The sequence below is a fragment of the Chanodichthys erythropterus genome, chromosome 18 (assembly GCF_024489055.1).
Source record: "Chanodichthys erythropterus isolate Z2021 chromosome 18, ASM2448905v1, whole genome shotgun sequence".
Taxonomy (NCBI): Eukaryota; Metazoa; Chordata; class Actinopteri; order Cypriniformes; family Xenocyprididae; genus Chanodichthys; species Chanodichthys erythropterus.
The window spans coordinates 18,317,642-18,438,818 of record NC_090238.1 but is presented as its reverse complement, the minus strand read 5'-3'; the positions used below and the strand labels follow the sequence as shown (position 1 = coordinate 18,438,818).

The 121,177-nt window shown below is 35.9% G+C and overlaps 4 protein-coding genes across 9 annotated transcripts; 2 read left to right on the top strand and 2 right to left on the bottom strand.

The window, feature by feature from the left end:
* Positions 1-498: 498 nt before the first annotated feature.
* On the bottom strand, positions 499-61,748 carry ctbp2a (C-terminal binding protein 2a). 4 transcript variants are annotated; one of them, XM_067366990.1, is made up of 11 exons: positions 61,569-61,748; positions 45,102-45,254; positions 13,749-13,903; positions 11,531-11,675; positions 10,802-11,008; positions 10,016-10,230; positions 9,773-9,903; positions 8,742-8,869; positions 8,276-8,390; positions 4,773-4,846; positions 2,436-2,561 (listed from the first exon to the last, which is right to left on the bottom strand). In XM_067366990.1, exons 2-10 carry the CDS (start codon positions 45,157-45,159, stop codon positions 4,783-4,785), a joined length of 1,218 nt encoding a protein of 405 aa, XP_067223091.1. In that variant the 5' UTR covers positions 45,160-45,254; positions 61,569-61,748; the 3' UTR covers positions 2,436-2,561; positions 4,773-4,782. The 4 variants fall into 4 exon arrangements, with proteins under 4 accessions (XP_067223089.1, XP_067223090.1, XP_067223091.1 ...); XM_067366991.1 differs by having other exon boundaries at positions 4,773-4,843; positions 61,569-61,747; XM_067366988.1 differs by lacking the exons at positions 4,773-4,846; positions 45,102-45,254; positions 61,569-61,748 and adding an exon at positions 32,035-34,318 and having other exon boundaries at positions 499-2,561.
* A 6,825-nt stretch (positions 61,749-68,573) lies between these two features.
* Positions 68,574-71,418, bottom strand: tex36 (testis expressed 36). Its single transcript, XM_067368267.1, has 4 exons — positions 71,261-71,418; positions 70,936-71,076; positions 69,378-69,458; positions 68,574-69,287 (listed from the first exon to the last, which is right to left on the bottom strand). The coding sequence occupies exons 1-4, from the start codon at positions 71,309-71,311 to the stop codon at positions 68,964-68,966; spliced, it is 597 nt and encodes a 198-aa protein (XP_067224368.1). The 5' UTR covers positions 71,312-71,418; the 3' UTR covers positions 68,574-68,963.
* A 532-nt stretch (positions 71,419-71,950) lies between these two features.
* Positions 71,951-86,627, top strand: edrf1 (erythroid differentiation regulatory factor 1). 3 transcript variants are annotated; one of them, XM_067366967.1, is made up of 26 exons: positions 71,951-72,010; positions 72,274-72,383; positions 72,647-72,855; positions 73,192-73,258; positions 73,944-74,069; positions 74,287-74,411; positions 74,492-74,642; positions 74,728-74,820; positions 75,134-75,255; positions 75,708-75,819; positions 75,918-76,065; positions 76,145-76,256; positions 76,356-76,470; positions 76,550-76,813; positions 77,788-77,859; positions 77,957-78,104; positions 78,189-78,380; positions 78,707-78,907; positions 79,123-79,344; positions 79,472-79,698; positions 81,477-81,635; positions 81,719-81,868; positions 81,954-82,107; positions 82,207-82,322; positions 85,127-85,299; positions 85,684-86,627. In XM_067366967.1, the coding sequence occupies exons 2-26, from the start codon at positions 72,285-72,287 to the stop codon at positions 85,844-85,846; spliced, it is 3,720 nt and encodes a 1,239-aa protein (XP_067223068.1). In that variant the 5' UTR covers positions 71,951-72,010; positions 72,274-72,284; the 3' UTR covers positions 85,847-86,627. The 3 variants fall into 3 exon arrangements, with proteins under 3 accessions (XP_067223068.1, XP_067223067.1, XP_067223069.1); XM_067366966.1 differs by having other exon boundaries at positions 71,956-72,383; XM_067366968.1 differs by lacking the exons at positions 71,951-72,010; positions 72,274-72,383; positions 73,192-73,258 and having other exon boundaries at positions 72,734-72,855; positions 85,684-86,625.
* Positions 86,628-88,245: 1,618 nt separating this feature from the next.
* LOC137006929 (tonsoku-like protein) lies at positions 88,246-113,567 on the top strand. Its single transcript, XM_067368088.1, has 28 exons — positions 88,246-88,470; positions 88,945-89,040; positions 89,211-89,353; positions 89,431-89,614; positions 89,791-89,920; positions 91,164-91,335; positions 92,003-92,117; positions 92,325-92,470; positions 93,957-94,109; positions 94,472-94,597; positions 94,943-95,138; positions 95,893-95,948; positions 96,038-96,127; positions 96,277-96,349; positions 96,431-96,594; positions 97,016-97,139; positions 98,729-98,958; positions 100,135-100,600; positions 101,824-102,011; positions 102,450-102,550; positions 102,643-102,799; positions 103,878-103,956; positions 104,067-104,374; positions 108,583-108,754; positions 108,864-109,039; positions 110,312-110,385; positions 110,538-110,671; positions 113,118-113,567. Exons 1-28 carry the CDS (start codon positions 88,437-88,439, stop codon positions 113,318-113,320), a joined length of 4,290 nt encoding a protein of 1,429 aa, XP_067224189.1. The 5' UTR covers positions 88,246-88,436; the 3' UTR covers positions 113,321-113,567.
* Positions 113,568-121,177: the final 7,610 nt, after the last annotated feature.

Here is a 121,177-nt window from a genome sequence, read left to right as displayed (position 1 = left end):
ATAATATAAAAACGCATGCCTTTTTAGCATTGCATTGCTTTGAACTGAACACTGCTATTTGGGAATATTCTAGCTTTTCCCTTATGTTCACATGTACGGATTCTACGGTGCACCTCCTATGACTGTATTACCACTTAATCCAAGAATATACAGTATTTAGTTTCATGAGGTTAACTGTAGCACTAAAACACTGTCTGGCATCTGTCTGTCCATGCCAACAATTCAAACAATGACAGCGCTAATCTACTGAGATGCATAAAACAATGCCAGTGTCCAAAGTCCTGTCATATTTGAATGACACACCCACAGTATCAACACTAGGCAAATAATAGAGTAAAAACAAGTGAAAGCAAAGCAACGGCATATCAGCAAAACAAGATAGAGATTAATGATAACAGAATATTGCAAAATGATGAGTCGTAATTTACAGAAAACATACAAAACATGCCCATTTTATTGTCAGATGATATCAGAACGTCACATTTTCATGGTCTTGCATCAAAGTGTTGCTTCAATAAAAAATTATTTGCAATACATATTAACTGATTTATATAGTTTATATTTTCATGAAACCACTGGCTTTGATATTTTGCGTTTTAATGCAATGATATTTTATTTATTTGGGGGGGGATCTCATTTTTTGGTAAAGAAATAATGACAGGGAAACTTTATTTTTAACAAATAAACTATTATATTATATTATAGCTATTATAAGACCCCCCAAAATCCTAGTGTGATTTGTGAAGTTTGTTGTGATTTGTTATTTTTGCAAAATTATAGTTTCCCTGTTATTATTTCTTTACTAAAAATAAGCATATAAATATAATGCATACATATTTTCACTGTATCAACCACCATATTAACCCAAAGCCACAGCGACCCCTTCTGGCCTTACAGAAACATGCAGGGGCATCTGAAGGTCACTGCACAGCAGGTGTTGCAAATCCTGTCTGACCTTCATAAATGTGTGTGTAAAGTGAGACAAACACACAAGCACAGTATAGAAAGTCAGAACGGTAGTTTTTATTTGAACTGTACTGTATGCTAAACGTTCACCTCGGTACAATAAACAAATACAAATACTCACACTAAAAACCAAACCTACAGTTCTGGAACCAACATGACTGGAGTTGGCCGAGGACCTCAGAATATTGCATACAAACAACATAATGAGCTCAGAACAGTGCGCTTCCACATAAAGAACCCAAAAAACAAAACAAAAAAACAAACAAAAAAAAAGAACAGGGAGAGGATCACAGGAAAGTATGGTTACAAAAACATTAAACTAGACAATACAAATCTAATTTAACTGCCATACATTCAACACCAAAAACGCACTGGATGTCAGATCTATAAAAATACCTCGGGTAGGCGGATAGGCTGATGGGAAGGAGCGAGTATTTAGACAGGGCTGTCGTGTGTTTTGGAGTAGCCGGAAAATGTTCTTCCTGAGACAGGGGCGGTTTTTCACTCCAGTCCCTTTTCTGTGTGAGCTGCCATCTATTTTTTGAGTTTTACAGAACTCATAGCAAACACAAAATCAAAATTATGTTCCTCATGGTGACTTTCACTCAAATCCAGATTGCTATTTTTAGAAAGTGACATTTAAAGTCCTGAAAAAAAAAAAAAAAATTAATCTAAATTAATTAATATATATATATATATAATCAGTAAAACAGTGTGCTTTTGGGTCTTAAAAAGGGGTGATTTCTGAGCTGGTGCTTGTTAAATTTGTGCAATTCTGTAAACAAGAGGTCAGCTACTCAAAATGTTGTGGAAAAAAAAGCTAATAATTACATTATCATCTTTATTTTTGCTCAAGAACAGCCTTTTACCTCTCTGTTCTCTTAATAGATACACTGTATATATATTTTTTTCATTATCAAGCACTTTTAACACTGAAACAAAGACAAGCACTAATTCTGTGGATGTAAAGATAGAAACGATGTTGAAACGTATAACTGAATAACTGCGTTGAGTTCTGTTACATGCCCAAATAAGGTGAGGAGGAAGAAGAGAAGTGCGTGACATGATATCTGTCAATGTTTCAAACTGGTGCATGAGGAAAGAGGCGTGGCCATTGTCATGCCACACCTCCTGACAAGAAAGCACCGCCCACCTGCAGTAGAACAGGTGTAAATGATGTCCTCCCCTCACAAAAACAACAGAAACAAAACCACCGAACTTCCTGGGTTAAAACGTAAATGAACAGAAAAACTGAAGACAGTGGAGAGACGTCTGTGAAGCATGTCTCCGGTGCAGCTAGCGGCAGCTGATTGCTTTTTCACCCGTTCACTGTCTCTTAGTCTCTTAGATTTGCTGAATGATTGAACGCTGCTGTTTATTGGTCAGTGGTCACGCGCGTGTGTAGTCACCGTGGTTATGACTTGGCGAGGTGTTCTCTATGGTCGTTGTGTTTGAGGAGCTGGGTGGGGGAAGGGGCGAGGCTGGGCTGGGTGCCCGGCGGCAGGGGGTGGGCACTGGGCACCCCGCCAGGCATCATGCCCTCCATTTGACCACCCATGCCACCAGGAGAGACACCCACTGCACCAGGGGGGAACCTGGAGAAAAGACAGAGAAAACAGAGTTACGATGAGGTCATAAGTTTAATGCTACAAAAAAAATTCTTATAGACTCAAAGACAAACTTTATAGTATTTTTTTCACTAGAAGTCAAATGATTGGGATGACATTTGATTGAAATGTTTTTCATGCTAGAAATTGTTTGATATCAAGGCTTCTGCTTAAATGCATAAAATTCATTTTGTAGCCAAAAAAATTAAATAAATAAATTGTTGCCATTTATGAATATACTGTATATGGTCACACTTAATAAGGTCTCATTTGTATCCAGTGTTGGGGGTAACGCATTACAACAAGAGTTATGTAATCAGATTACTTTTTTCAAGTAACTAGTAAAGTAGCATTACTTTTAAATTTACAAGAAAATGCTTTTTCAAATAAGTAACGCAAGTAGTTGTTCTAGATTAAATGTGAGCATGAATTTACTCATTTCACTAACACAAAAACAGATTCAGTATTCCTCAAAATCAATAAAACAGTGAAATGCAATCTCTAAATATTACGCAAACCCGCAATAATTAAATGTTAAATAACACAAACATACTTTATGTATTTAATCTCACTTTATTAACCAATGTCTTTGCTGCTGATGTAATTCAACCATACTAATACGCAAAAATGACTCTAGATAAATCACATTTGTGTTTCATTCTTTTGTTTGTATTACTTAAAAGGTGCTCTAAGTGATCCTGGGTGGAGTAACTTCCTGTTTGAAGTGTTGTCAAACAAAACAGAGGCTAGCTAGACCCTCTATCCTCCTCCTCTTCCTCCCCCTCCCGTCATGAACGCGCATTTAAAATCATTCTTGTCGGTTATTGGCTGGAGCGTGTTTATTATGTTTTGTGGTCCAGGCTGCACCAGTTTGTTTTTATTGCCGTTTTTGGAGCTTGTGGCGACTACAGAGGCCGCGTTTTTTTACAGTGTGTTCAGGGGACAGGCAGCTAGCGGATAGTGAGGAGATGTTTGCTGTATGTGACAAAAAATGTTTTGGCCTAAAAACGAGTGACATCACTTAGAGCACCTTTAAGTAGGAGTGTTGAACTTTCTTCTCCTGCATCCTATTCTTCTGCAATCCAGAATGGCAGCACAGCTAAAAAGTTTGTTTGAGCTGTGCGCTCTACTGTACAGGTGTAAATTTGCATTTCGTTCAGTCTGAGGGCCTTTACATTTGCGTTTTAAGTAAATGTTGAAATTAACGTTAACTAAGATTAATAAATGCTGTGGAAGTATTTTTTATTCTTAATTAATATTAACTAAAGTAGTTAACTAAATGAAACCTTACTGTAAAGTGTTACCATATATGCAGCTTTGCCATCACAGAAATAAATAACATTTTAAAATTAATTAGGTATTTAAAGCGTAATAATATTTTGCAATACTACTGTTTTTACTGTATTTTTGATCAAATAAATGTAGCCTTGGTGAGCAGAAGAGACTACTTTAAATGTAGCCATTTTACTGATTTAAAATGGCTACCTTTTATAATCACACAATTCTGTTTAAAAAAGCATCCATGGAGAAAATACTTACTTTTGACAATCTCTAAATAGAGATTTTTTTTTCCAGCATGTTAAAAATAACACGGAAGATAACGTCAAGAATTCAATGTATCAATTTAGAAATTGATAAATCAATCATCTAAAAAAAAAAAAATACATTTCTAAACATGAAAATGAATTTATAATCCTTATGTTTGCGTTATTAAAAGGTATTTCTTTATTGAGGTATGCATTTATTCCTTACTTGAAATAAATATAAGGAATTTAAGGAATCTATTCATTTCTTACTTGATTTATTAATTTCTCATGTGATTTACAGAAAGCTCAAATACTTTTTGAGTGGCACAAATAGGCCTCCATACAAAATCACAGTCTAATTAACATAAATGCACACGGAACACAGCAAAATACATGCAGCAACAAATAATACTGTATGAGTAATTAAAATAATTCTAGAACCAATAAAAAAAAAGATATTAAGTACAATTGCTGTTCAACATTTCCATAAATGGGCAGGTATCACATGATAGCATGTTCTACAACACATGAGAATGAGAAATGTAAAAACAAAAGTTGACAAATGCTTGATGTTTCAGACCTCGCTGTTTTGTTCATCAAGTGTCTTTCAGAGATATTTGCGCAGTATCTTGATCTGGCGAAAGCTGTGTAGTAGTACTCTGTGAATATTTACCTGTCATTGTTTAGGTATACATTTTGTCTTGCAGGCCGCCAGGAGAAACGGCTGGTAGCGGTTGGGCCACTCTGCTGAGTGAGAGAAGCAATCAGACTGAGCAACACACATTGTGTGTGTGTTTTTATGTGTGGGTTGGAGAGTTAAATGCATAAAAATGAGGTGTTAGTTTAGGGAATCGTTCAGAAGGGTCCTAGCGGGTAAAGCTAGAGGTGATGCTGTCGATGTTGAGGTTACGTTAATTTATGTGTGCCACAGGGACAGACGGCAGTAACCTTTGAGTCTATTTGCATATTGCGATCTGGGGGGGATCACACTCACTACACAGGGATGAACTAATGAAGCTTGTTTGCATTGCTGAACACAGCCGCTGTACTGGTTGGCTGCTCATACAGTAGAATGTATGAATTTGTTGAGTAATTCATCTCACAGCGAGGAAGGAGTGATCTAGAGTCCAGTGGGAAAAAGAGCAGGGATGGCGATTAGAAGGAATTTAATGATTCTGGTTTTGATTCAGATCTTATTTGACAATTTAGGTTCCTCAGCAATCTGATTAATGACTTAGTACTTTTGTGGCAGTTATTTACCTTTACTATGACTAAACAAAAACACACAAAAAGGTGCAGTAAGCGAATTCTGAAAAATGCTAATGAAAGTGGATCGACCGAGCACCAAAACACACTTGTAGCCAATCAGCAGCAAAGGGGCGTATACAATCATGAGGGGGGAGATGCCTATAGAGACAGAGCGACACGCGTCATAATCTGAAAACCACGCCCACCGGGGAGGCTGCCTCTTTGTCATTTCTGGCTTATAACAAAACACAGAACAATGTCTAAAAGCTGCTATGTGACAAGGTGTACAGCAAACAAGCAAAAAAAAAAAACAGAACTAAGTTTTTAATCAGCTTTCGACCCCAAAGGGGTCACAAAAGGACACAAAAGTGGATACAAAAGTGGCAGTGAGACAGAGCACAATGGGTCATATTACTATAAGAACTATACTGGAGGGGAACGTAATAGCAGATAGGTGAAAAAATTCTTTGACATGGTTAAAAATAATGAATGGGTTTTTTTTTTGGTTTGTTTGTTTAGCATATGTTGTCGCCGATTACGTTCCCCTCCAGTGTAGTTCTTAGAGAGTTGCACTCTGTCTCACTGCCTGTATCCACTTTTGTGTCCTTAAACATTCCTTTTTTGGGGTCGACAGCTTATAAAAACTTAGTTCTGTTTTTTTTTTAGCTTGTTTGCTGTACACCATGTCACATAGCAGCTTTTAGACCTTGTTCTGTGTTTTGTTATAAGTCAGAAATGACAAGCAGGCAGCATCACGCTATGCAAAATGAATGAACACGGTTGTATTGTCCCCCCCCCCCTGGTGAGGGCGTGGCCTAAATGAGCTCTGTATCTATGTTGAATACAGTGTTTGTGAATTTGAGGGCGGAGCTATCAAGATAGGGGTGTGTTCCTTTTGAGTTTTGGTGATTTCAAATATCAACAGCATTTCTCAGAAATCGCTTACAGCACCTTTAATTTTTCGTAACATATTTTGATGTTTTTAATGGCATAAATGATATTTATTATTTATTAAACTATTACCATTTCCATTGCTATTTATTATTACACTTTTTACTAAACTCTTCTAGAAAATACTTTAAAATTTTATTTAAAAAGTAATATTTATTATACCATTTATTAAACCATTACTAACAATTTAAATATTATAATCAAAATGCATTATTTATTAACAAATAATATATATATATATATATATATATATATATATATATATATTTATATTATTTATTAACAAATAATATATATATATATATATATATATATATATATATATATATATATATATATAAACAGTGAATATAAACTATCACTATTTAGTATTATACTATTTATTAAACAATTTTGTGAATCTAGCTCATAAATATTGCTAAATTATATTATATTTATACTGAAAATGAGAAAAAAACGATTTGCCAATGTGGTCCAACTTAATTCAACAAATATTCTTGATGTCTTAATATCACATGCAGTTTTACTTTTAAGTATATCTATAGTTTTAAGAATGTTTGGATATTTAAAAAAATTAAAAGCAGTGATGGCGCTTAGAAGGAATTAAATAAAAATAAACAATTCTAAAATCTTAATAAAAATAAACTTAATTCAAGATATGATCTTGACATCTTAATATCACATGCAGTTTTACTTCTAAGTATATTTATACTGCTTTAAGAATGGTTAGATATTTAAAAAAAAAATAAGAGCAGGGATGGCGCTTGGAAGGAATTTAATGATTCAGGTTTTGATTCAGATTTTATTTGACAAAAAAAAAATATGTAAGAAATCTGTTTTACTTTTTTACTTTAAAAAAAAAAAAAGTTAATTATATTCAAATTATTTTTGAGACTTCAAGATTAATAGAACTGAATGCAATGAAAATCATTTGGGTCCAGTTCTAAATGAAAACCAGTTCTCATTTCTCAATACTAAAAGGCCGCATTTACACTGCATGGTTCAAGTGACCCAATTCTGATTTTTTCTCCCCATGTGGCGCAGATCGGATATGACCCCAGCCTCAAACGTCTAAGCAGGAAAAAAGCACATGGATTCCAATATTCTCAGATCGGTTTCAGGCCTCCTTCACATGTGGAAATAAATCTGATTTGAATCTGATATCTGATATCGGATACATGCGCCTGCTGTGTAAGCGGACAGATCAGATATTCCCGTCAATGCGAGTTGTACATCATTGAAAAAAGTTTTTTTTTTTTAAACATTTCGTGGTACAGATATATCTATAACAAATGAAACATATCTAGTTGACTAGCGGAGTATTAATTTCATTTGTTTGTATTAAATAAAAGGAGATCTGGCATTGAAATCAGGCTTGGTATTCGTTGCCGCTGTTTTCAGTGACGGTGGCCCGTGCACAGATGTGCGCTTCAGTCAAGTTGTGGAAACTCCCTGTTCCAGTAAAACCACAAAATAAAATGCACACAAACATGTCCCTACCCTTGATATACTATCACTGAGGTGGATTCGAACCCAGAACCTCTGACATGCTTAACAAAAGTTCTACCACCTGACTATTATTCCTCTCCCACACATGCCGCGGATCTGTGTATATAATCACTGTCGTGAAGAATTTGTACTATATAGTTATTTTGATGTAAGGATGAAACTATTGCATTAAAAATGTTTCTATGAATTCCATGTCAATAAATTAAATTTCTTGATATCATAATGCTATTTTTTGTTCATTTCGCCAAGTGTAGTGTAAATGCAGATATCGCATATGGGTCACTTTTAAAAGAAGAAAGCAGGTCGTCAAAAATAAATAAATCGGAAATTGGCCAACAAGACCTGCAGTGCAAATGCGGCCGAAATGAGGGTGTTTGAGATGGTAGCAAACTCAAGGGTTAGTATGATATGACAGGTAATGCAATGAAATAATAGGTGGAGTTCTGTGGATAAAATCTCTTTTCTCACCTGTAAGCTCCGCCGTTGATCTCCGGATGTACCTGCTGCTCCATCACCCCCCATGGCGCCGTAGTAACAAAAAACTCTTTGTTGACACAGTTTCTGAGACTGTCTGGAATACGACCTGAAAACCAGAACAAACCCGAGACATGACAACTGACGTACAATAGAACGGATGAAAGAGAATTTATCTAAAGAACTAGATTTACATTCCCTGAAGGAAATATCAGTGCTTGCTAGGCAGCAAAAGAATAATGTTTGAGGTAAAATGACAGTTTGAAAAGTTGTGTTATATAGGAGCAAGAGATAGGAGCAATAAATCAGGACTCCCTCTTCACAGTTCACAAACCATGCAGTTAACCGTAATTAACCATGTAACCCTTTGATAATCACAATTTCGTATGCTTTGATATCATCAGCAGCACATTTTGAATGGAAAACATTCTAAAAATTAAGTCAATGGGACCTTGCATACCAGTGATGGCCCTGCGGATCTCAGTGGCCGCGGCCTCTCTCATCTCTAGTGAGGCCTGCTCACTGTACCACGCTGTGTGAGGGGTGCAGATCAGATTGGGCGCATCTTTCAGAGGACCCTGAGTAAAACTGAGAGAAAACCAGAGCATAAGGGAGACAGAATGAAACTATATCCCAATTTGCATACTTTTAGTACACATTGAAAGTACGTACTTCGCTGGTGATGTAACAGTGCATAAACTACTGAAAAATGTATTTTAGTTTAAAACAGTTTTCTATTTTATTATATTACATTTTAGAATTTATTCCTGTGATGCAAAGCTGAATTTTCAGCATCATTACTCCAGTCTTCAGTGTCACATGATCCTTCAGAAATCATTCTAATATGATGATTTGCTGCTCAAGAAACATTTCATATTATTATCAGTGTAACAAATAGTTGTTTTTTCAGGATTTTTTGGATGAATAAGAGGTTCAAAAGAACACCATTTATTTAAAATAGATTTTTTTTGTAACATTATAAATTACTTTAACTGTCATTTTTAAATAATTGAATGCATCCCTGCTGAATAAAAGCCTTAGTTTTTTGTTTTTGTTTTTTTTTGAAGTATTATTCCCAAAAGCAAACTTTTGAATGATCACTTTTGAGAACGTAGTAACATAATATGAACTAAATTAATTACCTTAAAATTAATAATTACTTAAATTTGGATACATTGCAATATATTGTGAGAATAATACAATAATACAAGCAAAATAAATAAATCCAGGGGAAGAAATCATACATAAGTGCTACCATAATAACAAATTTCCGTTATGTTCTAGAATAGTAAAATCCCAGAGCAGAAAATGCTGAAATAATACACCACTCAATGTACTATAATCTGGGATGCACTAATCCTAGTTTTGCATATTATATAGAAGTAAATTTGGGTGAAGCTGAAGAGATGTTTTGAGTAACATCTATTATCTCAAGACAAACTTTGATGTACAGCAACATGGAGATAATTACTACATCATTACAAACGTTACCTGAAAGGTTCAGACTCGTGAACGTCCAGGGCGGCCCCCCGTATCCTGCCCTCTTTCAGAGCCTGTGCCAGGGCTTTTTCATCAACCAGACCCCCTCGTGCTGTGTTGACAAGGAACGCTCCCTGTCGCATCTAACAAAACATGATACATGATATACACGAAGTCCTCAAAGTCAAGCCACAGACACTAGATGGCGCTCATGATAACAGGATGCAATTAATGGACTGTTTGTGTGTAGTCTACCTGTTTGATGGTGAAATCGTTAATGAGGTGGTGATTGTGTTCGTTTAGGTTGCAGTGGAGAGACACACAGTCGCTCTGGTACAGGAGGTCCTGTAAGGTGTAAACTCTCTGGACGCCCAACGATCGCTCTAAACCGTCTTGCAGGTATGGGTCATAGAAGATCACATTGAAGCCAAACGCTTTTGCTCGAACAGCCACTGCCTGTCCTGATCGGCCTATAACGCAAATATGCATAAAAATATAAACAAACAAACCCATCCAGCAGAAATGACTTTAGGTTTTTTTTTATATAACATGTATGACAACTACTGTATGGTGCTTTTCTGTCATTCTTGGAGCTTAAACTCATCACCACTGACTTTAGTTATATGAAAACAAAAATTATACGTGGATGACTTGACGTTTGAACTCATTTGAACCATTCCTTCAAATGTTCCTGTAATATTTAATATGTAAATATCATATTTTATACATGTACACTACCAGTCAAATGTCTGGAGACACTCAATTTAACTTTGTTTTAAATGATTTTTTAGTTAAATGCTTTAGTCTTATAAGCCTTAGGGTTAGATTGTATTTTTAATGATTTTTATTCACTGCATGTTTTAATCACTACATAATTCTTATATTCCATTTGTGATTATTTTGTGAAAATGTAACTATAACTTAATTTCATAGCTTTTATTAATGACATAAACAAACATTATTATATTATGTGAAGCTTAACACAATTGCATAAAATTATCATGTGTGTTGATGAAGTGTTTTTCTGTCTCTGTCTCTCACCAAAGCCAATAAGTCCAAGTGTTTCCCCTCTGATGCGGGCGGCCCCTGACGCCACCTCTCGGATCTGCTCCACACTCTGGACCCGTGTGCCCTCTCGCATGGCCTGGTACAGCCAGGTGTTCCTCCTGTACAGGTTAAGGATGTGGCAAAGCGTCGAGTCTGCCGTCTCTTCCACGGCAGCTGATGGAATATTACACACTGCAATACCTGTAGACAATCACAGATGCTCTGTCTGATTCACAGAAGTTAAGGAACATGAAATGATTCTCATTTACATATCAGAACATTCAATAAACAAGGCAAGGCCTCAGGTCCATTCATGCTGGCAGTCAACCCTGATTGTGTCTTCTATCCATTTATGGATTTGACCTGTAAGTTCATCCAGCCTTCATTATAAGGAGAAATGGAGATCATTTTCTATCCTCCTTCTTTAATTCTAACCATATAAACGGTCTGTCCCAGAGGAACAATTAGCCCTCCTCTATCTTCTTGCATCTCTGACAGATTTCTCATCGCTGTTTGGCTCAAACTTTCAAACATCCAACATTTCCTCACTACATGCAGAGTACTTTGATTTTCTGAACAAAGATTGAACCTAGTTTCTCAGCTGAGCAGTATTTGATGTCAGTAGTATGTTCTCTGTGAAATCTTAGTCTACAAATGTCTCTATTATGACCAAAAATCATGAGCAGGAAACATGTCTTAGCATTTGTCACCCGATGCTCTTACCCATCTCTCCAGCTGCTTTAATGTCAATATTGTCATATCCACTACCAATGCGGATTATGATTCGAAGGGCTTTAAATTTCTCCAGATCTTCTCTGGTCAGAGTGATGGTGTGGTACATCATTGCCCCCACCGCCTCATTCAACACCTGCAACAGACACATTTATACCACACTATAAATATCAGGGCACAAAAATGTGGGATGTTCATTAAGGACACATAAATCATTTCTTTGTAACATGCTGGGAGGAGTATGCGGATGTACTGCATTTCTCATGATGAGTTTGCCATGTTCATGTTCATTTAATGCATTCCCTTCCAATTTGATAATTTTATGTTTTTTAATCTGTACAAATTCATAATTTTGAATCAAATAGCAGTGAAACATGTCATGCAGCGTATATGCAGCATTAGTGGGTCTGATAATTGGGTCACTATAAAATGAATCACAGCCTGTGTGTTTGTATGAACCAGTATTTCTAGCAGAATTAGATTTTTTTTTTTTTAGTATGTACAGTATGCATGCATACTAAACAAAAGCATATTTTATGTAACATATTTGAATGTTCTTTTCATCTTTGACTGCACGTTGCTATATAAACATCCAGTCAGTGAGTGAGTGAGTCAGTTAGTAACAGATTCACCAAGTAATATGTTGACTGATCCAAACTAATTTAATAGCTTGTGCATTTCTGGGTCTTCTTTGATTCATTTATTAAAAGAACTGGTTCATAGAAGTTTGTGAGCCAGAGTACAGTGGTTGTTGTATTTGTTACTGCATGCAGCCAGTAAAAACAAAGCAATAAGACTTGTCATATTTGTTACATATTTATTGTCAGATTTAAACTTCTGCAGCAAAAAAAAGTAATTTGAGTGAATTTCCACAAACAAGTTCAAACTATTTTAGGTGAACCAATTCAAAATTTATGAATTCAAATAACTCAATTTATGAGTGTCAGCACTCATAAGTATTAATTTTTCATATATTAAAATAAAGTAGGTACAGGTAAAATTGCTGTTTACTGTTATATTTGTGCAAAAAGGATGGATGGATGGATGGATGGATGGATGGATGGATGGATGGATGGATGGATGGATGGATGGATGGATGGATGGATGGATGGATGGATGGATGGATGGATGGATGGATGGTTGGTTGGTTGGTTGAAAGGAATGTTGGAAAGAAGGAAGAAAGGAAGGAAGGAAGGAAGGACGGACAGAATGTTGAAAAGAAGAAAGGTTTAAAGGAATGTTGGATGGAAGGTTGGAAAAAAGGAAGGAATGTTGGAAAGTAAGTAAGCAAGGAAGGAAGTAAGCCAGGAAGGAAGGAATGGTGAAAGGAAGGGGGGAAGGATGGACAGAATGTTGAAAAGAAGGAAGCAAGGAAGGACGGACGGAATGTTGAAAAGAAGGAAGGAATGTTGCAAAGTAAGCAAGGAAGGAAGGAAAGAAGGAAGGATGGACAGAATGTTGAAAACAAGGAAGAAAAAAAGGATGGACAGAATGTTGAAAAGAAGGAAGGAATGGAATGAATGTTGAAAAGAAGGAAGGATGGATGGAATTTTGGAAGGATGGATGGATGGAATGGTGAAAGGAAGGAAGGTTGGAAAAAAGGAAGGAAGGAAGGAAGGAAGGTTGGAAAAAAGGAAGGAAGGAAGGAAGGACGGACTGGTGAAAGGAAGGACGGACGGACTGGTGAAAGAAAGGAAGGAAGGAAGGACGGACGGACGGACAGAATGTTGAAAAGAAGAAAAGTTGAAAGGAATGTTGGAAGGAAGTAAGGAAGGAAGGAAGGACGGATGGAATGTTGAAAAGAAGGAAGGAATGTTGCAAAGTAAGCAAGGAAGGAAGGAAAGAAGGAAGGATGGACAGAATGTTGAAAACAAGGAAGGAAGGATGGATGGAATTTTGAAAGGAAGGAAGGAAGGATGGACGGAATGGTGAAAGGAAGGAAGGTTGGAAGGAAGGAAGGTGGGAAAGAAGGAAGGAAGGAAGGACGGACAGACTAGTGAAAGGAAAGAAGGAAGGAATTTTGGAAGGAAGGAAGGAAAGAAAGAAGGAAGGCAGTTTGAAAGGAAGGAAGGAAAGAATATTACAGGTCCTAGTCCTGAGGTATTTAATTTTTTAATAAAATTAAATTGCTGATTCAATTTAACTCAACTAAAACAACATTTTTGCTGGAGTGCCAGTGATTCAGGAAAAAACAATAGTGCAAACAGACCTTCTCATGGATTTCTTGTGTTGACTGTGCATCACAGAACGCCACAGTGGCCAAATCCTTCAGGATGGGCATCTCTACAGTACAGTCCCTCCCGTCCAACAGAGCGACCAGCGGCCGAGGATGCATCGGACCGTTCATGATTTGCGGCCTTATACCTGCAAAGACAGAGAGAAACGTGAACTTCCCATTCGCCCCCCTGCCATGTGTCTTGTTGTCATGGAGATTGCAGCATTTGGGCAGAGTTATGAATACATTTTATTTAATAGCCTTTGGGGGAAACATCTTGCTCTCTTGTTTCTCTCTTTTCACTCTCCACCATCTATTTAAAAAGGACTTCAAATGAGAATTATTTACCATGGTATTATTAAAAAATAATTGTGTGGGAGATGTTAAGGCAGCGTTGTGTCTCTCCGAGGGAAACGGAATGGATGCGAGAGATCAGGGATTTGGCACGCTTTAAATGAGCAGTGGACACATCAAACAGAAACACAAATGACATGGTGGAGCGATCACTACATCAGAGCGGGAGAAATCAGCGGGGGAAGGACAGACGATGGGGCTCTCAGACACACACACACACACACACACACATCCCTTCATGTAGGTGCTCGACCAATCAATATTCACAAAACTGTGCGCCCACTGTTCATTTTCCAACCCATAAACAATTTCAGATTTCAGACAGCCTGCTCTAAAAGCTTTTTTGGACAAGAACAGCAAAGACAAACTTAAACTCTGTGATTTTTAAACAAACAGAGTCCGAGCCTAGCAGTACACGTCCATTATCCAATCAGAGGCCAGCAGGGGAATTATCCAATCAGAGAGCAGCAAGGAAAATCTCGGCCCTGTCCTTCAGCGATTCTCCGCAGGCATCTCCACATTAACTCTGATCACAGTGCACAAAAGATCCTGAAAAAACATTGATTTTAGAGATGTGAGGCTTTTTATTTTATTCGCTATCTTTGTAGTTTTCTCCCAGCAGGGATTACTCTCCTAAAAAATGAAAATCTTTTACATACCCTCATGTTGTTTCAAAACCCATACGACTTTCTCTCCCCCTTGGAACACAGTAATATTTCTAAGAATTTTCACACCGTTTTTTCATACAATGTAAGCTTATGGTGACCAGTGACCATCAAGCTGCAAAAAAAAAAGAAAAAAAAAAAAGACAAAAGCACCATAAAAAGTAGTTCATATGGTTCACGTGCACAGTCTTCTGTACCATATGACAGATTTGTGTGAGGAACATTCCAAAATATAAGACACTGAAAATAATCTCTCCTTCCGCCAAAGCTTTTAAATCTAATTTGCGATTATATGCACTTTTAAATATGGTGCATCATACATGTGATAATGTAAAGAATGAATTTCTTACTCTGTATTTTTGTATTCCATTACAAATATCTAAACATTTTTTGCTTAAAACAAGAAAAATAGGAATAGGATAGGGATAGGAAAAATAATCTAGTTCTCTCTTGGAAATTAGTTTATTTTTCTTACCCCACCAGCTAGGGTGTAACAATATATCATGTGACAATATATTGCAATACAAAAATACAACAATATTTATCATGGATAGTGACAATCTGTATTGTGTATAGTTCACCTAAAATGAAAATTACTGTGTAAAATTTTTTTACAGAGTTTTAGTGTCAGTTCTTCATTAAACTACTATATATAATGTTGAATATAATGTATAATAATGCAATGGGGGAATTTTTGTGGGTCCTGATAATGCCAAATGTCTTATGTTACCAGGCCTACATATCAAGTCAATGACAGAGTGCAAGAATATTAATATTTTTATTAATTTTCAGCTTCAGAATCATGAATATTTTTTTTCTGGTATCAACACCGTCCTGTGCATTGGGTTACCAGCACCACGTCCAAGCCTGTTCCTTTCCACCCCCAATGTAAGACCAAATTTAGCATTTTAATTTATTGACAGTACATTTTTTGTTAACTTTTTACCATATGTCTTGAAATATTGCAATAGAATCGTATCATGAGTTCAGTATCGTGATATGTATCGAATCGTGACATGATGGTATCGTTACATCCCTACCACCAGCATATTTCTTGTTCTGTCATGACAACTCTCTGAGTGTTTGGTATGGTAATGGGTATGACAATGTAGATATGTTTGGTCTTGGCGGAATAGATCTGCTACGCTGCTGCTGCTGCAGAGCAAGTACGGGACTTGCTACTGCCAATACATACACGACACGCTGCTGTGAGCAAGTAAGACATGCTGCTGCTGCACAATATAGCGTACATGAATAACCGTAGCAGATCTATACAGGTGGAGCTGGGGAAGGTGGAGGGTTTCTGAAGCACGCTGCGCTGCTAAGCAAATGCTAACTCGTGTATTTAAAGATTAAGCACGCAGCTCATTGGCTACTAATACAGCAGGAACCAATCATCTGTGACCTATAGATAATGATGTGGTTATAAGTAGGTTAGTTAAAGGACCTATTAGCCTGCCCACTAGAGTTTCATGCCAGAATTTTGTATTTTTAAGAATAAACTCACTTAATTCAAATTTTGCAGAAAACTTTTGCTTCTCACGTAACCATTTCTTGATTTAAGCATGTTTAGATATTTTTACTGGAAAATAAGACAGAAATACGACAAAATATATTTTTTTTTTGCAGCAAACAATGATGAACCCCATTGGTTCTTGCAAGTCATGTGACCAATCATGATGCGGAAATTATAAAATACATTTAAAATCTACAGAGGAAGGGAACGAAAAATAATTTCAGTGTGCTCCTCACACAAAGGTATTGTAATAAATGTAAATATTTACTATTAGTAAAGACCATATTTATGGTGCTTTTTGTCTTTTTTTTTTTTTTTTTTGAGAAGTATAATGGTGAACAGAAGAAATAAAAAAAAAGTTTGTAACATCACAAAGGTGAACAAATAACTACAGAATTTGTAGTTCTGGGTGAATTATCACTTCAATGTATGTGAAACTTATGAGAGCGAGAGCGAGCGAATGAGAAGAGAAATGTAATACTCTCTTTGAAATCCCATGAACAATAAAAGTCTGTAAAAACAAAAGGAAATGAGGAGATTTTTCCATGGAGCTGCGTTGACGTGGATCTGTGCATGTGTGTGTGTGTGTGTGTGTGTGTGTGTTAAATACGGCAGCACGTACATCACACCGTATGTGTGAGTGTCCCCACTTCTTGCTTAGGTGTGCCGCTGTGATTTTAATAAGTGCTTGTGTCTCGTGTGTGTGTGTGTGTGTGTGTGTGTGTGTGTGTGTGTGTGTGTGTGTGTGTGTGTGTGTGTGTGTGTGTGTGTGTGTGTGTGTGTGTGTGTGTGTGTGTGTGTGACAAGCAATCTTGGATAAAAAAAAAAAGCTGGCAGCCAAGTGCCTCACCTCACTGTCAACTGCTGCTTGTGGTTACCAAGCAACCTCATCTTTCACCGTCACACAAACACACACACACACACACACACACACACACACACACACACACACACACACACACACACACACACACACACACACACACACACACACACACACACACGAGACACAAACACATGCAAAAACAAAACAAAACAAAATAAAAAAATCATTCTGAAATGGACACTTTTTGCTCCAAAGCTAATAGACACTTGCAGGAAAACAGTTAAGATGGTCAGATCACTGAATGACCATCCAGGACCTGAAATAAACCAGGTGCATGAGTGTCTAATAAGAGTGTATCTGTGCTGCGTCACTTTTTCTTCTCTCTCCACCCCTCCTGATCTATTAGCCAGGGATTTGGTTGCCAAACAAACACACACACACACACACTAATGCAAAGGAGTCAGGAGCACAATACATTGTGTGTGTTTGCACACACAAGCCGAACTAGTTTGCAGATGTGTCACAGACAGCAGCCAAGACATGCGCTTGTGACACCACTGAAAAGCACGAACCGTGCACACACACACACACATACACACACACACACAAACACACACACTTTAGCTTTTGGCCAATTTCGGAAACATGCGTCTTGCCTGGAAAATGCTGCCTCCACATTCCTCCCATGAAGAGCAGCCCAAAAAACAGGGGAGAAAAAAAATGGAGGGAGGTGGCAGAGAAAAAGCGTTCTCCTGTGATTGTGTCCTGGGGGTATCCCTCCTCTCGCTGTCTGTCTGTCGCTCGCTTGCTCACTCCCCCATATGTGGGTAAGCGGAGATATCTGCTCTTCTTCGGTCAGGAACGGAAGCGTTCAGAGATGGAAAGAAGAGCCTGTTGTTTTCATTCCTCGTTCTAGCCTCTCACTCTCGGTTTGTCCATCTTGATTGCCTTTTTCATCCCCCCTCTCGTTTCATTTTAGAACAAACCTCTCAAGGTTAAAAAGGAGAGGAATAATTACGCCTGGCCGAGTCGAGGAGAGTCACGGAAAGCGGGAGAGGGTCAAAAATTCCCACACGAGTGCCAGTGCAAACGAGTTGTGCCGCTCCACTCCTCACGCTTCCAATCACTCCCCCTTCTGTTGCTCTTTTTTTCGACCCACTCCTTTTTTTTTTCTCAACCACACTCCCTCGCTCTCAAATTTATGATTTGGAGACCACTGTGGTTAGAGACTGCCAGCCTCTCCCTTCCACTCAAATCTCTCCGCCTGCCTTTCTTTCTTTTATTTTCTCTAGCTCTTTCTACCTCTCTTTTATTCACCCTCCCTCTATGCTTGAAAATTAGTCACTTTTTTGTTAAAATGGTATTTATTTGGCTTATGTAATGAGAAAAGTGTGTGTGTGTGTGTGTGTGTGCGTGTGTGTGTGTGTGTGTGTGTGAGTGTGTGTGTGTGTGTGTGTGACACATCAGGACACAAATTTGTATAATGACATGGGTATGACATAGGTATTACAAGGAGAGGGTGACTTATGAGGACATCACCCCATGTCCCCATTTTTCAAAAGGCTTATAAATCATACAGAATTAGTTTTTTGGAGAAAGTAAAAATGTGCACAGTTTTCTGTGGTGGGTAGTTTTAGGTGTAGGGGGATAGAAAATATGGTTTGTACAGCATAAAAACCATTACGCATATGGAATGTCCCCATAATTCACAAACACAAACCTGTGTGTGTGTGTGTGTGTGTGTGTGTGTGTGTGTGTGTGTGTGTGTGTGTGTGTGTGTGAGAGTGAGTGTGAGAGTGAGTGTGAGAGAGAGAGAGAGAGAGAGAGAGAGAGAGAGAGAGAGAGAGAGAGAGAGAAAAGAAAAATAAAGGTTTGAAGAAAAACAAATGAAAAAATAACTGTTAATAAACTAACAAATAAAAGAACAAACGAAAAACAAAAGAACAAATGAAAAGACATAAAATTAATAAAAGACATACATTTGATCAAACTAATTAAAGAATAAACATAATACACAAAAAATGAACAAACAAATAAATGAAAGGGGAATAACTGAAGGAACAAACAAACCAAGATCTGAATGAATGAACGAACGAACTAACTAAGACCCAAATAAAATAACTATAAAAAACATGAACAAACTAATGACCAAACAATGAATGAATGAATGAATGAATGAACGAACAAACAAACAAACAAACAAAGACCCAAACAAAAGCACAGATGAACAAACTAATGACCAAACAATGAATGAATGAACTAACTAAGACCCAAACAAAAGAACAAATGAACAAACGGATGATTAAACAATGAATGAACTAAGACCCAAACAAAAGAACTATAAAAAACATGGACAAACTAATGACCAAACAATGAATAAATGAATGAATGAATAAATGAACAAACAAACAAACACCCAAACAAAAGCACAGATGAACAAACTAATGACCAAACAATGAATGAATGAATTAACTAAGACCCAAACAAAAGAACAAACTATAAAAAACATGAATAAATTAAATGACCAAACAATGAAAAGAATGAAAGAACATCAAATGAACAAACAAATGAAAGAAAAAAATAAATTAAACTTTATTAATGAATTATTTATATAAAAATTAATGAAAGAACAAATAAACCAACAAATGAATGGACTAAGTAGAAAACAAACAACCAAACAAATGAGCAAACTTATTAATGAACATCAACTAAATAAATAAGAATGACTGAAAGGAGAGTTCATTGTATACTGCATACTGCGTTGTGCAGACACAACAAAGATGTGTAGCTGCTCGTGTTGTGTTCAGCAGAGCTGAATGAGTGATTTTAAGCTACTTAAAACCAAATGAACACAGTCACAGTGGCCAATACACGCTGTCCCAAATCACTTAACAGGATTTCCAGTGAAAGTCAAGACATTCGCTACACTTTTCAGAAAATACACACACAGAAAGGAATTTAAGTCTATGGAACAGTCACCACATGAGTGGAGGGTCATATAACACACAGCTGGTCAGAGGAACCAGATCAGCACAATTAGTTTGAGATAACACAATATCAGCCTTACAGGGGACATACCATGGAAAACAGGATTTTCCTTGCACATTTCAAATAAAACAGTATACATAGACATACTATTATATTCTCAAAAAAAAAAAAAAAAAAGCTTCCTCTAGTTAAAACTGAACATTTATGAAAACAAATCTGTAAAAAATGTTGCTTTCAGAAATCATTGTGCTTATGATGAGCTCATTAACATATGACCACTCTCATTTGCATAGCAACACCTATTAGTATTCAGCAACTTACCACACCTTGATGTACAAAAGTGTGAAGTACACCAGTTAGCCAATCATAACAGAGGCAAAAAAAACAAAAAACGCATGTATTCTATGTGGTCCTTTAAAAGGATCCGAGAGAGCGTTGCATGAAAATGGGCGTGAAAATCTAAATTATCACTGCTTTTGGGGCAAGAAACCTTGACTGACCTTATAAGTGGACTTCAGGGGAAAATACAAAAGTATGAATATGGTAAGTCTGCACAATTACTCGAAATAAAACCAAATCACAATATGGCTTAGGGCGATTATCAAAATTTTAAAGGCTACAATTTAATTAAATAAATATAAGTGCTGTGTATTGAAGCTTGACACTGCATTTTAAAAAACTGGCAACTAGCTTCTCAAACTTGTAATAAGAACTTGTAGTAAGCCTTTAGAAGCGGCTGTTATGAACAAAGCTTTATGGTTTAACGTTTTAAAATGAAGACATTAATATAGAATATTAGTATTGTAATTTTACAGTTGTAATGTAAAACAAAAAGTTACTATTTTTTAAATTATATATATATATATATATATATATATATATATATATATATAGATTTTTTTTTTTTTTTTTTTACAGTAAAATATTCCAATTGTAATTTTTCTTATTTTGTTAAATATTTTATTTAATAATAATACTTATTTTTTGATGGTCTTATTAAATTATTATATATGTATATATATAACGTTTTTGGTGAAATTCTGCAGCCCTACAAACAAGCTCAGCACATACATACATCCAATTTTTATCAGAAAAATCAATATAACAGTTTTTTTACCCACATCATACAGTGGCTTCAGCAATACGGCTTTAAATTCTTTCAAATTCTTTTGTAATTTAAGAGAAAAAAATGTCATTTTTGTGCGACAAAAAATTATGTTCAAATAAGTTTTAAACAGTCTTCACGTCTCCCAGCCAAAACTGAGAATGCAATTCGATTTGGCACTGCGGAAATTAATTCCTTCACCTTACATGCGTTATTAAACAATGATGTGAAATCTCTACTATTAATTAAGAGTGATGCGTAAGTAAACCTGGTGTGGTGACCACCAAACGAGAAAACAAAAAGACTTAACAGATAATTAGCACAGTGTTCAATCTTCATTCTCAACCCTCCTGAAGTGAACACACACACAGCAGATGTGATCTCTCTCACTCTGTTTCGTTCCCCAAAATACTTTTTTCCCTCTATTCATTAGTTTCACATTCTCTCGCTCCCTCCTTCTGTTAGTTCTCTATATGACAGGAGCCATCTGGCCTTCTGAACGAGAGATTGGACCAGGGAATGAGAGGTTTACAATGCACACACACACACGCACACACAGCTGTGTTTTGTTATACTAAAGACAGAGGCTCTTTATGAGGTGATAGTGCTTAACATTAGGGAAAGAGTTGCAACAAAAGCACACACACATACTAAAAAAAAAAAAAAAAAAAAAAAAAAAAAAAAAGGAAAACGTGAATGTGAATAATTCACTGATGCAAGTTACTGTCACAAGTTGCTCAAATTTTTAACTCCTTCCCTTCAACCACCAAACTGTTCTGATATGCAACACCTACTTTTCACAATCCAATCAATTCCCAACGGATAAAATCATGACCCACCCAACATTTTTTTTCTTGTTTCATTAGTTAAGACATCACATTATGGAAGCAAAACAGGTTGCAAACATCATTACACAATTACTTGAATAAGTTTCTTTGAGAAGAAAGTCTGTCCTTGCAGGTATATAGAAATTCACACAGCATACAAAGCTTCAGACGATTCTTTCATGTCTTTTTTTCATTCATAGTTTGCATTGAATTAAAGAGCTAAACAATTTCTTGTCCTTCAAACATCTGCATCTGCTTGCGTTATCTGTGTTCATAGAGATCTGCCTCTCCATCTACGAATGAAACTCAATCTCCGTGACCTTTTCATTTTCTCACAATGAATAATTCACTGGGACCTGTTTACTATCTCACATTGTCTAACACATACACACACATATACACACACACACACTACAAATATTGTAAACAAGGATTCTTTTCTGCAGTCAACCACATGTTCTCTCATTCTTTACAAAGACACCCATCTCAACCGCATGGTACAAGTCTCTGTTTCTAAACTCTGTGGTATTATGCAGGACCTGTTCACATTTACAGTATACTTTGCCATCCAAATATTTTCACAGTTCGAACCACAAAAATGACATATTTGAAGCACTGATATAAATGAAGCATTTAATGCTTCAGATCATGATATTAATATTTATTATATTAATAATATTTATACTATAATGTAACATAAAGTAATTTATTATTTAATTTATAAATTTTTATTTAAATTTTAATGTTAAAAATAATATAAATGTCGCGATGCGCACGCAACGCGTCAACGTCCGCCAATGTCCAATTCGCGACCTAATGACTCATTTGAACAGATTCATTTTAATGAATCATGACAACAACTGATCTGTCCACACGGTCTATAATGGATCATTTACTCAAACAACTCTGAAATGAGAACATAAGTGTGCTTACCCCATTTAGCAAGAGTGGTTAGTAAAATTAGCCTTAATAATCCACAATATTTTCAGGTTATTTAAATGACAATGTGTAGTAAATTAGGCCTACCTATAAAATCAGTTAGTTTAGACTGGAGTGAGGTGAAACCAGAACAAAGCAAGTTGTTGTTAGCTAGGTGCATTCAATTGTATATGGTAGAAAATTATATTATTAGTTAGACTTGTGCCGATATTCGGTAATGCGATCAATCGCAATACTGAATATGCACGATATTGTAATCGTCGGCACTTCAGAATACCGTAAATAATAATTTATTATCAATTATTAATTTTTTATAAGGCAATTAAGAATACTTTACCCATCAATCGCATAAAAATGCACAACACCGCTGTATTCTGCGTCAAAAGGACACGCGTTCAGATGTAAACAATCCCAACGTGCACGAGAAGCACATGGCGGAACCAGTGAAGGAGACGAGCTGAATGAAAGTGCGCGTTCACTCTCTGACAGCAGAGGGCGCTGATGGAACAGCAGCGTGCAGCGGTTACCACGGAAACCGTGCAAACAAAGTAACTGCGCTAGTGAAGTTTTTAAAATGCTTCAAACAACCATTAATTTTTTTGTAATCTCAGTGTTGTTCATCACAGCACCAAATACTGAATACTTAAAAAAGACTTAAAAGGATCTTTATTTTCAAACCTGAACATTTTTATATTTTAATCTGAACTACAACATGCCCTAATGATTAGAAATGTTCTGATTATTTGTTATTGTTCAGTAAAACTTTGAAAACATACAGCTTCATTAGTTAACATGTTAATTCATTATCACTAAACTGACAATAAAAATTTTATTTAATTTAAATTTAATTATTAATTAATGTTAATTTCTTAGTTACTATTTAATAACATTACTAAAATCAAAATAACTTATTTAATGGACCTGAGATAAAACAATGATAACAATGATCAGTTGTGTTTCTAAACTAGCATGAACAAAAAATAACACTTTCTGTAACAAATGTAGCTATTGCTCAATCTTAGTTAATGCATTAAATAGAGTAAAGTGTTATCTGTTGTTCTTTATAGCCTTCTTTTGCATTTTAATCTGTTTGAAAATTTCAGAGTTGTTTTTGTTTTATTACAAAAAGAGTTCTTAAACCTGTTAAACTATGACAAAAATGGTTTTGCAACGTCTTTTAATATCGTGATAATACCGTATACCGTGATAAAAGTTTCATCAATTAATAGCAAAATGAAAATTTGATACCGTCACATGCCTATTATTAGTTAATATAACTTCTAAATGCTACTTTTTAATACTTTTCAGGTTTAGCAAAAAAGCATCTTCTCTTAAAAAGCTATAAAATCACTTTTTTTTTTTTTTTTGCAAAGAGGGCAAGAAAGAATTACTGTGAGAGTGACGGGTACTTTATTGTCAGTATCGGGCTCGCAGATCACATGGGTAGGGCACTTTTTACTGTTTGTGAGGATGACCATGTCTGTCACCACCGAAGACCATTTTTGACCCAGGAAAAACCCTGCAGTGATTCATTTGAATTGAAATATTTAATAATTTAATAATGATTTAATAATAATCTAATAATTTAATTTAATTTAATTGTTTGGCAATTAATTTAGATTAATTAATCACAGAGTATGTAATTAATTAGATTAAAATTTGTAATCGATTGACAGCCCTAATAATATTACATTACATATACATATAAATATACATATATACATATATACATATAAATATACATATATACATATATACATATAAATATACATATATACATATATACATATAAATATACATATATACATATATACATATATACATATATACATATATACATATAAATATACATATATACATATATACATATAAATATACATATATACATATATACATATAAATATACATATATACATATATACATATAAATATACATATATACATATAAATATACATATATACATATATACATATAAATATACATATAAATATACATATATACATATATACATATAAATATACATATAAATATACATATAAATATACATATAAATATACATATATACATATAAATATACATATAAATATACATATATACATATAAATATACATATATACATATAAATATACATATATACATATAAATATACATATATACATATAAATATACATATATACATATAAATATACATATATACATATAAATATACATATATACATATAAATATACATATATACATATAAATATACATATATACATATAAATATACATATATACATATATACATATATACATATAAATATACATATATACATATATACATATAAATATACATATATACATATATACATATAAATATACATATATACATATATACATATAAATATACATATATACATATATACATATAAATATACATATATGTATATATATATACATATATGTATATATATACATATAAATATACATATATGTATATATATACATATAAATATACATATATGTGTATATATATATAAATATACATATATGTATATATATAAATATACATATATGTATATATATAAATATACATATATGTATATATATAAATATACATATATGTATATATATAAATATACATATATGTATATATATATATATATATAAATATACATATATGTATATATATATATATATAAATATACATATATGTATATATATATATATATATAAATATACATATATGTATATTTATATATATACATATATGTATATTTATATATATATACATATATGTATATTTATATGTATATATATATACATATATGTATATTTAATGTATATAATTTTTATATCATAATATATAGTTATATCTTTATGCTTCAGAACATATATTTATTAAATTTATAAATTTAAATAAATTTATATAATATAATATATAAATTAATTACTTTAAAATAAAAACAGATATTTATATAATTTTAATATATATATTAGTATTTTTTTAAAAAGTTGTCTATTCTAAAACAATCTATTTAAAATCTATTTTAGTTAAATAATCTATTATGTTTTTTTAATTAGCAATAATACTGGAAATTATATAGCTAAAATAAAACTGCATAGGAGCAATAAATTCATAAACAAGCTTAATAACTAAAGTTTTAAAGACTATCAAGAAATCTTTCTTGCAATCTCAACACAACAATGTGAAATGTATTGACAACATCAATGTCCAAAACATCACCTAAAAACAAATGTTTATGTTTGCGATGCATTAAAACATATTCTGTTAACTGGCCTGAATCTCTTTCTCCATCAGCCCATCTTTACTGTTGAACACCAGTACAGTATTACACCCATTTGTTCATTCAACCTTTGATCTCTGCGACTTTGTGCAAACACTTGGTAGAAACAGAAATTTGGATATGTCGACAAATTGCAACAAACTGCATATACATGCAATGTGTGGTATACATTTAAAAGCAGGCCTACATGTATTCATTTAGAAGATTCTGTTATCCGAAGTGATTTACAAATGAAAAATTCACAAGTTGTTTAACATTTTATGAAGTTGGAAATATCAGACGCTGGTAGTTGTTTACATACAGCTCTCGTCTACACGCTGCACCAGGCCAAATTGATTATTCATATGTTCAAACAAACCAATATCACACCAATTTCTGATTCTTTAATGCTAATATGCCATGTGGGACAGATGTACACGTCAGAGATAGGTCAGATGAGCTGTCCTACTGCAGAAAGGGATTACAGTACACGCATTCATTCATTTCTACAGGATTATGTTCTGATGGAGACCGCTAACCCCCGACCCCCCCATCCTTTCCCACTGGGCCCGTCCTGCACAGATGGCTAGTGGGATTTTACCTCTCTAATCTCTTTTCTTTCATTCCCTCTCTCAGTCTTCTCTTTTCATTTCTAAAACCCTCAGTAAATGAATATGCTGAGTTGGAGAAATCGGCACTGAAATGACTTTTGGTTTTGAGTGTCTTTTGCCCTCCAGTCTCATTCATTATTTCCTCTCTTTGCCCTACTTTGTGTTGATTTTCCTCCAAATTTTCTTTAGAGTCTGATAAAATTTCTACAGATTAATGGTCACCGACTGCATTCAAGTCATTTTTATGTTGAAGAAACCACCTTTATTCTCTTGGACAGTCATGCCAAAACTAAAACCTATAAAATGAATAAAAATTTAGGTAAATCCTCCTATTTGTTTCAGCAAACATAAATAGGGAATTGATATAAATCAAAAAAGGATGGACTCTCACAAAAAAAAAAAGAGAGAGAAATAGTATCAGATACCATGCGCAAAAGGGCAATTCATAAACCGATATTTGGCCATTTGAGATTATTGAACTGAGATTATTGAATTTCACTGAATATTTTAATTGAATTTTGAGTAAAATAGGTGTTGTTTTAGTTTCAGCACTTTTAGTACATCTGATATATCATTATTAAATGATATAGTATGTATATATATCAGCATCATATCACCTATTGGCATAAGCATATGTATATACATTAGGGGTGTAACGGTACACGTATTTGTACCGAACCGTTTCGGTACAGGGATTTCGGTACGGTGCACGTGTGTACCGAAGCATTACATTGCAACCAATATTCACCACCAATAACCGCAATAAGCTCTGCGTTTTGTTACTTTCGATAAGAAACAAAGTGTCATCCTTCAAATTCTGTCCACGAAATCATGAAGTTTAAACAGAAAATGGCATTTTGATGTGCTTTGATGTGGGGTGACAGATCACTGTACAGGCGCCTCAGTTCAACCGGCAGCGCGAGTGCGGAGCGCAAGTGAATGTGTTCATCTCTTCCTCCTTAATACTAGTTACAGAATAAACATGAAAGAACATCTGAAGGTATGTTGCAAGATTCAGTACAACTTACTGAAACGGTCATATCTCATGTAATCGCTCATTCAGTGTTTCAACGGTGGAAAGACATCAATGAAAGCATCCTATTCAACAATATGTCATGATGCATTTACCTCAGAAAAGCCATTCAGTGTTCACAGCTTGTTAGTTCGCTAGAGAAATGAACTCTTTCGCTTAATATATGCACTGTATTATCCAATATATTCATTATTTTACTTAATCTTTTAGTGATATCCTGATTAGGCTATTTAATGTATGTTTAATAAATCTGATGTTAAAATAACAGCCACTGTGTAGAAATGATTATATTTCAACAACGAATTGGAGTAAAAACATTTAGAAGTTAATGCAAAAACTGCCTTAGGTGCAGCTTACAGGTTTGCATACAATTTGTTATTTGAGTGTTGATTATTTTATCTAAAAATAAAAAGCAATTGAATTTAGGCTAATAGTTTGGGCTTCTTTCAAGTTAGGGCTCCCTACATAGTTTATAGCATTAGCAGAGATCATTTTTTTTTTATCCTTAAGAAACTTTTAGTTTTAATTTAATGTAATATATTTAAAGACAAAAACACAATTTGTTCAGTAAACCTCTGTTTAATAATAAAAAAAAGCAATTTTATGTTTAGTTTTCTCTCCACCTGCTGTACCGAAAACTGTACCGAACCGTGACTTCAAAACCGAGGTACGTACCGAACCGTGAGTTTTGTGTACCGTTACACCCCTAATATACATGCATATACATATGTACATATATACAGCACCTGTCAAAAGTTTGGAAAAACATTACAATTTATGTTTTTAAAAGAATTCTCTTATTTTCAAAAAGTAAAAAAAAACATCAAAAATACAGTAAAAACAGTAATATTGAAAATTATTTAAATTGAAAATAATTGTTTTCCATTTTAATAAATTTTTTTTTTTTTTAATTTAATTTTTGTAATCTATACATTTGTTTATCAAGATATGCAACAGGCTACTCCAAATAATACAATAGTATTACTTATGATATGCGTTCAAAAAAGCTTATACAGTAAAAATTTAATTCATACTTTCGTTCAATTTAGCCTTAAATGCACCATGCATTTATCTAGTTATATGTAGCTAGATTCATGCTTATCACTTGTTTGCCATTCAAAATTTAAACAAAAGTGATGACAGCACCACACTATTTGCATACTGAATTGTGATTGGTCTTGTCATTCCATCTTTTTAACCATATAATCACCTTTATGCTGAAAAAAGAAATTATGTTGATTCTCTTTCAGAGACTGAAAAAAACTTGCTAATTGTGGCCTAGAATAAAACGGTTCAACTAAACAGTCTGCACTAGAGTAAAGCGTACCATGAAGCGTCCTTTCAGCGTAACACTTCTGATCCATGACCAGGACCGGCTTATCCCAGACAACAGGATGATCACTATAAACACCTCAGTCCTAAGAGCTCGCATAGAAAAAGAACTTCAAAAGCATCAAAAACAATATCAAATAATACACCAGATACAATAAAACACAAACAACAATACACAAACACATGGACACACCTGACCTGCAACACTCTCATATGGTCTGACCGTGACACCCATCGCCATGGCTACGTAATCCCTTCTTACTAGAAAGGAAGGTCTTCTGCCAGGGTCGCCCCTGCATGTCCATATATAGACACAATTAGTCTTGGGGGCATTTGGAATGACTATATATGGTAAAGGAATAAGGAAGCAGGCTCTTTTCAGATTAGTTCATTGAGATGTATTAGACCGTAAGGAACGATACATTATGGTGTATGTGCAAGCTTTATAAAAGAGAGAGCACAATAATAATAATTATAATAATAATTTAAAAAAAAAAAAAAAAAAAAAAGCAGTTGTTGCCACCAAAAACAGGTCACCTAGCAACACACAATTAAGGAATACCCTGCGAGCCCGCAGTCTACAGCCTGTCCATTAGCAGACGAAATTACTGGCTAAACAAACAACCATCACCCACATGCAAATGACTTTGTTGTGCAAAAAAGAAGCTCTCATATTCTGGTCGAGACTGCTTGCCCACTGGGGTTTTCACAGATGTTTAGGACATGAGCAATGTACTCTGACTCTATCCAACCTGAAACATCTGGAGTCAAAAATGACTGGGGCATTGGAGAAATGGTTTCATTACATGGAACGAAAGCCAGCTAAACCCATTAACTCAAGTGAGACGGCAGGGAAGGTGTAACAGAAGCAAAGGGAGGAAAAAAGACAGAGAAAATGGAAGCCTTTGAAAGAGAAACGAAAAGAGAGGATGCATGAGATAGTCAGGAAGCCGTGGATTAGTCTGTCGTAAAAAGAAGAGTTAAAAGATTATGATGCTATCCGTCCTCTTTTCTAGGGATGGGCGGGATGGTCTACCAATTCTCCAACAATTGACTTGCCCATTTAGACAAAAAAAAAACAAACAAAAAAAAACATTTGTTTTATAATGAGGTAGATCAACCAAGTTTTTAATTCACTGGATTGCCCAAAAACATAATAGGTTGCTAACATATAAACCATTTTTGTTGAATTTCCAGAACATATAATCATTTCGTGATACATATTGTTACCATTAAATATAATGACGTATACCGAGGTTTTGGTCTAACTGCCCAACCCTACTGAAGCTGTTTTTTGCTAACCAGGCACTGAACCAGTCAGCCTTTAATAATGTTTATCACCGCTCATTTCTCTCCCACCCCAGAGGCTCTCCAATCATATCCATACACTCTGATTACTATCACCACAATGTGATTAGCCTGACTATGGTGATGTGTTGTTTAATTTCCTGTCGGGGTCTGACACTGCATCTCCATTTCGGCTCAGAGTAAAACTCCCCGTGCTGCCTCCCCTCCCCCTCAGTGCAGTCATTGGTCATCGTTCTGAAACAACCAATGTGGGCTGGAAACTGTCTCCAACACCAGCTGCACCAGGTGGGATTCAAGAATACAGAAATATGACACTATAACTCTTTACAGTCCTTAGCACTCCAAAACATGCATGTGCATCAACATCAGTTTTGCAACAAAATTTGAATCCCACAAAATATATATTATTGCATAAAATAAAATTAAATCCATTGAAGTTGTTTGCATTGTGACATTATTTTCATTCTACAAAAGCAAATGTCACTCTCTCCCTGTGCTGGTCCATTCTGATCTTGCTGGTATACGCCTCTAAGTGACAATTCACATCAAACATGTATCAAGGGGCTCTACCGCTAACTGACAGGGTACACTTCACTAACAGTATCTTAGTCGAACAGATCAGCTGCGACGGGCAGATAGTGACAGAGGTTTAAACTAGCAAAGACAAACCATGAAAATAAAAATAAGACATGTCACTACAAATTCATTTAGATACGTTTACAAGAGAGCATACATAATATAAAAGTAATGTAGTATAGAATTCCAAGCCCCCCAAAAAAAGAAAATCAGTGACACCCTGAAGCTGATAATGGCCAGAACTGCATAAATGTGACTGACTAATAACATAATAGGCCACTGAACCATTAGGCAACATAATGAAAACACGCTTGCACATTGTAGCACAATTTACCATGCCACTCTTTGTAAAAAGAAAGTTCAAAGTAAGGTTACTTTTAAATGAGCTTGTGCTAGACCACACAATATGAAATACAATATTCAGTGGTATGTGATTTTTCAATGACAAGGTATAAAAAGATGATGAGGGATGACATGCTAAATATTCTTTTTTCCTAATTCTTTATACACAAAAAAAAGCTTCTGATCTGAAACAAAACAAAGCCAAACAAGTTCCATAAGCTTTGATCTGAAAGAATAATCTTTCATAAATTAAGACAAGTCTTGCTCAACATTAGACAAAAGAAGGAACAGGGACAATATCTCAGTACTAGATGAATATGTCTAGGAAATTCATTAGAAACTCAATGTATTACTATTTCAGCAACAAAACAAACATTACCGTTTATTCTTCAAAGGAGGTGTATCTGTATAGCACTTCTAAAAAGTGAAGTTCAAAGGAATAAAATATAACTTGAGTCAATTAGCCTACGATCGTATGATTCAGACATGCACACTCTGACACAGACAGTTAGGAGCTGAAGCACTAGAGAGGGTGGAGGAGGGGAAGATAGGAGAATGTGAAAAAGGTAATGGAAGAGGGCTTTGATTTACTTGTGTCCGGCGATGCCATAGTGGAGACAATGACCGGAGGTCCAGTACGCCGGCTGAGCTTCTGATTAGCCAGGCTCGCATTTTGACCTGGGATGGCACTACCAACAGGTACTAGGGAACCATCTGAGGCTACTCCAGCCCTGCGCATTACTTGTGGGCTTACATGGGGACTGGGCATGGGCGACATCGTGGCCAAGCTCCGATCCCTCTTCATCAACTCCATTGGTACAGTATAGTTGGTTGTATACGCCTTTGGAGCTTGCTGGGGTGCCAAAGCAGGCATAGTCATTTGTTGGGGAACTGCAGGCAGTGCTGGCAAAGGCTGTGGCATTGCATGGATTGCCATTTGTGATGGCATTACCGGCAGATGTGATGGAATGGCTACGTGTTGGGACATTGCAGTCATGGGTGGCATGGGCAAGCCAACATGCGGATTGTAGCCTGACAACGGGCGAGTCTGGACTGGAACCACAGAACCACTGTATGCTCCTGCAGACCTGGCTCCAGGATAACCACTGGACTCAAGAAGCTGCTGGGAGGGAGCACTGCTGGGTCTCCGACTATAACCCTCACCCATCCTTGGAGATATAGTATGCATGGGGGTAGAGTGTGGCTGCATATACTGGGACTCCAAACCCGGAGTCAAGGGTGGCGGCTGGTGCACATAAATGTCACTGCGATGGCTAAAGCTGTTTGATCTGCCACGGACTGGAGCACTAGGATGCATGGGGGTAGCAGGAAGGATTTCAGGAGGTCGTTTGTAACCTAGCACAACACGAGACAGAACCCTGGCTTGGCCCAAGTTGGGGGCCACTGAACGCACATCATTTTCCTCCATAACAGCCAACATTGCAGTGGAGTCAAAGCCCTGCTGCAGTAGAGAATTGATGGTGCTTTCTGAGAGGCCCTCTTTTTGCAGCAATGCCAGAAACTCAGGGTCTGCATTTTTTTTAGGGTCTACAGGAGCCACTGGGGTCTGAGGGACAGTGGGAGGAGGAGCAGCAGTAAGAGGCTGAGCAGAAAGTTGTGGTAACGGAGCAGGAGTGGTTACTGGGGCAAGGGCTGTAGGGGGAGCTGGAGTGTAGACAGGATTTGGAGGTGCCACGGGTTGCACATGTGGAACTTGCTGCACTGGCTGAACCTGTGGTACCTGCTGAACTTGCTGCACTGGTTGCATTTGCTGCACTGGTTGCATTTGCTGCACTGGCTGAACATGCTGCATTTGCTGCACTGGCTGAACTTGTTGCATTTGCTGCACTGGCTGAACTTGCTGCATTTGCTGCACTGGCTGAACCTGCTGCATTTGCTGCTGCTGTATTTGTTGTTGCATTTGTTGTTGCATTTGTTGCTGCATTTGTTGTTGAGCCTGTTGTTGGGCTTGCTGTTGCTGCTGTATGGTGTATGGTGAGGGGTTTTCCAGATGCATGACCATACCTCGGGCAGTTCCATCCATTCCTTGAGCAACTGGATCAACCACCAGGCAGGTGGCTGTTGGCTGATCAATCGGCCTTCCGTTAACGTCACTGTAGACTGAATGGCTAGTGAGAGAGGCAGGTGGCTCAGCACCGTAACGTGGAGAATTTGGCTCCATTATATAACGAGCAGGAGATGGCGCTCGGCTTGGAATGCGCTGCCCATCCTGCATCATTTTTGTGCCAGGAGTAGCAGGTGGTGGTCCAGGCAGGGATTGTTCCCTATAAATACGACCCATGTCATGAGCACTTGGAGGTGGGGGAGGAGGTATGCCAGGTGTTGGGGCAGCAGAACCAGGCCGACCTCCAGAGCTGTGTTCCCACAGTTGCCGAGGACCTGCCATTATTCCATAATGTGAAGATGACCTATTGAGAGAATGAGTTTGCTCTCCACGATAGAAACCATCTGTTGGCCGAGGTGGCATGCCTGGGTCTTGCTGATAGTAGTCATGGTGTGGCAGGGAACCACGGTTTGCCATGGATGGTCGGTCGTAATGGCTGTTCAACTCAGGAACGGAGCTCTTTCTTATGTTACGTGGGTCCGGACGATCTAAATAACCTTGGTTGTAAAGAGATTGCTGGTAGGAGTCTGGCTCCCGTTTCAAATCGAGGTCAGGAGGACGCACTCCAGGCGGTGGCTCATACCATCCCCCTCCTGTGTCTGCTCCATAGCTCAGTGAGTTCCGTCGACCAGCCATCCGGGCCTGCTGCTCATAAACATTGTCACTGCGCTCCCAATGACCCTCATTCCCACCCAGCGTGTCCCAGCTCTGGGAGCGGCCGATCGGCAACTGCTTACTGGAGATCAACATGAGGAATAGATATACCTTACTCACAGGGAAGAAAAATGAGAGAGGTTTTCCTTTAAGTTTCTAGTTGCAGGCTGATCTCAAGTGGTGAAAGGAAGGAGTATGGAAGAAAAAATTAAAACAGAAGATATTGCTTTTCACCTGAGGTCCAGTTGTAATTTCTGTCTCCCGTCTCTATCACAGTGGCAAGGTCTGGCTATCAAATGGCTCCTCTTGCTTGGCGATCGGTGAATAATTAATCTGGGGAATACTGCTGGTGGTGATGGAAGCAGGAAAGAGGACACCAAGCCCTCTCACAAATAACGTTGGTAGGTGAAGACTGCCTGACTACTCCATTCTGGCAATGTAAAGCGACAAGCGTGAACAGACCGAGGGAAAGAAAAAGAGAAAACAGAAGAGACAGGAAGGAAAATTTTAACAAGGGGAGGGTTGGTGTGGGGGAGGCAGGGGCTTGTGATAATCCAGCGAAGCTGATCCGCTCCAACTCCGAACATTTTACTCGTTCAGATTGCTATGAGGGATTACAGACCAAATAAAGCCAGCTTAAATTCACTCTTCCCCTTTGTGACGTCACATACAAACACACACAAAATGTGTCCTCAATGATAATGAATACAATGAAATCTCCTTGGACAGGAACACATGCTGCCGTGGACACACTTACCTGATGCTAGTGGTCGAGGTGGTCTGTGTTTCTTTCAAAAGCCTAGCCAGCTGGCATTGAGCAGGAGGTCTTTGCTGGACTCCAAGAGGTGGGCCAGGGAAACTAATACAGATCTAATGCAGCAGGGCAAAATCGTGTAGCACTGTCAGGAAACGTCAAATCCTGATTGAACAGTAATCCTATGATGGGCCAGCATTGCCTGCAGAGCTATGCAAATGCAGAGATCCAGCATCACCACTCATCTATTACATTATGACCCATGCGGACACCAGCACAGCTATATGAACCACTGCCTCTAAATACACTGTACAGCACACCAAAAATGAGGTCAAAAAGCTTCGAGAAGCTTATGGATAACAACACTGATGCACAAAAAAAAATTAGTATCATTACAGCAGATCTGATAGAAATTACGATACCCCTTTCCGTAAAAATGACATAAGCAGGGCTCACAAAATTTCAAAAATCAAAATACCATTCAGGCAGGCACTCTTCAGATTTTGGCAGCCCGAAATGGATTTAACTAGCCCAAATAAAAAAAAAGGGCGTTAATCCATGCGCTTCTTAACATTTTCACACACGCACACAGCGATTTTCACAATTCTCTCCACTGCACATGCAATCTCTATCACTTAGCAACAGTAAATTAAGTGAGAACAACAATCTTTTACAGAGGGTGGCAGTATCAATTGTCTTTCCCAAACAGTCAGAAGAAGAGAAATCAAGGTGAATGCAGCCAGAAGAAGACATAAGCCAAGTAATGTTAGCATCAGCTAAACTTCACTGCAGACAAAACAGCATGATAAGAAACTTCTGTGATCACATTTTTCCAACAAATAAGCCAAGGGAGTGAACAACGCAAATCAAGGAAGGAATTTTATTTCACTATTTAAGACAGCTGTCGTCGGGAAGGGCGGCACCGGCGAAATACTTTGGTAGCCCAACTGGAAGGGACAAAAGCACAGGGACGTCTGGCTACCAATTTTGTGAGCCTAGATAAGGATACTATAAATTCTTAGAAACATCAGAACCACATCAATATTTACTCACTCTCGTGCCATTCCAAACCTGTATGACTTTCTTTTTCTGTGAAACACAAAAGATGTTATTTTAAAAAATGTCTCTGTGGATTTGTGTCCATAAAATTAAAGTTAATGGGGCCTAATGTTGTTTGGACCCCAGCGTTCTTTTAAAATATCTTTTTTGTTCTGCAAAAGAAAGAAATGCATACAAGTTTAGAATGACATGAGGGTGCTTAAACTATGACAGAGTTTTCGTTTTGGATTGAACTATCCCTTTAATATAAAAATGACTGTGTTTTTGTCAGACATTTATTCAACATAAACAAAGAAACCATCACCCCATGTTTTGCTATTCCCCACTGAGAAAGCATGGCTATGTTATTAAGATAAGCATTATAAAACTCACAGGGGGTGAAGGGGGAAAATCTGGGACATCAAATAATACTACAATAACCAAAGTCTAGCAAATATGTTTCATGGAAAACATTCCAACAGTATGAATCCTAACAGTTGAGTCTTGAGTTTTCAGTTTAGGAAAAGCTTTTTTTGTGAACAGATTTTGCCCACCTGCCACTGAAACACTCCACCCAAATCCTTTCTGATCCCCACAAACACCAGAGAGAGAGAGAGATGGAGAGGGAGGAAGAGAGAGACTTGTGAGGATAAAATTAATAGGGCATATTCTCCAACAATCCATTGGTATTGTGATACTTTCTGCATTTTGATACGGTCTAAAGCTGTGCACAGTTATAAAGTGACTTTACAGCAGTTTGCCTTGTTTTTATCCTTTCACTTTGATGCCTGTAATACAGCTATGGCAGGAATTTCAATTTGGCTTTAAGCCTGTTGTTTAGAATCAACAACACCTGTATACGTTACCATTTCCAGATTGCAGACAAGTCCCAAAACAGTTTCTTTGCCATAAGTGACACAACTGTATACTCTACAAAGGCACGACACAAAAAGTGCTCAACATGGGAGATCTGACTCTAATAATTACATGGCCAGTGTCACAGACAAGGCATGTGCCTAAAATGCATGTTTTAATGTCTGAACTGAAAGCAAATTGTATCTTAAAATATGTCAGTGCCATTGTTTTGTCTCAAGATGCACACTTTTTAGGCACATTTATAAATGCTACTTAAATGTCTTAGAACTAAGGCCTAATCCTGGCTTAATCTAAGCCTTGTCTGTGAACCTGGCCTCAGAGTTAACATGTTGCTGAAAAATGGCACAAATACTCTAATAAGCATAAAAATACATAGTACACACAAATAACAGATTATTTTAGAATGCAATATTTTTATCAACACTTTGCAGTATCAGACTAATTTACTATATTTATAATCCAAAATTCTCATTAATGCCTTATATTCTGGAGTCAATGCTATGTCAAGCTCCCTTATAATTATGCTCCCTACCTTTTGGAGCGTTGCGTTGATGCCTTACAAGTTCACTAGGTTTTGGAACAGAGCAACAGAGACTATGTAATACAGCCAAATGAAATCAAATCTCTCTAGAAGAGTCTCTTTCTCTTTGTGACTTTTGCTTAAACACATGCAGTGAGGATTATATTTGGTTCTATAATAAGTGCTACACAATTACAAAAACGAAAAAACAAGATGGATCTATACAGTTACATCACAACAGAAAAATCAAGGAGAGCAGTATCATGGCAACAGTATCTTTAGTTATCCTTCTGCAGAACTTTAAGGAACAAAAGAGAGAAAGACAGAGAGACAGAAACAAAGGAAAAGAGAGAGAATTTTCATAAATCCTTTGTGCCCGAGAGACTGCGACTAATCTAATACAAAACCCCGTGGGACGTTTGGCTTCAACAAGCTTCTCTGTCTATCTGGGAATACATGTGTAAGCAATTTTATACATGACTACTAATATGAGAGCTCTTTGAGGGAAACAAATTCATAAAAAAAGGATATGAAGTGATTAAAAACAGAATGCAGTGAAATGAAACATTACTTTGACTAATTTGCTAATGTGGTATATAGGGTACAACGGGCCTAAAGGGGATGTGGGGCAAAAGGCGCCTTTGATTTTATTTTCCGTTAAACCACTAGATGGCACAAAAACTTGCTGCAGCACTTTCCTAAATATCCGTTTTTCAAAATGCACGTGTAAATTTGTCGGATCCTTGACGCGATCGCGGGCAGCAACGCAAAGTTGATTCTAAGGTAGTTTGATCTAATATTTGATGTTTTTTTAAAAAGTTGTTGATTTAAGTAGCAAATGAGAATTGAATAAATTAAGGTTTACATTTTCAGAAAAAGGTCTTCTTGATTTTCAGCTTTGTTCAAGGTAATTAAAGCAACAGTTTTTCAATAATGGAAGAATATATAAAAGTATGCACAATAATTAACATGAAAGCTGGCTGACTATTCCATTTGTTGACATGATATGGTTAGATTCAGATGGTAAATATCATATCTCAAATTGTGTATCCAAAATAAATTATCACTTATTGTTACTACTGTAAATCTATATTAGTAAATATTATGGGATCTCCTTCAATGCTTTCAGAATCTTCATTTTTTAAAATAATTTTGTTTCTGTATTTTTAAAATATATTTTTATATTAACATTTTATTACAGTAGCCTATATTTATTGAACAAAAATGAATTATTTTATTTATAAAAATAAACAGAAAATAGTACAAACTTTGCTAAAGTGATTCTTTTGAACAAGTATTAACCTAGACATTATCAAAAACATTATTTTAGCTAAAGTATTTGTATCAGTACTGTGTGCCTTTTACCCCATACTGGGGAGCCTTTTACCCCGTGTGTGGGGTAAAAGGCCCCCTCGCCATCTCATACATTTATACGATTTTTAAAAAAAATAAACCACTTTTGTGAATTATTTTCACAAAAAATTTCTATGACTATCAATGTTCAATACAAACCTATATGTTTTTTCTGCAATCATATACTTTGAGAGTAGTGAAAAGCACATTTTTCTTAAGGTGTGCCTTTAGCCCCATTGTACCCTACTCTGCATTTATATTTTTAAGTTGCTTATCGACTTGACAGTTTATCTAAATGTTCTCATTACGTCTCTCATTTAGTTACAACAAGAACAACTCGCATAGGATTAAAAGAAATATGAATTGCTGACAACATACAGATTTATTTTAGCACTCCTCCAACCTCAAGTGTTTCCTCCTCCTGCGTTAACAACTTACAGCAAGGAACTCAAGCTCTGGCTGGAGGAAAATCACCTTAAATTCAACTCAGACGACAATCAGGTAATAGTGATTGGTTCTAACTAAATATGTTGTGTCTAAACTAAATGGCCAACTGATTGGATGGTGACCTTATTTTGCCCTTTACAACAGTTTGAAATCCTGGTTTTCTTCTCAATTCCACTCTTTCATTTAATGATCACATTGGAAAAGTGGTAAAGACAGCTTTTTTCCACCTACATAATATCTTTCGTATTTAAACCTCTCTTAGTCAGCAGGATGCTGAAAGTGTTACACATGCCTTAGACACTTCTTACCTGGATTAGTGTAACTCACTTCTTTATGGCCTTTCAGCTAAAAACATCAAACGATTACAATATGTTCAAAACTCTGCTGCCTGTTTGATCACTCTCACAAGAAAGAATGAGCACATGATTACTTCAATTCTTCATCACCATCATTGACTTCCAATTTCCTTACGTTTAAACTTCAAGGTACTAACCCTTACTTACAAAGCTCTTGATAACCTTCATATTTATCGGATTTACTTCAAACTTATGCCCCTGTTCGTTCCTTAAGATTATCTAGTGCATAATTGTTAAGGAGTCCTAAATTTAGTTTGGTTACTATGGGTGCCTTTTAGTGTTGTGGCTCCCAGGTTGTGGAATGCTCTACCTCAAGAGATCAGTCAAGCATTCTCCCTGCTTTCTTTCAAAAACCTCTTAAAAACATTTATAAACATTAAGTTTTTTCCACATACAAAATACAATATTGTTCTCAAAATATTACTTCAGCTCTTGGTCTGTGAATTGTACTTTGTTTTGGATGTTTGTTATTCATCTGTATTCGTTTTACAAACCTAAAGGATTAGTTCACTTTCAAATAAAATTTTCCTGGTAATTTACTCACCCCCCATGTCATCCAAGATGTTCATGTCTTTCTTTCTTCAGTTGAAAAGAAATTAAGGTTTTTGATGAAAACATTCCAGGATTTTTCTCCTTATAGTGGACTTCAGTGGCCTCCAAATGGTTGAAGGTCAAAATTACAGTTTCAGTGCAGCTTCAAAGGGCTTTAATACCAGACGAGGAATAAGGGTCTTATCTAGCGAAACGATCGGTCATTTTCAAAAAAAATTTATATGTATATGCTTTATATAAACAAATGATCGCCTTCCAAGTGGTTCCGTATTCGTATTCTTCAAAAAGCTTACGCTGTATGTCCTACGCCTTCCCTATTCTACTTACGGAAAAAAAATGGAACTGTCGCTGCATTCGTTCCATAAGTAGAATAGGGAAGGCGTAGGACATACAGTGTAAGCTTTTTGAAGAAAATTAACTAACTAATCCTTTAACTTTGTAATGTGACTTCGGGCTTTGGAAAGGTGCTATATAAATAAAAAATATTATTATTATTATTAAATGTTCTGTGTACACAAAAAATCAACAAAATTTGGCATGGCTTTTATCTGGTCTCAGAAAGCACTATTTTAGTATTATTCTTGACTTGGAAGCCCTCCTCGGCAGCGTAGTGAATGTGTGTAAACTGAGTGGGGGTTCGAATCATGTATGTTGAGATGTCCAAATAGTTACTGATATGTCAAGTATGTTCAAGAGATTATTTGGCTCTGTATTGTACTTAACTCTTGGATTGGGTGTTTAAATTCTCTGACAACATCTGAACCATTTTCAACTGAATCATTTTTACCTATGTACTGTTAAAAGATATTTTTTAATCATTTACAGATATCAATGTATTAGGATAGTTATCAGTCATGACTAAAAATCTGAAATGTTTTGTAGAACAACACACCATTCCTCATGATACAATAGGAGTGTGTGTTGGTTTTATTATTAGGGTCTGGGCCTCAAAATGGCTGTAGTTTTTATTGTATCTCATTCTTAGTTTTTTTTATGCTACTTTTTGATCTTATAGAACCCTTGGAAGGGTTTGGCCCCATTATTGCTGCTTGCAGCTATACTTTACATACCTGTAATAGTATCTAAAATATAGCTGCAAGCAGCTATTCGTTTATTTTATAATATTTTATTCATTTTTTACTAGTTTTTTTTTTAGCTGCTGTAATTTTTTTTAATTTAAATTTTATATTATTTCAGTTTTTACTTTAATGTATTTATTTCAGACAGTTGCAAAGACAACATTTCTAAGTTTAAGATTACATTTCTCATCTAATATTTAATAATATTTAATATTTCTAAAAATTATTTTAATTAAATAAAATATTTTGATAATTTCAGTTAACAATAACAACACCGAACTTAAGCTGATCTGTGGCTGCGCTGGACTAGATAGTTGATAAGCTGGACAACCATGTACTGTAGTGGGTCTAAGTTTGACCTGGTTTGACCTGGTTTAAATCAAGCTGGTTTGGTCTAGTAGGCTCCATTAGTATGGAAACAAAACATGATTTTGTTTATGATTTTTCTGGTTCAAAATTCAGCTGCCTGAACTGTCTGGAACCAGGACAAGGGATCACATCACTCTAATCTTGGAGTCTTTACATTGTCTAACCTGTCAGATTTCATGTGGATTTTAAAGTTCTCATGCTTACTTATAAAGCTTTGAATGGTTTGGCTCCTCACTATCTCTCTGAGCTTTTAGCCCCCTACACACCTGTGTGTGCTCTCCGCTCTTCAGAAGCTGGCCTTTTAATCGTTCCACATACCCGTTTAAAATCTATAGGTGATAGGGCGTTTTTTTCAGTCGCTCCAAGACTTTGGAATTCTTTGTCTGCTCGGATTAGGCAAGGAGAATCCCTTAGTGTTTTTAAATCTTCCCTTAAAGCTTATTTCTTTAGGGTAGCTTTTACTTGATTATATTGAAATTGTTAAATTTCTCATTTACTTGTTTTTGATTGTATGTTCTTATTTGGTGTGTCTTTTTTTATTTCTCACTTATTTTAAAGTATTGTTTGTATAATTGTATGTTTTCTTTCTTCTGTGAAGCGCATTGAGATACTAATTTTTAAAGGCACTATAGAAAATAAAGTTTTTTTATTTATCTCACAAGGAACGTCATATGGCAGTGATTGACAAGCCAGAGGGCCAATCGTTTACGCGATGATCACGTAAACGATTGGCTGATGTTTTTAAGGCCCTACCTCGTGCACAGATGATGTATATTAATATTATTCCTTTCAGTGCACAGTAAAGACAGTTTCAAGTAATATTGCAAAAATGTACAAAACAAAACATCCTCTATAGCACCTTTAAGCATTTACTTGTCATTTATACATACTGTAATAATCTGAATAACATAATCTTCCATTATGATCACAAGAGCTGCAAACAAAATCTACTTATTGTGATGACAAGCCTTGTATATCTTTTCTTCTAGCAACCTTTGTGCATAATGTATAGAGCTACAATATTCATTCTGGGAAAAAAAGGTGCAGTCCAATTTATAACCACTTCAGTAACCCGTTTGTTCTACTATTGAACAGCTAGTACAGAAGAGCAGCCTTTTGACAGCCTCTGCGCACACACTGCAGCTGACAGCTCTCTATTCAGACATCTCACTAGAACACATTCACAACTTAACTTCCTCATTTCTCTCTTCTATTTCTTCTTTCTGCTGATTTCTCCTCTGCTAGCAGAATTCCCTTGGGGAATCCCATCGTGGTGCTGTAATAAGGCTCTTTTTTAGAAAGTAGACCGGAAGACTTGACATTTCTTCATTATAGGACGTATACTTAAGAACTCGGCTTTTCCAGCTCTGGGAAAACGAGTCAGGCATTTAACGAGCCAGCGGCTGCAGATGTGATGACTGTAGTCTTTGTGCTGGAGCTGTAGGGAATATTACTAAGACTCAAGTTTCTGACACCTGAACTTTCAGACTTGAACTATCTCTTTGAAACTTTACCTGGTGGTTAATGTGTCACACACTTACACTGCTTGGAAGCACTATTTAACGTCTCTGATAGGGGACACCACAACACAATAGCTAAAAATCCTTCAATGAAAAGCTTCCTAGAATGATTTACTGATCTTCAAACAAATTAAAAACTTCCAGTAGAAACTGAAACTACCTGATAACTGGGATTTTATGAACATCATGCATTTAAACATCTCTTTTTAGAAGTTTCAATGATCTATACTTGCATAGTTTCACATTGATGCATTTCCAAATGAAACAGGATTAACTGTCAAATTCGGGCCATTCCATACCAGAATGGAGACAGACGGATTACACCGCCTAAATAGCTGTTTGGCTATTGGTTAACATTATCCAATTACGTCAATGGCAAGGGCATGTTTTGAATAAAGATAACCATTTTTCTTTGTAATAATCTGCACAGATGAATCAGCAACAATAAGACCAGAAACATCCAAGGTACGGCGACTTTGAGACTTAATATAATATACACAGAGAACTACTAAAAATGACCATAACATAAAACAAATAAACATATAAAGCTGTAGAGCAACATTTCAGCGGTCTGTACAGCCAATCTCTCATCTGAGAACTACACCCTTTCAGACCTAAAAACCAATGACTCTCTGGCCCTTCCTCTTTGTACACAGTGTAGTTTACAACATCCCCGGAGGCACATTTTCCCTCCTCGGTTTCCTAACTGTGGGCCTAATTGATGTGCGAGGAAGAAAACGCAAGGCTGCCAGATCAACCGCATTCAGGAGTCCCAGCGAGGGGGTCCAGGAGCCAAATGCAAACTTTTATATGCTAATATAATATCAGGCAGCCGAGAGATGCCAAACCATGGAATGGATGGAAAACTTTCCCAGCATTTGGGGATTACGGATTGATTGCATGTATGTGTGCGTCTGTGCATATGTGATACGGGGTTTAAACTGTAACTTAAGTTCCTGCTCCATTAGAGGAACATTGCATCATAATGACTGATGTCAACTTTAGTGGACGTTCAGCATGTGTTTCGGAGTAAACGTACATTAGTTTCACCAGTTACTCTTTTGGCTTTTTTAATCTGCCTCTGATGACTCTCAAATGGGCTCAGTAAGAACATTTTGGGAAGCTGGAAAAACTTTCTCAGGAAACCCGAGATGACATCATTTATCACACATGCCCACAAGCAAACACATATATATTCCAACAGCATTTGACAAACAACTAAAGTCCTTTAAGTTGTGTAGAGTTTACAAACAACACACTAATTAAAAAAGTCCAAATAAGGTCTTTTTTATTAGGTTTTTAGACATGGGAGAATGTTAATGACTTTTGGACCAGAGTCATTTCTAATAGAAATCTTGGAGTACCATGTAAATACCATGGTGTATATATGTATATATATATTATATATATATATATATATATATATATATATATATATATATATATATATACACTACCATTCAAAAGTTTTTTTTTAAAGAAATTAAGACTTTCATTCAACAAGGATGCATTAAATTGACCAAAAGTGACAGTAAAAACATTCATAATGTTATAAAAGACATATAAATGCTGTTATTTGTTTGTTTCTTGAGCAGCAAATCAGCATATTAGAATGATTTCCGAAGGATCATGTGACACTGAAGACTGAAGTAATGGAGTAATTTTATCACAGGAATAAATTACATTTTAAAATGTATTATTAAAATAGAAAATAGTTATTTAAATTTGTAATAATATTTCACAAAAGTACTGTTTTTGCAGTATTTTTGATCAAATAAATGCAGCCTTGGTGATCATAAGAGACGTATTTCAAAACATACTGACCCCAAACTTTTGAGCTGTAGTGTATAATGAAAAAACATGGTATTCCCAATTTAACCATGGTAATGTCAGTATATTGGTTTATATGTATGGTAGTTATGATGTTTCATGGCATATAGCAAAGCACCATAGTATTCCCACCACTGCACCATGGCACTGAGACAGTACTTAGAGGACATGTCAAGATTTCTTACCCTCACAGATTCTGTCCAGTCTTTGCCGTTTGACCTTGTGTTTGTCAATCAAAGCCATGGCAGCTCTTTTCTCCTCGTCTGTTGTTCACTGAGCTTAGCAACAGGAAACTACAGCCCCCAGAATCCTCCAGTGGGCATAACGCCACCTTACACCTGCACAGAAACACAGTAAAGATGAAACCAGTGGACAACTGACAAAATGACTTATTTATGCCACTAGAGGGAGCCATGATACTATTCAAATTAGAATCAGCTGGAGAAACAACAAATTAATAACTTAAATATTAAAACAATATTTTGCAAAGAATTTGAGCTTTAAAAACAACATAAAGCTGCATTCATAACACATTTAACTTCAATAATGTAAATATTCACAAAATTCAACATTAGACCACGATATTACTAAGCATGCTCATATATAAGGTTCTTTATGTACAATACCATTCAAAAGTTTGTGGTTGTAAGATTTTTTTTTCTTTTTTGAAGGCTTCCAAGGCTGCATTTACTTGATTAAAAATATGAACTATTATAATTTAAAATAACTTACCTATTTGAATATATTTTAAAATGTAATTTATTCCTCGCATGTGATAGCATAATTTTCAGCATAATTTCTCTAGTCTTAGTCACATGATCCTTCAGAAATCATTCTAATACACTTATAGAAACCTTTTTTTTTTTTTTTTTTTCAGGATTCTTTGATGAATAGACTAAATTAAATGTGTTCATCAAAGAATTTGTGCCTCATAGATTAAATCGCTTGATTCATATGGATTTATTTTACAATATCTTTATGAACACTTTGAACTCTCAGAGTTTTGGGTGAATATACTTTCAATGGAGGGACAGAAATCAGATTTAATTAAAAAAAATATCTTTATTTGTGCTTCGAAGATGAGCGAAAGTTTCATATATTTGGACTGACATGAGGGCGAGTAATAGAATTTCCATTTTTGGGTGAACTAACTGAATCAATCACATGTCTGTAACTTGAAACCAGTAAGTTTTTACTGTTTTGTTGGCCCATTAGGGTTTAAAAAAAAAAAAAAAAAAAAAAAAAAATCAGAAAGAGTCTGCACAGGGCTGCCAGTCATCCTTAATCAGAGCGGCAGCAGATTCAGAGCTGAGAAAGAGACACAAACAGACTTCCAGTCCCACGCTGAGACAAACTCACCGAGACACATATCGCTTCAGTGATTTAAGAACCGGTGCCCTCCTACTCAACCTGAAACTTATCAGAGCACGCGCCACGTACACACACACACACACACACACACACTCAGCCATCCTACAAAAACCATGACTCAATTTCAACTATCCTGCTAAAGGAGAAATATCGACCCTCCAGACAGGAGTGGACCCTGAGAGAAATGTATAAAGGATCTTTTCATAAAAGGTCTTTCATAACAGATCGTTTTCAATTTAAAAAAAAAAGGTGCATTTCACAATCATATCCTTTTGAGTATTTTCTCCCATTCCATCTTTTCCCTATCTTTCTTTCAATGATCTCTGTAAATTCACAAGCATATCTGTGGTATTCATTGCGCTACCATGGCCTTGGTTGTCTGTGATTTTTTCACACAAACATAAACCTAAACACATTCACATTCACACACACACACACACATACACACACACAATCTGTTCTGCAAAGCACTGTGGATCACACAGGTCAGCAAAGACTCAGTTTTTTCCAGCTGAATGCTGGGTAATCTGAAAGATCTGACCTGTTAGGCAGCAACAATAGTCTGGGCATGAATTCGCACACATTTATTTGGCGTTGGTGTCACAGAAGGAGGTGAAAGCGAAACCTCTTCTCTCTAACATAGATTAATGTTAGAAAATCAGCATATTTGTGAAAGGATCATGTGACACTGGAAACTGATGTAATGGAATTAATGGTTAATAAATGATTGTAAATGTCATTTCGTTGTATCATAACCATAAAAAGAGCATTATTCCATATGGAGCTGCACAATTCTGGATAAATTGAGAACCACAATTTTTTGTTTCAAATAGAGATCACGATTCTCCCACGATTCTGAACAGACAATCACCAGATAGTCGACGACTGCCAACAGATTACAGCATGTCACTTCTCTCAGGCATTCTAAATCCGATTCAGCATGTTCAGTTGGCACCAACAGACTCCGACAGGGGTAACACACTGATCCGACAAAACCCGACGAAATATCCTTAAGTGGCCTTATTAAAGCTTTGAGAAAATCACACTGGAACATTCAAATCTGTGTTGGTGTTGACGCTGACCCAGAGAGAGCAGTTGCCATGTATGAAACAGTCTTAAACACACTGTATCTTTATTTCTGTGTTACAAATAATCATATTATCACAGAAGTACTGGGATAAAAGATTGCCATCTAAAAGTCTGCTGCCTACGGAAGCTATCAAAAAAGAGCAAATCACCTTTTGAAAGTAGATTGGCACTCCAAATAACAATTGTATCGATTACATCGATTCGGTACGCCACCAGGTGGCGACAAGTGACTGTTAAAAATTTAATTGTCATTGAATCATTTATTCAAGAGATCCGTTCAAAAACACTGGGCAAATTCCAATCGGAAGTGAGCATCCCTATGCCCTACTCACTCACGACATCAAAGTATAGCAGGAGCATTTGAAGAGCATACAACTCTTTATGCTTTTGAATCGCTCTCGCGGTACTTTGATGTTGTTCGCCGATCGGTCTGCGCAGGGCCGATGCATCTCGAACAAGACTAATGTAACAAGTAAATTATTTATGAGCGAGTCATTGAATCATTCATTCAACCAAGTTTTTTAATAATTCAGAAGAATTAATTTTAAATAGACTGCAGCAATTAATATTTTGTCAGAACTTACAGTAAATTACGTTATTTTGGAGAATCGTGAACTCTGTTTAAAACAAAAAATCGTGATTCCCAATTTATTAATTGCTCTACTTGTTTCATTCTACTTGTTTCTGAACAAATCTTTTGAATGAATGATTCAATGACAAATATATTTGTAACAGTCATTTCAAGTGATGTTTACAATCATTATTTGAAGCACCAAGTTACTTTCAAAAGGTGACTAAAAAATGACCGTGATTTTAACAGTAAAAGACTGTAAAAATGCTGCGGTGAAAAACTGTTAATTGGTTTACAGAAAGTTTCCATACTATATACGGTGAATAACTGTAATAGATCTAACGGTACATTTAATGTAATTTTACAGTAAAATACCATTAAGTTCACAGTTTTTGGAAGTGAAAAATAACAATTCATTGTAAAATTTACAGTGAAAAAACGTAAATTGATATTCCCACAATTCCCTGTGTGACACTTCACATTTGATATATTTTCGTTTAAATAACTCTGTTTCTTCTTAGTTTTTCTAATTTTTTTCTAATCAGTTATGTACATTAGGGTTTTATGTTACATCTAATGTTGTTAAATTAATGTTTATTGCATTTTTAAAATGTCATGCATGTTACCATGATGGTGTTTAGTGTGTGTGTGAATGACACTGTGTGCACCTTCTATATGTTAGTGTTGTCCTTCTCAGCTTGTGGAAAATCTGCTTGTGATGAACTTTGATTCATCATGTGACTCTTATCACGACTGTGTTTGGTGACTGTCAGTGTATTATAAAGGTACAAAACAGATATTAGTACTTCATTAGGTTGGTAAATTAACATTATATCAGTTAATGAAATACGTTATTTTACTGTAAATTTAACAGATTTTTTTTACGTTGCTACCGTATTTTTTACGGTAAAGTTCTGGCAACCACAGCTGCAGTTTTTTTACCGTAAATTTTACTGGGATTTTTTTAAGTGTATTACTCTATTTTTCATCGCTTCCATAGACATCAGTGTTTTTATCTGAACTATAAACTTTTGTTTCAGTACTTCTGTAATAATCTGAATATTTGTAACACGGAAATAAGTCTGTGGTGGAAAAGGAAAATCTGTTTGTGAAGCTGTCTATAGGATACCTACTTTCTCTGGGTCAGCAGCAGCGCAAACGCATATTTGAATATTGTGATTTTGTCAAAGGCCATTAGACAGACAACAGACATGGCCGATTCATTGTCATTTAGGAATGAGATTGTGTGGATGTTTAAAATCAAGACTGCGATTTTTTCAACGATTAATCGTGCGGCTCTAACAGAAAGAGAAAAAATGTGCTATAAATTAACCAAGGTCATCCTGATACCAAGGCAACCATCACTTCCTGTGACGGTGTTTCAGGTCAGAGGGAAGGCCGACACAAACCTGTAAATATTAAGCAGAAAGACTTTTATATGTAATTCTATTTAATTAAATAACCAACAAAACTCATCTAAAAGAGCAGCACAAGTGGTTACAATTCGAGTTGTAAATCTTGATATGGTTCATACAGCACTGGAAGAGAAAACACCTTTCAGCGACACAAAGACATCAGCTGTATCCACTTCAAAGACTTGTGTTTCTAAAAGCACTCCTTCACACAAAGCATGAATTACATCTGCTCCATTCACAAACCTGCTGCTTTGATTCAGCTGCACCTGTATGTGTGTGTGTGTGTTATGACAGCCACACTCTCCATGATTGATGTTTGCGCATTTCGTTCCTCATGTTTATCCTGCACAATAGACACATTTACACTGACCTCACTTCATTTTAATATTCATTGAGCGTTATGCAAACCTGAGCTGTTATGGGAATGTTCTCATTAAACGTTGCTTTGATACTTCACTCTTTCAGTGTCAAACTCTTTCACGCACTTTTCATTATATGTGTGTGTGTGTGAGAGAGAGAAACTATTGTAATTCTCATGGCTCATTGTCTATATTTGTTGCACTTCATTTTTTGTTTTATACTCAATTTTAATACAACACAATAATTTTGCAGGAAAATTTGCACAATCCCAATGAAAATAATGTAACAAAAAAACAAACAACTAGTCCTAGCAACATGATTTACTTTGTTTAGGCAAAATATAATCTGCTTTTCCCCCCCATTTGATTTTGGGGTGAAACATGATTTTTCTTTATGAGATTTGCCTATTTATTCTTTTACCACTTTAACTACAAATCCTCTCCAAAATGAGCACTGAATTTCAAACTTCTATACGATTGCTCTCAAGATGTTTCGTTCTTTAAAGAATCTGGGCCACTTTGTTGAGGTGGCATTTTAAATATGCAGATAATTTCCTGCATACTTATTTGTGGCATTGAATAATTTCAAGCAATCACAAATTGTTTTTCCAGAGACCTTTAGAAATGCCAGTGCTCATCAAAGCAGTAGGACTGTCTCACTTCCTGAACACACACAAAGAGAAAAGACAGGTTTTAAATCAACTTCAGTAAAGTGTGCCGAAACACTAGAAGGTTATCTGAGGTAGCAATGGAAGTGTTTAGAAGAACAGAGAGAATTCTCCCAATGTGTCACTGTTCAAGTGTGATAAAAGATAAACCGCAATGTCTCCCATTTTAAACACTGTTTTGCAGACACCTCAGAGTTTTGAAACCGTGTCATGAACGCTTGACCTCACTCCCACACCGTCCATATCTCCCAACATATCTCTTTCTGTTTGAGTCATAAATACTATCTCACTTTCCCACATCCTCTTGCTTTCTTCTTCCTCTCTTTATTTTCTACTGTTTAAGAGCAAATTGGAATTACTAATTTTCAGAGTTTCCCCTTAGAAAAGACCCTAGTCTCCTCTAGATCGTATATGCTACAAAGTCTACAATCAAAACTCAGATCTCAATATGAACTCAATTGGGAACATTAAAGGGATAGTACACCCAAAAATGAAACCCCAAAATCCTACATTTTGACACAAAATGATAACTGCAAAACATGTTTCTTTGCCTGGAGTCCAGCTGTTTCTGTGAATTGCAGCAACCTATTTGCTTCTTTTTTTCTGTAGCTTTCAGCAGTCTGTAAATATATACCTCAGGTTTTGTGTCAAAGCTATTTGTACAGTCAATCACAAAGCTCTTTCCCGTTTTGGATGTGTTTTGTGTGTTTTTCGCGGCACTCATGCAGAAAACCAATGCTGCCACTCAGTCTTTTGCTAATCAGTGGGCGTAACCACAGTCATAACGGTCGAAGGTGACGTCACGTGCATATCCTCTATACAGAATATTTTAATTTATTTAAGATTTATTTTAAAAATTACATAAACAAGTTAGTATATATATATATATATATATATATATATATATATATACTGTACTATATATACAGTGGCATGAAAAAGTATGTGAACCCCTTACAGAAACTGAAAATGAGAATTATTTTAATAAAATAAGAGGGATAATAAAAAATGCATGTTATTTTTTGTTTAGTACTGTCCTGAGTAAGATATTTTACATAAAAGATGTTTGCATTTAGTTCACAAGACAAAACAATAGCTGAATTTATTAAAATAACCCCATTCATAAGTATGTGAACCATTGATTCTCAATACTGTGTGTGGTTACCTGATGATCCACGACTGTTTTTATGTTTTGTGGTGGTTGTTCTTGAGTCTCTTGTTTGTCCTGAGCAGTTAAACTGAGCTCTGTTCTTCAGAAAAATCCTCCAGGTCCTGCAGATTCATCAGTTTTCAAGCATTTTTGCATATTTGAACCCTTTCCAGCAGTGACTGTATGATTTTGAGATCTGTGTTTTCATACTGAGGACAACTGAGGGACTCAAACTCAACTATTAAAAAAGGTTCAAACATTCACTGATGCTCCAGAAGGAAACACGATGCATTAAGGGGTGTGAAAACTTTTGAACAGGATGAAGATGTCACAATTTTTCTTTTTTTGTTTAAATATCATTGTTTTTCATTTAGTACTGCCCTTCGGAACCAACAGAAGATACTTGCATGTTTCCCGGCAGAAAAATTAAGTACAATTTACCTTGATATTTGAATTCAAAAGTTTTCACCCCTCGGCTCTTAATGCATCGTGTTTCCTTCTGGAGCATCAGTGAATGTTTGAACCTTTTTTAATAGTTGTGTTTGAGTCCCTCAAATGTCTTCAGCGTGAAAAGATGAATCTCAAAATCATACAGCCACTGCTGGAAAGGGTTCAAATATGCAAAAATGCTTGAAAACTGATGAATCTGCAGGAGCTGGAGGATTTTTCTGAAGAACAGAGCTCAGTTTAACTGCTCAGGACAAACAAGAGACTCATGAACAACAATCACAAAACATAAAAACAGTCGTGGATCATCAGGTAACCACACACAGTATTGAGAATCAATGGTTCACATACTTATGAATGGGGTTATTTTAATAAATTCAGCTATTGTTTTGTCTTGTGAACTAAATGCAAACATCTTTTATGTAAAATATCTTACTCAGGACAGTACTAAACAAAAAATAACATGCATTTTTTATTATCCCTCTTATTTTATTAAAATAATTCTCATTTTCACAGATTCTGCAAGGGGTTCACATACTTTTTCATGGCACTGTAGGTTGTTGATCATGTGACATGGCATTTTCACTGTCATACACAAGACAAAAATGAATATAAATAGTATTGTCATCAGTTTCTTTGGTTTTACATGGACCTGTTCTTAAAAAAAACAAACAAACAAAAAAAAACTGCTTTGTTATTAGATTTTAACATTTTTGGAGACAAATCTCAAAATTGTCCCATACATGTCTCAAGCATGGTTCAATAAATTTCAACTTTTATAAATTAAAAACAAAAGCCTAAAAATGTTAATAAATACCTCAGGCATAATTTTACAAGTGTCTATTTTAGTAAATGGTAATCACTTTTTTCATAAATATATTTCTAAAAGCGTAGACCTTGATACATTTTGTCACTGAAAACTATGTTCTCCGGTGTGACACCATATCCTGATATTAAATCGGCCAATTCCACATATATCTTTAACTATTTCATGGACCCCATTCAAGATCATGTTACTGAAGGCCCCTGTGAAGCCCATTACATGTGCACATGGATAGTTTTTGTCTCAGAAATGTTCAAATATTTAACTTTTTTGGAACCACTATAAAAGTGTTAAGTTTTGTTGTCCTTTGGTGTGACACCCATAAATTATATTTTTTAATTAAAAATGTATGTTAAACTACATAATCATGGAAAATTATGCAAATGTATCTTGCTAACTGCTAATGACAGGTTAGCTACGAACAGCAAAGCCATTAACTGACTCAAAAGGCTGAAACATCCTATGGTGTGACACCTGTACTGTCACAATGGAGGACAAAGATGTCACACAAGAGGATAAGGATTTGTTCAATTCCTTTTTATTCTTTTTTTGATCATTTTCAGTGTTTGTAAATGTATAATTACATTCAATTCTGTTGTTTTCCAGAAAATGTGTACCGTTATAAAGTGTCATGAAAATAATTATAAAATGTGATACTTTGTTTTTGAGACAGAAGGAACTGAGGGGGAGAAATGAGTGGGAGGGAGAGGACACGGATGTACAGAGAGAAAATTAACAGGGATCCACGCAGAAAAGAGAAGATCCTAAGAGAATGCAAAGTAAATAGAATCAAAATGACGCCTTAAAAAGAGCAGACATTACTTTAAAAAATGTGATTTTTAAAAACATGGTTGATGAAGTAAGTAACAAAATGAAATGATATTTCTTCTTTAAACAAATTAATTACATTAAAAAGGATTTTGGGGTGTTTCAAAAATATTTGCTCTGTCAAGGAGTCATTTTGTTGATTAAAAAAAACATGTTGATATTGTATCAAAATTAAATTCTCTTTCTTCTTTGGCATTCAAAGTTAAATAAAAAATCCTTTAATCTAATACCCCTCACTCTTTCTCAACAATATCTCAAACTGTATTCAGACGGGCCAAAACAGCAAAGTCTGCAATCATAAATCATAGATACTAATATTCACTCAAAGATTTCTTAACCGTAGGAGAGAAGTGTTCATTATGGTCATTATTTTTGCATTTGTCTGTAGCCACTAGTGTTCAGCTTTAAATGAAAAATAACTGAGAGCTCAATTAATTCTTCTGAGCAACAAAAAAGGCAACGTCAACAAAAAGTTCCTCTCTCTCTCTCTCTCTCTCTCTCTCACATGCGATTTCATGAACACTTGGCCCCACTCATGCATCTGCATCTCCTACTGCATTACTTTCTTTCTTAGTCATGTCTCTTGCTTTCTTCCTCTTGGTGTTAGACAGATACCTTCTCATATGCGTCACAAAAAGACCACAAAAAACATTTCAACAAACAGAAACAAGTGAACCGGCATTTGTAATATAACTCCACAAATAGCGTGTGAAAAGCTCTGTGATGGCTGTATTGATCTTTGATAGTCACAGCTATAATAAGCTAAGCATTTTGCCCCGACCCCTCACAGTCTGAGCACAATGAAGGGGCCCCTTGCTTCACTGACCCCTTCATAACACACTGAACTCAATGACCCCGCTTTGACTGACACTCCTGGAGTCAAACTCTAATAACCTGCAGGAGAGACTGCTCACATCACCTCCTACAACGCAAAATGATTTCAGCTCAGGAAACTCAGGGATTAATATTGAAAATTCATCAGCTATTTCAGACACTTTGGCCATTTTCCTCACATCCGAACACTGACTCAAGTGACATCTGCTCTACCCTGAGAGGGTGAACCGCCCTTATCTGACAGAGATAGCCTGTGGCCCTCAAAGAAAAGATCCATAAAAACACTTTAGGGAAACTCAGTTGCACAATGTATCAGTGATTTATTTTCAAATGTTCAACACCACTCTGATTTAATTATTATTGGAAACATATATGATTTTTTTTTTTTTTTTTGCAATTTAAATGTATAAGTTTATAAAAAATAACATTGCATATATACACTGCCCGACCAAAAGAAAAGCCGCTGTTTGGATTTTAATAGGCAAATACTTAAGAGTCTATGGATGGATCATTATTACAGTGATTATTATGTTTCTAGCATGTTATATGTTTGACAACAGTTCTCTTAAACCTAAAAGGTGGAGTATGTAACTTTTCATTTCTTAAACAACCGAGTATTAAAGATGTATCATGGCCATATTCCAGGATGACAATGTCAAGATTCATCAGGCTCAAATTGTGAAAGAATTGTTGGGAGGGAGCATGAAGAATCATTTTCACACATCAACTGGCACTGAATTTAACCTCAGTGTAAGTTTTTGGGAATGTGCTAGAAGAGACATTACAGAGTGCTCTTGCATTGTCAATACAAGATCTTGACCAAAAATCAATGCACCTAGATGGAAATAACATCGCAACATTTATTTCCATCATTTTTTGGTCAAGATCATGTATTGACAATGCAAGAGTTGAGCACTCTGTAATGTCTCTTCTAGCACATTCCCAAAAACTTACACTGAGGTTAAATTCAGTGCCAGTTGATGTGTGAAAATGATTCTTCATGCTCCCTCCCAACAATTCTTTCACAATTTGAGCCTGATGAATCTTGACATTGTCATCCTGGAATATGGCCATGATACATCTTTAATACTCGGTTGTTTAAGAAATGAAAAGTTACACACTCCACCTTTTAGGTTTAAGAGAACTGTTGTCAAACATATAACATGCTAGAAACATATCACTGTGATAATGATCCATTCATAGATTCTTAAGTATTTGCGTATTAAAATCCAAACAGCGACTTTTTTTTTTTTGCCGGGCAGTGTGTGTGTGTATATATATATATATATATATATAATGTGTGTGTACTTTTTTATATGCCATGTTACAACATAACTGAACAGTTATCTATTTTTTTACAGTATATTCTTGTACTGTAAGGGGTAATTCACACACAACACAGGGTAGTAGAATTACAGTCACTATTAAAGGTACCCTAGAATTAAAAATTTAATTTATCCCGGCATTGTCAAATAACAAGAGTTCAGTACATGGAAAAGACATACAGTGAGTCTCAAACTCCATTGTTTCCTCCTTCTTATATAAATCTCATTTGTTTAAAAGACCTCCGAAGAACAGGCTAATCTCAACATAACACCGACTGTTATGTAACAGTCGGGGTGTACGCCCCCAATATTTGCATATGCCAGCCCATGTTCCCAACATTATGAAAGGCATTAGACAAGGGCAGAACGTCTGGATCTGTGCACAGCTGAATCATCAGACTAGGTAAGCAAGCAAGAGCAATAGCGAAAAATGGCAGATGGAGCAAAAATAACTGACATGATTCATGATAATATTTTTAGTGATATTTGTGAATTGTCTTTCTAAATGTTTCATTAGCATGTTGCTAATGTACTGTTAAATGTGGTTAAAGTTACCATCGTTTCTTACTGTATTTACGGAGACAAGAGCTGTCGTTATTTTCATTATTAAACACTTGCAGTCTGTATAATGCATAAACAACTTCATTCTTTATAAATCTCTCCAACAGTGTAGCATTAGCCGTTAGTCACGCAGCATAGCCTCAAACTCATTCAGAATCAAATGTAAACATCCAAATAAATGCAACTCACATAATCCGACGCATGCATGCAGTATGCATAACGAACACTTTGTAAAGATCCATTTTGATGGTTATATTAGCTGTGTAAACTTTGTTTAGGCACTGTTTAAGGCAAGTGCGAGCTCCGTGGGCGGGGGAGCACCAGATTTAAAGGGGCCGCAGCATGAACCGGCTCATATTTAATGATGCCCCAAAATAGGCAGTTAAAAAAAATATTTAAAAAAAAATCTATGGGGTATTTTGAGCTGAAACTTCACAGACACATTCAGGGGACACATTAGACTTATATTACATCTTGTAAAAAAATGTTTGATGGCACCTTTAAAACAAAAATGACAAGTCGTGTTTCTTTTATGGAATATTGCAGTATTTTTATTATAAATGATTTATCTGTGCACATAGGGGTGATATACCGGTAGACATGATAAACTGGTAGAAATTTGTCAACCTGTAGAGATTTTGGACTATTGTCTATGTAATAGTTACACTCACGTGACGTGGTTGTGCTGCGCCGTCATGAAAGCTTATCAGTTGAATGAATGAAAATCTCAAAATTGACCAGTGCATTAAAAAAAAAACAATGGTTTTGCCCAACTCTCGCCTTAAAGGTTGAACTACTTGATCGTCAAGTTTTTATAATGGCATCTCATGACAAAAGACGGGAGATGTGAGTGCTGTGGTGAAATGCGTTTGTCTAGTGCATGTTTACATAAAAAAACAAAACAATGGAAATGCATTGAAGTGTAACGCAGAAGTGTATTCCTTGTCAGCGACACCCAAGTCTGCATAAATAATGTGTTTAAATATATTGTATTAAATTGCAATCTCTGAAACAATCAAAAAACAAGTTGTGTACAGGTATACAAAAAAAGTAATAAATTTAAAAAGACGTTGTTCTTAACTAGGGCTGTCAAACGATTAATCATGATACAAAATAAAAGTTTGAGTTTGCCTAATATATGTGGGTGCACTGTGTGTAATTATTATGTATATATAAATACAAACACATCCATGTATATATTTGAGAAATATTTACAAGTATATGTATTTATTTATATTTTTATATAATTTATATTATATATATAAATACATTTTTTGTACATAAATATCATATTTGTCTTAAATATATACATTAATTTGTGTATTTATATATACATATTAATTACACACATTACTCACACATATATTATACAAACTCAAACATTTATTTTGTATGCGATTAATCGCAATTAATCGTTTGACAGCCCTAATCTTAACTTTGCACACTGAAAATGAATGCTCCAAACATGCCTGATGAACAGCTAACTAGCTGAAGAATTATTTGTTTTATAATAAAATTTGGAGTTTTCATTTTCAGTGTGCAGGCATGTATTCTTGATTGTACTTTGATCGTGCATCAAAACACTGCAATGGAGATTTAGGCAAAGTAAACAATTCACATGATTTTTATGAAAACAAAAGTCACAACATTATGTGTAAATATATGATCTGCCATCCTACCATCTTTATCATTGCTGGCCAAAATGTTTATACATGTGTTTATCACGAACAGAATTATCATAATCAATGAAAGTTAGTCAACACACAGTAAAACCACCCATGTTGAATTAACCTAATTCTATTTTGCGCGGGTAAATCTAATTGTGCAGCGTTAGCTTCAAATTTTACACTAGGGATTACCCCCCTTCTCAAGCACATGGATGGTCTCATGTCTGTATGAGAGAAAACAGGAAGCAAAGCCTGTAGCATTTCCTCTACAACTGACTCTGGCAAGAGAAAGATTGTGAGATCATTTATGACTGGGCAACCAAAAACAGTCGAGGTTCACTGACATTCACAGCAACAACACAGAAAGCAGAACAAATTACCTGCAATCATACATTATTCTGTTTTTCTTTTCCACTCCTCTTCATAAATTTGCTCTTTAATAGAAAAGGAAAGAAATCTAGTGAATTGAACGAATCTTTTCTTTTAGACATTTGAGCATGAATCTCATCACATTCTGACTGACAGCCAGACACATCCCTGAGATTCATACGAGCGGTGAATGAAATAAAAGTTTGAATTTTGTGGCTCTAGGCCGATGCCATGTTCCAATTTCATACCAATTACCTTCCTATCAGGCACTGTCAGACATCCTCTCACTCTTCCTAACTCCTACTGTTGAGAAATCACAGGAATGCTACACTAGGATATATACGCAAAAGAGGCCATATTAGTGTGTGTTAAACAAGGTATTAAACTGAGGAGAATCATTAATATTCATCCTCTCTGTACTGCTCAAGTGAGCGTCGATCTTTAAAATTCACGCTGCACTCATCCACTTGCTCATAAACAAACACATTTCACTTCTGTGCTCCGCTCACGGAGGAATGTCAACATTCACGGTCTCAACACAACTGTTAAAAGAGCTAAACTGGATATTTGCACATTGCTTTATCTGAGAAATAATACATTCTTACATGTAAAAGTAAAAAACTAAATGCAGAAAAACACACAGCTCAGTATATCAACCAATGCAATACGTCTAAGGCAATGAATGCAGTCAGGTCTACCTGAAATGTGCAAAATAAAAATAAAAAAGTATTTTTGATCAAATAAATGCAGCCTTAGTGAGCAGAAGACTTTAACAAAAAAGTTAAAAACTTTTACCAACCACAAACGGTATGCATATGGTGATAAATGCATTCAGTGCAAAAAAAAAAAACACTATAAATTTTCCATTACATCACATGCATTTTTCTTAAAATAGTTAGATATTCATGTGGGCCTGTATGACCTGTATCGTTTAACAATTTCATAGGATGAAACAGGATTAAGTTTTGTATGTCACCGATAATAAATGTGAAATATTCAGTGTCACATGAAAATCTACTGTTGTCAAACATATCCATCTCACAATGGGGTGTTTAATGAATTTAGAAAATTATTTGAAGCATCCAAAGGTCAAAGTTTAAAGAACACAGTTACTAATCACTTATATTATCTTAAAGCCGTTTATTACTACCATATAGACATTAATTTGACACACTCATCTCTGACTGATAACATGTAGAAAACTTCCTGCTTGTAACACTGAAACACGCATTTACAAGCTCTTAGGCTCATATGAAATAATAAGTCAAATAATCTAAATTGCATTCATTTATTTAGAACTGGGAATATATCTTATGCACCTGTCACAGAAAAAGTATTTTATATATATATATATATATATATATCTCAGACAGGTTTGCCTGTTCCACTTAGGTAAAACCCTGCTTAAAGACGTTGTTCCACATTATTAAGCAAGTCACAGTTCTCATGCAATATTAGGGAGGAAGAAAGATCTTTCTGAAGATGAAAAGCATGAAATGGTGCAATGTCCTGCAAAAGGCATGAAAACAACTAATATTTTGTGAAAACTTAATAGAGATAATGAACTATCATATGATTTGTGAGTAATATATAGCACACAGAATAAATATAGGCTTTTGGGGAAAGTCACAACCGATATTACTATGCATAGTTAGGACTGCAAAATAAATAGGCTCAACTTTTAAAAGAAAAATAAGTTTCCATATCTTTTGTTGTTGATGTCGGAGGTTGGGCATCCAATCTAACTCAATAGGTTTCGGGGGCAAATTCATCAGCTAGACAAATCAGATGGCATGGCATGCAACCAAGTTTAATTTTAAGGACATTTCTGCACAATAAACAGTTTTGGTGGCGTGTTGGGTCACCGCTTGATATCCAATGTATAACCACTTGATAAGCAGCTGATCAAACTACATCTGTGATCTCAGCAACATATAAATGAACTCACACATTCCCTCTGCACACCTGAAGAACAGGATGCCATAAATATTAAATAAGCCTTTTGCATTTTCCTGTCTGACTCTAATAAATGTCTTCCAGCTTCATATGCTGCCATGTACACTATGATTCAGTGTGTGATGTGTGAGCGCTCCGGGGCGAGAGAGAGAGAGAGAGAGGGAGGGAGAATTCTCAGTGGAAAATGTAATGGACGTGTTAGAAATCAAGGTCTCCAGTCGTCAAACCCAAACATGCAGCCTACTGAGAATACATAACTGCTTGTGAGTAACACTATGCATTATTTACACTTACATTGCATCCTATTAACCAACAAGGATTGCATATCTTGTGGAGTTAAGCTTAAAAAAGTAGCACATATGTTTGTCTTTCGGGCCCCTGTGCCTTCTTGAAAGGGCCCTTGACAAAGCCCTTAGAAACAGCAGATGTCCTGGTAGCGAACATCTGTACACACCCCCTCTCCTCCAGCACAGACAAAGGGGCATCTCCCTAAACACACACACACTACCTACACTTCTTAATATCTTGTTGTAATTCTGTGATCTAAAAGATCATCAAAAACACCACAAATGCATATGTAATAAGTTGAGCGACAAGACTAAACTTTTAAACTTGATCAAAATAGGGGTTGACTGACTTGGTCAAAATCATATTTAGGAACCTGATCATATAGTTACCAACTAAATACAAATATTAGCTTCAATGTTGACTCCAAATGTATATTTCCTTATATAGTGCCCTTAAAAGACATTCAACATTAAGAAAATATGCTAAAATAGCACATATCAACAGTTTTATTAAAGCTATTTTATATATGGTCAACATTGTTGCAACAGTGTTTCAGTTGACCTAATGAAAACAATGTAAGCAAATCAGCCGATACAATGCAGCCAGAGATCAAAAACCCAATATAACCAACCAAAGACGTTCCATTTCCAACTATTTCTGTCGCGGAGTGGCTCAAGATGTCCTCGGATATTAGAAACACAGGGAGAAAAGCCCACCCATCCCCTCCATGTCGCAGGCGAATAAACACACACATGGACGGACACACCGCGCAACACCAGCCGCGGTTCCTTAAACCAACAACCGGCGAGTGCATCTTATATCTTACCTGGATAAACGCCTATATATGTATGAAGATATCGGATTCATATATCCATTAATAATCAATCCGCTGCTCAAATGCACGTAGAAACGTTCGTGATTAATGACTCACCTTTAAAATGCTACAAAACTTAATCCAGCGTGTCCCAAAACTGAATATCTGATTATGATTGTTGGCTTTAGGTGATTGAAATAACTTACAGATGTGGCTCAGTTTGGCTCAGAGCGAAAGAAGGTGGTTTACTGGGTTTTTAAAAAAAAAAAAAAAAGAAAAGAGGAGGTGATTCGTAGACTATGGTGCACTACGTTTCATCTTTTCCCCAGTTGCAAGGATTGAGATGTCTCTGTTTTCCTTTTCTTTTTTCTCTATCTTTTTTGAAAGAGGCGGGGTTTTGGACTGAGCCGACCAATAGCTGAGCGGTTAGCGCGAGGTCACGCCCACATCGAGTGTCGTTTGCACTGGTCAGTTTGACCACAGACCACTAGCATTGATTGCTATCTCGGTAGTCAATATTTCTCTCATTTTTACCCCTGGTATTGATTTTCATATCTTGTTACTTAAATGACAGCAATGTTTTTCAGTCATGTCAAATACAGTTTATTTTGAATTCAATTTAGTTTGAATAATTAGGTTGTTACTGTAAAATGACTTAAAATCAACCTTGTTTAACACAATAATGTGATAATATGTGAAAGTAGAATATAATATTGTATTATAATATGTATTTTTCAGTCAGAGACTACTATTTTTGTTTTTCATGAGACTCATTTAATACTAATTTTCAGTATATCTGAGCACATAAGTGAAAATTTTCACCAAAATTTGTTGGTGACCTATAAAATAGAGGAGAATTTGAAATATTTCTGCATTTAGTGCTTCTTTTTTGTTTTACATTTTTAAAAATGTAAATATTCATCTTATAATTAACAGTGATATCATTGAGAGGTAAACCAATGGTTATCTTCACATCATTAACTTGGAGTTCAATGAATATTTCAGAATCAGAGTAGTTTATTGTCATTTATAACACATCTTTACAAGACAGCGACCTTGACATCATGTTGAGTAGCCAATAAATACAAACACTTTCACTAATTAACAATAAATACTGACAATAAATCAGATGTGTGGTTCAACAGATACTCTATGGTGCAGATGCAGATATTGTAATTCAAAAATATAGGGCATGCATAAAAATACAGTGATATGGAGGAAAAATATGAGGGCAAAGCTGGATAATAAAACACAAATGTGTTAGGTCAGAGTTATTGGTGCCTATGCTTTATCCACAGACTCTCTCTCTATTCTCTAGAAACTCATCATGAATTTCCCCCAAATTCAGCACTTTTACATTTTGCCTCTCTTGGCACAAAATGCTGATTCAGATTCATTTCACTCTAAAGTTTGTCTTTGACTCTTTGCTTTAAAGTACGTAATCAGTATGTATACAATACCATGTATATATATGTATACTGATTTGCCTGTCAAGAACTATGACACTATGACGAAACTTAGCTAATTACAATTCACAACAATTGTATCACTCATGTCCACTGGGAATGATGTATGTTTGATATGGTTTCTTTTTTTGCTCAACAGTTTCTAGGAATAATTAACATATAAAATGAGGCTTTCTTTAATGTCACATGATCCATGAGCTCAAGTGGGTGCATGAATGGTGTTGATTAAATGCAACAAAATAACCCAATGTGCTTCAGTTAAATTAAAAACATGTATGCACTTTCATACATTTCCATACTCACATAAAAATAAGGTTTTTTTGGCATCTATAAGCTGCATCTCAAGATGCACAGCTGTAATATTTTTGTAACAGATATTTAAAGTATTCGTTCACCCATAAATTAAATTTATGTCATTAATTACTCATGTCGTTCCAAACCCATAAGACTTTCTTTCATCTTTGGAACACAAATTAAGATATTTTTGATGAAATCAAATTTCTATTTTATCTCCCATAGAAAGCAACGAAATTACCACATTCAAGGTCCAGAAAAGTAGTAAATACATCGTTAAAATAGTCCACTTGATTACAGAACATGAAAGCTCTGCAATGTGTCTTCAACGTTAAACTGCGTAGGAGAATGATAGGGTAGAAAGGAAATTGGTGAATACATTTTTTTTTTTTTTTTTGCGCACAAAAAGTATTCTTGTCACTGCATAATTTTAAAGGTCCTCTAAGCGATGGCACGCGTTTTTAGGCCAAAACATTTTTTGTCACATACAGCAAACATCTCCTCACTATCCGCTAGCTGCCTGTCCCCTGAACACACAGTAAAAAAAAAATGCGGTCTCTGTAGTCACCACAAGCTCCAAAAACGGCAACAAAAACAAACTGGTGCAGCCTGAACCACGAAACATAATAAACATGCTCCAGCCAATAACCGACAAGAATGATTTTAAATGCGCGTTCATGACTGTTTCAGGAAGCATGGAGGGGAGGAGGAGGAGGAGGGAGGGTCTAGCTAGCCTCTGTTTTGTTTGACAACACTTCGAACGTCAACAGGAAGTTACTCCACCCAGGATCGCTTAGAGCACCTTTAAGGAACCACTGTAGTCACGCTGACTGTTTTAACGAGGACCTTGAATGTGGTAATTTCGTTGCTTTCTATGGGAGATTAAAAAAAAAAAAACTCTTGGATTTCATTAAAAATATCTTCATTTGTGAAGTCGAAACGAAGGTCTTACAGGTTTGGAACAACACAAGGGTGAGTAATTAATGACAGAAATTTAATTTTTGGGTGAACTAACCCTTTAAATATCCTAATTAAACTAAGGCCTAATCCTGGTTTAATCTAAGCCCTGTCTGTGAAATCAGGCCCATAATTTATTGCCTACACTGAAATGATCAATGAACGAGGAAATGTCCTTGCTATCAACACAAACCTCAAAACCCTCACCACCCCTACACAACTGAGGGGGAAAATAGAATGAATAAATAAAAATAAATAAAGAGGGGAAAAAACACAGATGTGGGGCTACAGATTATTAACTTAGAATGTTCTTTTTTTTGTTAGCAGAGTTTAATTGAAAATTCTTTGGTCAACCAGAAACAGTTCTTCTGTGGCATTGCTAAGAAAACACCATCTTAGAACCTTTATTTATAAGAGTGTGTATGTAGAAAAAAGCTCTTACTAATATTCAATTCATGTGCTTTATTGCTTCACATTTCAGGCCTAAAATGAAACCACATCATCACATGTGATGTGAAATGTGCTAAAACATTCTTTTCTGTTTGTTTCAGTGGCACAATAACATAGGGTGAGTCCACTGATTTTCATTTCTCATTCCACTAGTGATGACTCAGTGATAGTAAAATGCAAAACACACTTGAGTGAACCGGTGCAACATGGAGTACTGACTTTTCTCATCGAACACATCAAGTTTTTCTGTGTGTTTTAACATCCTCTCAGACTGATCTATTCACAATGATGCACTGTACGCCTCTACGGATGTGAGCAATCTTTTAACAATGACTTATTCTAATGCAGCAGCCCTCTCCACCTCATTTGAATGAATATTTCATCACTAAGAAGGTTTATTCTGCGGTGTCCTGGGTCTCATGCAGCCATTTCTCAAGGTTAGACAGAGTTATCACAGGGCCAAGCTGAAAAACAAGGATGTGCAGCTGAGAGGCAACAGTGAGCGATATCTCACAATAACAGCATCAAGGAAAAGATGCTGTCGACTAGGAGAAAACATAACCGAATTATGCCCTATGAATTATAATGACTGGAAATCAAAGGTAGGGTTTAGACAGCAGATCACACGCATAACATAACTGCGAAGTGAATTAATTTCTGCATTACAAAGAAGCATTTGTTTACACTTGTCTGGGAAAAAAAAGGCTAATGAGAGTGTTAAGATGCACCAATTATTTCATCAGAGGAGAACAGTATGGGCTAAATTATTTGTCTTGACCTCTCGTGTAAAACATGCCAGATTGTTTCATTAATTCATTACCTGGCAATATTAATTATAATGAGGACAGTGAAATGTAGTGATTAGGTTGGAATGCCCTTAAGTTAAGGCTTTTATTCAAAAATCATTTATGCTGATTAATCTACTCTATTAACTCACAATGCATTCTAATGTACCTTGACATCTGACTATCCTTGAGGTTAAAACATTTGTTCCCATAGTAACCTAAAAGGTTTGTTTTAGTGTAAATGTAACCACATTTGTGAAAACTTTAATGTTTCCTGTTCAGAAGGAAAATGGACTTCATTTATTTTTAAACTCAACTCAGATGCTTGTTGGTGTGTATGGACCTTTAAAGTGTCAGTTCGATAAAAAAAAAAAAGAGGAATCTCAGTGAGATGCGGTTCTTTGATCTCAACCGGGCTATTCTACATTCCATTCAGCAAATCCATCAGCTTGTGACTAGCAATCTATTTTCTAATGTCTTTCAACAGAGAGAATTGCAATGAGCTTTCAATAAATAGCCACACAGAGGCAAATAATATTAAGATCAATGTTTAGCATTTGAAAAATCAAAGACTCACTTTGCAAAACCAGACAATATTAACAGAACAGACAATGTTAAGAGAATTCTCTTTGCCATCATCACCATGGCAACATGATTTTTTTCCCAGGCTTATCTTTCATGAATAGGTTATGAAAGATATGTAATGTGTAAAACTTCATTACCATCAAAAAAATAAATACTTAATTACAAGATGTCATTTTCTTGGATTGCATTTCAGAATAGGGGCTAAAAAACAAGAGCAATTCCCTCAATATCTCTCCCACTGTTCCTGCTATCTGGACACGCTGTTGAAGGAAATCTGGAAAGCACAGAGGATTCTCCTCGCTGCTCTTTTCCAGGTGCGCACATACAGAGACACAGCTGCCGTTTCAAATGCAACACCTGCTACAATAAGATGGCAATCTTACAGTCTCTCTTTGAAGCTGAGATAATGTAACGCCGCTCACTGTTTAATCTCTTTCAAAGGCAGGATACTGAGCTTTAACCCAAACGTCACAGAGTTTTTTACCCTTATATCACCACAAATCCCCGTTTTTCGCTTTGAACCACATCAGGTGAGTAAAATGCCACATTAAACGGCAATTTAAATTTAAATATTCCCATAAGAAAGAAAAATTACAAAGGAGATCTCTTTAGCATTTCATTTCTCTTAAACAGCAAAAGAGACCCCTGCAATCTCACATAACAGTTTATTCATTTCAGCGTTTTTTATTGCTGCGAGCAAAAGTCAGAGATTTCAAATTCTTCCAAACTCTTCCCAATTAAGATTTGTCAGTTATTTCTGTGTTTGTTTAGGTAGTTCTAAGACATATAGGCCCGGTTTCACAGACAGGGCTTAGCCTAAGCCAGGATTAGACCTTATTTCAATTAGGATATTTAGGTAGCTTTTATAAATGTACTCTAGAAAAAAATGATAATCTTGAGTCAAAACAATGTCACTGACATATTTTAAGATATGTGAATACAAGTTGCTTTCAGTTAAAACAGATCAAACATGCATTTTAGTCTGGGACTAGCTTAAGCCTTTTCTGTGAAACTGGGGGATAGGCTAAGAGTTTAAAGTAAGCAAGCATGAAATGCAAGTTGCGATAGTTTTCTCTATTGTGAAGTACACTGATTAGGCGTAACATTATGACCACCTTCCTAATATTATGTTGGTCCCCCTTTTGCTGCCAAAACAGCCCTGACCTGTCGAGACATGGTCACCACTAGACCCCTGAAGGTGTGCTGTGGTATCTCGTACCAAGATGTTAGCAGCAGATCCTTTAAGTCCTGTAAGCTGCGAGGTGGAGCCTCCATGGATCAGACTTGTTTGTTCAGCACATCACACACATGCTCGATTGGATTGAGATCTGGGGAATTTGGAGGCCATGTAAACACCTCAAACTCGTTGTTGTGCTCCACATACCATTCCTGAACCATTTTTGCTTTGTGGCAGGACGCATTATCCTGCTGAAAGAGGCCACAGCCACCAGGGAATACCGTTTCAATGAAAGGGTGTTCATGGTCTGCAACAATGCTTAGGTAGGTGGTACATGTCAAAGTAACATCCACATGGATGGCAGGATCCAAAGGTTCCCAGCAGAACATTGCCAAAATCATCACACTGCCTCCGCCGGCTTGTCTTCTTCCCATATCCTGGTGCCATGTGTTCCCCAGGTAAGCAACGCACACACACCCGGCCATCCATGTGATATAAAACAGAACGGGATTCATCAGACCACGCCACCTTCTTCCATTGCTCTGTGTCCAGTTCTGATGCTCACGCGCCCACTGTTGGTGCTTCTGGTGGTGGACAGGGGTCAGCACGGGCACCCTGACTAGCCTGCGGCTATGCAGCCCCAAACTGTGATGCACTGTGTATTCTGACACCTTTCTATCAGAACCAGCATTAACTTCTTGAGCAATTTGAGCTACAGTAGCTCGTCTGTTAGATGAGACCACATGGGCCAGCCTTCACTCCTCACATGCATCAATGAGCCTTGGCTGCCAATGACCCTGTCACCGGTTCACCACTGTTCCTACCTTGGACCACTTTTGATAGTTCCTGATCACTGCAGACCGGGAACAGCCCACAAGAGCTGCAGTTTTGGAGATGCTCTGACCCAGTCGTCTAGCCATCACAATTTGGCCCTTGTCAAACTCTCTCAAATCCTAATGCTTGTCCATTTTTCCTGCTTCTAACACATCAACTTTAAGGACAAAATGTTCACTTGATGCCTAATATATCTCACCAACTAACAGGTGCTGTGATGAAGAGATAATCAGTGTTATTCACTTTACCTGACTGTGGTCATAATGTTATGCTTGATTGGTGTATATCAGAGTTAGCTGTTTAACAAAATGAAGGGTGGGACTTAATTTTGTCCATGAGGATTTAATTGGATGGTTGTGGTTTGCTATTGGTCTCAGGTGAGTGACGTGTTGTCCCGCCCTCGCGCCAGTCATCAGAGAAGTCGTTGAAAGAGGGAAAGGAAGTTATTTTAAATAAAGATTACATGGGGACATGAATAATAAAAAAAAAAAATGATGTGTACAGATAGATTATTTATAACAAATACTGCAATATTGCATATAAAACAAGAATGTCAATTTTGATTTCATAGTGACTTTAATATATTTTAATACATTTTTCTTTTTTTATTATTATATGGTATACTGCATTCAACACTGATACTCATCTTTACAGAATGAAACATTTAAAAAATTTGTGACTGCAAATATAAAGTTGAGTGGCACAAAGAGAGTGACCTCTGCTGGTTAAATCAGATAATTCACACTTGCTAGGAAATTCCAAGTGGTGCTCACTGCAGAGACGAATGACGTACAGCTAGTCCAGCTCTACCTCTGTGGATATTATTATGCCCAAATTACATCTAGAGAGGGGGAGCTGGACTTCACGCCCCACCCATGGCTTTGCAGTGAGCAACCTCTCGGAAATTCCCACAGAGCATTATGTTTAGTGTCATAAACAGTCTGATCATCTCTGATTGTCTTATTTAGGGAGTTAAGGAGTGGTTGGTGGATGCTAGTACACTTAGTGGAGTGTACTGGTTAGAGTCGTCCCTTCCAAACCACATGAAACACTCCTCGGCCTGAGCCGTAGCGTTTATTTGAGACCTCGCTGAGTGATCCCTGGGAAAGCGCCTTCTGATTGTGTCCTTTCTGCCCTCTGTTTCCTGTTTGGGCAGGAAGTCAGTCTGATACGCTGAGTTGTTCCACTGTGCTGCGCTAACTGGACTCAAGGTGTCATAATGTTGGCACTGGCAGTAATGAGAGTTGTGCTGGCGATGCTCATCAAGACATTTCTTACGGCCTAAACCCTTTACACATGAACACATGCAGAGTGAAATGGGTATAAAGTCATGAAATATAATAAATATAATCACTGTTTATCATAATGAGGAACTCACCTGATCATACACGTCAATAGTGTCCTGCAGTGCTGTGCGGTTATCATGTGCTGACAGCGGATATTCTCTACCTATTGTTTTCTGCAACAGAAAGACTCAACATGAAGTAATGTTGAAGTAATCAACATGATTACAGTACAGTCAGTGTTGGGTAGATTACTTACATATTAGTCGGTTACTGATTCCAAAAATACATGACAGAAATAATCCAATACATTACACATTTAAAGGGTTAGTTCACCCAAAAATGAAAATTCGGTCATTAATTACTCACCCTCATGTCGTTCCACACCTGTAAGACCTTCGTTCATCTTCGGAACACAAAATAAGATATTTTTGATGAAATCCGATGGCTCAGTGAGGCCTCCATTGCCAGCAAGATAATTAACACTTTCAAATGCCCAGAAAGCTACTAAAGACATATTTAAAACAATTCATGTGACTACAGTGGTTCAACCTTAATGTTATGAAGCGACGAAAATTCTTTTTGTGCGCCAAAAAAAAAAAAATAATAATAATAATAATAATGACTTTATTCAACAATATCTAGTGATGGGCGATTTCAAAACACTGCTTCATGAAGCTTAGAAGCTTTACGAATCTTTTGTTTTGAATCAATGGTTCAGAGCGTGTATCAAACTGCCAAAGTCACGCCCCCCAGTGGTGAATCACTGAAATTTCAAAACACTTATGACATGATGAAGCCTCGTTTACTGAAATCATGTGACTTTGGCAGTTTGATACACACTCCGAACCACTGATTTGAAACAAAAGATTCGTAAAGCTTCAAAGCTTGTTTTGGTTTTTTTGGGCACACAAAAGTATTCTCGTTGCTTCATTACATTAAGGTTGAACCACTGTAGTCACATGAACTGTTTTAAATATGTTTTTAGTAGCTTTCTGGGCATCTGAAAGTGTTAATTATTTTGCTGTCAATGGAGGCCTCACTGAGCCATCGGATTTTATCAAAAATATCTTAATTTGTGTTCTGGAGATGAACGAAGGTCTTACGGGTGTGAAAATAATGGTTATATAATCGTATATATATAGTAAACTTTTTGATTACTTTTAGATTACTTTTGACCTAACTCATTTATCACATTATTTATATTATATTGATATATGATATATAAAATATAAAGAGAAAGAAAATATATACCATTCTTTGTTTTCAACAACATGAAGAGCATTAAATATTATGTCAGGGTTTTCTAGACTGGGGTTCATGATGGAACTGTAGGGGTTTGTGCATTTATAATGAAAGCTATTAAGTAATAAAAAAAATTCAAATTAAAATAAATAAATTATTTTACTGCCATTGTAAGAATACCATGTAATCAATAAAAAAGTAACTGTAGTCTGACAAGTATTTTAAAATGTTATATAATCTAATTACAAGTACTTATTTTTTTGGAATCTGATTGTATGTAATCCAGATTACATGTAATCAGTTACTCTCCAGCACTGAACATCCATTTCCTCCAGAATTTGCTATCAGCAAGTAATTTTCTAGATGGTCATTGTAGTGTAAGATATTTTAATAATAGCAACGACTAACCTTTTCAGGATTGATAAATAATCTGGGATATCTGTCCTCTGTTTGTGTCAGGGGTTGAGGAACACCATGTGCCAGCATTGAACCTGTGCTGGTACACAGGTCACGTGTGTGTCCAGTCTGCGACATACCAGTGTGAACAAACTGGAAAAGAGCAAACGGACAGATGAATAACAAACGAAAGAAAGAAAGAAAGAAAGAAAGAAAGAAAGAAAGAAAGAAAGAAAGAAAGAAAGAAAGAAAGAAAGAAAGAAAGAAAGAAAGAAAGAAGTGAGACCGATGTAAAAATCAGGCCAAACGTATTTATAGGAAAGTGTGGTAATCTTACCCAGTTCCCGCTCTTGTTCTTATTAAAATATCTCTTGCCTCCTTTGTTCATTGTCACTGCATGAATTTAAAATCAACACGTAACTAAAAGTTTGTAAGTTTCATTCCCAAACGCCATTGACCACTGAGGTGAACTCAGGTGAGCGCACAGTATTTTGAAACCATGGCAACAGCACACATACGCTGTTCATGAACAAAACAGTAAATATATGCATGTTAACATACAATATGCGGAAATAGCGAGGATTAAAATAATATTGTAATAAAATAAGTAACGTTTTGTGAAAGTAAAAATTTATTTATTGTCTATTTATATAATATAAAAAATTCAGTTATTTCGATATATAATATCGTGAACTAAAATATTATTTTAATATAATACATACATAACATTAAAAACACAAACAAAAAATGTAACGTAATTATTTTAATATGTAGGTTTAAGTAAAATGTGTTGTTTATATAGCCTAGCCTAATATATAACAAGTAATATATACAAATAAACCGATATGTATGAGTATTTATTGCATATATAGCCTATATTCTAAATATTTAACATATTTATATGAATGTATTTACAATTATATGCAGTATACTCAAAAACGCAATAACACTTCTAGAGCATTTCTACAGCTTTCCACTCTTTTCTAGAATGAGGCGTCGCTGACGTCACGTCTACTTCCGGGTGAGAGGTACAGTAAGTTTGGAGTGATCACTGAGAAGCAGCCAGATGATTGACAGATTTTCCCTAGTAAATATCATTTATTTTTATTTCTTAGTGATCTAAGAGTTATCGATTAATCCGACTTCGGACTTGCATGTACGTGTTATTGATATTTAAGCTAAAACAGCGAGAGACTTGATGAGAAAAGCAACATGGTCTGCAGTGTGGTGCTGTAATTGATGTAACGTTAGTTAGTAAAGCAGATTCATGATCACTTACAGTCAATAGGGGAAAGAACCAGTGATTGTGTATTTGGAACGTTACTTTCGTGTAAATTGTCGTTTTTGGAGGTTCTGGATGGATGAGTGTGGTGAATATGAGCTCTCAGGATAAGAAGACAGACTCAGACCCCGGACAGGAGGAGGATCACAGCTGCACTGCCACTGAAGACAACAAACAGGTCCAGAGTTACTGTAACATAATAATGTAACACTCTAAGAGACTGTCATTACAGTAAGATGATGCCTGTCACTGACATGCAGCATTTCACACTGTCCAGTTGCACTGATCATACGTGTGTGTGTTTATGATACGTATTATTTATGAAAATGTGGCAGAATTGTTACATAATCATCAGAAGTTCAAATATGTCCAGTCCTACTGGGATGAATGGTGACTTTCAACTTATAGTTCTCTTTTAAATATTTGTTATTTGTGTTCTAGGAGGCAGATATTTGTCTGGGCAACAATGAAGTGAAGAGTCGTGCGGTTGTGAAGTATTCGGCCGCTCCACCCCCCACCACCTATGCATTACTGCAGGAGAAGACCGACCTCAAGCTGCCACCAGCAAACTGGCTGCGAGAGAACGCTCAGCTGGGCCCTGCCGGGACCACCGTACTCGGGTCCAGCAGGAAAAGCAAACCCTTCTCTAGGTATTACTGATACATGATATTTGGTCACCCTTTATAATAGGTGTCCTTTCTATGCACCTACATCATAAAATCATTGTTTGGTACAGTGTAGTTATTGTGTTCAAGTTGTATTGCAAGACACATTTGCTGCTATCGAGGTGAGATGGTTAGGTTTAAGGGTTGATTGGGAAGGGTCAATAGTGTAATTATAGATGTCAAATTACTAATTTAAATCTTAGTACATATTTAAAGACACAACATAAAGTAGGACCTTATATTTAATGTGAGGTTGCATGTTTAGATGGTAGTGAAGCTGATCTTTCCATGCTTTTTTTGTGTTTTCTTTGTTAATTGTAGTTTTGGGATGGCTTACGACTTCATCGACTGTATAGGTGATGATGTTGATGTTGTGTCTGATTCAGAGGTGGGTCTGTTATATTGTTTATGCAAACTCTTTTCTTTTTTTTAATTTATGAAACAATAAATGTTTAAACTCACTTATTAAATGGCTTTCTAGAACACTTCTTGATTCTGATTGGTCGATCATGGCATTCACATATTTTGGTATAATGATGTTAAGAATGTAATTGTACGGAGCCCTGCACATGATATGCAGACAAAGATATATATATATCGTGGCAACGAATGAAAAAATTCTTTCTCTTGTTGTAGTAAATTGTGCAGACAATATAATAATTTGTTCCTTTGTAATTCGTGCACACAATTTAATCATTTATTCCCTCAATTTAGTAATTCGTGGCCACGTTGTACCATTTATTTATTTTTTTATGAAAGAAACAATATTTTTATTCTGCAAGTATGCATTAAATTGATCAAAAGTGACAGTAATGACATTTATAATATATTAATGACGCTGAGTAATGATGCTGAAAATTCAGTTTTACATCACAAGAATAAATTACATTTTAAAATATATTCAAGTAGAAAAATATTTTAAATTGTAGATATATTATACTATTTTAGGCCCAGTATTTCACTGTTTTTACTGTATTTATGATAAAATAAATGTATTGATTTATTGATAAATGTATTGATTGAATTAACTAAACAAACAAACCTAATATTATTTTTTTTTCCAACTTAAACAGAACATCAAGAAGTTGCTGAAGATCCCCTACAGTAAGTCTCATGTCAGTATGGCTGTTCACAGAGTGGGCGGCACTCTACTGCTAGATGAACTGGACATTCAGGAACTCTTTATGAGGTCATCACAGGTAACAGGAAATAGTCACCTTGTTTCTTTTTGCTGTGCTATATTTTGTTCAGGAGCCTCTAAATGCATCTCCATTTAACCTTCTTGTGGCTGTTCCCCAAACCCTAAAGTAGTAAAACATTTAGTTATCCTGTTCAAAGAGTTTTAATGTAATACAGGAGTGTTTATACCATCCTGAGATGACTTAAAATAAAACTAACATTGCAACCGCCCTGTAGACTGGTGATTGGACGTGGCTGAAGGAGTTTTACCAGCGTCTGATTGACCAAAAGTGGCAGAGAAAGAAGAAAAGTAAAGAACACTGGAATGAGAAAGCCATCCTCTCAAAGTTTCTCTATTACAGGTGAGAACTTTACATGGTTGCCATCACATTAAAGCACTGATTACCATGACTGACACCCACAATACTCTCCTGTGTTTCAGTATTAACAGTGATGGGACTGCGGTGCCTGTGCCATCAGATACAGATCAGACAGCAGAAGAGGGTTGTGGGACGGCGGCTGATGGACCATCTTGGCCCGCCACCTTCAACAGTTCCACTACTGATTCAGAGGAGTCTGCGATACCCAAGGAGGTACAGGCAGCCTTTCCTCTACTTTTTATGTCATGCATTCTCAGTGTTTTGAGGCTGAATCATCCTGTTTAATCTTGTCTTTCAGGAGCAGGTGGACACATATACTTTAGGTCATGTGTCTTCAGTTCCCAAAGAACAGAATTTACCCACGCTATTCAATGAAGGAGAAAACAGTCAGGTAATGGTATTTACCCAACATTCCCTAACATCCAAAGTCAAATTGTGCAACCAAAAATTGTGCCCTTATGGCACAGTTCATTGATACCTCATTAATATAGTTAATTACTTTTTTGTGTAAACTTTTTGTTTCACTTTTAATAAAAACATATATTTTTAAAAACAATAAATAAATTATAACTTTATATATTATTATTATTTTTTTATTTATTTAATTCATATACTGTAAGTAAATCTCAAACACGTTGTACATCACAGTACATATCTATTTGTATTTTTAACGGGCAATTTTCTTATGTCCCTGACTTTCTCAGGGTTTGAGAAATGACTTTGTCCGGAATATTTTATGGACATTTGAGGACATCCACATGCTTGTGGGATCAAATATGCCCATATTTGGAGGTGGTCGCTACCCAGCAGTCAGTCTACGGCTCAGGTTAGTGTTTTTGGTCATCTCATATATATTTTAGGATATATTTATCTGGTAATGAATTATTTCCAAATTAATTACATTTGAAGGCTAAACCATCTATATACACTACCACTTACAAGTTTGGGGTCAATATTTTTTTTTAAAAGTAATTTAATACTTTTTATTCAATAAGAACACATTAAATTGATATATTACTGACTGAAGAATGGAGTAATGATGCTGAAAATTCATTGCATCACAGGAATGCATTACATTTTTAAATATATTAATATAGAAAACAGTTATTTTAAATTGTATTTATTATTTATTTATTTATTACAATATCTCTGATCAAATAAATGCAGCCTTGGTGAGCATAAGGGACAAGAACATTTTAAAAAAAAACTTTTGATAAGTAGTGTACACTATATACTATCCCTATGTTTAAATATTCTGATTTCGCTTTGTCTTAACAGGGACAACAACAAACCAATCAATGTTCTCACAGGAATTGATTACTGGCTGGATAATTTGATGTGTAATGTACCGGAGCTGGTCATGTGCTTTCACGTCAATGGCATTGTGCAGGTAAGATAATTGGATGATAATTAAATCCATCTTTTAGGTTTGCTCATATTGATGTATAATAATGTTAAATTTTCTGATGGCTCTCCCCTCGTTTGTAGAAATATGAAATGATAAAGACAGAGGACATCCCAGATTTGGAAAATTCCACATTTTCAACGCGGGTTGTGAAAGACATTGCACAGAATATCCTCTCTTTCTTGAAATCCAACTGTACCAAAGAAGGACACACGTACTGGCTTTTCAAGGGTGGGTGGTTTATGTTTGTAATTATATAAAAAGACAGGCATTTATGTATAAATTAATGCCTGTCTGTTTCTCCATCCAGCTAGCGGAAGTGACATCGTAAAGCTGTATGACCTCACTACTCTGTGTGAGGAGGCAGCAGAGGAGAAATGCCAGAATCCCTTCACGCTTCCTGTAGCGGTACTTCTCTACAAGTATGATTTACCTTCATATCTACCTTTCTCATATTCTAATTTTCCCAGTCAGTATCAGAGATGAATCTATTTGGTGTGTTTTTTTTTTTTTTACAACAGAGTGGCCAGCAACATGATGCTAAAGAAGAGCCAACAAAACAAAAAGAACTATGGGACCATCAGAACTCTGTTGCTTAACTGTATTAAACTGCTGGATGAGGAGAGACATCCACAAGTATGTAGCTTCATTACATTTCCTGTGTTTTTGTTGTTGTGCTTGATTTCTGACCGTTTCCTTCTGTTTTCTGCTGTAGATCATCGCTTCTGCTCACTACATGCTGGCAGAACTGTTTCAGCTGGATGATGTGAGTGAAGATGAGGGGAATGGGGAGTCACTGAGGGGCGGGGGATCTGAAGACAGCTACAGTGATGAAGAGGAGGAGGAGGAAGATGAAGACGAGAGCTGCTCCTACAGCACCTCCTCTGAGCCACAGGACGACTCTAAAGCTGTGGCCGTCATCAAGTCTGTCGGGGAGCTGTCAGTTCCAGAGAAATACAAGAGCACACATCAGATCAGAGTAGGAGATCTTTTGTTGTTAGAACACATTATGGAATTTAAGCTGTCTGAAGTATAGAAGTTAAAACGGTTCATTTAGGTTTATTTTACACCTTGCACAAATTTGCTTAAAGGGTTAGTTCACCCAAAAATGAAAATTCTGTCATTTATTACTTACCTTCATGCCGTTCCACACCCGTAAGACCTTTGTTAATCTTAAGAACACAAATTAAGATATTTTAGTTGAAATCCGATGGCTCCGTGAGGCCTTCATAGGGAGCAATGGACACTTCCTCTCTCAAGATCCATAAAGGTACTAAAAACATATTTAAATCTGTTCACGTGAGTACAGTGGTTCAATATTAATATTATAAAGCGACGAGAATATTTTTGGAATGCCAAAAAAAAAATAAAAATAAATAACGACTTATATAGTGATGGCCGATTTCAAAACATTGCTTCAGGAAGCATCGGAGCATAGATGAATCAGTGTGTCGAATCTGCTTTTCGGAGCGCCAAAGTCACGTGATTTCAGCCGTTGGCAGTTTGACACGCGATCTGAATCATGATTCGACACATTGATTCATTTGTGCTCCGATGCTTCCTGAAGCAGTGTTTTGAAATCGGCCATCACTAAATAAGTCGTTATTTAGTTTTTTTTGGTGCTCCAAAAAATATTCTCGTCGCTTTATAATATTAATATTGAACCACTGTACTCGCATGAACCGATTTAAATATGTTTTTAGTACCTTTATGGATCTTGAGAGAGGAAGTGTCCATTGCTCCCTATGGAGGCTTCACGGAGCCATCGGATTTCAACTAAAATATCTTAATTTGTGTTCTGAAGATTAACGAAGGTCTTACGGGTGTGGAACGGCATGAGGGTGAGTAATAAATTACAGAATTTTCATTTTTGGGTGAACTAACCCTTTAATGAATTTACATCAGCATTATGTTAACAATGTTCTGACTCCACACACTCCTCTTCCATTCCAGCCCAACTATGCATTTCCTGTGTCACAAGACAAGGAGGAGAAGTGTCGACTGGTTCTCAGCTATGTTCTGAAAGTGAGAACACTAGATTAAAATTTGTTTTCATTTTCTTTCATTTTTAGTTTTTTCATATCTATCTATCTAAATTTCTTTCTCACATTTCTGTGTGTAGGGTCTAAAAGCAGTGGACAACAGCATAAAGAAAGAGAGTGATCTTCCTGCGGCCGACCCCAGCACACCCATCCCTCTAAAATATGAAGAGAGAAGTCAGAATGGAGCTAGAGATGTGGAGAAAGAGATTGCTCTACTGCTGGACAGAGGTCAGTAATCCCATCCCTTTATCAGCTGAATTATTTTCCACTATTTGATCACTTACTGAATTACTCGTCATCTTGGTTGCACAGTTGGTCCATGTAGCAAGGAACTGAAGATGCCAACGCGCTCCGGAATGTTACCGGGCACATGGCAGCATCGTATGAAACTGCAGCTGTTCCTGAAAGCGTCTAAAGCATACTACGTCCTGTCAGATGCTGCAACCAACCTGATGAAGTATGGCCGGGCATTGCGCTACATCAAACTGGCTCTGCAGTGCCACGGTAAGAACATGCAGCTTTCAGTATTGGCAGAAAACTTTAGGACACACTGTCATTGAAAAGTTTGGGGTCCTGTTCAAACCTGATCATTATACAATACAATACAATACAATACAAATTTATTTATATAGCACATTTAAAAACAACTGGTGTTGACCAAAGTGCTTTACAAGGCAAAAAAGTCGACAATAACGACAAAATTTAAGCACCAGAGAAACAATAAAAGAGAAAAGAATAAAAATAAAAGAGAACAGCTATTTACAAAAACAATTTAGGGCAATATGAGTCACGGGATATTGAATTATTATATGCTTTCTCTCTCTGTGTAGATGCGTACTGCTCCATCAGTGGTGGTCTCCACCCCCAGGTGCTTCTGTTCCACTGTCAGTGTCTGTCTCTATGTGGAGATGTTCAGCTCATGTTGGCACAAAATGCCTCAAACAGAGCTGCATATCTGGAGGAGTACAGCTACCAGACTAAAGAAGACCAGGAGATCCTTCACTGCCTGCACCGCGAGAGCTCCTGCCAAGGTCTGAATGCTAGATCACACTCTCTGCATTAAACCGATCATAATATGGTGTGAATCATAATTGCAGCTGTTGATAGTTGATATTAATGCAACACCGATGTGGAGTGGGATTTTAGACCAATGAGATCTCACTACTCCCAGGGGGTGGATAGGATACTGAAACTCTATATTGTCTTGACATATTAACTGACCGGTAATTTCTCTTTCCTCTCTCAGCCTTTAGCATGGCTACTGATCTGGCCACAGACCCAGAGTACCAGCTGATTGTCAGCAGCAAGTGTTATGAGGCTGCCCATGACATTTTGACCTCAGGAGTTCTGAAGGACCTGGGACAGGAGCAGCTGGCTCAGGTTCTCAAACGGCTTGGTAACATCCGGAACGAAATGGGCGTCTTCTACATGAATCAGGCCGCAGCAATGCAGGCAGAGAAAGAAGGAGGTGAGTGCTTCTTGGTTTGTTGTTAGATTTAAATAACAAACGTATAAAAATAACTTTTGATGATTATTAAGTCTTTTGACGGTTAACTTGAGAGTTGTGTGTGAAGTATAGCTTTTTCTTCCTCCAGTGCGCCGGAGTGTGTGCGTGGCCGAGCAGGAGCTGTGGAAGAAGAGTTTTTCATGTTTTGAGAAGGGCATGCAGGATTTCAGTATGATTTCAGACTCAGTAAATACAGCTCTGCTGCTGTGTAACATTGGCAGACTCATGCGTATCTGCGCTCAGGCTCACTGCATCATGACATCAGATCACAGTCGTGGGGAGTTCTCACCTGAAGAGGCCCTCTACTACAACAAGGTAAGCCACACATACTGCCTTGAACAATTGAGGTGATGTCTTAAAGATAGCAAGAACACAGCTTCTGCAATGCATGATTTGATTTGCCTATTGTAAAAATTATATATATATATATATAAATGAAATTATAATTTATTATAATATAACTTAATTATTTTGTAATTGTAATTATGTATATAATTATATATAGATATACGCTGCATGATCATGAAAGTTTAAGCCTTTACAAATTAAATATTTATGCGTAAGAAGATGCAAAGAAGAAGAGAACTGAGACGTCTCAGACAGCACACGAATACTGAATTGAGCTCTTTCATGTCGTCTTGTGCTTGAAGAGGCATGACTTGGCAAGTATCCTTGTAAACATAGTCAGTTAAGATATATTACAACAAAAGACAAAGAACAATCACTCATTGCTCTTGACTGAATAATTTTAAGCAGGTGTGGCAAAAATATTATTAAATATTAATAATGAAAATAATAATAATCTTAAATATTAATAAATATTAATAATATTATTACTATTATTATTATTATTTAATAATTGATCTTGTATATGGATAAAGTGGATAATTGTCTTATACTAATAAGACTAATATTTAATACTAATTATATTTATATAATATATAAATACATAGTATATACTAAATATATAAATAATATATATATATATATACATAAATAAATATTTAAATATTAATAGTGTATTATAAGATTAATATATTAATATATTTATTAAATATTAATTATAATAATCATCTCAGTCTTAATATAATCATAATATAAGACACTTTGATCTTTTTATCCATCTGCATATTATTATTATTATTATTATTAATTTATATTGTAGATGGATAAAAAGTGGATACAAGTGTCTTATTTTATATTATATTATATTAATATTAATTTTATAATAATAATAACTTATTTGTGTATCCCCTTGAATAAAAGTCTTATTAAGGTTGTTTTACTAAGATTGTTAATAAAGTATTATGATAGTAATAAATTGTAGGGGTGTAACGGTATGCGTATTCGTACAGAACGGTTCACGAGGCAAATTCCAAATGGAAGTGATCATCCCTATGTGAGCAGGGCACGCGCGTGCCATATGTAGCCTTTTGGAATGCACTTGGCAAAGGGAGTGGCATAATTTCCTCATTATCTTCCGCTGGGATGTTCCCGTGACAACGCAGCACAGTGTCTGTCAGCAGATGTCACTGTTTTAACGGCATAATTCTTTTTTCTTTTTAGCCTAACTGTTGCAAATAAAAAACATTTTATATTTTAAAAAGATTTTAAAATATGCTATATAATACTGTATATATAAAAGTAATATATATATATATATATATATATATATATATATATATATATATATATATATATATATATATATATATATATATATATATATATATAAAACTTTTAAAAATATAAATTTTATATTATTTATGCCAACGCTGCATTGTCATGGGAACATGCCAGCTGAAGATGAGGAAAGTACGCCACTCCCTTTGCCAAGTGCATTCCAAACGGTTACATATGGCACGCGCGTGACCTGCTCACATAGGGATGATCATATAGGGCATAGGGATGATCACTTCCATTTGGAACTTTCCCTGTGAACCGTTCTGTATGAATACGCGTACCGTTACACCCCTAATAAATTGTAAATGTAATAAATCATCCACAATAAGATGAGGAACATTTTTAAAAAGGAAAGAGGGTCCTTGTTGTTGTAGCTAGATCACAGTAGCTTTCTCTCTCTCCATCAATAGGCGATCGATTACTATCAGAGAGCGCTGAAGTCTCTGGGCTGCAGGGAGAGTCACTCTGCCGTCTGGGATTCTGTGAACTGGGAACTCTCTACTACGTATTTCACGTTGGCCACACTCCTCCAGGACTATGCTCCGCTATCCCGTAAAGCACAGGAACAGGTACCACACACACATACTTTATTCAGTCTGTAGACACTGCTAAAATGATGAAATCCATTTGACATGAATGTAATGTGTTTTAGATCGAGAGGGATGTCACTGAGACCATGATGAAGTCTCTGAGGTACTGCGACCTGCAAACGGAGTCCGCTCGCCAGCCGCTCTACCAGTACAGAGCTGCGACCATCCACCATAGACTGGCTTCAATGTACCACAGCTGCTACCGCAACCAGGTACATCATCAATCACGTGTCTTCAGCATACAATAAGCATTAACATGTTCCCACATTGATTGTTCTTCACATTTCTCTCTGTCAGGTTGGAGACGAAAGCGTTCGTAAGCAGCACAAAGCTCTGGCAGAGCAGCATTACAGTAAGGCTGTGCGGCTCTTTGTAAGTCTGAGTGACGCTCCTTGTGAGCTGCTCCGCACGCTTCTGGAGAGAGTGGCCTTCGCTGAGTTCACCATGGCGGGTGAGAAATGCACACTGCAGGAAATATCAGCCATAAGAAGTTGATAGTACACAAGTAGAACCTCAGACTGGATGCTTTTTGTGTGTTTGCATGTTCCAGGTCAGAACAGCAGTGCTGTGAAACTGAAAACTCTGACAGGAGCCCTGGAGATCATGTGTGAAACACGTCATGCATTCATTCTCATACATAAAGAGCTGCTGGAGCAACAGGAAAAAGTATATACACAAACATACACACAAATTATTATTAATATTTATTATTCATTCGTAAATACATGGATAAAATTTTCAGTAACACTTTATTTTAACGTGATGTAGTTACACATTTCTACATTTAATTATAGTAATAACAGTAAATTATGTATAATTACAAGTAACTAACTCAAACCAAACTAACCCTAACTGTAACTCTACAGGGAGTTCAGAATTATTAGGCAAGTTGATTTTCTGATCATATTTTTTTTCCAAGCACATTTTACCAATTCCAATCCACATCAATCTTAATAACTACTATTAATATTGTTTTTAATAATTTATAAGTGATATATAATTGTTCATGAAGGCTGGAAATGAAAAATGCCCTATATTCAGGTGTGCAGAATTATTAGGCAGGTTTTCTTTTACAGATAAAATGAGCCAAAAAAGAGATTTAACTCAGACTGAAAAGTCAAAAATTATTAAATACTCATGAGAAGGACGCAATACTAATGTAATACTAGAAATTGCAAAGTTAAAGCATGACCATTGGACAGTGAAATGCTCATTGGGTCAGCGGGGTCATACAAAAACAGCTGGAGAAGAAAAGACATGTTAACTGCAAAATAATTAAGAATTAAGGTGAAGAATTAAGTGTGAAACCATCAGGAACCCTTTAGTCTCCAGCGCCACCATTTCCCAGTACTGAAACCTACCTGGAGTCTTCAGAAGTGTGAGGTGTCAGGATCTCAGAGACTTAGGTTAGGTGAAGAATCCTAAAAAGCGACCTGCTCTTAGTAAGAATCACAAGCTGAAGTGTTATAAAGTACATGAAGACTGGGTTTTTATAGGCCTTATAGACAGACAGCTTGAGAGTGACTCCTGAAGGACCAGCACCACATCCTCTTGTACCACTGTTTGAAAAAGGTGTGGGAGTTCACTTTTAGTCCATCTCTTATCCTGAAATGTCCATCTTGCAGAGATGGACTAAATGATCTTCCAAAACTTACTGCCAGATTCTGGAAGATAAATTCTTCAAACAGTGGTACAAGAGGATGTGGTGCTGGTCCTTCAGGAGTCACTCTCAAGCTGTCTGTTTATAAGGCCTATAAAAACCCAGTCTTCATGTATTTTATAACACTTCAGCTTGTGATTCTTATTAAGAGCGGGTCATTTTTTAGGATTCTTCACCTAACCTAAGTCTCTGAGATCCTGACACCTCACACTTCTGAAGACTCCAGGTAGGTTTCAGTACTGGGAAATGGTGGCGCTGGAGACTAATGGGTTCCTGATGGTTTCACACTTAATTCTTCACCTTAATTCTTAATTATTTTGCAGTTAACGTGTCTTTTCTTCTCCAGCTGTTTTTGTATGACCCCGCTGACCCAATGAGCATTTCACTGTCCAATGGTCATGCTTTAACTTTGCAATTTCTAGTATTACATTAGTATTGCGTCCTTCTCATGAGTATTTAATAATTTTTGACTTTTCAGTCTGAGTTAAATCTCTTTTTTGGCTCATTTTATCTGTAAAAGAAAACCTGCCTAATAATTCTGCACACCTGAATATAGGGCATTTTTCATTTCCAGCCTTCATGAACAATTATATATCACTTATAAATGATTAAAAACAATATTAATAGTAGTTATTAAGATTGATGTGGATTGGAATTGGTAAAATGTGCTTGGAAAAAAAATATGATCAGAAAATCAACTTGCCTAATAATTCTGCATTTCCTGGTATAGTAGGGCTGTTCAACGATAACCGTGGTTATCGTGTACAAAATAAGAGTCTGTGTTTACGTAATATATATGTTTGTTTGTTTTGTGTATAATTATTATGTATATATAAATACACACAAATATATTTATATTTTTAGATATTTAAAATATATATAAATGTAAATATTTGTATAGAAATATAAGATATTTTTCTTAAATATATACATGTATGTGTGTATATTTATATATACATAATAATTATACTCAAAACAAACACACATATATATTACGTAAACACAGACTCTTATTTTGTACACGATAACCACGGTTATCGTTGAACAGCCCTACTCTATAGTAAGTACATGTAGTTAATTAATATTACTCAGTACTCAGTAATAATTACATTACTCAGTAATTATTAACGCTTTTATCACACCCCTCCCCAGCCAAGACCTGCAAGTCATCTTACATTGCATGCAGTCTAGTTATGAACATGATGCATGGCAAAGACTGACTGCATGATGAAGCCTATAGAATGCAGTTAAAATGGCATTAAAATTCAAGATATGAGGGCAAAAAATGCTCCATGTGGGTTTTTGTCTATTTATATCATATGATATAGTTTAGCAGTATCACATGAGCAAGAGTGCTGTTTTTCTTGAATATCAGCACGATTGCAAATGTGATTTTTATTTTATACAAGAGTTCAATAAAAAAGAAGTTAATATTGTGTTATATTTTAGACACCAATATGGTTCCAAACAAAGCCATAGCAGCAACACAATGGTTTCATTTTTGAATGAATACATGAAGTGAGCCATTGATTCAGTAACCCATTCATAAAGACGGTCACTTGCTTTGTTCCTGAATCAGCTGTTTGAATGAATCTGTTGAATAAATAACTCACTAATTTGATGCCACAAAAAAAAAAAAAAAAATGGTGGTTTTAGTTTTATATTCTAGAGTATCATTTCATTTTTCATTCATATTCTTGTCACTTCTGAGCTGCATTAAACAGTCTGTGTAAATATACCTAAATGCTACTTCAGATTCATGATTTTTATTATTATTTAAGAATTATAATCATGTGATGTATGTTGACAGATATTGATGTCAAAAGACAAACCTGAAGAACTCCATGAGGGTTCAGATAGCTCTTCCTCCTCTGAGCTAAACACAGAAGAGGTTGTGAAGTTAACTGGCGTCTTCGAGCCCAGTTTCTCCTTCCTGTTGCTGCAACTGATTAAACTCAGCACTGCAAGCAAACGTAAACTCAGGTGAGGGATACAAAAATATAAATACTCCAGCAATGTACTTAAAATACCAGATCTTAGTATCTTTTTATTTTAATATTTTCATTTTAATTTGATTAAGTTTTAATAATTTTGTTGTGCAAGTCATATTAGTTTTTTAATGTCTGTTCATTTTTTCAGTTCAGTTTTGAAAATTTAAAATGAGAACTATTTCTTTTACAAATAATATTTTATTTCTGTTAACATTTAATTTATTCCAAGTACTGTAAATGTGTTTTTTGTTGTTGTTGTTGTATTTTTAGTTTCAGTTAATGATTAAAAACACTGCAACAGATCCAGTTATACAGAAACAAATAGAATTTATTGTGTTTCACTCCGTGTGTGGTTGTTTTGTGTTTTCATATGCAGTGGTAAAGAAGAGGAGCAGGTGAAGATCTACAAGAATGTATATTCTCATCTCCTACGGGCTGAAAAGTCCGTCCCGCTCATCCAGCGGGTTTCCCTTTTCCTGGAGCTGCTGGATCAGCTGAACCCTCCCACAGAAAGTGATGAAGCAAGATCATCATCTTGAGAATCAAATCCAACAAGGACTCTTTAGCATCCTGATTTAATTAATGCCAAACATGTGACAATTTGGAGTTGAAACAAACTGGCTTTTACAAAACCAACCACAGCTGATGATTAAAATGATATAAAAAAAGGTTTCAGCAAGTTTTGGAAAGTGACTTGGTATAAAAATGTTAACTTTAACCCTCACCAGCAGTGCCTTTCTTATGCTGGACTTCCTATAAAGAGTTGACAGACTCTAACTAGATCTCTCTTTCTTTAATGAAACCATTATGAGAATAAACCCAAACTGTACAGTTGTTTGTAGAGAAGATATTTATTGCTAATGGGGCAATATGTAAAAAATGTGAACCTGTGGTTTTGTTTTACACACTTTTTATTGATAAATACACTCACAGGCTTTTCTGTTTTTGGTGCATAAATAAGCTCATGATTTTTTTTTAAATGCTTATGCTGGGTTTCAATAAAAAAAAAGAAAAAGAAGTGCAATAATTTAGCAAAGGTCAATGCAACAGGTGATTATCCAGATACAGTATTGTGAACATTTGGGATGGCTTGGCTTTTTAAAGTGTTCAATAAATTTCAAATCTGTTCAAAGTCAGCGTCATGTTGTTTTCATAATTGAAACACTTTTTAAAAAACCCCCAAATAACTACATACCAGTAGCTGACACTTTTAACTGTAATGCTAGCACATGCTCATGAAGACAAGAATTTATGGCTTGCTGGCAAGACTACTGAAGAAAGTTCAAGCAATTAAAGTCACTGCATATGTACAGTAGTGGACAAAAGTGATGTCTAACCTAGGACACTTGGCTTCTTTAAATATTATATGCATCCTGTACAGTTGTGCCTGAAGAATAAAAGTAATGTACACGTTCAAACTGTATCATTTGTCACAATGAAACATACCGAATTGTGTGGACATCATTTTTGGCCAAGTGGTCATACAGTACCAAGCTTGCAATCATTATTCCCAACCTATAATTCAAAAACTATGTGGGAAGTATTAACTATATTACTAGATGTTATTTTGTGGGCCAAATGGAAGGAGCTGTCCTCTACAACCAAGTGAGATATTGTTGAAATGGCTAAATCTGGTCAATTGTTTTTGAATATAGCTCATGTGTTGGATGTGAATGGTCACAATATCCACAGAATCTTTTCAAAGCACAGTGAGATCACTACCATGAAGAATGTAAAGTGCTGTGGATGGTTAAGGAAGACTAGTGAGCATTTTGACAGGAGGATGAAAGTCAGCTGAATGTGGAACAACCTCAAAATAGCTTCTAATGGATGAGACATCCAATATCACATTGAACTATACGCAAGTAAAGAAACATTTATTATTTTTATTCCCTGAAAAAAAAAAAAAAATGCTCGCAATTAAGGTGTTCATGTTCAGCATTTTGAAGATGAAGTGGCCTCCTCAGTGTCGTGACCTGAAAGCCATTGAAAATCTTTGGGAAATTATAATGCAGGTCTTCCATTGAAGCTCAACTTTGGCAAGAACTTAGGGAGGATTGAAGAAATTAAGCATGACACATGCATAAAGTTTACTGAGTCCAGGTCAGGAGAATGGCAGCTGAAATCAAAAACAAGGGAGAGAACCAACAAAATAATAACTGATTATGTTAAAGCCAATGTATGCTTTATTTCCTGTGATCTTTTTGTTTTTCTATGCCTGTTTTGCATAATACAATAAAACCCATATTTAATTATATGCTTAATGAGTTTGCCTTTCTTGCCAAATAATTTTGTCATTCTAATATCTTAATCAAGTTAGTGTATTCTTCTTCCCAAAACATACTGCTAATATTTTTATTGTTTAATAGAACCTGAAGTGTCATTTAAAGCAAATACTGTGCAAATACCCCCTCTGGACATCACTTTTGTACACTACTACTGTACTTTTTCAACTAGTATAATTTTGCAAACCTAAAACTTTTTTGGTAATTTGAATAGGTTAATATAAATAATGTCTTTCTAAAAAAAAAAAAAAAAAAACCCAACTTTAAGTTTTAAAACACGCTTTTATAATCTGGTTTCATAAAAACACAAGAGGGAAAATTAAATACACGAGTATCAACGCTCGAGTGCCATTAATTAATAACAGTAAAACCGGTTTCTCTCAAATAAACTTGGTTTACGTATTTTATATTAATTATATTCTACTGGTAATCAGAATAAAAGGAAATAAAAGATTTTTTACCTTATACGTGTAATTCATCGGCATATGTGGCTTTTTAATAAACATTTCACTGTAAAAAATCAGAACGACAATGTCCTTATCAAGATGGCCTCTCTGTACGGACATTTTCAGTGAGAGAATTGTGGGAGACTCCTGACGTCAACTAAACTAGCCAATCAGCGTCTCTTAATGTTTTCGTGCCGTGAACTTTGGCGCGCCGCTTTGAAAGAATCAACTCATCAATGAATATATACGATCATCAGTATTGATCAGCTTTAAACCCGATATAAAGACATCAATGAGGACGTGATTTATAGTACTACAGCTGTTCGCGCGCGGGTAGTTGTTTGTTATTCATTAGATGCGCGTAAGTTTGTAGTGTTCCGCTGTAGAGATCCTGGTAAATGGACAGGATGACGTCTACAAAAGAAATCAAGCGTAAGTTATTATATTATAAAATCAGCAATAATATTATTTTTGGTCATCGTTTTAAGATTGGTGATTTATTGTCATATGTTAGTCAATTCTAATGAAAAATTTGCATTTTAATGAAAATAACAACATCCACGTATTTTTTTTTGTTTTGTTTACATATGTATATGTCAGTTATAAATGTGTATAACATATATTTATATATTTATTAATTTAATATATTGTATTTTACTTATATATTGAAATTGACTAGAGTGTGTATGGACAAGCGTATGAGCTGTCTATATATATATATATATATATATATATATATATATATATATATATATATATATATATATATTAGTATGTTTTTTTCATTAAGTATGTATTTGTTTATTTTAACAATTATGGTTTAGTATAATATTATGTTAATATTTGTTATATAATACAAAATGCAGATATTACTATTAATTAGTATTAATTTTCATGTGTTTGCAGAACTACAGAAGGCCAAGAGTAAAGCCCAAAGCAGCAATAACCTGAAAGAGGAAGCCAGTCTGTGCAATCAGCTGGGGGAAGTTTATGCTAAAACAGGTGAAAAAGAAAATGAAGCCCTTAAAGACTTAAAGCTCTGGAAGTTGTAGGTTCAAACCCTAGAAGGTTTGCTCTGTGAGCTGTCAACATTATGATTATGACCATTAATGTGACAAATGTCTGTTGAATGAATGTATTGAGATAATCAGCCTGGAACATGTTTCTTCTAGGTGACTATCGAGCTGCTATTGAGGAACATCGGAAGGAATTGGCACTGTCTGAGATTTTGCATGATGTGATTGGATCTGCTGTAGCAAATAGAAAGATTGGAGAATGCTATGCAGAACTGGGGAACATTGAAGCTGCTCTGAAGGTTTGCTTATACATATTAGTCAGAAGGGGAGTCTGTACATTGAGTGCAGTAATTCACACTCTCTCTATCTCTCTCAGCACCAGAGGCTTCATCTGAATCTAGCTCGATCTGTCCATGATGCAGCAGAGGAGCAGAGGGCACTGGCCACTATTGGAAGAACATACCTCTTCCTTTTTGATTCGGACCATTCACGGGACAGCTTGAAGCATGCTGAAGATGCGTTCATGAAGAGTTTGGCCATTGTAGATGAGCGACTAGAAGGTTAAAGAATTAATTTATACATTTAAAATGATTAACCTAGTGGTTAACCGGCTCAGAATGACATACTACTAGAAATGCTTATATAATGTGATAATCTAAAAATAGTATACATTGTATACTGTTTAACCTGTTTTTTTTTGTCCATGTACTTTATGTTATTGTCTCTGTTTCTGCAGGTACGGTGTCCTCACGAGAGCTCAGTGAGATGAAGGCCCGTCTCCTGCTGAATCTGGGCTGTGTGTATGATGGGATGAAGGAACCGCAGCGCTGCAGTGATCTCATCCGACAGAGCATCTACATCGCAGAGTAACAAACTTTTGTCTATAAGCAAGCGAAAATGCAGTTAAAAAGTTTGTAATTCGTTTTTTTTTTTTTTTTTTTTTTCTCGGTTTTTGAAAAAAATCTAATCTGCTCACTAAGGCTGCATTTATTTGAAAATACAGTAAAACAATAATATTGTGAAATATTATTACAATTTAAAATAACTTTCTATTTGAATATATTTTAAAATGTAACTTTTTCCTGTGATGCAAAGCCGGATTTTCAGCATCATTACTCCAGTCTTCAGTGTCACATGATCCTTCAGAAATCATTCTAATATGATGATTTGCTGCTCAAGAAACATTTCTTATTATTATCAATGTTGAAAACAATTTTTGCCGCCTAATATTTTTGTGGAAACCATGAGACTCAACTGTTCAAAAGTTTTGGGTAAGATTAAAAAAACGATTTCATTTAGCAAAAATGCTTAATTGATTAAAAGTGAAAGTAAAGACATTTATAATGTTACAAAAGATGTTTATTTTTATTTTTTTTTAATGACAATTTTTAATAATCAAAGGATCCTAAATCCCTATATACACTTGAGTATTGCAGAACTTTTTTTCCAGTTTTTGTTTTATTAATTATAAACACAAATAAGAGTGTAAACAGTGACAAAAAGCAAAGATAAATACAGTGTGTTCCAATATTAATAAAAACAAAATACAAAACAAATTAAAAAGAAGAAAAAAACAAAACACACACATCTTGAACAAACAAACCACAGTCAGAATATCATGTCAGTTGTTCAAGCTGTTTATGACATTTGTAATACAACCATCAGAAACCAAGACTTACTCCGTACCTGCCAGGCCCGAGGATTGCAGAACCTTTACCAATTCTCTCGTTTTACTAAGCAACAAAGATTTTGTTTTAGATTTTATTTATTAGCTATAGTTTATTTGGTTTCTTCCCATGAAAATAGCCATGGTAGCTGGCATGGCCTTTAATCATAAACCAACAAACCAACTAAGCAACAAATTGTGCGATGAAACATTGTGTTAGTAATATTTTTATATCAAATCACTGAATCATTTTCTATATAACTAAACTAAATAATAATAGTTATTTTAAATAGTTACATGCAACCTTATTTTATTTAGGTTAAGAATGTTTTATAACAAAACATTATATAACAATTTTTAACATTCAATCAAAATATTGTAGATGAGAGAATTCATTATGCCCGTGTTGGTGCAAAACCATTTTGTGTATATCTTTCTTCTAGGAAAAACAACCTTCTAGAGGATCTGTATCGTGCCAACTTCAACCTGGGCAGCATTCACTTCCGAAACGGGCAGCACTCACGTGCCATGCGCTGTTTTGAGCAGTCAAAAGAATGTGCCCGCAAAATGAAGGACAAGTTCAGTGAGAGCGAGTGCTTCCATAGTATCGGAAAGGTGATAATCCCACAGCATCTCCAAACAGCAGTATGGCACTGTTTACATGTGGTATTAAGATACGTTTTGGTCGATTGGATCACAAGTGGGTGTAAAATGTTTTGAGCTTTTGACCACTTCCAGAGGTAGTTGAAAAACATATTCGACCGGATTGCTTTCGTAACGTAGATGCTCATGTGGTCGAATGTGTTTAAACAGCCACAAAAAAACGCCTATTCTCGTTCTATAGACCTTTTGTGTAAACATGGGAAATTTAAACTTTGTTGGCTGAAAACCTACGTTTAGTTGAATACGGTTCTCTCACCATTCCTGATTTCTAACACACTCACAGCGTTCTGCGTGCTATCAGAGCAGAAAGTTTATTTTATCCATTAGATCAAAAGATCTAAAAATCCCCTTACATTTATCCACCTATAGACTTTCCCCTTGAAGAAATCAGGACAGAAGTGATTGAAAGTGGACAAAAGAGACGGATTAAAACACCAGGTGTAAATGGGTATGTGTCTTCCTCGTATACTTGTGATCCGATCGACCAAAAGGCATCTTAATACCAGGTGTAAACAGGGCCTTTGATCAACATGTGTTGGTCTTTACCTGTATGGTTTATTTCCTGTCCCTTCTAATGATTTTTGACAGGTGTATTTATATTTTGTGTGCATCTGTTCAGATATTGCTTCATCTTGGTGACTTTTCGGCAGCCCGGCGTTCTCTGAAGAAAGCGTTCTGTCTAGGCTCCCAGCAGCCTTCTGAACGTGAGGCAGTCAAGAAAGATTTCAAACATGGTGAGATTAAGAACATCTGTAAGCGACAATGCTCAGCATTGATCTGTGTCTTAAAGCTGCACAGCTTATGGCTGAATGCAATTTTTTCTTTGAGCGTAATCGAGGAGATTTTTCAGTTAGAAGATGCTAAATTAAAGCACTGTGGCTTCTCATAACAGTATTGGCAGATATTAGCATAGCGTTTGACTGAATATGTGTCTGATGCAGCGATACGTGGCTGTCAGCTGGAGCAGACGGCAGCAGAAGTGACTGAAAAGTTTTCCCATGAGGCCATGGATCTGTCAGAGCAGTTGGGAGATCTTTACTGTAAAGTGGGCTGCTATAACAAAGCTCTGGAAGCATATCAAACACAAGTAAGAATATGTACAATACACCCAAATACAATTAAAGTGTCCTTATTGTGCTATTTTAGAGGTTTCTAAATTTGTTTTGGAGGTCTCCTACAATAGGTTTACATCCAAGGTCATAATATACATTGCAGCATCACCTATTTTCTCACGGACCCTCTTTTCCGAGAGCCTACTCTGCTCTGATTGGTCAGATGGCTTTTGACTTGTCTCCTGAGGCCACAAGAGGGCGATCAATGCAATGATGCAATGATCAAAATAGTAATGCACCACAAAGCAATGAAAGAACATGACTTTTTTTAAAAAAAAAGTTTTACATGGCTTTCTAAACATGTGGCTCTCTTGTGCGAGATGCGAGTGCTAAGGTCAAATATGTCTGTCTTGTGCTTGTTTACATAGAAAACAACGGAAAAGCAATGCAGAAAATGCGTTCTCTGTGAACAGCTTGGTTACGATATTGATGTAACCAAGATCTTCTCCTCATTGAGCTTCTCTATTTCTGCAATGTTTTGACTGAACAACGCAGCAACGTCGCATCTAGTGGGTTCAACTGGATAGACTAACAAAAAAACATTAAAGGTGCCCTAGAATCAAAAATTGAATTTACTTTGGCATAGTTGAATAACAAGAGTTCAGTACATGGAAATGACATACAGTGAGTCTCAAACTCCATTGTTTCCTCCTTCTTATATAAATCTCATTTGTTTAAAAGACCTCCGAAGAACAGGCGAATCTCAACATAACACCGACTGTTACGTAACAGTCAGGATCATTAATATGTACGCCCCCAATATTTGCATATGCTAGCTCATGTTCAGGGCATTACACAAGGGGAGCCAGTATTAACTGCGCGCGATTTAAAGGGGCCGCAGCCTGAATTGGTGCATAGTTAATGATGCCCCAAAATAGGCAGTTAAAAAAATTAATTAAAAAAAATCTATGGGGTATTTTGAGCTGAAACTTCACAGACACATTCAGGGGACACCTTAGACTTATATTACATCTTGTAAAAACTGGTTCTAGGGCACCTTTAAAACGCAACAATGACTATTACATTATCATCGCATCTTATGTGCCACTGATAAGGTTGCCTGATGAACACCTAAAATTAATTTTTTTGCATTAGAATGTGGATTTTTGTGATTTGAATGTGGATGTGAGACTGGATTTACTGACTACTCATTTCAGGCAGTTCAGAATTACTTCATTATTTTGAGAGACGGTGCACAATAAATGTCATTATTTTCATCTTTTAAACTTTGCCAACGTTTTACATTCACAAACAGCTATATTACACAATACATCAAAAGTAATAATATAAAAAAAATAAGCATAATGGGGCACTTTAGTATATCGCAGCCATATTATTAGTTTCTTTATAGTTTAAATAAAATGTTTTATTTGCATTTACAGTAATTTAATGTATTTATTTTCAGTATATTACTGTGTAACCTTTATTTTAAAGTTCTTTCTTCATGTGTTTGTGTATTAGCTGGTGTGTGCAGAGACTTTAGGGAAGCCTGCTCGTGAGTTAGCCGTCATTCACGTGTCGCTGGCGGCCACATACACAGATTTGCGACAACATCACAGGGCCGTGGAACATTACCGACAAGAATTAAAGCTGAGACAGGGCAACCCTAAAGAGGTAACACACCCACAGATAAGTAACTCCTCACAAGCTGCCTACTAATTAACTACCAGACACTTGCAGGTTTATTTTTGTGTGTGTGTTTGTGTGTGTGTGTTTGTGTGTGTGTTTGTGTGTGTGTTTGTGTGTGTGTTTGTGTTTGTGTGTGTGTTTGTGTTGGTGTGTGTGTTTGTGTGTTTGTGTGTTTGTGTGTGTGTGTGTGTGTGTGTGTGTGTGTGTGTGTGTGTGTGTGTGTGTGTGTGTGTGTGTGTGTGTGTGTGTGTGTGTGTAAAATCTGTTTACATCATCCTGAGAGCTGAGTGACATTGCACAAACATCCTCATTTTGATTTTGATGTATCTTGTTAATGTGTTTTTCAGGAGTGTGAGACATGGTTGAATATAGCTGGTTGTCAGGAGGAGATCGGACAGCAAATGGAGACCATTGATCAAAGTTTTAGTGCTGCTCTGAGCTGTGCTGAGAGATCAGGACTAAACAAACTACAGGTTTGTTAAAATAACTTGAGTCTTAATGTTCACACACTGGTTTCATGTGCAGGAGACTGTTTTCATGATTTGAAGAGGTATACTTTCTGAAAACAATGTAGTTTGTCAGTGGTGCTGACTAATAGACTACCAACTTGAGTGTTTTGATGTTTGATGCTGATCATTTAGAGAGAACCGTGGCCGATATTTAGATTATATCATGCTATTTAATGTCATTTTATAGTAATAACACATGCACAACATTTCTGTCCTTAATGTAATATATATTTTACAAAATGATAACTAAAATAGTCTGTCACTTTGGATATAAGCAGCGATGTAATTCCATCTGTGATGTAATTCTAGAGGCGTGTTTTGAGAGTGTGGGTTCAGGCCCAGCGGCGCTGCGGCTCTTCACAGTGTGACGACACAGAGGCGCGGCTGATGGAGCTGTGTGAGCGGGACGGCGTGAGACTGGAAGATAGTGAAGATGAAGATGAAGAAGAGGAGGTGGAGAATAGTGAGCCACTGGAGGACAGTGACATTCAATACTCTGACTCTGGTAATACACACACAACGTATAGAGGGTTTAGGCTGTAGAATACTAACAATGATTTTGGTTTTGCTAACAATGAGGTTTACTGCAATACAGATAAGATAAAGTACAGCTGTAGTCTTAATTTAGTAGTTTATATACTATTATGGTATTTATTCATATTTTGAATTAGCTTTTATTTTTATATATTCATTTTAATATTACTAATTTGTCATTTTCACTAGATTTTTAATATTTATATTTAGCTTTTATTTATTTATTTTTAGTTTTAGTAATTTGTACTTAAACTGAAATTTTATTTCAAGGCCACATTTTTTTTGTGTCTTATTTTTATATTTTATTTTATTTCAGCTTTGTTTCAGATAGCAAAATAAATTTGTAATAGTTTGTTTTAGTTAACAATAACAACACTTATAGTTACCATGGTACAGTGATGGCATCAGATTTTGAAATTACCATGCATATACAGTACCTTGATTTCACTTATCACATGCAAACCATTGAAGTACCTTGGCATAAATACCATGATATGTGCCATATTATATATCAAAGTACCAAGGTATCACTTTAGTAGACCTGATATTTACTTAATATTTACTATATGATATGTTCAATTAACAAAATGTAATGTTTTTTTTTTTTTTTAATGATGAAAAATATTGGCCTGTCCAGTTTGTTTTGTTGCAACAAATATGTTTATTTATGCATGTAATCAGGATGTTCAATTATATCTGAGTGAGTGAATAATCTGTTTGTGCAGATGATGATCTGGAGGGTTACGATAAGATCGTCACAGGCAAGAGGAAGACGCAAAGGGTGAGATCTTAGAGACTGTGGTTTATGCTGTTCTTCACCGTTGTGTATTATTATTTGTTCATCTTGTTTAATCTTTGTTGTTTGCGCAGTGGAACCGACGGAATGAGAAGGGCGAGACTGTTCTCCACAGGGCTTGTATAGAGGGAAACCTAAAGCAGGTTCAGTGCCTGATTGATCAGGTGGGTTTGGCTTTTTTTTAGTGTTGGTACTTCACCTTTTAAGAGTGAAATGGCTTTGACCCTTTTGATGAAGTATTTGATGGATGTTAAGACACCATGTGTAAAATGGACCTTTCTCTGTTATGTGTTTGGTTGATTTTCTTTGACAGGGTCACCCAGTTAACTTGAGGGATTACTGTGGGTGGACTCCTCTGCATGAAGCCTGTAACTACGGTCATCAAGGTACTGCATTCTGCAGGTTCAATATGGTATTATGAATATATAGCTCATCAGAGAGACTGAGATCTTTTTCTTTTTTTTCAGAGATTGTAGCTTTACTGCTAGACCGTGGAGCAAATATAAATGACCCCGGGGGTCGAGACTGTGATGGTGTCACACCCCTGCATGACACACTGAACTGCGGCCACTTCCATGTAGCACGACTGCTGGTGCAGAAAGGGGCGTCTGTCACTGTTCGTAATGGCAAGGTCAGGCAAACGTGCATTTCAAATTGCATGTATTTAAATAAATGTGGTTTAAATATACACTTTCTAATTTAATGAAAATATTAAACAGCACAATTGTTTTCAACATCGATAACAAAAGGAATGTTTCTTGAGCAGCATGTCATCATATTAGAATAATGATTTCTGAGGGATCATGTGACATTGAAGACTGGAGTAATGATGCTGAAAATTCAGCTATGCATCAATATTTCATAAAATTACTGCTTTTACTGTATTTTTTTTTACTGTAGTCTTGAGCAGTCTTGGTGAGTTGTATTGGTTATACACAAGGCTACTTACACTAGCATTCTCATCTTCCTTTCAGGAACAAAACTGATTGATTCATCATCTCTCTTTATTGATTCCATGCACATTTGTCTTATATGTAAATATTTATTTATAGGGACATACTCCTCTGGACACTATTCGTCAATGGTTTAAGACTTACAGCCGACAGCTGGACCAAGAGACAAAGCAGGATTGTTTGGAGACTGAGAAACTCCTCAAGAGAGCACTATCAGGAGATGGTGAGGAAATAAAAGATACTCTTATATATTCTGCAATATGTTTTTTTTAAAGATGCTGTAGAACGTCTTTTTAAAAGATGTAATATAAGTCTAAGGTGTCCCCTGAATGTGTCTGTGAAGTTTCAACTCAAAATACCCCATAGATTTTTTTTTTTTAATTAATTTTTTTAACTGCCTATTTTGGGGCATCATTAAATATGCGCAGATTCAGGCTGCGGCCCCTTTAAATGCTCACGCTCTCCGCCCACGGAGCTCGCACTTGCCTTAAACAGAATAAACAAAGTTCACACAGCTAATATAACCCTCAAAATGGATCTTTACAAAGTGTTCGTCATGCAACATGTCTAATCGTGTAAGTATAGTATTTATTTCAGTGTTTACATTTGATTCTGAATGAGTTTGATGGTGCTCCGTGGCTAAAGCTAACATTACACACTGTTGGAGAGATTTATAAAGAATGAAGTTGTGTTTATGAATTATACAGATTGCAAGTGTTTAAAAAATGAAAATAACGACAGTCTTGTCTCCGTGAATACAGTAAGAAACAATGGTAACTTCAACCACATTTAATAGTACATTAGCAACATGCTAACGACACATTTAGAAAGACAATTTACAAATATCACTAAAAATATCATGATATCATGGATCATGTCAGTTATTATTGCTCCATCTGCCATTTTTCATTGTTGTCCTTGCTTGCTTACCTAGTCTGATGATTCAGCTGTGCACAGATCCAGACATTAATACTGGCTGCCCTTGTGTAATGCCTCGATCATGGGCTGGCATATGCAAATATTGGGGGCGTACATATTAATGATCCCGACTGTTACGTAACAGTCTATATATATATACACATTATATATATATACACATTATATATATATATATATATATACACATTATATATATACACATTATATATATATACACATTATATATATATATACACATATATATAGACACACAATATATATATACACACATATATATATATATATACACATTATATATATATACACATTATATATATATATATATACACATTATATATATATATATACACATTATATATATATATATATATATATATATATATATATATATATATATATATACACATTATATATATATATATATTATATATATATATATATATATATATATACACATTATATATATATACACATTATATATATATATACACATTATATATATATATATATATATACATACATACACATTATATATATATACACATTATATATATATACACATTATATACACATTATATATATATACACATTATATATTTATAACATTATATATGCAGAAAAACAATATTTTCAACCTTCATTCTGACCCTCTGTCTAAAATGATATATATCCATGTCATGATGATCCCTTTAATGATAACAAAGGAGACAAACACAAAATTTCTGAAATTAAACTCTTTAAAATTCAGTACAGTACTTGATTTAATGACCTAAATTAGATTGACGGAACCTTCAAGAATATTTGATTTATTTGAGGAACTATTGATACTTCAAAAAGGTAGTATTTAAAAATCCTTGTCTTATTCTGCTGTAGTTTCAGTTGTATCGACGACTCCACGGCAGCAGAAGGAGCTTCAGGACAGTCAGCTGTTTGATGCAGAGTATTCAGAACCGCTGCTGCAGGAGTCACCGCCTTCACCCCAGCAGATCATTCCACGTCCCGCTCCGACTGTCCCTACTCCAAAAGACTCAGCCCCCAGACGCAGGGGCACCTCAGGTTCAGCCCGCCGGCCACGAGGGATGGAAGCAGATGTTCTATATGGGGTAAAGTTGCTTTTCTGACCAGTTTTTCCTAGGGCTGCACAATATGTTGAAATAAAATATTGCGATATGGCTTAGTGCGATTGCCGGATTGCGCCGGCTGCTATTCAATTCAATATATGTGCTACCTGTTTTAGTGAAGCAAGGCAAGACGGTGTTGTCGCCCCGCGTCAGCTACATCTGGACTAAAAAGCTGTGTTTCAACTCACTTCAAAGATTTCTGCTGACTGTCAACTAGCATGTGCCTTCTCCACCAAATCAGATATACAAACTGTAAACAAAGCAGCGCTTGATTACCATTTTCAATATCAATCATTCTGATCACTTTCTTCATTCCAGGCGGCTCATGTTGTAATGAAAATATTTGCATTTTGGAATGCTCAGGCAAGATGATGTAAAATTAGAACAGCCTTCTGTTCAGAGTCAGCCTTCTTTACTAGCTTTCATCACTTTCGCTTTTATTTTCATTCACTAAACTGAACATCCAATCAGAGTGAGCTCTCTGACTGACGGCCTGATGCCTATTCAACATGCTGAATTGGCCGAACTGCCATCAACGTGAGCCTGAATACAGCTGATGTGTGGAACACACAGCAAAGACTAGACCAGGGATGGATAACTCCGGTCCTGGAGGGCCAGTGTCCAGCAGAGTTTAGCTCCAACCCTAATCAAACACACCTGATCCAGCTAATCGAGGTCTTTAGGATTAGTAGAAAGCTATAGGCAAGTGAGTTTTTATCAGGGATGGAGATAAATTCTGCAGGACACTGGCCTGCAGTTGTCCATCCCTGGACTAGACCGACAATTGCTCACTGACGGCCCAATATTGGCCGACTGCCGACTTGGTGTGTCACGGCCCTAAGACACTGATATCATGAGCTGCATGTGTAAATGAACACAGTGCAGTGCTTCTCTCTGAAACTAGCATCTCATATTTCTATTTGCCATCCACCCATCTAAATAAACAAAATGTCCCTTCAGGGGCTCCATAGAATGCATTATTCATTTTCCGTAGCTTTCCGAATTTGGAATTATGCTTTGGGCACATCCCTACTGATCAACATGCTTCTAAACAAAATATTGCAATGTCAGTTTTTTCCAATATTGTGCAGCACTATGTCTTCCTCAGATTTTCTGTTTGTAAGCAAGAGATCAAGTTTTTTGTTGTCGTTGTTTTAGAACGAGAGCAGTTCTTCGGATAATTCCGACTCTGATTGCTCGCTCAGTCCTCTTCGTCCTGTTCGGTCAAAACCGCGTTCCCCAGTGGCCCAATCCTCGCAGGAATTTCCACCCAGTCAGGATTTGCCCTCCGTATTAAGTGTCAGAGAGACCACGTTGCCTCCACAGTCAGAATTGGGCAGACTGGAGTACCAGAAGGCCATGCAGAACCTGGGCAGTGCCAAATCCCGCCTCCTCTCTCAGAGTCTATCAGAGCCAGCCTTTACCAGCACACCAGCAGTGTCGGCCAATAGCAGATCAGCTTTGGTCCCAGAGGAGCAGTATCTGGCAGATGATTGGCTGGAGGATGACCTGAGTGATGTGCAACCCAAGAAGAAGCGGAGAGTTTCTGAGCACAACATCCCATGGGAAACAACTTTCAGAAATCACAATCATATCTCAGGATCTACTGAAGCTTCTCCTAGAGGTGTGTGACATACCGGCACAATCATATCCACTCATTAAATGAATGAGGATTTCAATGTACACAAAATAATGTAATCAGAATTCTTAAATTTTTATTAATTTAGTTCTTGTTCTATCCTTGCATGATAAATCCTACATTTAATATCTAACAACTAATATTTTTATTTGTTTGCGCTCCCTTGCATTTATTTAATGCTAAAGTAATGCAACACTTTAAAGGTGCCCTAGAATCAAAAATTGAATTTTTGGCATAGTTAAATAACAAGAGTTCAGTACATGGAAAACACACACATTGTGTTTCAAACTCCATTGTTTCCTCCTCCTTATGTAAATCTCATTTGTTTAAAAGACCTCCGAAAAACAGGGGGTTTAAAAGGGCCGCACGCTGAATCGTGTATAGTTAATGATGCCCCAAAATAGGCAGTTAAAAAAATTTATTTAAAAAAATCTATGGGGTATTTTGAGCTGAAACTTCACAGACACATTCAGGGGACACTTTAGACTTATATTACATCTTGTGAAAGAACGTTCTAGGGCACTTTTAATAAAGTAATGCAAAAGGAACTCCAACATTAGTTTTCTTAAAAATGAATGACAATTAACAGTTACTTATATTGTGATTAACACAGTAATGTAACACATTTCATCAAACACTTTCAAAAATAACATTCCCCAACACTGAAATTTACTTGATTCTGATTGGTCAGTCTCTACACTATATATCATAGAATAATATTTGACTGCAATGTAATGTATTACAATAATACATTTAATAGACAGATATTAATGACACTAAACTCTTTTATTGCTGATCTTAATTAATTTGATGTCTCTCATTTTTTTTCTCACATTTTCATATGAATATTTTTGTGGTTCTGATTACCATGTTAACAGTTATTTTGTGATAATGGGTAGCTAACTAATAAAATAAAATAATATATATATATATATATATATATATATATATATATATATATATATATATTTTGTATGATTTTTATAATTTAATATTAATATAATATCATTATAATAATAATAATACTGATATTAAATGATGCTAAACTATTCCATTACCTGTTGTTAATTAGTTTTTGTCTCACGCTATTCTGCAGTTTATTTCTTTTCATTGAAATTTTTTTGATTAATTTTGGGCTCCTGATCACCATGTTGACAATTATTTTGAGATAAAGGTCAGCTGACTCTCTTGGATTTTTCTCATTGCAGTTCAGAGTTCCTCCAGTAGGGGTCTATCTCTGAAGAAGGGCACTAATAAGTCTCGGCAGGTCAAGATGAATCAACTGCCCGGGATGGTGATGCTGGGCAGGAGAGAGGTCAGCAGGTCGCAGAGTCCCATCATGACCCAAGAATCGGACTCCATTCATGACCCTGCACCTCCTACCCATCAGTCAATGGTAATAGGCCTCACTATATCATTGGCTGTGTTTGGAATGGAATGCTAGCTTACTGTACAGTAGTGTTGTTGTACTCAAGAATGTTTTTAAGGTCTTGGTCTCATTTGACTACAACACTACTGTACAGTTTGCACTCTATAGTGCTTGCTATTTTTTTTTTTTTTTTTTATATATGTGAAATGGTATGCTGAATGCAAGTGTATAATTTTTATAACCTCATTACTTTATATGTTTAATTTAGAAAGTGGCATTCAGTTACCATTTTAGAAATAAATGCAGTTCTTCTGCGTTTTTAACCCAATTTTATGTAAAACATTACTAAAAAAAAAAAGTTTAAAAAGTAGGTTACAAATAATACTACTCATTGTGTTTGATACTTAGACTGCTATGATTAACAAGTTAATATACTGAATAATGATTGTTTTTTTTTTTTTAAAGTCGCCAGCATCATTCCAGAACCGAACAGCACATGTGCCTGCACCAATCAGGATGAGGGTCAGAGTTCAGGACAATGTATTCCTGATTCCAGTTCCTCACAGGTCTGATGCTAGTTTTGTATGTGTCAGATAGTGTGTGTGTGTAGTGGGATCTGAGTGTATGTAATCTAGATATTGTTTTTGTGTTTGTGCAGTGAGGCAGACTCCTGTACGGTGGCGTGGTTGTGTGAGCAGGCCGCTCAGCGCTACTATCAGATGTGTGGATTACTGCCACGTCTGTCCCTGCAGAAAGAGGGCGCTCTGCTCTTACCCACAGATCCACTGCTGGCCGTACTGCACACCAATGAAGAGGTCAGAGGTCACGTGAAAACTTCTGTGTATTGTTTTGCTTTTGCATAATTTTTTACAGTGTTGTGTTTTGTTTTGTTTTTTTAAAGGATAAAAAGTTTATAGTGGAAATGTAGCAAAACAATCATATTGTCATGACTAAGAGCAAAAGAATTACCTGGAAAATAAATTATTATAATTATATAATAAAATATTTTTTTCATGTGGGTGGAATCACCAATATAATATAATATATATAATAGACAGATGTTAGACTATTTTATTTACTGTTAGTTACTGTTTTATTGCACATTATTAATTGGTTTCATGTCTCTCACTATTCTGTAGTTCATTTCTTACCACCTTTTTAGAACAACATTTTTATCACCATGTCAAAATAAAACAAAAAACTATTTATGACCAAATTATGGAAGCTTGGTGCCAGGATATAAAAAAATAAAAAAAGTAATTTCTTTTTTTTTTCTTACCTTTCTTTTCTGACTTTTTTAATTGAGATATATAAAGTCACAATTGTGAGGAATAAAGTTGCAATTCTCAGTAACTTTTTTTCTCAGAAATGAGAGGTATAAACTTGCAATTGCAAGATATAATGTCAGAAAAATGTTTTAAATTTGGTTTTCATAATTATTTGAAACTTCATTGACACAAAACCAAACGATATTATTATTCATAACATATGATTTAGTCTAGTAGTGAAGTTGCACCATCATTTAAAAAACAAAAGACTAAAGTCTCAGTAATGCGTTATAAATATTACTGGGTGTGTCTGAAGTGAAAAGGCTTGGCTTCTTCTTTTTTCTTCTTCTTTTATTTCCTTCTTCTTCTTCTTCTTTTTTTTAATTGTTCTATGGTTTTAACAATATTGTCCAGGCTGATTTTCACCTTTGAACAAAAGAAAAATAAATAAATAAATAAAAAAATAAAAATCCATAAAAATAGTCCATACAACTAGAGTGCTAAAGCCTACTATAAGTGTTTTGACTCCATACAGTAGCTTTGTGTGGCAAACAGGCTAAAAGTTTGATTTCCACCAAAAATCTTTCTTCCTTTTTTCATCTTTGGGTCAATCTTCCTGCTGCAGGTTCTTGCTGAAGTGTGTTCATGGGATCTTCCTCCGCTCCCTGAGCGCTACAGGAAAGCCTGTCAGAGTCTGGGAGTGGGTGAGTGACTCTTTGTTTTATTAAACTTCTTTTCAGTCATAAAGAAATCTGGGATCTTTTTTATTACAAAACATGCTTGTCTCATTTTTTTCATGTTATGTGTGTTTCAGAGGAGAACCGGCGTGTGTCCCGGCTGTGTGAGGTGCAGGACAGCAGCTCCTGTGTGAACGTCTGTGGACTCAGTTTGTCTCCGGCGTCTCTGACTCCTCTTCTCCGAGCGCTAAAACTGCAGGCCAGTCTCACGGAGCTGTGCATCACTGCCAACCGCCTGAACAACGACCTCCTTCCAGAAATAATGTCTGCTGCTGCCACTATGCCCAGACTCAGGATTTTAGACATATCAGCCAATCAGATTACTGGAGAGGGTCTCAAGAAAGCATCGGACACATTGGAAACAAAGAGTCAAGCTGCTTTTCCTGTAAGTATACTTTAATTCATTCAGTAATAAAAGGCTATAAAGCTGCATTCACACTGCCAGCAACATTGCAGCTGTTTATTTGGAGTGAAAGCGCAAGTGCCAGTCTATCTGGGTTCACAAAACCAGTCAGGTTTTGGGTCAGGATGGCGACGTAGAGATGCACCGATCGATCGGCCAGGGATCGGAATCGGACGATTTTCCGCATGATGGAAAATGGCCCGATCCATTTTGTTCCCAGCAGCACAGGCCATACCGTCAACTGCGTGTTCTTTCTCTCCCCTCACTTACTCATCATTTTCCTAATTCCCTCAGGTTTCGAGTTCACACCAAAAGTGAGTGAACCACTGACCTATATAAGTGTATCGCACCCAAGCCGCTTCTCATTCTTAGCTGTCAGGGCTGTATGATTTTCGTGATGCAGAAAACACGGACGGAATCCAGTCATAAAAGCAGAATTTACTATATAACACGGAATGTCACGGAATGAATTTGTGAAATAAATCAAAAGTAGGTCAGTACACTAAAAGGGTCACCCAAAAATGAAAATTCTGTCATTAATTACTCATTAATGTCATTCCACACCCAAAAGAAACACAAATTAAGATATTTTTGATAAAATCAGATGGCTCAGCAAGATAATTAACACTTTCAAACACCCAGAAAAGAACTAAAAACTTAAAACCTAAAAAATTTAAAACAGTTCATGTGACTACAGTGGTTCAACCTTAATCTTATGAAGCGACGAGAATACTTTTTGTGTGCCAAAACAACTTTGACTGATACACGCTCCAAACCACTGATTTGAAACAAGATTCATAAAGCTTTGAAGCTTTATGAAGCAGTGTATAAAATATATATTTATACTGCGGGGCTGTTGAATGCTCAAATCTGATTGGTTGACCAATGTTCTAAGGTGCGCAGTTATTTTCAGTACGGACACACTCGCACAGAAATGTTTTGTCAGCGCTGCTCTGACGAATTAATCAGTAAAATAGTTTAGCAACTTAAAAGCTACTTGAAATTTTCACCAGCGAGGTAATAACTGTGCGGTTCTTGAGGTAGATAAACTTATGGTTTCACTATTAGTAGAGACACTGCTGCTGTGAGAGACTCAGATATGCTCTATTCAAACAATATAATTCAATTCAAAGTGTGCTTTATTGGCATGACAGTTGTTACAATGTATTGCCAAAGCATTTCTAATTTTTACAGTGAATCAACATACATGTACATATACACACATAAAAAAGTAAGTAGAACAATCAATCAACATTTTAGAATTCTGTGAACAATTTAGAATTCAGTGTGTATGTGCGTGAGTCTGCGTGTGTTTTTATATGTGTGTGTGTGTGTGAGGGCATTACTGATTAGTCAAATACCTCTTTATGTGACAGGCATCAATGTATCTTGCTGCTAGTAGGAAACAATCTCTTTTTTTTCACCTAATAAATGTTGAATTAGTGTTTTATTGGTTAATTTTATGAAGTTAGGGCAAAGTATTTCAAAAATGTCTTTCTGATTTCATCATAGTTAGGGTAGCTGGTGAGGAAGTGTTGCTCTGTCTCCACTTCCCTGGTCACAATGCGGGCAGATGCGGTTCTCTCTGGGCAGCCAGTTCTGTCTTTATCTGCCCGTCTCTCAGTCTGTACCTCATTATTATTATTATTCTTAATTTATGGTCTTTGACTGTACTCAGATATTCTGCTGCTGTGTAGTCTCTATTTAGGGCCAAATGACATTCAAGTTTACTTAGTTTTTCTGTTGTTTCAGTCAGGTCATTTTTTTTGTGCTTTTATAATTTGGTTGGGCCTATTCTGTGGTTGAATGTGTCAATGTCCTGTGGGTTGGCTGTTGTTAGTCATGTTAGTTTGTTTTTGCAGCTTCGGGACCATCTGAATCAGGGGGCTTTTTTCACTGTTCATTTCATGAACTTTAAGGGTTTTAAAATGGTGAGATTTGGGGTCAATCATTTTTAGATGTTTCCAAAATTTGATGGCTCATTTCTCAATGTGGATTAATAAAGGGTATTGGCCTAATTCTGCCTTGAATGCGTTGTTCGGTGTGTTCCTCTGTACTCTCAGGATACTCTTACAGAACTCGGCATGCAGGGCTTCTGTTGGGTTTTGTCCCATTTGTCAAATTTGTGGTTTAAGAGAGGACCCCAAACTTCACTGCCATATAGTGCAATAGGTTCTATGACTGATTAGAATATTTTGAGCCAGATTCTGATTGGTATTTCAATTTGGATTTGGATTAGGCCTCTCTTTCAGTTCATTCACGGCCAAATTTAGCTTTCCAGTTTCAGCCCGAGGTATCTTTTGTTAGCTTGTGGCATGATCAATTTTGACCAAGGGTGAAATTGTGTCTATTTCCCTGACTTCTAGGTCTTTTCTGGAATGTTAGTACTTTAGTTTTGTTATGGTTGATAGTCAGGGCCCAGGTCTGACAGAACCGATGCAGGATGTCCAGGTTCTGCTGTAGACCCTCTTCTGTTGATCTGGCAGGACCAGATCATCTGCATACAGGAGGAACTTTATAGTTGAGTCATGAAATGTGAGGCCAGATGCTGCTTATTCTTCTAGTTGTTTCGCCAATTCATTAATGTAAATATTGAAGAGGGTTGGTGATAGTGGGCAGCCTTGTCTCACACCCCATCCTGGAGTGAAGATCTGTTTATTGCCCATTTTAAAGCATTGATTGTTTGAGTACATTGTTTTTATAATGTTGTATGTTTTATCCCCGATACCTGATTCTAGAAGTTTAGACAGAAGACCTAAATACCAAATTGAATCAAAAATTTAGCTTTAGTTTTGGTTAATGTATTTGTCAATCAGGGTATCTTCTTCATAAATTTGAATTTGTCATTTGCCATTACAGATGCCCAGTTTTCTGTAACTTTTGTAATATTTACCAATTACAGTGTGCCAAACATTACAGTCTTTTGTGTAGAGGAGCAGAGTAATGATCTCTCTCTCTCTCTCTCTCTCTCTCAACTGCGTTAATAATTGTATCAACTGTATTATTCTGCTATCAAGGCTCAAGCCTCCATTACTAGTTCTGAAATGACGTTTTGGAATTGGCAACGGAGGTTTGGTATGAAATGTGTAAGAAATTAGTCCCACACAAAAGAGTGTTTTAAGGACAAAAAACTGACAAATTTCTTAATACAACATCGGAACAGTGTCTTGAGGTGTGATAACCTGCATTACCACCTCGGGTGTGCATTATTTTCTAAGAATTCAACAGCCCGTCATCAATTATTCCTTATAAAAAAAAAAAAATATATATATATATATATAATATATATATATAATATATATATAATATGTGTGTGTTTATACCTTGAATGCAATATAAGTCAATTTGGATAAATTTCAAAAGTGTTATTTCCAGGCCTGGTAAAGTCGTGCAAAGTAATTACATCATTGGAAAAAAATTCTTTAGTTGATTTGTATAGTCAGTTGAGGGAAGGCGTTTCTTTGGCTGAATATTCATATTCATTATGTGATCTTTATACAATTTAAAGGTCCTTAAGTCAAGACAACTTCGTTTATATAAAGTTTTATGCAGTACCGATTGTTTCACAGTAGTAAACAGGAAAATTATTTTTCAGTGATGCAATTGCAGACTTAATCAAATATGAGACAAGTTCAAATTCTGCTGTAAAGAAGCTCTGGAAAATCAATAGTGTCATGATTCAGCTCAAGTCAGTACAGTGTTGATTCAGTTGAATAACTACGGAGTCCGCAAGAAAAAAAATTAAATCGTGCGCACTTTTTTTTTTTTTTTTTTTTCTGCATGTCATGTCTGGGGCGAGGTAAATAACTGTGTTCAGTGACAATTCTGAAATTTTAATTCAAATTCAGCTGTAAAGCAGCTCTGTAGAAGACAATAGTGTCATTATTCACATTTTCAGTGTAGATTCAATTAAGTTGTAACGGTGTCAATGTTGTAAAAAATCATCAACAGTCTACTAATACTTTAATGAGAATTGACATGTAGTTGAAAATGAATGATGTAGTTGACATGTAGTTGCAAAGTTACTTATGGTTAGTTGAATGTCTAAAGTGGACTAACAAATTAAAGTGGATCCATTGGGGTATTGATGCATACATTGATACAGTGTTTTGAGTTTTCATAATTTTCTCTTAATTATTTTTATATTCATTTTCACTCTCCTTTTCTGTTCACATTTTTTGTCTCTGTAGTGTCTAGAGGAGTTGAATTTAAGCATGAATCCTCTGGGTGATGGCTGGACACAAGCACTAGCAAGTCTTCTGTCCGCTTGTCCCCTGCTCTCCTCTCTGTCCCTGCAAGCCTGTGGCCTCTCTGCACGTTTCCTCCAGCAACACCGTCTCCTATTAGCCAATGCCATGGCCAGTAAGTGCACTGTCATATCTGAGCTACATCTGATCTGAAGTGGTTTGGCAACCAAGTGAAACCAAGGTAGATTTATGTTGTTTCTGCAATGCTATATTGTGCTCTCCAGGCACCGGGAATATGCGGTCGGTGTGCCTTTCCCATAATGCACTGGGCTCCACTGGTTTTGAACTTGTGTTGAAGACTTTACCGATGCAGTGTCTCACGCACCTTCAGCTTTCTGCAGTCTGTAGAGGTCCATCCGACCAGCCTGCCATGGAGATCCTTACTAAACTCCTGACACAGGTACACTAATTTCTTGTCCATAGTTCTTTTAACTTTTTTATCAATCAAAAATTAAAAAATGTATCACAGTTTCCACAAATATTAAGCAGCTCAACCTTTTTTTAATATTGCTAATAATAGCCCCTTTTCACACATACAGTCTTTACTGTTAAATTATGGTTGAGATCACATGTAAATAGGACCCTTTCAAAAATACCAGTAAATCGATTTTGGCAATTTACCGGTAGGTATGAGAAGACTTTGCAATTCGGAGGCCCATTTCAAACAAACAGTTGGAATAAATGCGGACTTGTACGGCTGTCAAAAACAGACAGTTTCTAAGTCTACTTTGAAAGTCACCAAACATTAACTTCTTGTTTTTTTTATTTTTTATTGTTGTATAAAATCAACAGACTACCACATTTGCAATTGTGCTGATATTCAGGAAAAAGGCCCTCTATATCCTGTTATGAATGTTAAAAATCAAAACTCATACAGGGACATTTTTGCCCCATATACCTATGTTTTGGAGGGCATTTTCTATTAATTTTGGTGGCCAAGTCCCTGTTCATTTCTGTCTCAGGGCTCTTTCTCAAGGCCCCTTCTGTTGCGAGACCCATTTCAAGCAAAACAGGTGAAACCTAGCAAGTGCCGCTACCGATTACCAGTAAATTCCCAGTATGATGCTGTGTGAATCTTTGACCATTGCACCTCATCTCATAGATTTTTCAGTGTCGAGCTTGAGACCCAGCCTTCTTTTATGGCAAGCCAAAAGGGTCGGAAATTAGTGCTGCACGATTAATCGAAATCAAACTGAATTTCCTATTTGGTTTAATATTTTAATTTGGTAATAATGATTATTATTATTATTATTATTATTATTCAAATTAATATATTAGCACAATCCATTTGTTGTATAAATCACATTTTAAATCGCAATTTTAACCAGAAAATTCGCAATTCAATTTTTTTCGTTTGGTCTGGTATCTGATATCACTTAGCAATCAAGAATCCGGAAGGTTGGCAAGGAGATTGTAATACACATAATCACATAAAGTTTAAAATACACAATCATTATTAATATATTTTTTTCAGCTGACAGTAGACCGAGTACAGTTGGATCAGAGGGACAATTTGGATGTTAAATAACTGCGTATGCATCAAACCTGCACCTATGATTTTTGCTCCACACATGCTATAGTAGCATCCGTAATAAAAGTATTGAATAAAGTCTATTTAACACTGAATAGTTATGTAAATAATATTGACTAAATGTTTATGTTTGGCTTCCAGGGTGACTGTCCACTCACACACTTGAATCTGGCTGGAAATGGCCTTACGGACCACAGCGTCCTCTTACTTGCTAGGTGAATCATTCAACTATTCTTTTACTGTACTGAAATCTTAATGCATCATTTATATCCTTATTTCAGTTAGCAGCTCTTTACAGTAATAATTATTATTGTAAATATTACATATTTATAATAATTTCTCAATAATGATCATTGGTACTTTTTAGGTGTCTTCCTGTTTGTCCATCCCTGGTGTCTTTGGACCTGTCTGCAAACCCTTTAGTGACCACAGTCGGTCTTCAAAGTCTCCTTAACGCCCTCATGGAAGCCCAGCGACCTTTGACCCATCTCAACCTTCAAGGTATATTCTTTTCCCCAGGTGCTTTTTTAGTGATATTTAGGATTGATTGCCAGCATCTCGTCTGCTCAGAGGCATAAATTGTCCTTTTATTGTGTATTTTGCTTTTGGATCCTGCCAGTGGTTTAGTGTTTAATGATCTGGGCTGATAACATAAACAACCTCAAAACAGTGATGTCTACATGAGTAAGACCGTTATCTTGAAGGGAATTTAAGGGTACTGTCCCTGTAGTAGGTTTACTGACAATTCAGACCTGTACTATTACTTTATGAACTTTCAGATCTGATCATAAGTGTGAGGAATTGCTAGTACAAATATGTCATTCTGGTTTTGACAAGCAATTAAATTTATTACTATGAAAAGTAAAAGTTTGTTTGACACTATTTCCCATGCATCATTTCTTTTAATTATTTTAGTGCCTCTAGTCAGATCATAATCTTGCAGAATCAAGTAGCAAGAAAGAAAGAAAGTACCACATGCATACAGATCTACATTTTGAGAAAATCATTCATCATAGTTACTTATTTTATCAAAGGGATGTTTATCTGCTTACCCCCAGTGCATCCAAGATGTAGGTGACTTTGTTTCTTCGGTCGAACGCAAATTATGATTTTTTAACTGCAACCGCTGCCATCTGTCAGTCAAATAATAGCAGTAGATGGGAACTTCAACTATAACAGTAAAAAAAACTTGCTTAGACAAATCAAAATTAAAACCTGCGGCTCGTGACGACACATTAATGTCCTAATACACGAAACGATCAGTTTGTGAGAGAAACCGAACAGTATTTATATAAATTTTTTACCTCTAATACACCACTATGTCCAACTTCGTTCAGCTTCCTGTTAGTGAGGTCAAAAAACGCGTTGTGATGACGGAAGTGATGTCTCGCCCATATACTTCAATGAGCGTGAGACATCACTTCCGTTGTCAGAGCGTGATCTGACCTCACCAACCGGAAGTTGAACGAAGTTGGACATAGTATTTATATAATTTTTTACCTCTAATACACCACTGTTCGGTTTCTCGCACAAACCGATCGTTTCGTGTCTTAGGACACCAATGTGCCGTCACGAGCCGCAGGGTTTAATTTTGAATTTGTCTATGGAAGTTTTTTCGACTCTTATTGTTCAAGTTCCCAATCACTGCTATTATTTGACTGACAGACGGCAGCGGTTGCAGTTAAAAATCATAATTTGCGTTCGACCGAAGAAAAAAAGTCCTCTATATCTTGGATGCACTGGGGGTAAGCAGATAAACATCAAATTTTCATTTTTGGGTGAACTATCCCTTTAAGTTAGGAGTTATAAATCCTATTAGTGTAAAAATTCATGGGGGCACAGTGATTACCACAGAATCTTAAAAATGGCTCTTCATGAAAAAAAGGTTGCCGACCCCTGATCTAAACAAACTTAAAGGTGCCCTAGATGGTTTTTTTACAAGATGTAATATAAGTCCTAGGTGTCCCCTGAATGTGTCTGTGAAGTTTCAGTTCAAAATACCCCATAGATTTTTTTAAATTAATTTTTTTAACTATTTTGGGGCATCATTAACTATGCACTGATTTTTTCAGCACGGCCCCTTTAAGAGATGCGTTCCCTCTGCCACACGAGCTCTCGACTATATATACATTGCATAAACACAGTTCACACAGCTAATATAACCCTCGAATGGATCTTTACAAGATGTTCGTCATGCATACTGCATGCATGCTTCGAATTATGTGAGTAAAGTATTTATTTAGATGGTTACGTTTGATTCTGTATGAGTTTGAGGCTATGCTCTGTGGCTAATGGCTAAAGCTAACATTAAACACTGTTGGAGAGATTTATAAAGAATGAAGTTGTGTTTATGAATTATACAGACTGCAAGTGTTTAAAAATGAAAATAGCAATGACTCTCGTCTCCGTGAATACAGTAAGAAACATTTAACAGTACATTAGCAACATGCTAATGAAACATTTAGAAAGACAATTTACAAATATCACTAAATATATCATGATATCATGGATCATGTCAGTTATTATTGCTCCATCTGCCATTTTTCGCTGTTGTTCTTGCTTGCTTACCTAGTCTGTGCACAGATCCAGCCGTTAATACTGCCTTTCCTTGTCTAATGCGTTGAATGGGCTGGCATTATGCAAATATTGGGGTCATACATATTAATGATCCCGACTGTTACGTAACAGTCGGTGTTATGTTGAGATCCGAGTGTTTTCCGGAAGTCTTTTAAACAAATGAGATTTACATAAGAAGGAGGAAACAATGGAGTTTGAAACTCACTGTACGTCTTTTCCATGTACTGAACTCTCGTTATTCAACTATGCCGAGGTAAATTCAAATTCTGATTCTAGGGCACCTTTAAAATGATTGCTGTTGTTTGTGAATGTGGCTTGTGTATTTTACAGTGTGTGTCCTCTAACATTTAAAGTTCGTTCTTCACAACAGGCTGTCAGGTGTCAGGCCCTCTGGGTGATGTTTGTGTGGACAGTCTGTCTGATCACATCCGAGACCTGCGTTTGTGCTCCCAGAGTCTGAATAAGCTGGACCAGGATGCACTGCAGCAGAGCTGGAGACGGAGATCAGAACCTGTTCATGTCTTCTCTCGCAACTCCAAATGCATGCTGAGCATCTCTGCAGCCTCGCAGTAAACTATTTTAGGCTGTAGTGTTAGTCTAAATATAGCCTCTGCTAGTATTGTTTATGTTGAAAGTATAAAGTTTTTACTATTAATGGGTGAATGTTTGACAACATTTGTCTGTAAATATTGTCTAATTGTGGCATGTATGAAGTTGTCATTATGTATTTTTTTATTGTAATTATTTGTATGGACACTTGTTTGTTTATACTTATGACTCAATGCCATTTTATTCCATTTAGTCTTTTTGCAAATTGTCTTTATTGGAGATTACTTTGTGAAATTCTAGAAATTATGAGTTTGAAATGGGCATGAGACATCAATGTGTAGTGCGGTGCTGATGGACCAATAAAATACAAATTCAAGCATGCTCTGTTGGTACAAGTTTTTGAAAAATTGGAAAAGAGCAAAGACATTAAAAAATGAATGTTTTTTTACACCTTTATTTTCCAGTTGATTTCAGAAACAAAAATTGCTGGCTGCAAAAATAACCTGTGATAAACAAAACCACAATAATCACACCATTATCTCCAGTGCACTCTGCAGAATTTCATCAACTTTTCCAGCTTTTTTTTTTTTTTTTTTGCATTATTTTAATTTATCAGAGAAAATATGAATTTTAAACTTTGAATCTTATAGGCAATTAAAGGATTAGTTCACCCAAAAATAAAAATTCAGTCATCTTTTACTCACCTTCATGTCGTTACAAACCTACAAGACTTTCGTTCATCTTCAAAATCTGAGAGATTTACTGTTCTATTCACCCAAAACATGTGTGTGTTCAACTGATGACAGAATTTTCATTTTTGGATGAACTAAGCCTTTTCTCTGTGCCTATTTCTTGCAAACATTAATGTTAACACAGATGGTTTCGGCATCATCAGTAATTAAAAGTTCTTCGATCAGGGTATCCGTGTACTCGTTCACAAACTTCCTACACAGTGACTTTAGATACCCAAACTCCTTACAGTCCTTTGACAGCTTCTTTTTAATTTCGTCCTGTAGGAAAGTGACAAGCACACTTTAAGCCACTAGTCTCTAAGCATTCTTTAATACTGTAGTTTCTATATTTGAATAACATTAAATTGTTTATAAAACTGTATAAAAGAGTACTTGTACTAACCGGAGTTGCTCCATTGGATATCTGTTTTTTCACCTTCTTCACTGCCCACTTGCAAGCCCAGCACATTCCAGGGAGTTCTTCTGTTTGTATATCACCCTAACAAGACAACATGTAGGATTTTAGAGTCAATAGTTTAAATAAGACAGTTAGAACCTAGCAGTTTGAATCTGACATGACTAGCTGTTTCAAAACTGCTGTCAAACTTCTCTGCATCTTGCAAACTTGCAAACACTCTTGGAGCTTCATTGGCAACACTTTATTTCGATGGTCCACTTTAGACATCCTACTAACTGTAACTTTGCAACTACGTGTCAATTGGCAGTCATTAGATTATTAGTTGACTGTCTGCTTAATATCTGCTAACACTTTACCCAACAGACCTTACTGACTATAAGTAACTTTGCGAGTATATAAATTTATACTAATCCGAATACCTAACAGTCTACTAATACTTAAATGAGAGTTGATTTTGGTAGTTAATTGAATAAATTAATTTTGAGTTTTTTGCTAATATCACACTGAAAAAAAAAAATTATTATTTTTATATTACATGTTTAATATTGTTATTCATTATTATAACATTTTAGAAAAATAACTGAAAAGACCTTAAAAGGTCAAGTAAATTTCTATGAATATATTTTGACCACTAATAGATACTGATACACAATAATCTGGTGAATGCAGTCCACTGTGCTACTGTACAACTGAACATAAATGGTAAACCATGATAAACGGTGTTGTGGACAACTCACAGAGCTTTCTTCAGTTTCATTATCATTAGACTCTTCTTTGTGCATTTCCCAGTGAAAAGCACAAACTGTGAAGATAAAAAATGCATGACAAATGAACACAAAATAAGATAAACACAGATTGATAAAGATAGGTAACTGTTGTTCTGTGTTGATTTTACCTGAGGATATCAGCAGGGTGACCAGGATGATACTTCGTAGCATCTTGTTTGGCAAAAGAGTCTGAACGCAGTGAAACTCTCCACTTGTGTGTTTGAAGATCTTTGGTGCTACTTGGTTTAAGAAACCACAGAAATTGTGAAATCGGTAGAACATCTACGTCAAAACCAGTGGCGTAACTTTTGTTTTAAAAAGTTGGTGGAACAGGAATGTTTGTGGTGGTGGTGGTGTATTGTATTTGTATTATTGTACAATAATAAACGCACAAAATTTATTGACATAAAAATCATGTTTAATATGATAGTTTCATCCTTACATCTACTATAATACAAAATATTGTTAGTCTCGAGAGTATTTACATTAATCAATAAATACATGGATCTGCATTTTGTATTAGTTTGTCCTAATGGACTAGTGGTAGAAGTTTTGTGTAGCGTGTCAGAGGTTCTGGGTTCTAATCTGCCCTCGTCTAAAAAAAAAATTCTCATTAAAACCAAAGATGTTACATGTGCATTTTGTTTTGTGATTTCACCAGAACAAATAGTGACTCTCTGCAACAGAGTTAAGCAATAGATTGAAGCGCTAGTCCATGTGAAGACTGTTGCTAATAACAGCAGCAACGAACAGTCAACATGATTTCAAAAACAACACATCCCTGAGCCAGATCACCTATTATTAACACAAACAAATGAACTTCAACTATAGATGTTTCTTTTATATTAGATTTCCTACATCCGTGCTACGCCATGTTTCAAAAAGTGGTAGGGACATGTCCCACCTGTCCCACCCCCAAATTACGCCTATGGTCAAAACGTACTATCAATCTGAATCTTCATATTGAGTGTGATACTCATTTATCACTGTCACCACCAGGGCTTGGCATTTAGCCGCTTTTCCACCTTCATGCCGAACGGTTCTTAGAATGGTAAGGAACAGTTCCAGTTGTGTTTCCACTGGAGCCTGGTACAGCACGGCGAATAACATTAAAAATTAATATCTGATCATCCTCCATAACAAGGTCATTATTTACATCTCATTTCACACAGTGGAAAATGAAACTGTAACCTTACCAGCTGGCCAGGATCAGCACCGGAATGGAACGGTTACGCAATGAGAACTGTTCAGCCGGTGGTGGAAAAGCATCTTTGGCCTAGCCACTGTGGCCTAGTGGTTTCCAAAGCTACTAGCCACTCAATATTTTCACTGGCCATAATTTTGATATCAGTACTATGGGGAAAACCATATATTTTTAATAATATCTCATAAGTTGGCAGCCGATATATATAAGGCTGCTGTCACTTTAAGACCTGTGACACGGATTATACTGTTAAGGCCTGTTCTCACCAAGAACGATAACTGTATACAGTAGTCAACATTTGAAGCGGATCAAAACCTTTTATAAAAGTTGTCCTAAAACCTTCTTCTTAGGACAACTTTTTTGATCCACTTCAAATGTTGACTACTGTAGATAACTATATTAGCATCCACACCATTGAAAAAATAATGAACAAAAATAATGACTTTATTCAACAATCTCTTCTCTTCCCTGTCATTGTCTTAACGTAGTTGCTGCAGTAAGCACAGTGAAGGCTTTCGTATTTACGTCTGAATGCCGGCTCTGTATTGGCCAAAGCTGATCATGTGAGCAGCACAACGCATGCGTGTGATGCCGAAGCAGGAGCCAGCCAATAATGAGTCAGCGTTCTGACATAGAACCTGGAAGCGCTTGACATAAACAACGTATGAGAATGACAGGGAAGAGAAGATATTGTTGAATAAAGTCTTTACTTTTATTGTGTTTTTGCGCACAAAAAAGTATTCTCGTTGCTTCATAAAATTTAAGTGACGTGACTGCCACTGCAGTCAAGTCGACTTTTCTAACAATCTCTTTAGTACCTTTCTGGACCTTGAAAGTGTTCATTATATATGGACAAGTCATATATCTCTCAGATTTAATCAAAAACATCTTAAAAGGTGCCCTAGAACTTTTAAAAAAAAGATGTAATATAAGTCTAAGGTGTCCCCTGAATGTGTCTGTGAAGTTTCAGCTCAAAATACCCAATAGATTTTAACTGCCTATTTTGGGGCATCATTATAAATGAGCCGATTCAGGGCTACTGGCCCTTTAATTCTCCTGCTCCACGCCCACGGAGATCGCGCATGCCTTGAATAGTGCATAAACAAAGTTTACACAGCTAATATAACCCTCAAATGGATCTTTACAAAGTGTTCGTCATGCATGCGTCGGATTATGTGAGTATTGTATACTTTTATATTGTTTACATTTGATTCTGAATGAGTTTGAGGCTGTGCTCCGTGGCTAACGGCTAATGCTACACTGTTGGAGAGATTTATAAAGAATGAAGTTGTGTTTATGAATTATACAGACTGCAAGTGTTTAATAATGAAAATGCGACGGCTCTTGTCTCCATGAATACAGTAAGAAACGATGGTAACTTTAATCACATTTAACAGTACATTAGCAACATGCTAATGAAACATTTAGAAAGACAATTTACAAATATCACTAAAAATATCATGTTATCATGGATCATGTCAGTTATTATTGCTCCATCTGCCATTTATCGCTATTGTTCTTGCTTGTGTGACCAGGCGATATCCAAAGATCGCACTTGATTCCAACTACGCCACCGGGTTTTTTTTTGTATATACCCACGGAAATAATTTAATATGGCAACACAAATTCGTTACTGATAGGTGGGTGGGCGTGTAGAGACACAGGCAAAGGATTACACAGAAGAGGCAGCTTTATTAAAGTGAACAAAAGTTAAAAACTGTCGCATCATCTCACAAGGGCTCCATAATAACAGGTCACTAAAGAAACAAAACAACGACTTTACAAAAATTGCAATATACATAAAATAGAGAAACGTAAAAGGAGATGGTCTGCCGCAACCCTTTAATTGTCACACCACACTTAACCATAAACCACATCACTCCAACCTATGAAGCACGGCACTCAATGTGGACACCATTAAACGAGCAGCCAAACTCCCCCCCCCTTCTTCTGCAAAATACAACAAACAAAAAAAACAAAAAAACACCACACTTTGTAACACAGAATAACTAATATTTAAACTGACAAAAAAAAAAAAAAAAAAAAAAAAAAAAATGAGTTTACAATTCGAAACAAAAAGGGAAACAAACCAAACCACAATCACCCGCACACTCGAGGCACAAAACGGCCAAAGAATGGCCTCGCTTAACGCATGTGCACTCCATCCACCGCGACCGATAATCTATGAGGTGTCGTTTCGCTATTTACGATGCTAACTAAGCAATCAGTCGTGTCGATCGTCGCGTACCTTGCCGTGAGCAGAAGCCGTGACCAATGACGTGTGATAAGAAGCGTGACACTTTCGTCGCCCCTCTTCTCGCCTGAGAAACCGTGTGAGAAGCTATGGAAGGCCAAAAGGGCCAAAACGTGTGAAACCGACGTCTTAACACGTAATTACGTGTTAACGCGCAAATGACGTGTCAACGCGTAATTACGTGTTAAGACGTTATGAGGGGTGACTTCAACAAAATGTGATGATTGCTAAACAAACTGAGAGGAGAACTAACGTGTATACGCACGCCAGCCGTCTGGCCAAAATCCCATAGTATTCAGGCGTCAGACGTCAGATATGAGACGTTAGACGTCACGGTCACGTGTTAGAGCTGCGCTCAAAGTGCGCGGCGGCGATGGCGGCGACGTAGTTGAGAAAGTATATTTTTTACTTTGCGTCTGGATAACGTACGTGTGGATAAACGTCTGGATAACGTACGTGTGGATAAACGCCTGGATAACGTACGTGTGGATAAACGTCTGGATAACGTACGTGTGGATAAACGCCTGGATAACGTACGTGTGGATAAACGTCTGGATAATGTACGTGTGGATAAACGTCTGGATAACGTACGTGTGGACTAGCGTCTGGATAATGTATGTGTGGATAACATTGATAATAATATTTTAGCTTTATTCTTATTTTGTCCAAAGGAAGCTTTAATTAAGGTGTAAATGTTCATAAATGTAGGAAGCATTATAAATCTGTCTCTCTGAATGAAGCTTGGTCATTCCTCCGGCCACCTCTGTTGCGCAAGCACCGCATTTGTTGACTTTTCTCCATTTAAAGGACACACCGCTATTCCAGCTGAACTAAGGCTTTCACCTCTTATTATGGAAAATAATAATAATAATAATAATAATAATAGGCTAATAATAATAATAATAATAACAAGCCCAAAAATGCATATAAGTGGCCATGGTAACACTGCAAGTGCGCGCTTGGCTTGAAGCAGCTAAACAATAAAACAGCAGAGACGAACTCAACAGTCAAACAGGTTTTTGTTTTTTTGTTTTTTAAGCGCATGTTTACGTAGAAAAATAATGTAAAAGTGCTGCAATGGCATAAAAAACATTAAGGTTAGCACAACGAAATAAACAAATATATTTCATGGTTATACACGCTCGTTTGAGATGTGTTGCATTAATTATTATTAGTAGGCCTAGACTTATTTATTTGTTCATGTGCTTGCATTCGATTTGTCTAATGCAATAAATTGAATTATTATATTTAAGCTTTATTTATATTTTAGGTGATGTTGCTGGGTAAGTGAATTAAGAACAGTGCTCAGTCATAAAAAAATAAATAATGTTGTGTGTGCGTGAGGTGCCGACGCGATCAATTACATTTTCTTATAAAAGCGGGAAAAAAATAAAATACTCAGACATTTATGGTCACATTTATGTAACATTTCGAATCTGTGAAGGGTTAATAGGCCTATTATTTCACAAGAAAAAAAAATGCCTGTAAAATAAAGAAAGCAAAAAGAATTTCCTTTCTGTGGACTTCTCAAAAATGAACCGAAACTCAAATAACTTACTTGTCGCAGTTTGTTCCTTTCATTTTGTTAATATGTTTATTATTTAGGTTAAATAAACTTCGCGCAGAGGTTATTTATTCCTTTTATAGGATTTCTCCATTCAGAAGTGCTGCTGCCCGATGATGATGATGAATCCTCATGTTCTGTTGTTTATTCTGCTATTTGTTCATGTAGGCTAAAACTAATTAAACCCCTGGGATTTTATTAATGGGTCACAGACACGTATTCATTGTAATTTCGTTTAATTCTAATTTTACCTTGTCGGTTAATGAAAAGATAATGATCTTGTCGGTTGAAAGTCAGGGGAGGAAACGAAATGACAAAGGCAACATTTAGTTTTCGTTTAGTTTAAGTTTTTTTTTTTTTAACTAATATTTTTTTTTCTTATATTCAGGTTTATTTCGATTAGCATAAATGTTTAATAGCTAGTTTTATTTTTTCTTAGTTAACTATAATAACCCTGCCTGGGAAAAACATCCACAACTGCAGTACAGTCAATTTTCCAGCTGTTTAAGCCATGAATATTTACAAATTCACTAACTATTTATTGCCGTCTGGGACACAATCTCAGGCCGGGAGTCTCAGACTCATCGAAGCCAAATACAGTTATTGATGCTCGGGAAGCTAAGCAATTTCTTAACGATCAGCATTTCATCTGAAAGAGGTTCGCCTGAAAATGTTGTCCAATAGAGGGAGCCACAGGATAAGGAATATTTTAAGCTTATTTTCCTTATTTTTAAGCTTATCTGTTTCCATACTTATACTTTTGAACTATAACCATTAAATTTCTTTAACCATGTTCTGACAATATAGTTTTACTGTACATTGACATATGAGAAATGCTTATCCCAAGAATAATTATTTTTATATGCTGTCTTAACTAATAGCCTATGACAGTTTGTTCTGCATGTGCATTTCTTTTTTCCGGTATATAGCTTACAATATTATA

Excerpts from the sequence above, each read along its gene's own strand:
- ctbp2a (XM_067366988.1), bottom strand. The coding sequence starts at position 34,318 with ATGTTGATCTCCAGTAAGCAGTTGCCGATCGGCCGCTCCCAGAGCTGG. Across the intron at positions 13,904-32,034 it reads TATGGCATCGCCGGACACAA|GTATAAGGCCGCAAATCATG; the intron begins GTAAATCAAAGC and ends CTGTCTTTGCAG. Across the intron at positions 8,391-8,741 it reads GATCCGCAGGGCCATCACTG|GTCGTATTCCAGACAGTCTC; the intron begins GTATGCAAGGTC and ends TCTGGTTTTCAG.
- tex36 (XM_067368267.1), bottom strand. The coding sequence starts at position 71,311 with ATGAACAAAGGAGGCAAGAGATATTTTAATAAGAACAAGAGCGGGAAC. Across the intron at positions 69,459-70,935 it reads TATTTATCAATCCTGAAAAG|AAAACAATAGGTAGAGAATA; the intron begins GTTAGTCGTTGC and ends TTTCTGTTGCAG. Across the intron at positions 69,288-69,377 it reads CTATTGACGTGTATGATCAG|GGTTTAGGCCGTAAGAAATG; the intron begins GTGAGTTCCTCA and ends TCATGTGTAAAG.
- edrf1 (XM_067366967.1), top strand. The coding sequence starts at position 72,285 with ATGAGTGTGGTGAATATGAGCTCTCAGGATAAGAAGACAGACTCAGAC. Across the intron at positions 74,070-74,286 it reads TCTTTATGAGGTCATCACAG|ACTGGTGATTGGACGTGGCT; the intron begins GTAACAGGAAAT and ends ACCGCCCTGTAG. Across the intron at positions 79,699-81,476 it reads AGGCCCTCTACTACAACAAG|GCGATCGATTACTATCAGAG; the intron begins GTAAGCCACACA and ends CTCCATCAATAG.
- LOC137006929 (XM_067368088.1), top strand. The coding sequence starts at position 88,437 with ATGGACAGGATGACGTCTACAAAAGAAATCAAGC. Across the intron at positions 102,012-102,449 it reads CTCCTACCCATCAGTCAATG|TCGCCAGCATCATTCCAGAA; the intron begins GTAATAGGCCTC and ends TTTTTTTTAAAG. Across the intron at positions 102,800-103,877 it reads TACTGCACACCAATGAAGAG|GTTCTTGCTGAAGTGTGTTC; the intron begins GTCAGAGGTCAC and ends TTCCTGCTGCAG.